General features: G+C 43.7%; 5 protein-coding genes across 7 annotated transcripts in view; 4 read left to right on the top strand and 1 right to left on the bottom strand.

The window, feature by feature from the left end:
* hunk (hormonally up-regulated Neu-associated kinase) overlaps window positions 1-3,931 on the bottom strand; it is a 12,329-nt gene extending 8,398 nt beyond the window's left edge. The window contains exon 1 of the mRNA XM_034293415.1: window positions 3,011-3,931. Within this exon, the coding sequence (XP_034149306.1) occupies window positions 3,011-3,250 (240 nt within the window). The 5' untranslated portion in view covers window positions 3,251-3,931. The remainder of the gene's footprint in view (window positions 1-3,010) is intronic.
* A 1,672-nt stretch (window positions 3,932-5,603) lies between these two features.
* scaf4a (SR-related CTD-associated factor 4a) lies at window positions 5,604-16,779 on the top strand. Of its 2 annotated transcripts, none has more exons than XM_034293414.1 (18): window positions 5,604-5,770; window positions 8,328-8,411; window positions 9,118-9,162; window positions 9,474-9,635; window positions 9,846-9,984; window positions 10,476-10,612; window positions 10,730-11,236; window positions 12,038-12,126; window positions 12,739-12,814; window positions 12,994-13,185; window positions 13,751-13,830; window positions 14,427-14,635; window positions 14,774-14,874; window positions 15,239-15,352; window positions 15,509-15,665; window positions 15,790-15,902; window positions 16,265-16,430; window positions 16,686-16,779. In XM_034293414.1, the coding sequence occupies exons 1-18, from the start codon at window positions 5,741-5,743 to the stop codon at window positions 16,754-16,756; spliced, it is 2,472 nt and encodes an 823-aa protein (XP_034149305.1). In that variant the 5' UTR covers window positions 5,604-5,740; the 3' UTR covers window positions 16,757-16,779. The 2 variants fall into 2 exon arrangements, with proteins under 2 accessions (XP_034149305.1, XP_034149304.1); XM_034293413.1 differs by having other exon boundaries at window positions 10,730-11,242.
* On the top strand, window positions 16,759-18,999 carry LOC117594673 (proline-rich protein HaeIII subfamily 1-like; the record flags this gene model as incomplete). Its single annotated transcript, XM_034292990.1, has 2 exons — window positions 16,759-16,851; window positions 18,326-18,999. Coding segments are annotated over exons 1-2 (678 nt in total), but the record flags the coding sequence as incomplete, so codon positions are not given.
* Window positions 19,000-24,091: 5,092 nt separating this feature from the next.
* sod1 (superoxide dismutase 1, soluble) lies at window positions 24,092-27,545 on the top strand. Its single transcript, XM_029121261.2, has 4 exons — window positions 24,092-24,236; window positions 26,294-26,460; window positions 26,885-27,002; window positions 27,146-27,545. Exons 1-4 carry the CDS (start codon window positions 24,165-24,167, stop codon window positions 27,251-27,253), a joined length of 465 nt encoding a protein of 154 aa, XP_028977094.1. The 5' UTR covers window positions 24,092-24,164; the 3' UTR covers window positions 27,254-27,545.
* Window positions 27,546-60,624: 33,079 nt separating this feature from the next.
* Window positions 60,625-138,872, top strand: tiam1a (TIAM Rac1 associated GEF 1a). Of its 2 annotated transcripts, XM_020048448.3 has the most exons (30): window positions 60,625-60,795; window positions 83,598-83,672; window positions 85,329-85,434; window positions 85,784-86,503; window positions 86,776-87,065; window positions 88,976-89,221; window positions 90,001-90,226; window positions 91,105-91,277; window positions 91,834-92,058; window positions 94,419-94,604; window positions 97,532-97,678; window positions 97,795-97,869; window positions 99,652-99,816; window positions 104,062-104,166; window positions 106,319-106,400; window positions 111,862-111,948; window positions 115,028-115,243; window positions 116,309-116,436; window positions 128,551-128,781; window positions 129,976-130,044; window positions 130,131-130,256; window positions 130,830-130,938; window positions 131,067-131,246; window positions 131,453-131,571; window positions 131,958-132,066; window positions 132,329-132,387; window positions 132,778-132,874; window positions 133,846-133,933; window positions 134,052-134,224; window positions 135,346-138,872. In XM_020048448.3, exons 4-30 carry the CDS (start codon window positions 85,792-85,794, stop codon window positions 136,029-136,031), a joined length of 5,109 nt encoding a protein of 1,702 aa, XP_019904007.2. In that variant the 5' UTR covers window positions 60,625-60,795; window positions 83,598-83,672; window positions 85,329-85,434; window positions 85,784-85,791; the 3' UTR covers window positions 136,032-138,872. The 2 variants fall into 2 exon arrangements, with proteins under 2 accessions (XP_019904007.2, XP_010895542.2); XM_010897240.5 differs by lacking the exon at window positions 85,329-85,434.
* Window positions 138,873-144,179: the final 5,307 nt, after the last annotated feature.

Genomic DNA, 144,179 nt, shown 5'->3' with positions numbered 1-144,179 from the left:
ACAGGGGAACTGAGAGGAGGAAGAGGGAGAGGAAGAGGGAGAAAGAGAGGGAGGGAAAAGCAGTGCATGGTAACAGGTGAGGGAGTAGAATGTCTCTGTGTAGCAGATGCCTCTGCTAGTCATCAGCAATCCCCAACAGACTGACTGTTTGTTCAACGGTTTGTGGGGTCTATGTGTCAAATGGGGGACATTAACTAACCATTTGGCCTCCTTCCTCCCCCTGGTAGATGAGTGTAACGTTTGCTTTTCACTCAGTTTATAGCGGCCCACACACACACACACACACACACACACACACACACACACAAACGTTGGTCCTATACATACAGACACAAAACAGATTGGAAGACAGGTGGAAGGACCTCCTCCATATCCCACATTTTACTGTCTGTGTGTCTGTCTGTCAAGCTGTTTCTGTCCATCGGTCTGTGATTCTGTCTGCCTCTGTTTCTGTCTGCCTGTCTGTGTTTCTGTCTGCGGTCCTGTATGTGTGTCTCTCTGCATGTCTGTCCTTCTGTTTCTCTGGATAATCTCTCAGGCACTTTCTGAAGAACTTCACGTTAGAGATAATCCCTTTTAAACAATTAAATACAGCCCAGTCTCCTAGCAGCCCCACACTGTCCCTGTTCCCAAACACACACACACTCCTTTAACTCAGGTCCACTAAAAATTCAAAAATAAATTCAACAGGAGATGATAAAATGGTCTCTATCAATACAGCTAATTACGAATACAGTTAATAACCACAGCAATTACCACTACATTACCAATACATTATCACTGCATTACCTCTATGTGATTACTATATTACCACTACATTATCAGTGCATTACCTCAATGTTCTCACTATATTCCCACTACATTGCGGTCACTGTACCCCCCACCCCGCTCTCCTCCCTCCCTCCATCTTATCTGCCCTTCATTTCAGGGGGGAACCTCTGATTCCAGAGCTAAAAGGAGAGGTGACGGGGGAGGGTCATTGTTCTCTTCTACCCCGTCCCGTCCCCCCGTCACCATATCCCTCACATCAGTGTCTACCGATCTGTCACAGTGCATCACTCCTGCTTATAGCTGACAGTGTGTGTGTGTGTTATATGAACAGTCAGGGAGAGTGGGGGTGCTAAGTGTCTGTGTGTACAGTGTGTGTGTGTGTGTGTGTGTGTGTGGGGGGGGGGGGGGGGTATAAGAGAGGAGGGGCCATATTAGGTACGGTTGTTTAACTTAAACAATACAACAACATTGTGCTATTGTCCTAACAACCCCTCCTTCTCATCAACCCCCCACTCTGCATTTCCCAGCCCTAATGATATGGTCCCCCTCCCTGACACTTTTCCTGACCCCCCCCCCCCCCCCCCCCCCCCCCCCCCCCCCCCCGAAACCAAATACTGAACATTCCACACCTTTCATTCCTTCATTTACTATCAGCCCTACCATATCTTCACCATCAGCCCTACCATGTCTTTACCATCAGCCCTACCATGTCTTTACCATCAGCCCTACCATGTCTTTACCATCAGCCCTACCATGTCTTTACCATCAGCCCTACCATGTCTTTACCATCAGCCTCCCCTTTTACCATCAGCCTCCCCATACCTTTACTATGCCTGCTGATGCAATACCTCCCCACCCAGCCCTCTCCTCTCCTCCCATCTCCTCGCCTCTCCTCCCCCCTCTTCCCCTCTCCCCTGTTTTCTGCTCCTCTCTTGCTGTGATTGCCAAGTGTTTGCATCATCCACACAAAGAGAACGAGGGATGAGAGGAGGGTTCTGTATCCCCCGCCTCTCGCCACAGCAGCAGAGTAAAAGAGGGGGTACAGAAGTGTGTGTCTGTTTGTCGGTGTGTGTGTTTATTAGGTCACACAGTGAGGAAGGAGGGCACTTGTTTTTGTAATATGCAAATCATTTGGCTGCACCTCAAAAGCAGAGCGAGCCTCAGAGACAAAGACAACCAGCAACCAATGAAAGCACATCACTGCTAATAACAATTTAATATGCAAGTAGCCGCGCCGCTCTCTCATTGGCCAATCTGTGCAAACACCACACCCAGACAGGACCTGAGGTGAGATTACCACCAGACAGCGGAGGACTCTCAGTCTGTTTTGGAGGAGAAGAGAGGACATCCCCACAGTGCCCAGCCAGAACACAGAGAACACACACACCAGTGAATATTTACAATAGTCAAGCTTGGTTTTGGGCAGCATGAAACAGTGTGTGTGTGTGTGTGTGTACCTCCCACTGTGCTGGTTAACTCGCCCCACCTGGCGCTATAGCAGCTCATTCATTCGTGCCTGTTCTAACCAGGGATAAAACGTCTCACAGGTGCCAGGCTGTAACTGATTAACAACCACTCACACACCCCAGTAAGCGAGATCTGCCACTGTCACCTAATTGCCCGTTATCACTGAGTTGTGTGAAAACAGATGAGCATTATCCACATGTCATTAAATAGCCTGATTCTGTGTAAACATTAGGTCAGGTTACCACTGCTGTTTATCACTGCACACTTGTCTATTGGTTGGGTTTTCGAGGATAGATGTTTAAGACTACATCCTGGTGTGTACTGTGCCATTTGTGTGTGTGTCTGTGTGTGTGTAAACTTATACAGTAGATCACACAATAGAAGAAAAAAAAAACACCACGAGTTTTATATTCGCTGTAGTTATAACACATAACCCATACACTGCAACGTCAAGAGTTTTATTTGCATGTTAAGAGGTCCACGAGTTGTTTAAAAGTAGCCCATAACGCCACCAATAATTGAGTGATCAGGTCGTGTCAATAGGCACCAAAGTTGTCAAAATGTCAATTTAATAATCGACAATATTGTAGAGCCCGCACCGTGATGTCACCATATCATTGTTATACATTGTAACAACACAACTGTCCGAAAACAACCATTTCACGCGTCCATACCAAAATGAAAAGATTTTTGTTGGATTTTTACCCACTGAATTAAAACATATATAAACGTGGAACTTGACAAAATTGCGTGAGACCTGTCAACGGCCTACCTTTTCTCCGGTCATGGCATGAAGCCCCTCTCGGACTTTGGCGAACGAGCCCTCTCCAAGTTTCCTCCCGATCAAGTAGTTTCCCACTCGTTTGGTGTGGTAGAAGTTCCGAAGGATATCCGCGGCGGGACTGCCTAGAGATGCCGGGACAACGTTCTCGTTGTTGGGGGTAGATGCAGGGGCTTTACCCCCGTGAAACCGGGGACTATCCACCACCATGTCGAAGTCAGCGGCTGGCATAACCGCTCCTATCAAACTACAAACGAATACTCAGTTTCTCAAACGAGGTAGGAAGTTTCGTTCCAGTGTCCGTCCTCGCTGGCGTCTGTGCTCTAAACGTAGACAGTTCGACAGGCCTACGTGTTACGTGCATCTGAAGTGACGTCCGGCAAAGTCCTTTTCGTCTGTTGGGTCCCTCGATTGTCCCCAACGATCGTAAATACTTATCGGAAACCCGAGCTCGCGACACCTGTTCAACCTAAAGCGTCAGCAGGCGGTGTGTGGATTCAGCAGTTTCCTCTCAGCTTGACTTGTCCTAACTTTTTTTAATTTACTTCATGTAACGGTCTCATAAAGAAAACGGGCTTCTTGGTGGACGAGTGTTATTATTGCTGAAGTTGTCTAACGTTGTTCGGAATAAAACAAAATGCGATGTTAAATCTCCTTAAATCCTTTGTGAAAAAACGAAAATCTTGCTCGTGCGACTTCTTTCTGTCACTCTCAAGCTGTCCTGTATCCTGAACGCTCCTTTCCATTGAGCGGTTATTAGATACTGTTGAATGTGAAGCATGCCTTTGGGTTTGAAGTGACTTTCCCGGTTCAGGTGGTGGGCGTTACTTGTTTGTGAGAAAAAGCACCCTACTCGGTAACCCGGTTGAGCAGTAATCCTATCAGAGGCTGGCCCCCCTCCCTTTTTTCAGAAACCCAAACCCCGCCCTACGACCATGCTTCTTTTACCACAGTCCTCTCCAAATACAGCCTGCATCTTAAACAAAGACCTGTGTAACTCGCCCGGAGACAGGCTGTGGGGATGATATCACCAGGCACTTTCTCTGCCCTGATTGGAAGGTGACTCCTGGTAGTTCAAGAACATGGACTTTGATTAATGAGCCTATTGGTTTTTCATGATGTTTGGGAACAGACCGACCCCCCCCCCCTTCACCTATAGCTTGTTGTGAATACTAATACAGACATAAGACGAGCCCTAGTTATATTCTTATCATTGGATAGTGTATATGTGTTATAGGCTGACATTAAATTACCGATCAAATACAATGGGATGTGTTTGAACAATGTCTAAGGACTGGGGCTCCACACGTTCTGCTCGGCGCTACGGAATAAGTTTCCGCTGCCGTAACCAAATGAGTGGTTCCACTTAGACAACCCAATGAGTTGGTTCCATTGAACAACCAAATTAGTTGGTTCCACTTAGAGAGTTGGTTCCACTGAATACAACCAAATGATCCTCTGCACACCCATATCTTCTGAAGAGTGGTTTATAGGACTGAGACATTAAGAAACGTAATGACTTTGGTCTATATTTCACCAAAACAATATTTCTGTTTTGTTTTCATGTTATTTATCTTATGGCTGTCAAATGGTACGTCTACTGCGATTGCATCAGATTTGTTTTTCTTTAATAAAAGAGACAAAAAAAACCCATAATGACATAGGTTTGTCAATTTTTTGTCTAAATGTTCTTATTTTCTTCATCTTCGTGGATTACACTGATAATTAACCGGAATTGAAGGGAACAAAGAGCGCCGGTAGCCTTTTGAAGGTCTCCGATCATTTGACAAAGATGAGCTCATTGGTTTCTCCTTGTCTGGGGTCCTGCGCGGTGTTTGTTAAACAGCTTTAACGCTCTGTTCAATTGAACTGTTGCATAATGCTTAAAAGCAACATTAAACCTTTTATATTGTCCTCCTGAATATGAACACAACCTTGTTGTTAATAAGAATCCTTCAGTCTAAAAAAAAATTCCATTTTCTATGCGGTAGATTAGTGAGCAATTTAGTGTCATTGTAAACAGGAATATATACTGCGTTTTAATTTAAAAAATAGAACAAGAAAAATATTTTTCTGACAGCTGTGTTATCAAAGAGCCCGCTCAGCACATCGCCTCACACTGTCTCCACCTTGCTTTGTTTATGGGACCATGTGGTACACAGACGCTGAAGACACCAGACTTTAGAAATACAAGATTGAAAAAGAGAATGTTTCCATCTATTGGTAGTAATATGTATTACAAGACATTTACTCAAACCTCTACCGAATATTGTCGGTTGCCGCTATAGCGTCAAGTTTATGCTGGCTGGCCATTATCAATGACATATTTCTTGAGGGAATTAGTTAAATAAATAAATCATTATTATAAACTAAATTGTAATGGCATTTTATGGAATATTATATAGCCCTCCAAAAGGTTTCTCTGTTAACAAAAACCCACATTTAACACGATTCACATTAAACGATTCGAGACAAAATCTGCTCACAAGTTCAACCCGGTTCAACCAACGGCCACTGTTAAATCCATATACTTTGCCGCCACCGTGTGGTCACATTCTCGAACTACCCCAATCCCATCCTGCCTTGCACCGTACCCGCGGTCCCCTTCTGCAACCGGAGAGCCACTGGGAGCGGACATGTTAGCCTGGTCCTAGCTGGGATAAACATTGCATTTACCGGGTAGTTGGATGCTTAGGGAAGGGGTCGGTTGGTAGGGCAATTATGGATGCCGTAAACGCCTTTAACCATGAGGTAAGTTGGCCTGTATAGCATTATGAGTGTGTGTTTTTTGTCCATAGAAACAGGACGGTCATGTGTGTGCCTCCTGCAGTTGTGAAGTCAGATGCCTTTGCTTGGACAAGGCCTGCTATGGGCCTAGCCCTAGCTTAAATAGCTATCTCCCGTGTATCGCGATTGATCCAATGTAATAGTATTCTATTAGCTTGCCGTTTATTAAGTTGTGTTCCTTGGTTTACATTACCGCTTGGTGTGTGTAAGTTGAAACTAACAAGTCAGTATAGTCTTTGAGCGAACGTTAGTTAACTAGCTAGCTTAGTAGTAGCATCAGCCGGATAACAGGTTAGCTAGGTAGCTGGCTATATAACTTAGCAATTAGCCTGACTACCGCTAACTAATGTGCAGTAACTGTACCTAGCTAACGTTCGGTATCTTAGTGGTGCAACACAGCTGTCATTTTTTGCACGAAGTAATATTAGCGAATCAACTAGCGAGCAGTTACCTAGCCATTAGGTCATGTTACGTAGCTAGTTAGCCAAGTTGACAATCCAAAACATGGAAACCTTGTGAATGGCGGTTAGTTGTAGCTGGGAGAGTAGCATGGTAGTGGGACCAAACTACTGTTTTCCGTTTAACTACTAGCTAAAGTAACTAGTTAACAAACAGTTGCTTTTCAGTACGAGTGGTTTATGTTTTGTCGGAAATGTTCAGGGGTACAGTAGTAGGCCTACACACCCATAGAAATACAATGAACAGAACGGGCTTAGAAGCGTTATCCCTTACTTTTCGATAACGGTACTGTAAAATCTTATATCATTAAGTAATTATATTCCCATGTGTCAACGTGTGGGTTACAGTATCTTTACCGTTGCCGGTCCACCAATTTTGGAACAGTTAAATTATATTTGTACCAACTCCTTTCGCTTGTTGCTCTAGCTGTCTATTCTCCGGATAAGAGCGTCTTCTAAATCAGTGGTTCCCAACCTTTTTTCTTGGGGCCCCCCCTATGTACATATTCAACAATCCTTGGACCCCCCCCCCCAGCTATATATATATTTTTTTTTTTTAATGCTATGCACATAAAACACACACACACACACACTGTATATTTTATAAGTTTATGTTTTGCTAGTGTGTCACTAAGGTCCCTGGACAGTTTTTTACTGGCGAGTGCCTGGCGATGTATCATACAGTGGAATATTAAACAGTCTGGAGCCTTTTCCATCAAACGGCTGTTAAATCCCTTATTTCTACCCATCATCGCGGCAGCTCCATCCGTGCAGCAAGCAACAATATTTGTGTAGGGCAGATTGTATGATGTGAGGTAAGAATCAACAGCCATAAAAATATCCTGACCTGTAGTTGTTGTGGGTAAATTGGTAGACATAAGTATGTCCTGTTTCAGCTCATCTCCGTCCACATACTGTACATATACAATAAGCACAGACTCTCCCGCTACTGTGGTAGTTTCATCCAGCTGTATAGCAAATTGGACTTCTCTGAGCTTTTCATGCAACAGTTTTTTGCAGTTTTCTGCCATTTTATCAATTCTGTCTTTAACGGTGTTGTTAGAAAGTGGGACAGATTTAACCTTTTCAGCTGCTTGCTGGCCACATAGTTCCTCCACTATTTTAATGCAGGTGGGTTTGATTAACTCCTCTCCGATATTATGCGGCTTTTTTGCCTTGGCAATCATCAGCGCACACTCAAAGGAAACTTTAGTGGCCTTCTGTAAATCACTACCTGCTCTTTCGAATACTTTTCTGATGTCTGTCGACCTTTTTGACAGAGCCATCTCTTTTTTTCTCACTAGGAATTCCTTATCTTTGCCGATTGTCTCTGGATGCTTCGTTTCCTGATGTCTTTTCATTTTGCTTGGTTTCATGCTGTCGTTTGCGAGTTTTTCACCACAGAAGACACATTCTGGTCGTGACTTGTCTTGGCCTTCAATAAAACCAAAATGTATATAGGTTTCGTCATAGTGTCTAAACTTTTTCTTTGCCTCTGATGAAGAATCACCGCATTTACGTTTCTCTGCCATTTTTCTTCAGTTTTTGCCGTTACGATGACAAGCACATTGAGCAAGTGACGGTGTGTGCGTAAAATTTAAATAATTATTTTTTATTTGAGATACTTTTTTAACTGCCTTTTCTTGGCAATGTAAACATATGATTTTTTAAAAACTTTGAAAAATATTTTTTATATAAAATTATTAGTGGGACATTTTATGCATATTTATTCACCTCAAAGCAGATACGCTCCCGCGCACCCCCTGTGAACTCTGGCGCCCCCCCGAGGGGGGCGCGGACCCCAGGTTGGGAACCAGTGTTCTAAATGAATTGTTTAAAAATAGAATCAAGATCCTTTATTTTCCATTTCCCATTACATTTTCTCCCCTATCTCTTTCGGCATATTACTGCGTTCCCTCTTCCCATCTCTCTCCACACCAATGTCTCACCTCCCGACTTTCTCTTCTGTATCTGTCATTGGCTTTTGATTTTTCTATATCTCATTATTTCCCCACTTCTCTCTTTCTCTCTGCGATCGCTTCATCTTACCTCCCTCTCCCAAGTTGTTCTCCTTGATGGACATGAAGCCTCCAATATCTCGGGCCAAGATGATATCCATCACCAAGTCAGCCATTAAAGCTATGAAGGTAAGTGTTCTTGTGTGGGTTTAGTATAGTGGTGTTATAGGATCTGTGCTTTGTGTATGTTGACTACTCATCCTCTTGTCAGGGACATCTTTTGGGGTGTGTGTGTGCGGGGTGGTATTTGTCAAATGCTCCAAACAACCCAGTGTCATCCTGCCCAATGAAATTCTTGGGACATGGCACCCGAAAAGTATGTTGTTGTATTATATGAAGATATTTGAATTTTACTCATAACATATTTTTGGACAAATATTCAAATGTTGTTTTAGGAACATTTTGACTGCCCTACAAACCCAATATTTCTGTCAGAGATGGTGGATAAATGAAGATGTCCAACTGAGGAGGTGTAGCTGAAGTGTCTCTCATAGGGATTGGATCATTAGTGCGTGTAATTAATTTAAAACAGTAAATGAAGGATGTCATTTTTTTCTCCTCTCTGATTTGTCTTTAAACTGGTCATCTTAATTGCACTTTTAACTGTTTTGCCGACCATTAAGTGAAATGTTAGAATTAGATTGCCTTTTTAAACACAGTTTTAGGGCGGGTGTCACTTCCAGAGGCCCGATTCTGGGTTGACAGTCCCATTAGGGATGTGGTCCGGTTCTGGGCTGACGGTTCTACTTAATGAGTACCAATCACTATTGAAAGTGAATTCAGTCCAATATTTGGTCCTGACTGAGTGCTGACATGTCTTTTATTCCTCTTCCAGTTATATAAGCATGTGGTCCAGATTGTTGAGAAGTTCATTAAAAAGGTAACGGCGAAGTGGCTCTTCACTCCCATTCAAATTGCATCTTCTGAGTTGTGCATTGATGCTTTGTAGTGGGCCTATTCAACTCTGAACTTACCTGGTCTGGACTACTGCTGGATTTCTTCTCAACCCACCTGGTCGTCCCTGATCTAAACCAGTCCCCAATTAAAGGGTGCTACTGGGGAAAACAAGCAATAGAACTTGCTTGGAAGTCCAGAGTTGAATATGAGACCCATACATTGTACGTACCTCAATAAGTTACTATTCGGGAATGTTTCCTCTCATTGAGTATTTCTGCCCCCCCCTCTCCCCAGTGCAAGCCGGAGTTCAAGGTGGCAGGGCTGTACGTTGTGGATTCCATCGTTCGACAGTCCCGTCACCAGTTTGGTGTGGACAAGGACGTGTTTGGACCGCGGTTCACCAAGAACATCACAGGAACCTTTGAGAACCTTTGTCTCTGCCCTACGGAAGAACGGGTATGACCATTAGGGGGGTATAGTTGGGGATAATTATAGTAATGATGATTTTACAGATGTTTTTAGTGATGATGTTTTTAGTGTTGGTGCTGATGAGGATTATTTTTAGTGATGGTTATGACGATTGTGGTGATGATGGGGATGTAACTGATACTGTACATGGGACAATCAGGACTCCCTCTTAACTGTGCCCCATTGGCTCTTGTGTAGAGTAAGATTGTGCGCGTGTTGAACCTGTGGCAGAAGAACGGTGTGTTTAAGATCGATGTCATCCAGCCTCTACTTGACATGGCCACGTCTGGATCCAGCGGTGCTGCCGCATTCGCAGATGTGGACGATCCAGACCCAGGTACCACCAACAGGCCCGGCTACCACCCATTTGAGTTTTTACATATTTTTGACACTGAATGTTATCGGATCTACCTACCAAAATCCCTAAATAGGATTCATATTTTGATACACGATTCTTTTATTTATTTGGAAACTTGGGCCAGACCAAATGCCATGCGAAAAAGTAATTTCTGACTCCCTGGATGATTTTGCACCTTGCTGTTCTAGAGATGTTGGCAGTACTGCCACTCATAGGAAGATTCACAGCTGTTTCAATCTTTTGGAGAATGTGGTCCTGTGGTTCGATACCCAGAACCTTAACCCTGAAAAATATCTGACCAATGTGTAAATATGTAGAAAATAAGATGGCAAATACTTTTTTGTGGGTAATATTAATAGCAGGAGGTAAATAATTGTTCCTTGGGGTATGCCAAATCCATTGAAGAATTGTTTTAATCACCAGTCTTTAGTGTGTGAGAGACTCTTTTTGTTGTCCCTCTGCCCTCTCAGGTTCCCCCCCATCACCAGTCAAAGAGGCGGTTACCGTAGTTACAGCTAACTCTGTTGTGGCCACGGTTCCTCAGCTGCAGAACTCAGATGCCTTGGCTGCTGTTGCCCAGCTCATCCAGTCTTCACAGGGACAACAGGTGTGTGTGTGTCATGCAGCTTTTTACTCCTTACACACAGCACTTTGGTGTTATAACACCTTGCAGTGTTGTAACACTGCCTTCTCACGCTCTTTATCTCCCCCCTTCTTTCTTCAGCTACAGCAGATGCTCCAGACCTTCCAACAACAGCCAGGGAAGCCTCAGCCCCATTCCTTCCCGGCTCTGCCTCAACCCCATCTACAACCCTTCCCACCCCAGCCTCATCTCCAACCTCAATCCCAGCCTCATCTCCAACCTCATCTCCAACCTCAACCCCAGCCTCATCTCCAACCTCAACCCCAGCCTCATCTCCAAACTCAACCCCAGCCTCATCTCCAACCCCAGCCTCATCTCCAACCCCAGCCTCATCTCCAACCCCAGCCTCATCTCCAACCCCAGCCTCATCTCCAACCCCAGCCTCAACCCCAACCTCATCTCCAACATCAACACCAACCCCATCCTCATCTCCAACCCCAACACCAGCCTCAACCTCATCTCCAGGCCAAGCCTCCGCCCAGCCTCCTCTCCCAGCCCCAAGCCCTCACCCCTGGCCTGGGTATAGCTGCTCAGCGCCTCCCCCTCCCCTCCAGCCAGTCCTCCCAGCAGAAGACAGCATTTGACAAGGTGGCTGTGAGTTCCTCTTGTAATTATCCACCTGTAACAGCAGCGCATCTCAACGTTATAGGAAATGTCTTGGCTTTAGCAATGGAAGCCAGGAGTTTGACAAAAATACAACCATTTAATCAGGGCTGCAGACACTGCCTAAAATAATTTTCTAAACATGTCAAAATCATGGGCGATTCACAACATCTAAAATATATTGACAACATAACTAAAACCATATTGTGTGTCTAATGTAATGTATCCACCAAGTAAAAGACTGGGTGCATTTTAAATTTCTAAACATGTACTTTGCAAAAAAGGTGATTCTGACATATCCCCAACTATGTTTGGCTTGAGCTTTCAAAAACTATTTTAGGCAATCAACAATTTGACCTGCGTTTGTTGTTGTTGCAATAAACACTAATCTATTTTTTAAAGAATAAATGCCTTCTTTGTAGCAAAACAGAACAATGCAGTTCCCCTATTCAGCAAGGCCTTATCTATAAATTAACACAGTTAATTCATTTGATGCATTTCCCAATGCTGTGCTGATGGTTTTAGAGCAGTGTTTCCCAATCCTGATCCACGGGACCCAAAGGGGTGCATGTTTTTGTTTTTGCCCAAGCACTCACGCACCTGGTTCAAATGTTGCCCCCTAGCACTTACATAGGCTGATTACGTTGATTAACTGTCATCAAGTCTTTCATTTGAATCAGGCGTATGAGTGCTAAGGCAAAAACGTGCACCCCTTTGGGTCCTGAGGACCTGGATTGGGAAACACTGTTTTAGAGGCCTGGGCTGAACCTTCTCTTTCCTCTCTAGACCCTATTGGACCGGTTTGACTATGATGACGAACCAGAGGGAGCAGACGAATCAAAAAAAGACGAGACCTCATCAGCTCCATCTGCTTTGTAAGACCCTCCTCGTACATTCTCTGTGTGTGTGTTTTAGGTATTACTCAACTCATGGGGACCAAATGTCCCAATGAGTATGGTAAAACCAGGAAAAATTGGACTCAATGGGACCTTTTGCCGGTTCCCGTTATGCAAAAGTCAATTTCCGGCTCATGGTTTAGGGTCAAACTTACAATTTATTTTATAGTTAGAATTGGGGTTTCTTTAAGGTCCAGGCGTTGTTGGTTAAGGTTAGGCATTACATGTAGGTAAAGTTTAGGCATGCATGTTATTGAGGTTAGGGTTAGGTTAAGGTTAGGTTTAGGGTTAAGATTAGGGCAAGGGAGCATGCAATTTCTTCTGGTCCACATGAGGGTAGCTGTACAAACGTGTGTGTGTGTGTGTGTGTGTGTGTGTGTGTGTGTGTGTGTGTGTGTGTGTGTGTGTGTGTGTGTGTGTGTGTGTGTGTGTGTGTGTGTGTGTGTGTGTGTGTGTGTGTGTGTGTGTGTGTGTGTGTGTGAGAGAGAAGGTAGGTCATGGACTGACATTAGTGGTGACTTGGGTCTCTGACCTTTATATTTTTGCCAAGATATCTGGGTGTTTGATTCAATTAATGTGTTTGACTGACAGTACCCAGCAGCCCCCTGGCTTCCCACAAAACTTTCAACAACACATGATGGGTTTGACCCAAGACCCTACACAGCAGGTAATAAATTCTGTTCTCTGTCTCTCCACTGTCTCTCTTGCTTAATTTCTTTCTCCACCACACTGTTTCTTTTTCCTTTTCTCTCTCCACCACTCTCATTCACCCCTTCATACAAACAATTACAAAAACGTACATTTTTATTTTGTGCAGACTGTAACTCTACCTGTGTCTATATGCAGGTGTCTCTCCCCCCCAACGGCCAGCTCCAGGGTTTTGGGCTGGTATCAGGCCAGGCTCTCCCTGGGATGGTGACCCCTCTTGGGCAGCCCCAACTGGGCCAGCCCCTGCCTGGCACCGGTCCTCCAGGCTTTACGGGGGCGTTCATGCAACACAGCGACACCTTTGGGCAACATGTGGCACAGCAGCAACAGGTGGGATCGCTAAACCGATTGGATGGGATTAAATGTTGTGTCAGCTGAAAGCCGGTGCTAGGGGCAACATTAAGATGACCGAGATTTAATGCTATGCTGTCCCATTGTGTGTCTACAGTCAACGAGTAGATTCAACCCAAATCTTTATGCCGATGCTTCTTTGTTAGCGCGCAGTTACAGATATCAAGATACTGAACTAGCAGATTCCAGGAATGCAGTTATGCATGTTGCCTAACACCGACTGTGTCTCTCTGTGTTTTGTGTGATTGCTGACTGGAGAAAACATTCTGTGTGAATCTTTCCGTTAAGAGCCGTTGGTCCCAGTTAAGATCAGTTAGGTCGATGGTGAAATGAACATTTATAAGTGCTGGCTGTATTTGAAAAATTATTTGTGAAAGCGCATCCCCGTCCGCTCAATATTTGTTGGTGGAATTCTGTTTTTCCCACGTTGCGGGGAGGAAAGCTTTGTCGGAGGCAGGATGGCCAACAGGTGTTGGATGTAGACGCTCCATACCTGGACATTCCTTATCCCTTGCCTTTATTAAAATAAGGATTTCCTCCTCAGGATGTGAACACGGACCTCGAACCCTCCGTGAAAGATGGCCGACACCGACCAGACGACAAGCGCTCCCCTTCAGGGTCCAGGTGAGGATCTGATTGGTTAGCCATGAATGAGCAATTAGTCAATGACGATCTCCTCGCATTGTCAGTCTAGATTAGAATGTAGCAGGCTGAGTCTACAGTGTCAGTCTGCATTAGAATGTAGCTGGCTGAGTCTACAGTGTCAGTCTGCATTAGAATGTAGCTGGCTGAGTCTACAGTGTCAGTCTGCATTAGAATGTAGCTGGCTGAGTCTACAGTGTCAGTCTGCATTAGAATGTAGCTGGCTGAGTCTACAGTGTCAGTCTGCATTAGAATGTAGCTGGCTGAGTCTACAGTGTCAGTCTGCATTAGAATGTAGCTGGCTGAGTCTACAGTGTCAGTCTGCATTAGAATGTAGCTGGCTGAGTCTACAGTGTCAGTCTGCATTAGAATGTAGCTGGCTGAGTCTACAGTGTCAGTCTGCATTAGAATGTAGCTGGCTGAGTCTACAGTGTCAGTCTGCATTAGAATGAGTCTACAGTCTCATAGCTTTCCGAATCTTCGGGAGGTATATCAGGGCCTGTGTTTAGAAGGCGTTTCCAGGATGATCTGTGGTCAGTACCCCACAGCACGTCTGTGTAAATAGTGTCTGTCCGTAGGTCTCCCAAAAGAAGGCGTTCGCGGTCCAACTCGAGAACGCGCCGGTCGCGCCACCGGCGCTCTCGGTCAAGAGACCACCGCCGACACTCTCCCCGCTCACGGTCCCAGGAACGAAGGGAGAGGGAGAAGGAGCGGGAGAAAGAGCGGGAGAAGGAGAGGGAGAGACGGCAAAAAGGTCTACCACAGCCTAAGGCTGACACGCTGAGCGGTGAGGAAGGAACGGTCTTCCCTCCATGTCTTTGGTCGCTTGTCATCTGCGTTAGTTTGCTGGTGCTTCTGGCTCAGTACGACTCACGTCTGGAGATGATTTGAATGGCTCGTGTCTCTTCCCTACCCCCTCCTGTAGTGTGCAGCACCACTCTGTGGGTGGGTCAGTTGGACAAGAGGACCCATCAGCAGGATGTAGCCTGTCTACTAGAGGAGTTTGGACAGATCGACTCCATCAATGTGAGTTTGGCCTGCGGGGACACTTATTTAACCACCCAACATAGAAATTGTTGAAATGGAAATGCAGTGAACACCATCATTTGTTTGACAGCGACCATTATGTTGTTATTTTGGTTCTGTACTCTAACACTTGAGCAGTTTGAAAGGATGCAATGATGAGGTTGAAGTGCAGAGTGTCAGCTTTAATTTGAGGTTGTTTTCATACATATCAATCTTTTGTACCTCATTTTATCCTTTCAAACTCAAAGTGCTTGAGTACAGAACCAAAATAACAAGAAATAGTCACTGTCCAATCGCTCTAGTTCTGGTGTGGTTTACATTGTTGCCAACATTTGTCAACCTGCCTGGTTCTGTTCTGGTCCAGATGATCCCTCCTCGGGGCTGTGCCTACATCGTCATGGTCCACAGACAGGACGCCTTTCGGGCTCTGCAGAAACTCAGTCGAGGGTCCCACAAAGTCAACCAGAAAGCCATCAAGGTAGAGGCCCAATAAAATACCCTTCAGTATGTCTTATTTTATCTTTTATCCTAAAGAACTACCACTTTATTATGGCTGTTATCCTAAAGTTATCCTAACAAACTGCCCTCTTATTTCTGTCGGTTGTGGGTAATGGGTGTTGTGGCTGGTCTCCAGATTGCGTGGGCTCTGAATAAAGGTATCAAAACGGAGTTTAAGCAGTTCTGGGATGTGGAGCTGGGCGTCACCTACATCCCCTGGTCCAAGATACGACCCGACCAAATAGAGGAGGTCAGAGAGGGAGGCATGCTGGACCCCGACACTCTGTCCCCAGGTAATCACACACACACACACCTAGACCCTGCATGTTGTCCCTGGTTAATAACACACACACACACACACACACATCTGAACAAGTAGTACCTTTAATGTTGTGATTGGTTCGTGTGTTGTTTCAGAGTGGAAGGATGTACAGAACAGCCAGGAGAAACAAGACGATTTGAGCCAAAATGGCCGCTCTGACTCATTAGCTATGAGAGAGGACACCCCTGTGACTTCTGTTCTGGGAAAGGTAAAGCATGACTTTTTAACCACCCTGTTGTTATTCAAAAATACAATCATAATCAGGGCTTTTTCACAGCTTTTCAAGTAATTTAATTGGTTGAACCAGCACTGTTTTAAAAAAAACAAACACACATTTGGTTAATTTTCATGATTTGCTCAGAGGGTAAATGGTTCCAGATACCACAGCACACCTACAGAGGTCTAGTGGAGTCCATGCCTCAATGGGTCAGGGCTGTTTTCGTGACAAAAGGGGGACCTACACAATATTAGGCAGGTGGTCATAATGTTATGGCTGATCGGTGTATATAATCACTGTTTGGCGATGCGTCCAAGACGTCCTGGTCTTCACCTGCCTTGTTGTCTGTCCAGGTGGAGCCAATGGCAGGGGTGGGGTCTCTCCAGCAGCCCCACTCCTTCCCCCTGGGGCATGGCCCTCCCGGTGGCCCCCCCATGGGCATGCCTCCCCACTCCTTCCCCCCCGGCCCTCCTCCCCCATTCATGAGGCCCGGGTTTAACCCCATGCAGATACCACCAGGTAACACTGCCTAATTTACTGTATCTCTCACGTGCGTGCACACAGTCTCTCTCACCATCTCAATCTATTTCTCTCTTGTCATCCATCTCTTTCACCATCACACAATTTATATATGTTTACATTGTTTGAATACAGCCTCACTATGGTCACCTGCTTGCAGCCTCTCTCTCTCTCTCTTTCTCTCTCTGGTCGTCTGCATGCAGCCTATTTACGCTGTCTGACCATAGCTGACTGACCGACTCCTCCACTCTTCAGGTTTCCCTCCACCCAGGTCGATGCCTTTGGGCCCCCCCCGCACCCCCAACCTCAGCAGGCGTGGGTCTTGATGAACTGTCCCTGGACCCTGCAGGCCTGGGCTCCCGGAACAGCAATGAGGGCCACGAGGGGCCCAACCTGTATGGCAACCAGACCAGCAACATGGGTTGGTAGACTGGTGGGGGCTTGAGTTTAGGGTTTTACTGTGGTTGATTTTGGGTGACAAATTCAAGACGGGACAAATTGTCATTAAACAGCGCTATGTAGTCGCCATGGACACACTGTTCAAATATTCAAAATGAAGTTAGTATTCGGACACTCGTTTGAGTATTCGGACACTCGTTTGAGTATTCGGACACTCGTTTGAGTATTCGGACACTCGTTTGAGTATTCGGACACTCGTTTGAGTATTCGGACACTCGTTTGAGTATTCATGAGTCACCTCTGGACGTCAGGGTTGGGAATCACCGCGGGAACACTAGCACCGGTTCCCACTCTCCTTCACGGGAGTCTGTCCAGGGAGTATCCATCCAAATCCCCAGTGGTAAGAGCTTTGGGCTCGTTGATCAAGAAAAGCAACCAGACAAGCCTAGTTCGGCCAGCCCGCGATTAAAAGGGACGAATGATGTTGTCCTCCCTTGTTTTGAAACGGGGTCTCCCATGTGAGCCCACTAAGCTGTACGTGTGCAGAGGTATGGTGTTGGTGTACTTCTACATTGTTAAACCAATTAGTTGGAACTCCACCGACCTTGAAACTAGTTCCCTACATTAGCAAACATCCAAACCAACAACAGGTATAACAGGGTTGATACACTACAGTCAGTGCGTTAAATTAGAAAAAGATTACGGTAGATGGCAAGCTAATAACTATACAGTAATGAAAACAATGACTCCAATCACTCCATGGCTGGTTCATGGCTGTAGAAAACAAAAGCATTGGGTGAATCTCAAATCGCATACTATGTACTACAAGTACGTACTTTGGGGATGATGGTGAAGTTACGTACTGTTTTGAATATAGTAAGCTAGTATACCGATTGGGACATACTTTTGTCATAATTTTGTCACACATGAACATCATGCCGAGTTTTAATATTTAGCTAGACACTATTAAGCAGTGTTAAACTGACTAACGTTTCTTATTAAGTTTACTTCCACCGCAAATAGCATCTATGAACTGTAAGGCTTTTTTTAACCAGTAATAGGCCTATTAGATGTACTTATTACTGTGAATAGTCATAAGAATTGAACAATTGCTAGCAAGACTGAAGATGAACTTTACAATGCCAAAGACATTCGCTCTTCTTGGCCGTCTCCATTTACGCGGTCTGGCAAAAAAGGTTGCTCGTTTTGAATCCCTGAGCCAACAAGATGGGACGAAGTCCTATTGATCTGTTCCTTGAGCGAAGCTCTTGACCGAAATTGCTCCAGTCAGAAGTCGCTGATCCTGGGCCGTGACCTCACTCTACGAAGATTTCCCGGGAATCCCATGTCCACTTTGTGTCGCCCCCACAAGAAAGGGAGTCAAATAAGCAGACCTGATTTTGACAGAGACCATTGCCAGATTTCCTGGTGTTGTGACAAATGTACATGAGTTATTTTCTGCTCTGCATATTAACCCTGTGTTCTGTGTCTGTCAGGTAACCAGGGGTCTGGTCCTCCAGGGGGTCCCCCAGGCGGCCCAATCCCACCAACAGGAGGTCTTCTTGGGGCTCGCCCGGGCATGATCCCCCTCCAGCGTCCTCCGGTCCATGCCCCTGGTCCTGTCCTCCCCCCTCACATGCAGCGCTTCCCCCCTCCCCACGGTGGCCCCCATGGCCCCCACCCCCCTCGGGGCCCCCCGCACCACAACATGCCCCCCCACATGATGCCACCCCACCGGGGCCCACACCCACCCATGATGCACCAGGACGGCCCACCTCCGCCACCAGGTGCCCCGGGTGGATTTGGGATAGGCATGCCCCCTCCCCACAGCATGAGGGGTCCCTTCCCACCCCATGGGCCACTCCCTGGGGGACCCCCGCCGCCATTCATGAGGGGCGGTCCCAGAGGGCCTGAGGGGCCTGAGGAGATGGATGGGAGGGGGCCGTTCAGAGGAGAGAGGCCCGGTTTTAGGGACAGAGATCCAGAGAGGGAGAGAGAGAGGGACTGGGAGAGGGACTGGGAGAGAGAGAGGTTTGAAAGGGGAGGAAGGGGGAGGCGGTTTGGGGAAGGAGGGAGAGGAAGAGGAGGTGGGGAGAGAATGGAGGAGAGGGAACGGTTTGGGGGATGGCAGGAAGAGGGGGGAGACTCGAGAGGAGGAGGAGGAGGAGATTGGGAGAGAGACAGACGGGATTGGAGGGAGAGACGGAGCAGTCCTGATGCAGACAGAGAACGAGGGAGGGGAGGAGACGGAGGAGAGAGGGAGCGCGGGAGGAGTGAGGGAGGAGAGAGGGAGAGAGGCAGAGGTGGAGAGGTTGGGGAGAAGGAACGAGTTCGAGGAGAAGCTGGAGAGCGGGGGAGGAGAGATGGAGGAGAGGGGGAGAGGCCGAAGCGGCCGAGGAACAGAGAGAGGACGTCGCGTTGGGACACAGATGATCGCCTTGGAGACAAAGCAGAGGCAGAACCAGAGAATGCGGATCTCAAGCTCCGGAACTCTGACATCAACTCAAAACCCATGCAAGCTATTCCTACTGCCCAGACGGAATGCTCTGAAGAACCTTCTTCACATTCAAAAGATTCCTCTGTAGAACCCTCCCCATCCCGACAGAAGGAATCAGAACCCTTGGCCCCTGCTGTGAAAGTGACTGATACAGAACCACCTGTGTCTCAGCCTGTAGAGAGCACCCAGGAAGAGAAGGTTTAGGCTGCTGGCAACCAAATAAAACCCAGAGAGTTTTGCCTGGGCACCTGTCTGTTTGTTTCCTCGCCAGCTCCTTATGGAATTGTCATGTATAACATGGCATACACAGGTCGTACAGAAACCACCACCCCGCCCCCTCCATCCCACCAACCCCCTCCACCCCCATAGCCGACACACAACCCCCTCCACGGGGTGGTGAAGGACTGGCTCTGAGTTGTGGCTTGTGAGGAATCAGAACGCCTTCAGTCCCATGGAACGTAGTTCCAATGTGCTTAATAATGTTCCATTCTCTTCAGCTGGGTCATTATCGTCCCCTCTCCTCCAGTCGTCCATTCATTTCAGCAGTCAGTGCTTATGAATGGGAGCAGGGAGGAGTGTTGTTGGGACAGGTTGATTTGGTAGTATCCCCTGGTCTCTTAAGACAGTTGGTGGGTCCATAACGGCCTCTTCACCAAGGTCTTTAGTGCTCTACTGTTGACCCAGCCTGTAGTGCCGCACCTTTAGGCCACTAAAAACAATTTCTGCTGGATACATTCACGCTATTCCCTCCGTGTTTCATTATGCTGGCCTGTGTTTTTATACCACCGTTTAGAGGGGACTAAACATTTTAAACCAGAATCAGTGGTCAGTGTTAACATTCGTTCGCGCATGCACGCAAATTGCATTGGAGGCACTAGACTGTAAGTTTGTGGACTGTACCAATGTTTTCATGTGACTGACCCCTGAAATGGAAGTCACCACACCCACTTTGGGTGGGAATGTTGGTTTTGGATGCAAACGCGCGCGCACACACACTCAAATCAGTGGTATTCAGCATCAAATTTAAGAGAACTGATGTACATGTGGGGACTAGCTGAATGTGTCCAATAGGAAACAACAGTTTTTGTTTTACACTGCAAAGCATTGTGCCTCATTTGCAGTGATGAACACAACCCTGATGAAGTGGGGGGAGTAGACTTCATGCTGTATATATGCTTTTTACATTGCCAGTTGCCACTTAATATGTTGTTAATCGTGAGGGGTAATTAACAGTGACGATGACCCAATGTTTATATTTCCCTTATGTTTTAAAGAGGTAAAACTTGTTGACTAGCAACAGGAAACAACAAAAGGCCCCTTTTTGCTGTAAATGGTTTTTAAACTCTTAAATGTTTACAACAAGGCATAGGAAAGGATGTGTTTATCATTTTAAACTTAAAATAATGAAATGGAACACATGGAATAAAATCTTCTCCAGTATTTCAATGATAGGGAATTGTTTTTAATAAACTATTTTCATACCAAAAGTCTTGCGTATTGTTGATCTTTTAAGAATGTTGTGGAAAGTGCATTCTGGCCTACAGTGGATATAAATGTCTACACACCCCTGTTAAAATGACTGGTTTTTGTAATGTAAAAAAATTAGATTAAGATCATGTCAGAACTTTTTCCACTTTTAATGTGACCTATAATGTGAACAATTCAATTAAAAAACAAACAAATCTTTGAGGGGGGGGAAATTAAAAATAAAAACCTTATAACCTGGTTGCATAAGTGTGCACGCCCTCTTGTAACTGTGGATGTGGCTGTGTTCAGAATTAACCAATCACATTAAAACTTGTTAAATAGGTCATTACACACCTGCCATTATTTAAAGTGACTGATTAATCACATAAAATTCAGTTCTAGTAGGTTTTACTGACATTTTCTTAGTTGCATCAGCCATGGTCTGCAGAGAGCTTTCAAAGCATCAGAGGGATCTCATTGTTGAAAGATTTCAGTCAGGAGAAGGGTACAAAATAATTTCCAAAGCATTAGATATACCATGGAACACAGTGAAGACAGTCATCATCAAGTGGAGAAAATATGGCAGAGACAGAGACATTACCAAGAACTGGACGTCCCTCCAAAATTGATGAAAAAACAAGTAAACTGGTCAGGGAGGCTTCCAAGGGGCCTACAGCTACATTAAAGGAACTGCAGGAATTTCTGGCAAGTACTGGCTGTGTGCTACATGTGACAACAATCTCCTGTATTCTTCATATGAATGGGCTATGCGTGGCAAGACGGAAGCCTTTTCTTCCAAAGAATAACATCAAGTCTCCCAAAAGCATGTGGGAAAATGTGTTATGGTCTGATGAAACCAAGGTTGAACTTTTTGGCCATAATTCAAAAAGGTATGTTTGGCACAAAAACAACACTGCACATCACCCAAAGAACACCATACCCACAGTGAAGCATGGTGGTGGCAGCATCATGCTTTGGGGCTGTTTTTCTTCAGCTGGAACCGGGGCCTAAGGGTGGAGGGAATTATGAACAGTTCGAAATACCAGGCAATTTTGGCACAAAACCTTCAGGCGTCCATTGGAAAGCTGAAGATGAAGTTCAACTTTCAGCACGACAACGCCCCATTTTGGAGCCTGAGCCCAGACCTAAATCCAATTGAACATCTTTGGGGTGATCTGTGCACAGGAGATGTCCTTGCAATGTGACAGATTTGGAGCGCGTTTGCAAAGAAGAGTGGGCAAATATTGACACATCCAGATGTGTCATGCTAATAGACTCCTACCCAAAAAAACTGAGTGCTGTAATAAAATCAAAAGGTGCTTCAACAAAGTATTACTTTAAGGGTGTGCACACTTATGTAACCAGGTTATTGTGAGTTTTTATTTTTCCCCCTCAAAGATTTCAGTTTGTTTTTCAATTGAATTGTTCACATTATAGGTCACATTAAAAGTGGAAAAAGTTCTGACATGATTTATCTTTCTCATTCTTTTACATCACAAGAACCTGACATTTTAACAGGGGTTTGTGGACTTTTTATATCCACTGTACATCACAGTACGAAGACATGATTATTTAACCCTGTTGTCTGAAAATGTTTCTTAACTGCAAAGAAAATGTATCAGGATGAAAGTTTGGGTCCTTATCAACAGGTATCGTGGTGAATAGTCATTCCTCTGTCCTCATAGCTTATTTGTATTTTAACCTTTATTTGGCCCAATGATGTGACGTGCAATTTTGATGCCCAAACGCCTTTAGGAAGTAAAAATAAGGAAATGTTCTATAAAAAAAACCCACTTACTCAATCTATCTCTGTTTGTCACATGATATAAACATGTATTGAGGGTATTACAAAGTTTTAGAATTATTAGATGTTATTGTCACAATGTCATACCGGATAACTGTCCCTACCTCATGGTGAAATGCTAAAAAGCCACAAAAAAACATACAAATCTAATAAACCCTGAAATCTCTGCCACAGGCTTTATTGTATGTGTGTTGACAACAATATATTTAAGTATAACAAAGAATATAACATCAAATTGATTGTTGTGCTTTGGAGTGTACTGTCCCAAAACTGGCAGTCAGCCAATGTCACCTGGTATAATAAGCAATCTGGAGCAATTTTATTGGGAATTTTATTTTGACCCATTATCAGACAGAATGTTACACAATCAGGAAGACCCTGAAGGACCCCCAAACAGTGGTGAAAGGTTAGTATGTCTTTCATAAAATGTGTTTAATTTACCCTTTTCACTCACTGGTACACTACATAATAAAATCCGGCGTCATTGGGATAACGCTAAAAACCAATGTTGATTTTATGCAAATATGTTTATTTAATATGAATTTACATACTTGGAGGTTGAAGGTTAAGGTTGCATATTTCTATAGGTAGCCTAAACAACTGCCTGATTAAGGTTAAAACTGAGTTGTGTCATACCGGATAACAATTTTGTCACATAAGATAAGTTATTTAGCTAGTCACAGTTTGTTGTATGCTAATTTGCTAACTGAAACTTAATATGAAGCTAATCAGGCAGGATGTTAGACAATCAGGAAAACCCTGAAGGACCCCAAAACAGTGGTAATTTTTGTGAACTTCATTCGTCACTGTGCTATTTACTGTTTACAACTACTGTGGATGTCACATGCTGTTCCTATTTACATACGTTTTATACCAGTTGACTAACAAGCTACAATGTTGTTCTGTTACATATATTTAATGTTGCGTTTTATTTTTTGGCTACATTCTCACTCGCTCAGTCAAATTCTCAGTCAAAACTTAATCGTTATTATTTGTTGGTATGTATGCATTCGTATTCGTCAATGTAGGATATTTTCTAGAATGTAAATCATTTGCTTGGTGTTCAGTTCCAAGTTGGTTTCACACGTTTCCTTTCTTCTAGGCCAGGGGTGTCCAAACTATTCCATGGAGGGCCATGTGTCTGAAGGTTTTCGCTCACTCCTTGTACTTGATTGACAAATTAGGTTACTAATTGGTTAGTTTCTACCCTCACCTGGTTGTTTAGGTGTGAACTGGGAACCAATTTATAGGAAAAACCAAAAACCTGCAGACACACGGCCCTCCGTGGAATGGTTTGGACACCCCTGCTCTAGGCTGTATTAAATATATTTTGGAAAGCACCCTGTATCAATTCGGTACGATCACAGAAGTGTACCAGTGTTTATCTGCGGTCGCGCAGAGTGCGTAGTAATGTCTTTGCCAGCCAATAGGGGATCTGCTCACCCATCCCACGGACGCTGATTGGACAAAAGAAGCTTGACTACTCACTAGCTAGCTTAGCAGTGTGCTGTGCATTCGCATTTGGTAATCTCTGTTAGTGAAGGGAAGAAGCAGTTAACTTGCTAAAATGGTGCTGAAGGCTGTTTGTGTGCTGAAAGGAACTGGTGAAGTTACTGGAACCGTATTCTTTGAGCAGGAGGTAATGTCTATTGCTAAATAGAAAAAAATGCAAGCTTACTTTGACTTGGAAGATATGGTTCGTTTTGTACACTGCGCGGGCCTTGTGAACTAAGCTTGCTAACTAGCTAGCTCATTGACATGTTTCAAGTAGTTGTAGACGAATGTAGCTAACGTCGTTACTTAAAGAAGTTTTAAACCCTTGCAGAGTACGTACAATACATTTTTAGCTAGCGTTATTAGTTGTCCGATCAGCAAGTTTAGCTTTCGGAGCGCAATTATCTTTATTCTTTATATGCCTTCTCTAGTGCCAGTTCATTCAAACTATGAAAAGTTCTTGGGTTCCAATTTGGTCCACTCGTGCAAACGATATATCAGTGTTATTACTGTACGACTCGCAAGCCTGCAGGTTAGCCTCATGTTGTGTGACAAACTTTGATACGGTGGACTTGCAACTTGCAGTTGCATGTTGTAATCGCTTTGTAAATGATCAACTAAATATAGCTAAGCAAATTGCCGTTTTCTTGTAAGCAGTGGCAATTGTATGCTACAAAAATACGAATTATTGCTAGTTATGCCTGTTGTACTGTACCCGGACCGCTAGCTAGAACGTTTGCTGTTACGTTACGCAATGAACTTTAAGTAACACATGTACACTGAGCGCGACACATGTCACAGGGTTATGTTAGCTACATCTCGGCGGGTACGTTACATAATGAATAACCAAGTGGCTGCATTTTTGTTGAGTCATTCTAGTCTGTCTTTCTGCACGGTCCTTCCCACGCTACATTGTCTTATGGATTGGGAAGAGCACATATCTGGCCCGGCTACAGTATTTGGTCTTGGCCTATCTTTGGTCGGGAAGTGGCTTGGTATTAGCTAATGCAAAGGTTTTAGGTCAACAAAGTACTCTTGGACAACATAATTAACAGAAACACCACATGGGAAAGGACTGAAGGCAGCAGCTACATCACAATTACATGGACAAATTGCGTCGGCTAATTGGAGCAATAATTTTAAGTCAAAGCTAACCGATTGGGATAGATGGACACAACATAATAGTTGATCAGGATTCTGTCCAATAGATCTCAAAGGGATGCCGAAAATATTTAGAAGCAATGGTTGAAGTAACTCCGTGTCATGTAGAATATACTGAATACATTTCAGATGAATATCAACATTTGAAAAAGCTAATTCAAAGATGTATAAATATATACGTTTTAAGAAATTGAGTTCGCTAAAAAGGTTTGAGGCAGTTAGGTTCCTGTAGCGTTTTGAGATGAAAGTCTCAAACTGAAATCACTACGTCAAGTAATAGGCTGCCAATAGAATATGGAAGCTATGAGTATTGTCCGTTTACCCCGGGCGCTAAGTTCGCTGGCACCTACGTTTTTAACCTTGGCAGACCCAAGCAATTTATATTGGGACTAAGGAGCTGGTAAATATTGGAGTATGGAACTCTTTATAGCGGTTTGGTAAGTGAAGAGTCGGCGAAGTCTAGCAACAGTATTAGAATCAATAACATGGTAAAAACATTTGTGTTCAAGCGCTGGGGTAAAAACCTGATAATCTGTGCCCTTCAGTCATTAAGGTTGTTAGTCTTTTTTTGCTTCTGTTTTGGCATAAGCACAACTGCAGGAACAGGTTCAGCCATCTAATGTAAAGCCCTGTGCACTTACAATTGTTTTGCCATATTTTTTCGGCCAAGTTCCGTTTTCTCTTTCACCCTCGTATCTACTTATTTGCATTTTATTGGGAACTAAGCTTGAAAAAGTGGTGCACCACTTCTGGTATTATAACTTAAGGATATTGCAGTCTAATTCATGTTATCGTTAACAAATTCTAAAATAATTATGTATGTATAGTACTATATATTGATGATACCGTGACAGGAAATGAATAACTCTAAACCTTTCTATTCATACTAAAATACTACTACAGTATACAAAAACGACCTTTCCCGTTGTCAGGAAATGCTTATGTTTTAGCATTTGTGCCATGCTGGTGGATAGTAGATTCGGGGTGGAGATCAACTGCGTTTAAGGTCTGCACATTTGGAGACTGTGTGTCATCGTGCAGGGTGTCGGTGCTCCTGTGAAGCTGACAGGGGAGATCTCTGGTCTGGAGCCTGGGGAGCACGGCTTCCACGTCCATGCCTTCGGCGACAACACCAACGGCTGTATCAGTGCAGGACCCCACTTCAACCCCCTTAACAAGACTCACGGAGGACCCACGGATGAAGTCAGGTGGGGCCCTATTTACTATAACACATTTTCCTAAATACTTTATTTTTTATTTTTTTTATTTGACCATCATGAGATCCATGTTTTCAACCAAGCATGAATAAAATAGAAAAGCTTTTTCTGGTGTTTTAGTTTAACCTTTATTTTCACAAGCAATCCCACTGAGATATAATCTCCTACAAGAAAGCCCTGCAAAAATGTAATAAGGCAACTAGTCGACAAAAGCAGTCTCCTTCAATGTTAACAGTAGAATCCGTTTTTCTAGTTTTGTTTGAGGCACACCTGTGGGCATGTTATCTGGAAGAGAAGGGGTTCATTGAAGGGGAAGTTGCTTTTTAAATACATCACCCACATCTGTCTTCCACTGTGTCAGTTTCAGTCTGGTGATATGTTCTGTCTGACATCTGGTCCTGACTGTTGTTGCTAGGCACGTGGGGGACCTTGGAAACGTAACTGCCGGAGCCGACCACAAGGCGAATATCAGCATCGAGGACAGCGTTTTGACCCTCACTGGACCACACTCAATCATTGGCAGGACCATGGTGGTAGGGGAACCGGCGGCTGTACTGAGGAAGAAACTTCTGGAACATCCATTTTCTCCAACTCACTTTGTGTTTCTGCTTTGTCTTTGCCACCTGTCCACCTTCCCTCTCTTCTCCCTCTTCACCCCCCCCCCTCCTGTTCCCAGATCCATGAGAAGGCGGATGACCTGGGAAAAGGAGGTAACGAAGAGAGTCTGAAAACTGGCAACGCTGGCAGTCGTCTGGCGTGTGGAGTCATTGGAATTACCCAGTAACCCCCTCTGTGTTGTCCCACTGAACCCTGGACCGCCAATGCCTGAAGACCAACGTAGCGCTCACCTCACGTATCGACCACAATACTAAAGCACTTATTAAAGAGGTTTGACTTGCTGTCAGCTGTATACCGGTCAGGCTTTCCAGTACCGGGTGTGTGTGATGAATGTTCTTGTTTGCTCTCCCGATGTTTGTATGGACCCAGTCACCCCTGCCCAGAATGGATCCCTTATTCTGAACCGTTCTGCTGACTGGGTGAAGCTATCCCAATAAATAAACATATTGTTACCTGTAGCATGGGTCACGTTGCTTTTTTGATTGTATGGTAGTTGCCCCGGACTCCACCAGTCTGGAAGGCTGTTGACTTGAGATCAGAATGATGAGCATAGTGGGAGGCTGGTGGCCAAGTCCAAGGTTCGGTCCTTCAGAGCGATAATAAACAGAAACTGGCTTCTGTCCAACAGAGGGATAATGAAAATAACGTTCTCTTCAATCTTAAGGCCTCTGACTAGGCAGAGCTGCTGGTGGTTTTCACAGCATTACTGTCAGGGCTGGGCCGTATTTAAGATACATGTATTTACAATACAAAATAGTATTGTGTAATTTGTGTTTGATAGGGTTGATGAAAATGGCTTTGTTATATCAAAATACTTCAGTATTTTTTAGTTTAAAAATACTGTGAAATATTTTGTGGGAAGTCTACATGATGACAAAATGCTGCCTGATTGGTCCCTACTCTGTAATTTGCCCAGACTTTAGATAAGTACAGGAAATGTATCCATGCCAGAAGAAGGACACGGTGAGGAAACATGTAGGTTACCAGCTTTCCATTGATTTCTTAACAGTTCTGGTACAGTTCAGTACTGGGTAAGGGATCGATCAAATAGGCCGATTTGATAGGTTTGCGAAGTGATTTCATGCTCCCTTGTAAAATTTTATAATTTTTAAATACAGAATTACATTATTTTATTTTGTTATGTGTTGTGGCTGTTGTATTTTTGCAGTTTATTTTGATATACTTAATATTAAGGTATTTGGTATCTTATTTTAAAATATATTTTGGTGTATCTCTGGCATTAAGGAGTGACGTCACCGTTTTCTCATCTGAAATCATACAAGAGAGAAGCCAGTCAGTTGAGTTTGTGGCAAAACCTTTTACAGTGTTTGTATGTTGTTTTGTCTTTTACTGCATACTCATACTCAGAAAGTAGAACTGAAGTGACATTCATTGCACTATGATTAGTTAAAACATTTCAAAATGCACCTGCATTGTTTTGCATTTTGTGACTTTCAGTCGAATAAAAGAAAAATGTTTCCAGTCATATATTTCATCATTGAAGATTTCTTATACTGTTACAATATCATCTTGTTCTCGTGAACCCAATAACGTCTGGTCTCATGAGTTAAGTGTATCATCACACCCCTACTGATGACTGTGACCAGTCCATTGCTTTTAGACCCATGAAAGTATGGTTCTTCTGTAGTACTGGTATCACTGTTGGTTACCTCTAGATGGCGCCACTCCCCTTTCTGGACAGGTTTGCTGTCAAGCTGTCTACCAGTTTATCTGCGCTCTGCTGCATTCAACTCAAGAAATTCCAAGATTGAAAGCAAGTAGTTTGGATGACACACTTGTCTGGGAATTATATTGGCTCAAGAGTGCCACATTTAAAATCAGCAGCCAAAAAATGTTGTCCTTAAATTCTTGAATCAGTTATGTGGTACTGTAGAACATTACCAACATCAAGTATAAATGTAAGTATACATGTATTTTGTTTTCCTATCCTCTCACTTGTGTAATTTCCAATTGTATTCCTTGTCAATCTAACAGATTCAATACTGGTAAAGATTTTGTCTTTCTCTGGTGCTCAGTAGGGTCACTTGGACCAGGGTCCAACATAAGGACCCATTTGTGGATTCTAAAAGTACCATCACCCACTGGATGTCTTTTCTCCTCCCCTTCTTACATACGCAGACAGCCGTTCATGTGTTGGTTGTAGAATGAAGCCAGTTGAGAATGGATTCCCGACTGGATGAGCACAAGTTGATTCCATGCATAAAAACATGAGGTCTAAGATGAGCACCTGCGCTCCAACGAAAGGACAATTGGCAATCCTGGCAATCCCATGAAAAAGAAATGTGCTGTTTGTATTATTGATTTTGAATATCAGTCCTGGTTTTCTTGCGTTTCGTTCGTACACACACACACACACACACACACACACACACACACACCCACACACACATCTGGGTTTAGTCTTCCCCAACATCTGACTTCATATATGAATACTGAATACTTGATAATGCCATTAGACAGCTGTGGTCTGTTTTTGCCAACATGCAAAAAAACTCTCCAGCAGATGACCATCAAATGGCTGCGGATATTAAATCCTTGACTCTGTTTCATGTGAATAGCAGAGGATCTCGTGAGTGGAGACTGTTTTTCTCTCCACTCTTTCTTTCCTCTTCCCCTTTTCTTTCCTCCTTCTTTCTTCATCTCTTTTTCTCCCTACTCCCCCATCTCTACTTCCTCTTGTCAATGCACTTCACCTCTTTCTCTCCTTACTCCCCCGTCTGTCCTCCCTCTTGTCTCCCCACTTCATCTCCAGGGGAAATGAGAGATTGGAGAGGCATCAATGAAGTGACTTCCCCGGGGAAGGAAAGATAGCTGCAGGCTATAGAATGAAAATTAAATTGTTGGCATTGGAAATTCATGAAATGGAATGATCATTAGGGAAGCTGAAGGGAGTTCAGGTGAAATGGTTGGAATTATAATCAGCTGGGACTGCTGCCCCCCTACACCCCCAGAAAAGTAATGTAAAACCCATTCCTTGTGTACACATGGGCTCTTGCTCCTGCTTGCTTGGCTGGGGGAGTCCTATTTGTGACAGACAGCTACTCAGTGGAGCGCCCCAGTAGGCCCAAACTGTATAGCATGATTATTATAGTGAGAAGCAGATAAAATGTTTTAGTTCCACCCGTAGGGAGGCCACTGGAGTTGGATGACAAAAGAGAGACAGAAAGCGGATGGAAGGACTGAGAGGAGGGGAATAAACAGATGTGGATATGGACAGCTGGAGGCAACCTCAGAAAGAGATTTATTCAGAGATGCTTACATAAATGCATCATTTAAACCTGCTTCCCAACCCAGGTTCCTGGCGAGTTTAAACCTACAGGAGGGTAAATCTCCAGAAACAGGACTGGCGATAAAACCTACATGAGGGAGGATCTCCAGAAACAGGATTGGAGATAAAACCTACAGGAGGGAAGATCTATAGGAACAGGATTGGAGCTAAAACTTACAAGAGGGTAACTCTGCAGAAACAGGGTTGGAGTTTAAACCTACAGGAAGGTAGATCTCCAGGAACAGGGTTGGAGTTTAAACCTACAGGAGGGTAGATCTCCAGGAACAGGATTGGAGTTAAAACCTGCAGGAAGGTAACTTTATATCAAACTTTTTCTACAGATAATCATAATTGTATTACACATAGCCCTTTTAGACACATTACATTCTGTATATGTAGTGTAATCTGGATGGATGATTGAAAAGCAAACCTGAATTTGATGAGAGTTAAAAAACATATAAAAACCAGCACACTGCTCTACATACTGTGAATCTGACAGGAACATTGTGCCGGTTATTCTGAATAGGATGAACACATAATTACACAAAACGTGTGTTTTTTATGACATGAAGACAAAATAAGGTAAACAATGATATGCCAACCCGAATAATCACGGCCCGATTTTTAAAGTTATCTATTCGTATTTAACCTGCTGCATTAACTGTGCCTTAAAAAAAGAGAAACCACCACACTGCATTTGCCAGTAGGAGCAGTGTACATGTTTCTATTTTCTTGAAAACACCTTTGTAGTATTCTTACCACCTTAAACCGGCCAGATATGTTTTTCCTGTTTAGTGTGCATGTGTGTGTTTCTGATCATTTCTGAGATACAAAGTGTGTATTTGTGCCTTAACATTCTGTTAAACGATTTCATCATGGAAAGTGGTTGGTGTTTGTTTCTCCCCCCCCCCCCCTCTCTGTGTGTGGGGTGGGGGGGGGGGGTGTTATATCATAATGTTCAACTGAAAATGCACATGGTTGTTTTGTACATAAAAATGTTTGACCAAAAACATTGTTGTGTTGTCACAATTAATGGAAGACCTGACTCTGGTAACTACATTTCTCAAGGCACAGAGTAGATGAGTTAACCCCCGATGCCCTGTCTCTCATCACCATGGCCACCAAATCATCCCCAGATTCCAATTAACTAATTATTCCTCATCCCTCCCCATCTGCAACAAGTCCTAAATGTCTACAGTCGATAACGTAAGTTGCTCTCAAATAAGTGTGTCAGCTAAATGACAAACATTTAAATGTGTGTGGTTTTGTGTTACAATGGATCATAAACAATCAAAACTATTCATAGCAGTTTGGTTTTGTGCCTGTGTGAGTCTGTTTGGTTTCACATAATAGTCTAGTGAAAAAGTACTTGTGTGGGTGTGTGGTCCCATATCATAAGCTGAAAATATGCAGGTGTGTGTGTATGTGCATTTCTCTGTATGTGGGTATGTCTGTGAGCTCAAAGCTGTCTGAACGGTGGGCGGATTGGTGTGGTTTCAGATGTAATAACTAAGCAAGGCTTCAGTACAAGCGCAGTATGTAAGCTATGGTTCTCGTACTGTTTGTCCTACACCTCAAAGTTTTTATTTTACTGAACAACCGGTTTGGCAAGGGTAACATCACTGTCTGTGTGTGTGTGTGTGTTTGTGTGTGTGTCCCTGCTTCTCACGAGATCAGTTGAAGGGCTTTCTTTCATAGAGCTCTGTTGTCATGGAATAATCCACCCATACATGGGAGAGGCTCTGTCTCAACATTTAAATCTTTACTAAAGGCTTCTCTTTGGAAGGTTTTTCCTAAATATTGTCCTTCAACTACTGCTTTGCTTGCTCTTTGGGGAGTTTACTTTGGGTGCCCTAAGAACTTTGTGACAACTGCATATATAAAATGGACTTTTGTTGATTGTTGAACACACAAATACATACACATTGTGTCTCTATATCTTGTCGCCTCTGTCCTCTCTCCTATATCATGTCGTCTTTATCCAGTCTCCTCTGTCCTACATACAGTTTCCTATATCCAGTCTCCTCTGTCCTCTCTCCTATATCATGTCGTCTATATCCAGTCTCCTCTGTCCTACATTCGGTTTCCTATATCCAGTCCCCTCTGTCCTCTTTCCTATATCCAGTCTCCTCTGTCCTGGCTCCTGTATTATGTCTCAAGTCACTTTCCCTCACACCTTCCATGTCTTTACATTATCCTCTATCTTCCTCTGCCCTTCACAGACTCAATTTCTATCTTTTTAGAGATTCAAGGAAGCATACCTTGGAAAAGATTGTATGTAGACAAATTGCATTACTGTGATATTACTGCTATGGTGCTGGCCGTGAACATTTGAATAATGCTACAGGGAGAGATACAATAAAATACATAAACTATCACTCAGTAAAAGAAACAGGAAGCAGTGAAGAGGATGATCAAAATATGTTTCAAACACAAACACACACACACACACACAAATACCCTCACTCATTTCTTCTCTCACTCTATAATCCTGTTTGTTCATGCTGGAATCTGAATTAGCATAGCCAAACAAAATGATTAATTTCTGTATTTCTCTACACTGGCTGTGAATATCTGAACATAGACAAGCAGTAATGTACATTTGCTATGTATCAGCAATAGAAACAGGAAGCAGTGAAAGGACGATGAAAAACAAGCTATGAGAAAAGTGGCCGGGAATCAGGGGAAACCTGGGGCGTGGTGATCACAACCCAAATGGAACAAAAGATTCATATTTAAAAGAAAGATTTTTGGTATGTACACTAAACAAAATTATAAATGCAACACTTTTATGCCCCCGTTTATCATGAGCTGAACTCAAAGATCTAAGACTTTCTTTATGTACACAAAAGGGCTATATCTCTCAAATATTGTTCACAAATCTGCCTAAATCTGTGTTAGTGAGCACTTCTCCTTTGCTGAGATAATGCATCCACCTCACAGGTGTGGCATATCAATATGCGGATTAGACAGCATGATTATTGCACAGGTGTGCCTTAAGCTGGTCACAATAAAAGGCCACTCTAAAATGTGCAGTTCCATCACACAGCACAATGCCACAGATGTCGCAAGTTTTGAGGGAGCGTACAATTGGAATGCTGACTACAAGAATGTCCACCAGAGCTGTTGCCTGTGAATTGAATGTTCATTTATCTACCATATCCAAAGGTATTTCAGAGTATTTGGCAGTACATCGAACCGGCCTCACAACAGCAGACCATGTTTAACCACACCAGCCCAGGACCTCCACATCCAGCATCTTCACTTCCAAGATTGTCTGAGACCAGACACCCGGACAGTTGCTGCAACAATTGGTTTGCATAACCAAAGAATGTCTGCACAAACTGTCAGAAATTGTCTCAGGGAAGCTCATCTGCATGCTCATCGTCCTCATCGGGGTCTCGATCTGACTGCAGTTGAGTGGGCAAATGCTCACATTCGATGGCGTCTGGTACTTTGGAGAGGTGTTCTCTTCACAGATGAATCCCGGTTTTCACTGTACAGGGCAGATGGCAGACAGGCGTATGGCGTCGTGTGGGTGAGCGGTTTGCTGATGTCAACGTTGTGGATCGAGTGGCCCATGGTGGCGGTGGGGTTATGGTATGGGCAGGCGTGTGTTATGGACAACGAACACAGGTGCATTTTATTGATGGCATTTTGAATGCACAGAGATTGCGTGACGAGATCCTGAGGCCCATTGTTTGAGGCCATTCATCCACGACCGTCACCTCATGTTGCAGCATGATAATGCACGGCCCCATGTTGCAAGGATCTGTACACAATTCCCGGAAGCTGAAAACATCCCAGTTCTTGCATGGCCAGCATACTCACCGGACATGTCACCCATTGAGCATGTTTGGGATGCTATGGATTTGACGTATACGACAGCGTATTCCAGGTCCTGCCAATATCCAGCAACATCGCACAGCCATTGAAGAGGAGTGGACCAGCATTCCACAGGCCACAATCAACTACCTGATCAACTCTATGCGAAGATGTGTTGCACTGCGTGAGGCAAATGGTGGTCACACCAGATACTGACTGTTTTTCGGAACCACCCCGGACCCCCCCAATACAGTGAAACTGTACATTTTAGAGTGGCTTTTTATTGTGGCCAGCCTAAGGCACACCTGTGCAATAATCATGCTATCTAATCAGCATTTTGATATGCCACACCTGTGAGGTGGATGGATTATCTTGGCAAAGGAAAAGTGCTCACTAACACAGATTTAGACAGATTTGTGAACAATATTTGAAAGAATTAAAGCTGCGAGCAGCGTTTCAGGGGGCCAAGCGGGGCCCAGGAAGCATCTCACTGCATGCTCTCACTCAATTTTTTTTTTGCTATTTAAAAATTCCCAATGACGCTAGAAGTCAGGATGTCCAATCGAAGGAGAGGAAATCAGAACAAAACAAAAAGACCTTGAAACCAGAAAAGGAACCAGGCAATCCTAGTTCAGCCGATTAGGAGGGATGAATATTGTTGTAGGTTGGCAGGTTTCAATCCCTGGTTTTCTATGTGGCAGACTGTCTTTAATCATTACACTATTTAAACAGCAGAATGAAACTTTTACCTCAGCCATTAAATTTTGGCTGAAATAACGTGGACAAAATAACATTTCTTAACGGAACTAAAGAGTAGTCTTGCACAAAGACTATATAGCTAATAGCTTTACATCCTACTTATAACAAAAACAATGACTCCATTTACTTCATGGCTGATTTGTGTCTTTGGAAAACAATAACAGTATATAAGGGTCACGTAAAACCAATCTTCTCCTAAACATATGAGAATCATGGTATTACAGAGGGGATGTATATTGTTGTGTGAAAAGTACTGAGTGGATATACATTTCTGAAATACAATATTAGGAACATCTCAGAGGGGAATTGAACCAGGGTCAGAATATTGCAGAACAGGGATGTCCCCACTACCCCACAGGGGCTGCTGGTTATCCCAAAAGCTCTCTATCCTCTCCAAATGCAAATTTTACCCCAGCCATTACAATTTTGCTGAGATAAAGTTGGCAACAAAATGTTTGTAAAAGAACTACAGTGTACTGTTGTACAAAGGTTATTATAGATGGCTAGCAAATAGCTATACATCCTACTTATAACGAAATCAATGACTCCAACCACTCCATGGCTGGTTCCTTTCTTTGGAAAACAATAACAGCATAAAAGGGTCACGTAATACAATAATTCTAACAAATAAATAATAATCATGGTATTTCAGATATGTATTGTGGAAAGGAGTGGAAAAGCATTCATGAGACATAGAATGTCTGAGGAGGGAATCAAACTGGGGTCATAACTTTGAAGGACTTGGATGTCCCCACTACACCACAGGGCCGGCTGGTGGACTGAATAGTCTCATTGGGTTGTGATCTATAATACCCGAAATAGCACACGCAGATGCATATTTTGAAAATCCAACAGAAATGTTTACAATAATATAACTTTTAAAGACAATGGTCCAGTGGACCTGTACACTGATTGTCAACCAAATCTGTTCAGTGGTTTCGGAGGAGATGTCGTTTAAGATGTTTATAGTGCCCCCAAGAGGTATTTCTGTATGGGACTTTTTCCTCTCCATTCGTGACAGATGTTTCGTTTCATAGCTGTTTGGGATTAATGGACTTCTAAATTCATAGACCCGCCCAGCTCTATTTCATTCGCTGATTTCGGACGTACTATTTGAGATATAAACTTTTCTTATATAACTTTTAAAGATAATGGTTCAAAGGTCATTCACACCAAACGGCATGCAAATCCATTCAGCAGTCTCAGAGGAGATGTCGTTAACGAGTTTTTCACCAAATTCTAAATGGAGGAAAATCCAAGGGGCGAATTTGAAAGACCCCAGAGACTTATTTGGTCAATATGTGAAGGGGCATGCATGACTATACGACATTCGGTTCATGAGATATGCATGCTCAAACCTTCAACATTTGACTAAGTGCTACAGCGCCACCATGGGGTGTATATGTATAGTAATGGCCGAGTATAGTAAAGTACCTACGGTACTTGGTCCCCTAATAATAATAATAATAAAACGTACAAACATAAAAGGGTTCCAGCAACTTTGTTGCTTGTCCCCCTAATAAAAATTATTAAACGAACAAACATAAAAGTGTTCCAGCAACTTCGTTGCTTGGCCCTCTAATAATAAAACCAACAAAAACAATAGGGGACCGTACCTACGGTACTTGGTCCCCTAATAAAACATACAAAAATAAAAGAGTTCCAGCAACTTCGTTGCTTGGCCCCCTAATAATAAAACGTACAAACATAAAAGGGTTCTAGCACCTTCTTTGCTTGGCCCCCTAAATAGGCCTTTTGTGAACATAGAGAAAGTCTTAGAACTTTGAGTTCAGCTCATGATAAATTGGGGCAAAAACAAAAGTGTTGGGCAAAAATGCCTTGTTTATGCTAGGGGTCAGAGGAGAATGGGCCGACTGATTCAAGCTGATAGAAGAGCAACTTTGACTGAAATAACCAGTCATTACAACCGAGGTATGCAGCAAAGCATTTGTGAAGCCACAACACGCACAACCTTGAGGCGGATGGGCTACAACAGCAGAAGACCCCACCAGGTACCACTCATCTCCACAACAAATAGGAAAAAGAGGCTACAATTTGCACGAGCTCACCAAAATTGGACAGTAGAAGACTGGAAGAATGTTGCCTGGTCTGATGAGTCTCGATTTCTGTTGAGACATTCAGATGGTAGAGTCAGAATTTGGCGTAAACAGAATGAGAACATGGATCCATCATGCCTTGTTACCACTGTGCAGGCTGGTGATGGTGGTATAATGGTGTGGGGGATGTTTTCTTGGCACACTTTAGGCCCCTTAGTGCCAATTGGGCACGGTTTAAATGCCACGGCATACCTGGGTGGGTGTTTGTAGGTGTGTGTATTTGTGTGTGGGTGTGTGTGTGTGCATATAGGTGTTTCTGTGTAGGTTTGTTTGTGTAGGTTTGTGTGTGTAGGTGTGTGTCTGTGTAGGTGTGTGTGTGTTTGTATATGTGTGTGTGTGCATGTAGGTGTGTGGGTGTGCATGTAGGTGTGTGTGTCTGTGTAAGTGAGTAGCTGTGTGTAGGTGTGTGTGTGTGTGTAGGTGTGTGTGTCTGTGTGGGTGTGTAGGTGTGTAGGTGTGTGTGTCTGTGTAGGTGTATGTGTGTAGGTGTGTCTGTGTGTGTAGGTGTGTGTGTCTGTGTGTGTAGGTGTGTGTGTGTGTGTGTGTGTGTGTGTGTGTAGGTGTGTAGGTGTGTGTGTATTTACACATCAGGAACCGTTCTGCTCCAAGGACCTCATGACAACAATCAGAATGGTCATAATCCTGGAGGCAGCCTCCTGTATTTCCTGACCTACTACTCCTCTTCCTCTCCCTCTTTTCTGTCCAGGCACATAGCGAGGATGGTTGGGCCCACCAAGACGACGTGCAGTGTGACCATTTATTTTCACCTATATACGTATATAAATGTTTTTATTTTACTTAATGGAATCATGATGTTGGGGACGTATATGTGCCCACAGCTGGCCCTGCTGATAAACTCACCACTTTCTCCTATCTCTACATCTGGATGGCAGCATATTGCAAAAATAACTTCATATAACTTAAGTGTACATTGTAACTCCATAACATGTGTGTTATTATGACCTAAATGTGACTTATTGTTATCATTATCCATTTGGCCAACAAATATTGAAGTTTGTCTTTTTGATTGTTTTTTTTGTTGATAAAAGGGTACATATTATTTGTTCACTTATAGTCCCTGATTTCAGCCCTCAAGGAGTATGCTCTGATTTCTCTTGAAAGATACGACATAAAAATAAAAAGCTCAATTTACCATTTACACCCACCTATGTATCACATGATCTAACTAACCCATCTTTTATGAATAAAATCATCCACACCTGCTAATGTTAAGGCTACATGTCAATCTTTGTCCAAAATGAGTTTTATACATCGTCACCTTACTAAAATAAAAGTAATTTTTTCAGAAAACACAAAAAAACTGAACAAAATACTGAAAATATGATATTTATTAATAATTTCCTTCCAAAATGTTATGAAATTAGATGACTATGGACATGCTAATAACAATGTCTGTTAATTATGCAACATAAGAGGAATAAATGACTTGAAAATGGCTTTGTGACTTAGGCAAGTTTAAACCTTCAACTCTGTCAACAATCAGTGAGTTTACATGCACAGCAGTAACGCACAATGCTTTTTCTTCAGGTTGAGCTATGTGAAAAATTACACTGACCAATCACTAAATTAGTAAAATGTAACAACTTAGTATATTATTTGTTCACTTATAGTCCCTGATTTCAGCCCTCAAGGAGTATGCTTTGATTTCTCTTGAAAGATACGACATAAAAATAAAAAGCTCAATTTACCATTTACACCCACCTATGTATCACATGATCTAACTAACCCATCTTTTATGAATAAAATCATCCACACCTGCTAATGTAAAGGCTACATGTCAATCTTTGTCCAAAATGAGTTTTATACATCGTCACCTTACTAAAATAAAAGTAATTTTTTCAGAAAACACAAAAAAACTGAACAAAATACTGAAAATATGATATTTATTAATAATTTCCTTCCAAAATGTTATGAAATTAGATGACTATGGACATGCTAATAACAATGTCTGTTAATTATGCAACATAAGAGGAATAAATGACTTGAAAATGGCTTTGTGACTTAGGCAAGTTTAAACCTTCAACTCTGTCAACAATCAGTGAGTTTACATGCACAGCAGTAACGCACAATGCTTTTTCTTCAGGTTGAGCTATGTGAAAAATTACACTGACCAATCACTAAATTAGTAAAATGTAACAACTTAGTATTTCATCTGAGTGCCCAGATTCACTGGGGTAAAGGTGTTTACAAAGCGTTTGAGAAATCCAGTTATTGCCTTAACCTGAATATTACGTTTTTTTTTAAATTGCATGTGAACACACTGAATAAAGCATTTACTAACAAACTAAACATAATGCTGAGGAGGCATGTGCATCTCCTCACTTCTCCCTGTAGCTTTTCTTTGCTGGGTTCTTGACTGATACCCATTAATGTGGCAAACTGTCAAAGAAGTGTTGACACTCGACGGGCATGACATGTTTCATTGACTGGAGGTCCTGGAACTTTCTCTCCGTGATTGGCAGAGCACATGGAAACATTCTTATCCATGCTATCGGCTCATTTGGCACCTGTACCCTCTGTGGCAGTACTTTCCACGCAGAGTCCTCCAGGAACGACAGCTTGAAATGGATCTTGCCGTCACTGCTAAACTGAAGAGCCCACAGGTAATGCACAGTCAGATCTCCTGGTCTGATGCTAATGAAGTAAGATCCATTCAGTTTCAGGAACTCAACATGCTTGAGCACTTTCACATGGTAAGGTGATGGCCTGATTCTTGCGGTCTGGAGTATGATGACAATCTCTCGGGGTGAAGATATCCGTAACTATTTTGCGTTCAATGCATGCTGTCACACTCCATTTGTGTGTGCACTGCAACAAGGTATTTCTGTGTAATCAGTACCCCATAAAACGGCCTAAGTCACACTCTTGACATGGGCCATTGTACTAAAGGTGTAGAATCACATGACCTGTTCAACTGAGGTTGTAGGCAATTTTACCAGAGGTGGCCAGCACCAGGAGGAGATGATTCAGGCAAGAAAATCATTTTTATCAAAAATTTTTACAGAGAAATACATTTGTTCCAGGTCATTTTCAATCACACTACTGAGTTGAGTAGACCATGAGCTTTCATTTATTATATTGGATGTCTGTGTTAAAATATGTTTACAACCGGTCGGGCTTATAAAAAAGAAAGTTCCCACAGACGCACATGATGTTACAAAGACGACGCTAGCCAATATGTGCTTGAAAACTTGTTAGCCACTGAATAAAATGGTCCGATACACAAACTTATTTTTGAAGAATATTGTCAATAACTGCCTTCTCGAAGCTCACTTTAACTGCATCTCTTTCCCTTTCCTTTTCTGAGAGACAGTTTTTTTTTGGTAGCAGCCATGATACCAGTTCGGCAGGGAGCCGACAACGTCAGTAGTCCCGACAGTAGAGATCTGCATTTTCCTACTAAACCATTTTAGGGACGGTGGTCTGAAAATTATATCTGTTTTCATCTCTGGTCAAACAATCTTCTCAATGTTTGATTTCACTTATGTGAAGATAGCTGTATTTCATGACCTAATGATAAATCATACATTAGAAAAGATTCCAGGCCCCTCTCCAGGCCCCTCTCCAGGCCCCCCTCCCTGCCCTACGGCCCTACGGCCCCACGGCCCTACGTAGCGCCCCTGAGTCGTCAGCACCTTTCACCCCTTAACCACCCCGTGGGAGAGGGCTTTTAAATAACACCGGAGAAGAGCTTTCTGGACATGCAGTCTGCATCATGAGGCTCTTCATTTATTTATACTTTAGTATACAAGAAAACACTCAGCCCTCTCTCACTCTCTCTTTTAGTCTCTCCTTCATGCATTCTCTCCTGTCTGACTGTCTCTGCCTGATTGTCTCTCTCCTGTCTGACAGTCTCTCTCCTGTCTGACTCACTGCCTCTGTCTCACAGTCTTCCTCTCTGACAGTCTCTCTCGTGCTTTCTGCAACACTGCTCTGATCGCGTCCCAGAAACATTGAATATATTCAAGGCTGGTAGAGAGTTTTATGTCAACGAAGGCTGTTGCAGTGATGTCACTCTACTGTCTAAACCCTCCTCTCCTGACCTGGAATCTGTCGTCATCAACCACAGATCTTCCTATTCACCCCAGGAATGCCGCTCAATAATTTTGGCTGTAGTTTGTATTGACACTGAATGTCTGAGGCCAAAGTGAAACAACACCTGCCTGACCTTTTTGTTTTACCACTACCGGGATTTTATCCACAAAATCCCAAAAAACAAGATCTTCCTTGGTACAACTGGTAAAACGTTAAAACAAAACAACTAAATCCTGGACCGTGTTTACAGCACTGCAAAAGGGACGGACCACACTGTTAGTGACACCCCCTAGGGAACCCAGACCTTGTGATGATCCACTGTATGCTTGTGCTCAGACAGAAACCGAGACAACAGGCCTGTGGACGAAGCTACCAACCTGGGTTTGCAGATGACACCACTGTGATGATCACTAACAGCGTGGATGTTCTGTGGAGATGTTGACCGGCTCGTGACCTGCGGTAGGCAGAATCAACCAGGAACAAAACAAAACAGTAGAGGTAGTTGTTGACTTCAGGCAATGCCCCCCCCCCCCCCAACAAACCACCTCCCCTTGAGATGGAGTGCTCAGCTGTAGGTTCATCTGAATCAATCAGATTCCTTCAGGACCATCCTCACCCACAATCTCAGGTGAGAGGAAGACATTGCGGTGATCACCCAGAATGCACAGCAGCAGATGTACGCCACTGTATGGTTTGCTGAAGGGCTGATGGGCTGCCATCTGCTCTCCCTCAACTTCCTGCCTGACTAGAGCGTAGCAGACCCCTTCCAAATCCCCTGCTCCGAAGAATCCTCCTGTTCTTATTGATTCAATGTTTCAAATGGTTCTCTTTGTTTCTCGTGATTTGGTTGTGTTTAACTGGGTTGCTGTCCATGGGCTTGGTGAGGTACATTGTGTTTTTGAACAGAGTCCCAAAACCAGCTTGCTTAGGAGGCTGTTCTCTAGACTGATCTCTCTGTAGATGAAGGGTTTGTCATAGACGATTTAAATATCCCTTTGCTTTAGGTGTCTGACTTAGGATAATGACTCATTCGTTTTGATGTTTTTTTCTGATTCTAGTGAAATTTTCCATGAAATCTCATTTGTGCAATTGACCCTTTTTGTGAATTATTTGTTTATAAATGGATCTCACACCTCCCAGCTATAGAGGGAAATTCGGGTGTGTCTAGTCTAGGTAGTTAAAAAATTTTTTCTGTTTGGTGCTGAATGGACAAGTCCCCCCCAACCTCAGTCAGAGTCATTCTACACCTGGTGTTATAGGTCATGGGTCAGGGGTCAACCGGGACATGCCAGACATGACCCTCGCTGCAGGATACCAGTTAGACAAGGGTGGAGAGGTTGAGAGTTGGGGGGCGGTCGGGAGCAGGTTCTGGAGGCGAAGGAAAGTGCACAGTGAACAAATTACCAGACCCCTGTCGACTAACCTTTGACCTGTCTGAAGGGACATCTTGTGGCTGTCTGGATCCCATTTCATTGAAATGTCATCTCACTCATACTATCACTCTTTCTCTTCTGCACTTTCCTTCCTTCTCTCTTTCGCTCTCTCTCTGGGAAGATAATTATAGTTTGAATAACCGATGTGGTCGAATTTGGCATTTGTTCTAGCTACCTAATAAAGCATCCAAGCCATTGTCGGGTGTGTGTGTTTGTGTGTATAAGCAAATTGCTAATAAAGACTGTAACCTCCATTTGAACTGTCATACAATATGAGCTACCTTCTTTGTTTTGTTTTCATGAAGTTTAATAGCTGTACATCTCTGCACTGGTAAATTCAGCATCATCACAGGTAGAGAGACTCACACGCAGACACTCTGTTGGAATCAATTACATCTGCTCTACATCTCACAGGTCTTATCAGATTAGGCGTGGTTAAAACAGTAGAAAAGAGGAAAGGGAATGAAAAACATAGGGATTCGGAAAGGAAGGGGGAATATACTAGAGAAGGAAGAGTGATTAATAACGAACAAAGGACCGGAAAATATCTGGAAAAAAACTGACGAAATAATAATAATAGTTAATGATAATAATAATTAATAATATTAATAATTAATATTTATGAACTGGAACAACTGCCGAAACCCAAATAAAGAAGAAAAAAGAACTGATTTCATGAAGGAGGATGAATGAAAGAATAGAGCGGACTTTTGTTTGCAAGTAGTTGTTATTATTATGGCTAATTTGACTGTGTTAAAAAGTCAACTTCTCTGCCTCCGCGTTGAGTACTGTGTGGTAAGGCTTCATGGTTTGGATAAAATATTGAATCCAGTTCTTTTTGGTCACAATAAGATTTAGATGGGTCCAAACATATCATAGAAATCATATAGATCATAAAATATTGATAATCAAAATCATAGCCTACATACATGTTCTATGAATAAAAAAGCAGTTAAAGTTAAGTGCTTTTGAAACATTTAATACTTATTACCAATTTGTGGGTACAGTCTGTGTCAACACATTGAAGTATGTACCCATTTAAATGCAATGGAGTTTGCTATCTTTTTTCTTTTGCAATAGCTATTTACTTTCTTAACCCTTGAGGGATATTTTCTCCCATATTAAGTGTGTTTGTAGGCCCTTCACTACTGAAGCTAAAACTCTTATTAACCAAGCTGTTGAGTATGTGGGACAATATCTTGGTGATTTGACATCCTTTTTTCTACTCTAACTGCGTTGGTAAGCGGTTTATAAAAGCAATAAAGCATCTCTATTTGGAAATAGTTGTTGAAACACCTGTCAACCGACAGAAGATTTCAGAGAGATAATAAAAGGTTCTTTAATAGAGCTCTGCCCTGCTTTGTTCACCTCACTTAGCAGCGGCGACCTTTGGGGTTCAGGTTGACCTTTAATGCTTCCCAAATAGCCAGAGGTGGAAAAAGCACAAAGTACAAGTACTCAACTGGGTTTGGCTGTGTTCACCACTTTAGGGAAGTATATAATTATGAACTAGGGAAAGGGAGTTCAAAACTAACCAGTGATCAATTAAATGAAAAGGAAAAGTTTTAATTTAATTGAAACCGAGGCTACTCGGTTTCTCTGGTCATTTTGCTCTAACTAAGGAACTTCCCAAGACTGGTGAACACAGCTCACTTTTTGTACTTTTTCCACCTCTGCAATTAGCACCCTATTCCTTTTATAGAGCCTTGTTAAAAAGTTGTGAACTGTATAGAGCAGTGGTATTTACATGTGGACCAAACCCATTCCATTCCATGTTTTCATTGCTTCCATGTTTTCATTGCAACCCTCTAATCAGGGACTTATTTTGACCTGGGACACCAGGTGGGTGACATTAATGATGAGGTAGAAAACCAGCAGGCTCTAGCCCTTGTAAGGTAAGACTTACAAGGGCCCCTGATTTAGGGAATATGGATCCATTTGTGAAGGAGACCCTGGGTGACCCCTGGCTTTCCAAATCTCTCTGCCTCTCAGCAGTGAAACAGCCTGGGGGTTTGACCTTTCACCTCCTAGTGAGCTCAGTACATAGGACCACACAGATAGATACTGTATTTCAGTCTGACACGTCCTACACTCAAGTATTATGTGGTCAGAATGAGGGGTGTTTTTTTATTAAAAAAAGCCATCATCGATTGGATCACCTCCATCTGTACGAAAATCCACTAATCCATCACACTCTATTTTCTCTCCATTAACCCATCACACTCTATTTTCTCTCCATTAACCCATCACACTCTATTTCCTCTCCACTAACCCATCACACTCTATTTCCTTTCCACTAACCCATCACAATCTATTTCCTCTCCACTAACCCATCATACTCCATTTCCTCTCCATTAACCCATCATATTCTATTTCCTTTCCATTAACCCATCATATTCTAATTCCTAATTCCTAATTTCTCTCCATTAACCCATCATATTCTATTTCATTTCCATTAACCCATCATATTCTATTTCCTCCCCATTAACCCATCATATTCTATTTCATTTCCATTAACCCATCACATTCTTCTTCCATTCCATTAACCCATCATACTCTTATTTGCCATTTTCTATTTTTAAACCCATTATTAGCATGGGAAACATATATCTAGGTCTAAACAAAATTTTTAATTGTTATTAAAGGATAACAGTATTTTGAATATTATATTAAAAGACATGTACTGTATCGTATAAATGTGCGAACAGAAGTAAGAATGACATTGGACAATGTATGTTTCTGAGTGAGAATTGTTGCCAGTGTTACGGTTGAACAAGTTGAGACATGTATGAAGTGTTTTAATGGTTTTAGTGAGTTTTGGAGGTGAGATTAACTGTTTGGCCAAGATGCATGTTAGAAATGCAGACTGTGTGAAGTGTTTTGCAATTATGGTTTCAGTATTGACCAGTGCTTGTTAGCAATCGGGAAAAACTGTAATAAGTTGCTTGTGCTCTCTCTCTCACTCCCCCCATCTCCCATCCTCCCCCTAGAGTCAGTGTCATCCTCCCCCCTCTATGTCTCCCCCAGATCTCTCACCCCCCCATCCCCCATCCTCTTCCTAGAATCAGTGTCATCCTCCCCCCTCTACGTCTCCCCCAGATCTCTCACCCCCCATCCCCCCTCCTCCCCCTAGAGTCAGTGTCATCCTCCCCCCTCTACGTCTCCCCCAGATCTCTCACCCCCCATCCCCCATCCTCCCCCTAGAGTTAGTGTCAACCTCCCCCCTCCACGTATCCCCCAGACTTGGACATTGTTGGACATTCTGGTCACTGTGAGACAGGTACAGAAAGTGTGTATTCTAAAAGTCTGTCCCTGTGCAACACTATTCTCTATTTTCACAAACTACAGTCTCTAGAAAACTGACTTTTAACTGTAACCAAACATTGTGTGTGTGCGTGTGATCCATATTTTAGGGCACTGTTTCTGTCTCAGGGGTTAGGTTTAGGGAAGAGACTTTGGCATATTCGGATAGAGTTATGGCTAGGTTAAGTTAAGGTTTAGGCATTAAACTTAGTTTATCAAGTGTGTGTATTCTTTACAAGCTCCCCAAATATGTGTGATATATACCACCCAGGTGTGAAGTGGTCTCCACTTCCCCAAAGAGAGGGTCAGTTACACTCCATCTGGAGGGGGGGGGGCAGAGGGCAAAAAGCAGAAAGGGGTAAAGGATGTGGGTCATTTCTGCCAATGAGTGAGGAAATGAATCAAAGGAGAGAGACAAGGGGAGGGAGGAATTCTACTGGGGAGAGGGGAGGAGGGAGGAATTCTACTGGGGAGAGGGGAGGAGGGAGGAGGGGTACTGGAAAGGGAGGGAGAGGGGAGGAATTTATCTATCTTACCTCTTTTATCTCCCTTCATTCTTCTTCTCTGTCTTCTCCTCAGTCTCTCCATCTCCCTCTCACTCCATTTCTCAGATAATGGCATTGTTATCCCTGAGGGGCAATCTTGGTTGTGTGTATGAAAACAGATACCCACTGACAGACATAAACAATTAATGAACGCAGACAGGTGCTGAAAGTAGATGCCAACAGCCGCCTCTACTTACACTGCTCCCTGCATATCTGCTGTTCCTCCTCAAAGTCCTTCCCCTCCCTCTGTCCCTCCTCTCCCTCTCTCCCATCACCCCCGTCTTCTGACTCCCTGCTGATCTACGAGCCCATGGGATGAATGGGAAATAGCTGATCTAATATGTGCATATTCTGCTTTGCGTTGACTTGACCAGTGTGAATTATACATTTCAACCAGCAGTCAACTGACTGTTGGGAGCTCATTCATCAGCAGCACTGACACTGCCCTGTCTGCAGCACTGACACTGCCCTGTCTGCAGCACTGACACATAGGTTTAGCTTTATGTATCATATCTGGTCCTTCAGACAGTGGTTAGGCATGATGTGGTCTGTGTGTCAGCAGTTCTGCTTGAAGACACAAGTTAGTTGGGAATTTGCTCGGTCGACGAAAATTCCTTTTCATTATTGCGCCAGGCACTCTTGGTGACTTCTTCAAGGATCTTGACATGCTGATCAGTTCATTCCCAGATTATGGCTCATCACTCTCATTATATGTTGACTTCAACCTTCCAACATCTGCCTTTGAGTAATTTCTTTCCAATTCATTTTCCCACTCCTTTAGACCAAAACCTTTCCTTATCAACTCCTACTCACAAAGCAGGCCAAGCACTCGATCTCATCTTTACTAGATGCAGTTTATTAATTAACCTCTCTACTACACCACTAATCCACCCTCATCCACCCTCTCTCTCCTCCACCCCTACACAAACCCCTCCAATGTCTCCTTCACACTCCTTCACACTCCCCAACTGCTCCTCCTCAATCCTATTATCTCTGACATCTCCTAAATCCTTCTCCCTTCTCTCTAGAGAGTCGGAATCTTCCACACTACTCTCTGCACTACTCTTCCAAGTCCTATGACTCCCAGTGTCACATTTTCTCCCGGCCAGCATGGCCTTCCCCTCCTGCTCCGTTGCTAAGTGACTCACAGTGAGCTCACAGGAGTGGGCTTCAGGCAGCTGAGTGAAAATGCATGAAAACAAAACTTCTGAATGGGCTAGTTTTCTTCCACTGCCTTCTCGTTATCTTCTCTTCCTATCTGCTGGTAAAACTCCCTTCTATCTCTCAGAACACCAGGGTTTTTGAATAAGTGTTCACCCCCTTTACTCAATATTTGGCGAAGGCACCCTTTGCTTTGGCAGCAATTTCCCCCATTAGTCAAATCAGTTTGCAAATGTTTAGGTAACAATGACTAAACCTCAAGTTGTGACAGGCAATGAAATGTTTTTTGTACTGTTTGATTGTGTAAACAAACGCTTCTATGACACTAAACCTAGCCAGCTAATAGCATACATTGCTTTTTTAAAAATCATAATATACAAGTTTTAAAGAACCAAGGACTCCTTTATAATGCCATGTGCCTGTGCTGATGAGAAAGCTCATGACAGCTGTCCACAACATATGATTTTCCTTTTTTGTTAACCTATAACATTATATGGACTTACTCCTGCTCATCTCTCAGAATTGGCCATGCCCTATATACCTATACATGCGCTATGGTCCCAAGATCTGTCTTTGCAATGTGAGATAAGTCTTTTGGCTATACACGGCCTTGTCCAAGGGTTTTTTGTGGTCGGTTTGGTCTGGTGCTTGGAGAAGTGGGTGTAGTTATTTTCGGCCTATGTGGTTTGTGTGTTTGTGTCTGTGTGTGTCTGTGTTCTGTCTGGTATCTCCAGGTATTCATTAACGACTTTGAGGCCAAATGTGTGTTCGTTCTATAAAGTAATTAGTGTGTGTGTTTATATGTGTGTATGTGCATAGGTGTGTGTGTGAAAGCAATTAGCTAGTTTTAATTAGAGGAGCATGGCCCTAGGGGAGGGAGAGGAATGGAAGGAGAGAGAGAGAAGGAGGGATGATGTCAGAAAATTTGAAAGCTGGAGGGATGGAAGGATGAGGGGAGAAAAAGAAAGCGAGATTGAGGGATGGAAGGAGAGAGAGATGGAGGAGTGGAGTGATGAGGGGAGAGAGGGGATGTGGGATAAAAGGATGTGGGATGGGAAGATGGAAGGAGAGTGGAAAGGATGGATGTGAGAGAAATATAAAGAGAGGAATAAAGGAATAGAAGGAGAGAGAGAGATGGAGGTGAGAGTGAATAAGGGGAGAGTGAGAGGGGATGGATGAATGAGGGACGATAAAGAGGGGATGGATGAATGAGGGACGATGAAAAGGGGATGAAAGGTTTGGGTAATGTTGTACATGTGTTTCTTTGAATGTCATGACTTTGTCTGTAGTTGTTTGTGTGCGTTTTATTTTATTTCTCAGCAGACATTTGCAGACACTGAGTCACAGAGCGCATCTCCATGTGTTACAGTTACAGAATGTATATTCATGTGTTAGATTTTAAGAATGACCTCAATTTAGTCATCAATTAAACATGAGGTCCAACCTAAAGTTCATGTCTGTTTTCAACCAAAGCCCATCAAATTATAGAGTTGTCAGGGCTGTTGCATTAGTATTAGCAGAACAACAGAGATTTTAACCAGCATGCTTTGGGCATGCTCTGGGATTCGATCCCGTTGTGTGTGTGTTTAAGGTGTGTGTGTGTTGTGTGTTTTTGTGGTGTGTGTCCAAAGTGTTTAATGGTTGTAATGACACATTGTTAACAAGATCGATAGACTTCTATTGACCATGACCACAGAGCAGTTAAACGATCAGTTTGTGGTTTATAGACATCAAACTGTCCCCTGGGGGATCTCTGACTGCCCATTAAATATGGGGATAAGTGTGTGCATGTCTGTGGTGTGTGCATGTCTTGACTTTGCCAAAGCAAGCTGAATATAATAAAATTAACAAAAGTAAACATTGCCGTTTTTCAAACTGATTCTACGGACATTATCCATGAAATCATCGCCCCACCTAACCTCATTATGAAGCTGGTTTCACATTATTTTCTGTTCCATTCACACCTCTTTGCAAAACTCCATGCGCAACTAGCTCTGAAAAGCACAATCTCCGCCATGTTTTCATCATGCAACACTGCCATTCAATAACCAAACTCTAATCATCACGTCCCACTCCACAATCAGTTGTCCAGATAAACATTAACAAGCAGTCAGGGTGTTGGTCTGAATAACAAGGGCCACAGCTAATACACCAGGATACCTGTCTCCCCTCAGCCCAGGGGGAGGAAATGTGTTGATTTTAACACTCCACACTTGAAGACTCTCATTGCTGCCATGCAGACCCTGGCCCTTACACACCTGCGCACCTGCGCACCTGCACACTTACACACCTGCACACTTACACACCTGCACACCAACACACCTACACACCTGCACACCTGCTGCCCTACACTGTCACGTGTTATTAAAGAAACTTAGAGGGTGACATCCACAGAGTGGCTGTAGGATCGACAAAACCTTAAACTTTGAGATTCCCTTGTGACTTGAGCTGTGTAATTCACGTTCCACCATAATACAATTAAACAAGCATTAAATTGAAATGAACAAAACTCTTCTTTCAATTTTCGAAGAAATTAAATTAATTAACAATTGTACATTTAATGTGATAGGTGTTTTGGACATCAGGACTTAAAATCTCAAACGAACAAGTGCATGTGTCTTGTAATTTGGAATGCCTATATAATCTTTTGTATAGAATTGTGCAAGCTGAAAAATAACATGGTGCTTCGAGGTCGTTCATAGAAGCCTCATTTTCCACACTCGGTAGAAAGGCCACTGGAGGGGCTAATTAGCCCCCTACACCCTTGATAATTTTCACTCCTTCAGCTTTGAGACACTTGTGCAAATGGCATTGGAACACTTCAGCCACAAATGGAGGGCCAATGGAGGAGGAGAAAGAGGAGGGGTCCATTTGGGATTTAGCATCACTCTCTCCTGTCTTTTAAATTCAATTAAATTCAAATTGAATTCAAATTAAATTCAAATTGCTTTATTTGCATGTATGGCCAATGTGCACTCTGGGAGTAATATTAATTAATGTGAATAGACCCCTGTAGGCCCTGATCAAAACAAAGATTTATTTGGGCAGCAGTCCAGTCTATAGAAAACTGAAGGACTGAAGAATAGCTTAGAAATGACCTACAAACCTGTCTGTCTGTGTCTGTCTGCCTGTGTCTGTATGTGTATGTGTGTCTGTCTGTCTGTGTCTGTCTCTCTGTGTCTGTATGTGTGTGTCTGCTTGTCTGTATGTCAGTGTCTGTCTGACTTTGTGGTGTATGTGTGTATGGATTTGTGTGTGTGTATGCATGTGTGTGTATGCATGTGTGTGTGTGTATGTGTTGTAAATATGCTGTTGTATGCATTTTAACTGTATAATTCAGTCAGTATTTCAGTGTTGTGGTATGTATTTTAACTGTATAATTCAGTCAGTATTTCAGTGTTGTGGTATGCATTTTAACTGTATAATTCAGTCAGTATTTCAGTGTTGTGGTATGTATTTTAACTGTGTTTTTATGTCAGTGTTTCAGTTAGGGGCGTAGGTTTCATTATACATGAGTGGGACATGTCCCGTCCGTCCGTTTTGGTAACCTAGCTGCCATTACCTCTAGCTAATTAACTCTTGTAACTTAGAGGTAGATATTTATCTTATCCGTGTCTTTCTAAAACCGGTAAGGTGTAGTTAGGCTAACAGTATATATTAATGATATTGATGGGTGCAAAATATATATTAGTTTGCCAGCTAACGTTATTTCGCTAACGTACATTCTACATTACACTAGGTTCACCTCACTCACAGCTAGCACCGTATGACACCAGCCAGGAAAAGACTGAAGCTACACAAACTGGCGTTTTTTATGCAAAGACAGAGTGGTACAGCTAGCTAGCTACGAGACATTAGAAGATATAGCTAACTAACTAGCTTAATAGTTGATCTTTTAAAAAGTTGCTTAACAACGTTGTAGTTCCCTACATAAGTAGCTGCATTTGACATTTCAACCTAATGTGGGTCTTATAGATCAAACATTGCCATCTGGTTCTGCAGGCGTCAATGTAATTCAAGTTGTTCATGTCATATTATGTTCTGCATTTTAGCAGGATCAGATGGTGACCATGAGAAGGTCCTTGTCACACCAGGATCAGACAGCCAGGGAGAAAAGGTCAAACGTGGAGCTGAGGTGAAATGTTGTCTTTAAAGGCGAATAACTTAAATAAAATTAGTTATGTGTAGCCCATATCTTAATGTTCATATTCATTTGCAGAACCAGAAGGATGTTGAGTCAACCAGTGTAGTCACGCCAGAGAGTTGTGGTGGAGCTTGGGAGGTGAGGTTGTGAAATTCAAGTACAGTGCAGACAAAATGTACATGTGGATCACATATATCACATATCCATGTAAGGACAGCTTGCAGGACGGCGTCACCACGCTACACCAGTGTTTGTCCCCCTCACATTTGAAATCAAACCTACGCCCCTGGTTTCAGTGTTGTTATTTGCATTTTAACTATGTAATTATGTCAGTGTTTCAGTGTTGTTGTATGCATTTTAACTATGTAATTCAGTCAGTGTTTCAGTGTTCTTGTATGCATTTTAACTATGTCATTCTGTCAGTGTTTCAGTGTTGTTGTATGAATTTTAAGTGTGTAATTCTGTCAGTGTTTCAGTGTTGTTGTATGAATTTTAAGTGTGTAATTCTGTCAGTGTTTCAGTGTTGTTGTATGAATTTTAACTGTGTAATTCTGTCAGTATTTCAGTGTTGTTGTATGAATTTAAGTGTGTCATTCTGTCAGTGTTTCAGTGTTGTTGTATGAATTTAAGTGTGTAATTCTGTCAGTGTTTCAGTGTTGTTGTATGAATTTTAAGTGTGTAATTCTGTCAGTGTTTCAGTGTTGTTGTATGAATTTTAACTGTGTAATTCTGTCAGTGTTTCAGTGTTCTTGAATGATAAGGATGTTGAGTGTTTCATGTGTGTTTGCACTATTGTGTGTGTGTGTGTGTGTGTGTGTATGTGTGTTTCGTGTGTGTTTGCACTGCTGTGTGCGTGTATGTGTGTTTCGTATGTGTTTGCACTGCTGTGGGTATGTGTGTGTCTCAGTGGGTGGTAGCTGTTCAACTTCTCAATTTTAGCGGATTATTTGTTCCCTTGTTCCTTCTCTCCATTGGGACAACTCATCCTGTCATCCTTTTCCTTCTAATATTCTAATCCTTTCCTGGCTCCCACCCTCCTTTTCCCCTCCCTCTGCATCCTCCTCCCCCTCTCCTTCCCTCCGTCTTCTCCTTCCCTCCGTCCTTTGCTGCCTCTTCATCTCTCCATCCCTTCATTCCCTTCACACCCTCCATACTCACCCCATCTCCCAGAATCTTAAACAAACTAATCTCCCCTCCTCCCTTCTTCCCCCCCCCGCACCCTAATTCTCCTCCCCTTCGTTCCCCTGCCTGTCTGTCTCTTTCACTGATGATGAAGTGCGCTTGTAGAAAGTGCTTGACGGATTTACATGTTTGTCATAATATCAGATACAGAGAGAGGAGTGAGATTTGTTTTTATATAGACCACACTGAAAATGAAATAAAACAGAATTATAAAAATGATTTGACAGGCACTCAGTACAGTGTAGTATTCTAAACGTGAGCTTTTTAGGAAGACCACATGTTAAAGAAGGCAGATTATATATATATATATATATATATTTTCTTTTTTTGTTTGTTTTTGTCTGAAAGGGCACTTTAGTTCTGGAATGACTGGAGAGTTTGTGTGTGTGTGTGTTTGGTCAAGTGATGTGAGAAGACAGGCTCAACTCATTGACTAGGCCGATGTCATAGCCTGATTATGTCTCAGCCACTCTCAGCTGCTTGACCTGGAGATAACACATCCTACCAATGAGTCAGTGGCCTGCATTCATGTGAATGTCTGTGTGTGTGTGTGTGCGTGTGGGGGGGTTAAGATGCCAGAGGCACATCACAACACGTCAGCTTCCATTTGCTCCTTGTGAAAACCCTGAGTATGTTTGTCCTCTTTAGGGGAACTGTGTGTGTGTGTGTGTGTGCGTGTATGTCTGTGTGTGTTTTTGTGTGTGTGGCTGTGTGTGCGTGTATGCTATGCAGTTTAATAGATCATGTGATGCCAACTCTGTTCTCCTCCATTTCCCCTCAATCTCTCTCTTGTTCACACACACACACACACACACACACACGCATTTAGGTTTTACAATGATGGTGAGGACCGGCAATTTGGTACCACTGAAATTATCAATTTAAATGGCTTTAACACAATAAACCAGCCACTAGAGGAAACAATGACCATGGTGGGTCAATTTCTGGAAACATTTAAAGTGTTAAACCGTGATGCACAATATTCCAATATTTAATCTATACAATGACCCGAACCACAGTTACTCAATGTTAGAACAGATTCTGTGACTATATAGTAGAACAAATACTGTGACTATATATTAGTACAGATACTGTGACTATATATTAGAACAGCTACTGTGACTCTAAATACGAACATACTGTATGCTGCAACTAAATATTACAACATTTAGGGTTAGGGTTTCTGTCTCTGAATGTAAGTTTGGAGTTATTTATTTTATTTAGATTTTTCTGCTTTTCTCAGCTGAAGCCAATGACACAGAGGCAGATGGGGCCTTGCTTCTCTTCAACTGGGGACACGTGTGCGTTCATGCATACATGTGTGTGTGATGAGTTAATCCCGTATGGATGTTTCAGCCTCATCAACGATTAGCTTCAATGAGGTGAAAAATGCTTAAGAGCCATGTGCAGGTCTCTGTGAAAGAACAAGGTGTGTGTGTGTATGTTGTCTTTATCCTCACATTATTTGTGTGTGTTTGTGTGTGTGTTTGTAAACCAGTCCCTTGGACCTAACATTTACATGTTTGTTGACCTGGAAGGTTAAAGCGTTGTGGTGGGATATTTACAGACCTTGCAGTGCATAATGGAACTGTGTTTCACCCTTCATGTGAAATGTCTTTTAATTTGGAGAAATGAAGCAGACAGATGAACACAATAGAACAACCTGTCTTAACAATCTTTACGACTTTCCCTTTTTCATTCATATGGGGAAACATTAAATAAAAGGAGCTAATCCATCCAACGCTACAGGTTCTCCAAAGCTTGGCTCAGCGACGTGACGTAGATTCACCAAGTAAAGTGGGTCAATTTACTCAACAACCGTGAGCATTGAAGCGCAGAGCTCTACTTCTCTCTGGTGTTTCTGGTCCTGTGAGGCACAGGAGCTGTGTGTGACCTGGCATCTCGCTCCGCACATTGTCGGCAGTGCCTTTGCTAGGGATGCCATTCGGCGAGCCTAGTTTCAGAAGGTTTCCACCTGTGATTAATACTCTGACATGCTGATGCCGAAGGTTCAAACACTTCAATGTTGTCTGTCTGGTCGCAAATGTTGGGCAATCATCAGTCTTTGTGAGGAATTGAAGGCCCTCTGGTCTCTTAAAGGGGTTTTCCTAATTTTTATAACAAAAAAGGGGTTTTCCTAATATTTTAACAACCAGGGCTGTCTCTCCGGGAGCAGTGTTCGAGACCCCTGGCCTGGAAAGTGTGTGACACAAGCTTGCTGGTCCACAACCACAAGTAATGCATCCCCACATAGACCTGGCTGTGTACAGAAGTAAACCTAGCTAGACCTGGCTGTTTACAGACATAAACCTAGCTAGACCTGGCTGTGTACAGACGTAAACCTAGCTAGACCTGGCTGTGTACAGACATAAACCTAGCTAGACCTGGCTGTTTACAGACATAAACCTAGCTAGACCTGGCTGTGTACAGACGTAAACCCAGCTAGACCTGGTTGTGTACAGACATAAACCTAGCTAGACCTGGCTGTTTACAGACGTAACCCTAGCTAGACCCGGCTGTTTACAGATGTAAATCTAGCTATACCAGGCTGTGTACAAATGTAAACCTAGCTAGACCTGGCTATGTACAGACGTAAACCTAGCTTGACCTGGCTGTGTATAGACGTAAACCTAGCTTGACCTGGCTGTGTATAGACGTAAACCTAGCTAGACCTGGCTGTGTATAGACGTAAACCTAGCTAGACCTGGCTGTGTATAGACGTAAACCTAGCTAGACCTGGCTGTGTATAGACGTAAACCTAGCTAGACCTGGCTGTGTATAGACGTAAACCTAGCTAGACCTGGCTGTGTATAGACGTAAACCTAGCTAGACCTGGCTGTGTATAGACGTAAACCTAGCTAGACCTGGCTGTGTATAGACGTAAATCTAGCTAGACCTGGCTGTGTATAGACGTAAACCTAGCTAGCGCCAGACTGCTAATGTAGTGGGTCCTGCAGGAGATTTATAATTCATCATTTCTTCCTCCGCTCGGCTGGTGGTAATGACTTTATCAGATCTGGCAAGGTGGGAGGGAGATGTCTATTACGGCTGTGTGTGTGTCTTCAGGTTTACGTAAGGCAGGAGATGATGAGAAGGAAATTCTGGTGTGTGTGTGTGTGTGTGTGTGTGTGAGAGTGTATGATTTCCATCTGTCCATGTACCTGTCTGTTCCATACTCTATACGGATCCCACATGGAAAAGAGCAACTGTAACCTTTATGAGGAAATCTATCCAACCAGATTGAATGGAAATATGATCTGAGCTGTATACCTGCCCTCCACCCACACATACACACACACACACGCACACACATGCACACCTAAAGACACATACATGCACGTAAATATACGCACACACTCACCTACACACACACACCCACACAGACACATACACGCACACACACATACCTAAACACACATACATGCACACACGTACACGCACACACACAAACACAAGCATGCCTTCTGTGGATAACATACTCAGCGTGATAAAGCAGAGGGAGAGATACGATCTGAATTAGCAGGTGCCAGTCTATTGTTCTCTGAGAGTGTAGAGAGAGCTGGAGGAGAGAGTGAGACAGAGAGCGTGTGTATTTTACGTTTACAGTCAGAGAAATAGTAGGACTTTCATTACCTGGGTGATATTTAGCTGGCTCACACACACACAAAAGCTCACAATTACTGGCTATATACAGGCTACATGCTAAACCATCTTCAAACCGTTGACCCTTAAAAACGAATAGCCAGCACTATCAGATGCTGTGTTTTAAAAATTAAACAGGTTCACACAGGAGGGAAAGAATCAGGAAATATTAATTATTATGTGGATTGTAGGTAATTAACCTATTTGTGTGGAGGTAGTGACATTTTTTTTGTGCATTTCAGATCAGATTCTTTTTAAAAATAAAACAAAAGTATTTTATTTAAATCCAAAATGAGCATGTTATATTGTGAAGTAAAGGTGAAGAATTCCTATGTTGCTGTCATATACCGTTGTGCTCAAAAGTTTGCATACCCTTGGGAAATTGATAATATATGTACCTTTTGTAAAGAAAACGAGAGTGAGCAGGTAATTAAAACACTTTTATTTCTTATGGGATTCACATTCAACTGTAGGTCATAACAGAATGGCACAATGCATGATCAATCATATTTTCTAAATCAATGCCAAAATTTCACAATTTCTACCAGGGTATGCAAACTTATGAGCACGACTGTATACCAGCATTGCTGTGTTTCCTTAAAAGAATAAACATCATAGCCAGGGTTGGGTAGGTTACTTTTTAAATCTAATCCGTTACAGTACAAGTTACCTGTCCAAATTTGTAATCAGTAACGTAACTTTTTGATTATTCAAACTCAGTAACTTAGTCTGATTACATTAGATTACTTTCATATTTAGAGGCATTGGAAAACAAATAGGATTAGCCTAGGACCAACTGAACAACTTTTTCGGGATCAATCAATGTTAAGAGTTTACATAGCTGGCCAAAAACGGAATTCACATTTTACCTTATGAGTTGTGTAGGCTACAGTGCCTTTGGAAATGGGTTTCTAAACAACTGCTTTTTACTTCAATATGATTGGGCTACATCTCTACATTACAGCTAAAGGTCTGTCAGATATTCAGTCATTCCAATTAATCCAATAAACCTCGATCTTCCAGAATCTGACTTTTTATCTGAACATAACCCAAAATCTAATGATGCTTAAGCCTGTTCTATTCATGTTTTTAATTGCTTCAACACATTGTTAAAAATAAATGGCTATTACTCAAAAAGGGTATTGACTTTGTTGTATATAAACATTTAGATATCCGTAGCTTTTCGCGCATATACTAAATCTGCAGTAGTCTGATGATTTGCTCCACAACCAACAAACATCAAAATGTTGCAGAAGCCCCAGGCACTCGAATGCTCGTTTGCAATCGTGAACACCAGCATAGAAATAAGATTTACCCCGCGCGAACGTAACCTGCGATTATTATGGCCACCAGTGATGGATTTTCAAAACGCAAATGAAAGAAATAAACTGTGATTATAAACATGCACCAGTAGCTTAAAGTAAATTATGTCAGCAGCCAATGATAACCAATGAACAATGAAGCTAATATTATCGAAGATGTACTCTGTTTTTACCAGCCATCCAACCAATCAAAACCAGAGAAATTTAAACTGGCGCTTCCACCGTCACTAAACTGGTTGTGACCGTCCAAGTTTGCGTGCATTATGATCACACACACAACTAAGGCGCGCTATTCATATTTTGGTTCAAATATAGATGTTTTTATAACATTAAATAATAAACTCAATCATACAACGTGTCAGAATTATTTCGCGCATTTATTATTTTTCAATTGCTGTTATCCAAAAGTAAACATACATTTTTTCAAAAGTATCTGTAATCCGATTACAATGTTTTTGTTGGTAACGTAACTGATTACAGTTACTGTTACCGCCCACTGGCTTCTGTCTTACTCTGCCCCATTGTTTCTGTCTACCCCTGATCCATGGCTTGTCTTCAACCCTGCACACTGGCTTCTGTCTAACCCCGCCCCCTGTGTTTAACCTGTGGTTCTGTGTCTCCTGTGCTTCTGTGTTTAACCTGTGGTTTTGTATCTCCTGCGGTTCTGTGTTTAACCTGTGGATGTGTGTCTCCTGTGCTTCTGTGTTTAACCTGTGGATGTGTGTCTCCTGCGGTTCTATGTTTAACCTGTGGTTCTGTGTCTCCTGTGCTTCTGTGTTTAACCTGTGGATGTGTGTCTCCTGCGGTTCTATGTTTAACCTGTGGTTCTGTGTCTCCTGTGCTTCTGTGTTTAACCTGTGGATGTGTGTCTCCTGCGGTTCTATGTTTAACCTGTGGTTCTGTGTCTCTTGTGGTTTACTACTACTTTGTCTTTATAGGTTCTGCTAAAGAATAGTGCTCTGCTTAGTGAATAGGCTGCTGTTTAGGATATGTGTTCCATCAACTGATCCTTTACAGCTATTTAAAAAGAACAGAGATACACTTGAAGAGGTGGAGAAAGGGAGAGTGGGAGACAGAGATGGAGGGAGAGAGAAAGAGAGGCAGAGGGAGGAAGTTTGTTGGAAAGAGATCATATCAACATATATCTGTATTAGCTATTAAATATATTGCTTTCTGCCATGGCTATAGATACATTCAGTAGAATGATAAGCCAGGAAAATAACATTGCAACCTCATTTATATAGAGACAGAGTGGAACAACTAGCCAGAACAATAACATTACAACATCTGTCTTTATCACTATTTATATAGAGACAGACAGTAAAACAACCACACAGGACAATAACATAACAATCTCTGTCTTCATCACTATTTACATAGAGACAGACAGTAGAATACCCAGACAGGATAATAACATTACAACCTCTGTCCAATCACTATTTATATAGAGACAGATGGTAAAAAAAAACCAGACAGGACAATATCTTTACAACCTCTGTCTTATCACTATTTATATAGAGAATAACAATAAAACAACCAGACTGGACAATAACATTACAACCTCTGTCTTCATCACTATTTATATAGAGACAGACATTAGGGCACCCAGTCAGGACATATACGTTATATCCTGTGTGTATTTATAAATGAACAGACTGTAGAATGACCAGAACATGTCACCTCTCTAACTGGTCCGACAATGAGACTAAACACACGCTGGACTCCGAGTCTAATCCACTAACCCCTGTTGAAAATGAGGGATGACCACAACAAGACCCCCCTGAAGGAGTTAGGGTTAGTCAGTCTTTCCTTCCCTCTGCTCCTCAGCTGCTCCTCTCCTTCCCTTTCCTCCGCTCCTCACCTCATCCTCTCCTTCCTTCCCTCCCCTCCTCACTTTCTCCTCTCATTCCTTCCCTCCATTCCTCAACTCTTCTCCTTGCAGAACTGGAGTCATTTATTTGCAGAGTGAATGAATAATAGACCACATGATTAGGGCTCATATAGTCAGCCAAGGTGGGGTAGGATTGGCTGGTCCAGGAACCTCCCCCTTTCAGGAACCTCCCCCTGTCAGGAACCTCCCCCTGTCAGGTACCTCCACTTTTCAATATTCCTTATATAAATGTGAAATAATCAAATAAGAAACCTTTGCACCTCCTGTCTCCCTACACATCATTCAGTCATATTTAGTCATGTAAGTACAAAAAATGTAATGTATTTATCTAAAAATAAAAATCAGTCAGTGTGATGTGTGTGAGTGTGTATGTGTGTGGGTGTCTGTCTGTGTGTGTCTGTGTGTGTCAGTGTGTGTTATGTGTTCAGATCGTAATCAATCTATATTGTGTGTCCTGGGTTTACAAAGAATAAAATAAATATGAAATATAAAATATGTGTACAGTTCATATTTTTGTGTCTATCTGCAAATCTGTGTGTATGTATTTTTTTTAAATCTTTGGTTTGGGCTGTGTGTGTGTAAACCTCAGGCCAGAGAGCGAGCAATTAAAAAGGAAGCAGGGGACATCTTAGGGATTAGAGACACACACATACACACACACAAACACACACACACAGAAAAACCATTCTGCCAGTCAGTGGTCTATCTGGCAGGAGAGGACCTGGAGAGAAAGAGAGAGGGAGAAAAAACATACAAAAAGAGGAGGGAGAAGGGTTAAATGAGTGAGTGAGAGAGAGTGAGAGAGAGAGAGATAGTAGGCGGGCTCACACACACCCTCCGAGTCTTTAGTTTCGTCTAGGCATGGAAGGGGCAACGCGTGTGTGTGGAGTCTAGTGTTTAGTGTGTGTGGAGTTACCGTGAAGCGCTGGTGATAGCCAGGAGTGTTTGGTAGCACCATCTCACTGTGAAGGATTCCTGTTGAGGAAGAGTGGAGAGATTTAACCAAAAGGATTTTACCTGTGATAGACTGGAGCAGGGGGTAAGGACGTTTCTACGGGGAGGTGTGGAGATGTGTGTATGGTGAAGTGTGTGTGTGTGTGCTAGTGTTTGTGTGTGCTTTCTCACACGTTGTGTCTTTGGGTGTGAGTGTGACTTCTCTCATCAGCTGGTCGATTCTATTCTTCGGCTGTTATGCTCTCCTTCTCTCTCTCACACACAGACACACTTTTTCTCATGGACCAGCTCAACAGCCAAGATGAAAGACTATATATCAATGATTAATGAAGTGAAAGACTCATAGTCCAAGACTCCTGATCAGAATATCAGAATAGTTTATTATTCTGTTGACTTACAACTTCTGTGTGTGTCTGTGAATGAGTGTTGGTCTGTGTTTGGGTCTGTGATTGTGTGTGTGTCTGTGAATGAGTGTTGGTCTGTGTTTGGGTCTGTGATTGTGTGTGTGTCTGTGAATAAGTGTCGGTCTGTGTTTGGGTCTGTGATTGTGTGTGTGTCTGTGAATGAGTGTTGGTGTGTGTTTGGGTCTGTGATTGTGTGTGGGTCTGTGAATGAGTGTTGGTGTGTGTTTGGGTCTGTGAATGAGTGTTGGTGTGTGTTTGGGTCTGTGATTGTGTGTGTGTCTGTGAATGAGTGTTGGTGTGTGTTTGGGTCTGTGATTGTGTGTGTGTCTGTGAATGAGTGTTGGTGTGTGTTTGGGTCTGTGATTGTGTGTGTGTCTGTGAATGAGTGTTGGTGTGTGTTTGGGTCTGTGATTGTGTGTGTGTCTGTGAATAAGTGTCGGTCTGTGTTTGGGTCTGTGATTGTGTGTGTGTCTGTGAATGAGTGTTGGTGTGTGTTTGGGTCTGTGATTGTGTGTGTGTCTGTGAATGAGTGTTGGTGTGTGTTTGGGTCTGTGATTGTGTGTGGGTCTGTGACTATGTGTGTATCTGTGTCTTGTCCTATTGTTACTTCCACAGCATAGGGAAAGCACGCTTTATAAAATGGTTTGAACACAGTCATTGTGGCTTGCACAGACACCCACACATGCAGGTTTCAGCTGTGTGAAATAATTTGGGGTCACGGGTTAAGGGTCATTTAGGGTTAAGTATCCAGACAGCCAAAGAGAGATGGATTTTTTTGCGTCTCCCTCTCTCATTCTTTCACACCCCTAATTCTCTCCCACTCTTTTTTCTCTCTCATTCTATTCTCAGTCTTGCTCTCCATCCCTTTTTCACCTCCTTGTAATGTATCCATGTGTGTGATCTACCAGGGGTGAATATATGTGATCTGCATGGGTTGAATGTATGTGATCTACAGGGGTTGAATGTGTGTGATCTACAGGGGTTGAATGTGTGATCTACAGGGGGTGAATGTGTGTGATCTACAAGGGGTGAATATGTGTGATCTACAGGGAGTGAATGTGTGTGATCTACATGGAATGAATGTGTGTGATCAGGGAGTGAACGTGTTTGATCTACAGGAGATGAATGTGTGTGATCTACAAGAGGTGAATGTGTGTGATCTACATGGGGTGAATGTGTGTGATCTACAAGGGGTGAATGTGTGTGATCTACAAGGGGTGAATGTGTGTGATCTACAGGGAGTGAATGTGTGTGATCTACAAGGGGTGAATGTGTGTGATCTACAAGAGGTGAATCTGTGTGATCTACAGGGGGTGAATGTGTGTGATCTACAAGGGGTGAATGTGTGTGATCTACAAGGGGTGAATGTGTGTGATCTACAGGGGGTGAATGTGTGTGATCTACATGGGGTGAATGTGAAGGAACCACACGGGGTGAATGTGTGTGATCTACAGGGGGTGAATGTGTGTGATCTACAGGGGGTGAATGTGAGTGATCTACAGGGGGTGAATGTGTGTGATCTACAGGGGGTGAATGTGTGTGATCTACAGGGGGTGAATGTGTGTGATCTACATGGGGTGAATGTGTGTGATCGGGGGGTGAATGTGTGTGAAGTCTTTCTCTGTTTTCCTTTTTTGTCTGAGGAATACTTTTTGTCATTGTCATTGTTTGTCAGTTGCTCTGTCTACTCCTGTCGCCCTTCTGTCTCCACTCTCTCTCCCCCAGTGTCCCCCTCTCTCCCTTCTGTCTCCACTCTCTCTCCCCCAGTGTCCCCCTCTCTCCCTTCTGTCTCCACTCTCTCTCCCCCAGTGTCCCCCTCCCTCCCTTCTGTCTCCACTCTCTCTCCCCCAGTGTCCCCCTCTCTCCCTTCTGTCTCCACTCTCTCTCCCCCAGTGTCCCCCTCTCTCCCTTCTGTCTCCACTCTCTCTCCCCCAGTGTCCCCCTCTCTCCCTTCTGTCTCCCTTCTCTCTCCCCCAGTGTCCCCCTCTCTCCCTTCTGTCTCCACTCTCTCTTCCCCAGTGTCCCCCTCTCTCCCTTCTGTCTCCCTTCTCTCTCCCCCAGTGTCCCCCTCCCTCCCTTCTGTCTCCACTCTCTCTCCCCCAGTGTCCCCCTCCCTCCCTTCTGTCTCCATTCTCTCTCCCCCAGTGTCCCCCTCTCTCCTTTATGTCTCCACTCTCCACTGATACGCCGTCCTGTATCTCAATAAATATGGGGCTTTATGGAGTGAGTCTAAATCCCCCAGTCAAGCTCTTTGAATGTTTACATATAACTGTCTGTGTGTGTTTGTGTGTGGGTGCGTGTGTATATATGTGTGTGTTTGCGGAGTCACCATCGTTGGGTTTACTGTCTGTGTGAAAGTGTGTGTCTTTATGTGCTATGCTGATGCTCAGGGGTACATGATGGGGTTGCAAAAAAAACTCTGTAAACAGTTGTGTTTGTGTCTGTGTGTGTGAAAGTATGTGTGCTTGCGTTTGTTTTCGTTTGTTGGTGTAATTGTATTGTCATCAAAGTGAGGACATTTACACAATTTAAATGCTGACTTTTGGTCTTGGGTCCAGTCTTGGGTTTGAAGAAGTCTCTCACATTTACGGTCCGTACTTCAAAGGCAGTTCCACTTACATGTGTGTGTGTATGTGTGTGTTTGTGTGTGTGTGTGTGAGAGAGAGAGAGTGAGAGAGTAGATGTGTGAGCTATAGTTATGTTGCTTTTTCTTCTGTTTGATATATTTTTAATATTTCATGACCGCACATCATAGTATCGGACATCCCAGATGAAAGAAAGTGAGAAATAGAGAGAGATAGAGAAATAGAGAGATTGAATAGAGGCTAGAACATCTTCACCTCACATGCGTCCAATATGACCATGGTATCCAATATGACCATGCTGTCCAGTATGACCATGTTGTACATTATGACCACATTGTCCAATTTGACCATGTTTTCCAATATGACCATGACATCTAATATGGCCATGTTGTCCAATATGACCATGTTTTCCAATATGACCATGACATCCAATATGACCATGTTGTCCAATATGTGATATGTGTCCTTGATACCAATATATTGCATGTGGACATTATTCTGCTCTTATCTGGAGCTTTACTTTTTGATTGTGGATTCTGTCAGTTTTATCGAAACCGTAACCATGTCAACATTGACCTCTCCCTGTGTTCACTTCTCCCCCTGATCTCCGTCGTCTCATCCTCGGCCAGGTGTGACCGCAAGAGCATGACATCAGGGCGTTACACTTGTTAGAACACAGAAATTCCTTCTGTCTCTGCAATGTAACTAATCCTGTCAGGCAGGGCTGGAGGGACCGAGCAACGCCCCACAACACCCTGCCATACACACACACACACAGACACACACAAGAACACATACATGCACAGACACACATACTTGAATTTCTATCAAAATGAGAACTGAAAATGTTGAACTGTTACAAAATCTACACATCCAAAAACGAACCCTTAATGTCTAATCAAACCCCAACTCCTTAAACTAACCAATGAAGTTTTTTTTTTTTACAGAAACAGAGGGAGAGATAATTAGAGTGACATGGACATACTTTGAGAGAGAAAGAGATAGAGATAATTAGAGAATTAGATAGAGAAAGCCAGCTAGTCCTCGGGTCAGTTCACAAACCCAACAGACCCCACAAAACCCTGGGACAGTAATGCAGTTAGACCCAAACAAATCATGAGAAAACACAAACAGTAATACAGTTAGACCCAAACAAATCAGGAGAAAACACAGACAGTACTACAGTTAGACCCAAACAAATCAGGAGAAAACACATACAGTAATACAGTTACACCCAAACAAATTATGAGAAAACACATACAGTAATACAGTTAGACCCAAACAAATCATGAGACAACACAAACAGTAATATACAGTTAGACCCAAACAAATCAGGAGAAAACACAGACAGTAATACAGTTAGACCCAAGCAAATCATGAGAAAACACAGACAGTAATACAGTTAGAACCAAACAAATCATGAGAAAACAGACAGTAATACACAGTTAGACCAAAACAAATCAGTAGAAAACACAACAAAGTATCCATCAAAGCACAAAGGGAATTGTAATGCTTCCTTGCCCTAAACAGAGAGAAAAAAGATATAGAAATACCTGACCAGAATTCGAAAAACAAATCCAACATTGATAAACGTTCATATCTGCTAGACAAAATATAGCAATGTGCAATGCTGAAGGAAGATCTGTGACCCATTGCCGTGAGGAAAGGGCAACCAGTGGAGAACAAACAAGATTGTGAACAAGCCCATATTCATGACTTAATTTCCCCTTACCATTAATACATTGTTACACATTTTACACTTTTACTTTGTTAATACATTGTAACACTCTACACCGCTTTTACCAACATCATATAACATTTGCGTTTTAATAGTGTGTAAGGTTCACTTTCGGATTTCAGATTTTTTATTTCACCTTTGTCCAGTGTTATTTTTCACATAGCCTTTTCTTTTTTGTGTGTTTCAAACGTTTCCCCATGAAGCATGCCAGCGTAATCTCACTGAGAAGAGTGTGAGATCTGTTGGTCAGGGACAAGCAGGAAGTTGGGGGGTGAAGGAGACAGTGGAGCGGAATGACCCCCGGTTCACCATCACCCCACAGCCTGGGGGGGAGGGTTCTCATTTGAAGACGGGGAAATGGGGGAGGAGACTGTATGGAGCATGAATAAGGGAGATGTAGAGATGAGGGATGCCCTAAATCATTCACCCATTTTACGTTTGCTCTGCGACTAGTGATAACAATACTATACTCTAGATCTCTCTGTTATACTGATAATAAGAGTGATGATTTGTGTCTCTTCCCCCCTGACCTCCCTCAAATTCTGGTGTCTCATCTCTTTGGCGTATCCACAATAACTCATCATCATCATCCTCGTTATTATCAGTACTTGACTGTCAACTCTGTGTGCGTGTCTGTGTGTGTGTGTGTGTGTGTGGGTGTGTGTGTGTGTTTGTGAACGTGTGTCTTCGAGCCTGTTCTTTTTTCCTCCAGCTGAGATATAGGTTACGGTTCAACATGATTATATCTGCCCTTAATATGATAATGTGGAGAGAACAAAAGGATTGAGACACAGACACGGAGAGACACAGAGAGACACAGAGAGACACAGACACACAGAGAGACACAAAGAGACACAGAGAGACACAAAGAGACACAGAGAGACACAGACACACAGAGAGACACAGACACACAGAGACACACAGAGACACACAGAGAGACACAGACACACAGAGAGACACAGACACACAGAGACACACAGAGACAAACAGAGAGACACAGAGACACAGAGAGACACACATAGAGACACAGACACACAGAGACACACAGAGACACACAGAGACACACAGAGAGACACAGAGACACACAGAGAGACACAGAGACACAGAGACACACAGAGAGACACAGAGACACAGAGACACACAGAGAGACACAGAGACACAGAGACACACAGAGAGACACAGAGACACAGAGATACCCTCCTTCCTCCCTCCTCCTTCCTCCTTCCTTCTTCCTCCTACTTCCTCCCTCCACCACTCCACCCTCTCCTCCTTCCTCCACCACTCCGTTCATCCCCTTACATGTTATTGTTACATAAAGAACTGGATATTTTTGACTGCTGACCTGGAAGTGAAGTGATGGTTTGTGGGATGTGTTCTGTGTGTCAGTGAGGTTACACATGTGTAGGAGAGAAACACAGAGAGAGGGAGAGAGAAACAGGGATGGATGGATATAGATAGAAAGATAGAGAGAAGTGAAGGGGAGAGAGAGAGAGAGAGAGAGAGAGGGAGAGACAGATACAGAGTAGAGAAATCGAAGAGTGCTTTTAGACAGATTGTATTCCTGTTGAAGAGTAGGTTTCCTCTGGTCTGATGGAAAATGCTGCTTGTTCAAGTGTGTGTGTGTGTGTGTGTGTGTGCGTTGGTGCCTGTGCTCATGCGTGTGTGTGTGCCGCATGTTCTCTAAATACCCAGAAACCCAGAACCCTCCAGTCTAACGCATTAACACAGGACCTCATTATCCACTGCGCTTAGAACCTAACCTTTTACCTCTAACCCTAACCTTCACCTCTAACCTCTAACCCCTTAAGATGTAACCCTAACCCTAACTGAAGGTTATAGAATAGGTTATAGAAAACTACAGCTTCTCAAACAGTTACTCCGCCAGATCAAATCAGAAAGTTACCCAGACAGAGACAATCAGAAATGTACCCAATGAGTTCAGATCAGAAATGAACCCAGCAAGATCAGATCAGAAATGTACCCAGACAGTTCGTCATGGTTGGTTTGACTCTTTTTAGAGTCTCTCAAGTTCGTCATGGTAGATTTGACTCTTTTTAGAGTCTCAAGTTCGTCATGGTGTGTTTGACTCTTTTTAGAGTCTCTCAAGTTTGTCATGGTGTGTTTGACTCTTTTTAGAGTCTCTCTAGTTCGTCATGGTGTGTTTGACTCTTTTTAGAGTCTCTCAAGTTCATCATGGTGTGTTTGACTCTTTTTAGAGTCTCTCAAGTTCGTCATGGTGTGTTTGACTCTTTTTAGAGTCTCTCAAGTTCGTCATGGTGTGTTTGACTCTATTTAGAGTCTCTCAAGTTCATCATGGTGTGTTTGACTCTTTTTAGATTGTCTCAAGTTCATCATGGTGTGTTTGACTCTTTTCAGAGTCTCTCAAGTTCGTCATGGTTTGTTTGACTCTTTTTAGAGTCTCTCTAGTTCGTCATGGTGTGTTTGTTTATAAGATTATATCTGCCCATATTATCATATTAAGGGCAGATATAATCATGTTGAACGGTTGGATTACACACCCACTATTTCAAGTTTCTTAAACACGTTTTTCAATTTGCTTGGTTAGCAGTAGAGCTAACTATCTCTAGTGGTCACTCATCGTGAAGGGCTTGAGGCAATAAACAGAAACATGGAGTTGATGCTTCTGGAGGAGTGGATGGGGGACGAGAAGGTGAGGTCAAACATGGAGAGGGGAGGATAAGTAGGGGAGGAAGAAGGGGGAGACGGGGAGGGGGAAGGAAACAGGAAGAAAGGATGGAGAAAAGGAAAGATGAGAGAGAAAAAGAGATGAGAGAGAAAAGAGGATGGAGAGAAACTGATTCACCTTTCATTGCTAAGTACATTTACACTCACTCAGAGATTTACTGAAAGATCAGAGGCAAGAGGGAGGGAGAGGAGAGAGATCTAGAGGGAGGGAGAGGAGGAGAAAGATCTAGAGGGAGGGAGAGGAGAGAGATCTAGAGGGAGGGAGAGGAGGAGAGAGATCTAGAGGGAGGGAGAGGAGGAGAGAGATCTAAAGGGAGGGAGAGGCGAGAGGTCTCCATTGGACAGACAATGACCAATCGAGAGACAGAAAGAAAGGATAGAGGGAGCGAGAGAATCAAATGCATGATTGACAAAAGAGAGGAGAGAGAAGGAACAAGAGAGATATGGACAGAGTGAGAGAAACAGAGAGAGAAGAAAGGCCGACAGGACAGGAGAGAGAAGTAAAGAAATGAATTAAAGGAGGGCGGAACGTGTTTAGATGATTCTCATCCCAGACGTCTGCTGGGGATGTGACATCTTCCTCTGGGGAGAAGGTGATGATGAGGAGGAGGACTGTAGTAGGTGTGTGTGTGTGTCTAAGGAGTGGAAGCTTCCCCAAAGAGCTTTTAGAGGAGTCATCATCTATTCAGAAGGGAGGTTGCTGTTTCTAGGAGTTTGGAATGGGGAGATGGCTGGTGATGCACAGAAATTGTGTGTGTGTGTGTTTAGTGCAAGGCTTTGTCAGTGTGTTGTGTGTTATGGGTGTCTATTGTGTGTGTGTGTGTGTTGTATTTACGAAACACGTCGCCTCTTCTGTGAAGCGGCAGACCTAAACATATTTTTTTTCCAGGTACATACTCTCCTTGACTTCTCTCAAAGCCATACAAATTTGAATCAGAACACAGCAGTGGGGAACGTCTGGAAACACCTGTGGTACTGAATTGCTCACCCCGAATACAGAAGCAATTACTCAGGGTTTATGACAGTGAAGAGAAGTTGCATAAGAAACCGGCCAGAAAAACACCAGCCATGAAATAAGTGTTGACATATTGGCCAGAGGCAAAAGAGGTGTTTTAGCCACTGAAATTGTTATTATAATAACGTTAATAGAAATATTCAAACGAATTGATAGAATAGAGGCTTTTAATGACGTTAAAGAGACATCAGCAGGTTGCTGTTTTATCAGCATACACTGAAGACGTAAGACTAATATACTCATAAATATACTGCAGGAAAGGTCTTTCTCTTCCGGTACGCGCCTCTGTTGTTGTTTCTCTGTTCTTTAAAAGCACACCCTCTTCATCTCAGAGTCTATTTCAAGACCGACTGAAAATATGCTGGCCAGACCAGTCTTACAGTGTTGTTGTCTTACCATCTCATCATCTGCACCCCAGATGACCAGCACCTTCCCTCGACCCTACCCACACCCTACCCACACCCTACCCCCAACCTACCCACACCCAACCCCCAACCTTTCCACACCCTACCCCCACCCTACCCACACCCTACCCCGACCCTACCCCCAACCTACCTCCACCCACCTTACCTCCACCCTGTCTTTGCTCTCTCCACATCTGTTCCTCCTTTCAAGGAGAACTTTGTTAGGAGCATTGCTGGTTGTTTGTTCAGGTGCACAGGTTCCAGATAATTACCCCTCCCTCCTCCCCCCTCTGTCCCTTCCTCCCCCCTCTTTTTCTGAATTCTTCCTTTTATTTGTCTTGTTGGGACGTGTATATCGTTTCACAGGGACTAATTACTGCGGGGGATTGCAGGAGACTTTCCCAGCGAGTGTGTTTTTCATCAAAATAACCAAAAAGGGTGGTTTTCCTCATTACAGACCTGGAGCATCCTCACGTTGGGAATGTTCCCTTTTGAGCGTTCTGTACTTCAGCCCATTCAGTGACAGCAGAGTTATTATGTTGGAATCTTTTGGTTGACTCGGTTCTGAATAGTGTCCCCACGATATCCATCCTCACCCATAGTTAATGACTGTCCCGACCGGTATGTAACACAACAATGCTCAGTCCGCCTCATGTTGACGGAACTCGGTTGGTGAAGGACTTGGTGCTTACAAAAGAAAGTGATATGAAACCAAAGAAGTTGTCAGAACCTAACAGAAACCAAACGGAACTACCCAAGGCCCTTCAGAGCCCCGTCACCAAGGGACGGTGGAACCAAACAGAACTACCTCAGACCCTTCAGAGCCCCGTCACCAAGGGACGGTGGAACCAAACAGAACTACCTTAGACCCTTCAGAGCCCCGTCACCAAGGGACGGTGGAACCAAACAGAACTACCTTAGACCCTTCAGAGCCCCGTCACCAAGGGACGGTGGAACCAAACAGAACTACCTCAGACCCTTCAGAGCCCCGACATCCAAGGGACGGTGGAACCAAACAGAACTACCTTAGACCCTTCAGAGCCCCGTCACCAAGGGATGGTGGAACCAAACAGAACTTCCAAGATCCCACCATGACACGACGGGGAGTCACTATGACGAGGGCTGCCATCGCTGATCCACTATCATGGCTTTTTTAATTCCTACCTGTTTTAGATATTTTTCTCAACCTGGCAGCAAAACAAATTGTCCTCAGAGACAAACACATTTGATACTTAAACTTGTTGTTATTATATGAAGCGTTTAAAGAACTCCAAGATGCTTTTCTACTGAAAGCAGTTATACACAATTATCCCCATGTCCCACACCTGCTAACTGTTTCATTTGGATTATTCATAAGCATCCACTTATTCCAGAGATAGAGATGATTTCCTTATTGTGGTTCGCTACACATCTCCGTCTGGTGAGCTAGGTGATGTCGAAATGGGAGCTGAAAATAGCCGTCAGCAATTAGATAATCTCATGTTTTGGAACCCATGGGTTTCTGGTACGAATCAGATGTTTCGGGGGAGTCATAGAAGTGTCACTCGAAACTAGACTCCTTGTGTTGTAGTGCAGACTTTCGTGGGCGTGGACTAGTGGTTCTCCGGAACAGGTTGGGTGAGCCTGGGAAATGTCACCTTGTGTGTAGGTACATTAATAATACCATCAACCTGATTATCTTGGATATATCCTCATACAAATGAATAGAAATTATTTATAATAATAATAATTATAGTAACCCCTTCAAAACCCCTTAATGATGAGAAATATTTTGAGGTCCGTGACGTCGCCCGGTAGGGAGCAGCTGGGGCCACACCCTGGAGCCAGGCCCGGGGTTGGGGCTCGTACGCGAGCGCCTGGTGGCCGGGCCTTTCCCCATGGGGCCCGGCTGGGCTCAGCCCGAAGGAGCGACGTGGGGCCGCCTTCCCGTGGGCTCACCACCCACAGGAGGGACCATAAGGGGCCGGTGTGGAGAGGATCGGGCGGCTGTCGAAGGCGGGGGCCTAGACAACCCGATCCCTGGACACAGAAACTAGCTCTAGGGACGTGGTATGTCACCTCGCTGGCGGGGAAGGAGCCTGAGATCGTGAGGTTGAGAGGTTCGTAAGTTTGAGAGGTTCCGACTAGAGGTAGTCGAGATCACCTCTACGCACGGCTTGGGCTCTGGAACCACACTCCTTGAGAGAGGATGGACTCTTCACCACTCTGGATTTGCCCATGGTCAGAGGCGGCGGACAGGTTTGGGTTTGCTTATAGCTCCCCAGCTCTGCCGCCATGTGTTGGAGTTTACCCGAGAGGGTCGTTTCCCTGCGCCTACGGGTCGGGGATAGGTCTCTCACTGTTGTTTGTGCCTACGGGCCGAACGGCAGTGCAGAGTACCCAACCTTCTTGGAGTCTCTGGGAGGGGTACTGGAAAGTGCTCTGACTGGGGACTCTATCGTTCTACTGGGGGACTTCAACGCCCACATGGGCAACGACAGTGACACCTGGAGGGGCGTGATTGGGAGGAACGGCCCCCCTGATCTGAACCCGAGCGGTGTTCAGTTATTGGATTTCTGTGCTAGTCACAGTTTGTCCATAACGAACACCATGTTCAAGCATAAGGGTGTCCATCAGTGCACGTGGCACCAGGACACCCTAGGCCGCATGTCGATGATTGACTTTGTTGTTGTTTCATCTGACCTGCGGCCGTATGTCTTGGACACTGATGTCTTGGAGGTGAAGAGAGGGGCGGAGCTGTCAACTGATCATCACCTGGTGGTGAGTTGGATCTGATGGCGGGGGAGGAAGCTGGACAGACTCGGCAGGCCCAAGCGTACTGTAAGGGTCTGCTGGTAACGTCTGGCCGAGTCTCCTGTCAGAGAGATCTTTAACTCCCACCTCTGACAGAGCTTCGACTGGATCCTAAGGGAAGCTGGAGATATTGAGTCCGAGTAGACCATGTTCTCCACCACCATTGTCGAAACGGCCGCTCGGAGCTGTGGCCGTAAAGTCTCCGGTGCCTGTCGAGGCGGCAATCCCCAAACCCAGTGGTGGACACCGGAAGTAAGGGATGCCGTCAAGCTGAAGAAGGAGTCCTATCAGGCCTTGTTGGCTTGTCGGACTCCTAAGGCAGCTGACGGGTACCGGCAGGCCAAGCGGACTGCAGCCCGGGTGGTTGTGGAGGCAAAAACTCGGGCCTGGGAGGAGTTCGGTGAGGCCATGGAGAATTACTATCGGCTGGCCTCGTAGGAGAGGGAAACAGTGCCCTACCAACACTGTTTACAGTAGAGGTGGGCAGCTGTTGACCTCAACTGGGGATGTCGTCGGGCGGTGGAAGGAGCACTTCGAGGATCTCCTCAATCCCGCCATCACGTCTTCCATTGAGGAAGCTGAGGATGAGGGCTCAGAGGTGGACTCGTCCATCACCCGGGCTGAAGTCACAGAGGTAGTCAAGAACCTCCTCGGTGGCAAGGCACCGGGGGTAGATGAGATCCGCCCTGAGTACCTCAAGTCTCTGGATGTTGTGGGGCTGTCTTGGTTGACACGCCTGTGGAACATCGCATGGCGGTGGGGGACAGTGCCTCTGGGATGGCAGACCGGGGTGGTGGTCCCTCTTTTTAAGAAGGGGGACCGGAGGGTGTGTTCCAACTATAGGGGGATCACACTCCTCAGCCTCCCTGGGGAAGTCTATGCCAGGGTTCTGGAGAGAAGAATACGGCTGATAGTAGAACCTCGGATTCAGGAGGAACAGTGTGGTTTTCGTCCGGGCCGTGGAACAATGGACCAGCTCTATACCTTCTACAGGGGGTTGGAGAGTTCATGGGAGTTTGCCCAACCAATCCACATGTGTTTTGTGGCATTCGACTGTGTCCCTCGCGGCATCCTGTGGAGAGTGCTTGGGGAATATGGGGTTCTGGGTCCTTTGCTAAGGGCTGTCAGGTCCCTGTACGACCGAAGCAGGAGCTTGGTCCGCATTGCTGGCAGTAAGTCAGACTTGTTCCCAGTGCATGTTGGACTCCGGCAGGGCTGCCCTTTGTTGCCGGTTCTGTTCGTAATTTTTATGGCATAAATTTCTAGGCGCAACCAGGTGCCGGAGGGTGTCAGGTTTGGGGACCACACGATTTCGTCTCTGCTCTTTGCGTATGATGTTGTCGTGTTGGCCCCTTCAAACCAGGACCTTCAGCATGCACTGGGACGGTTTGCAGCCGAGTGTGAAGCGGTGGGGATGAGAATCAGTACCTCCAAATCCGAGGCTATGGTCCTCAATCGGAAAAGGGTGGCTTGCCCACTTCAGGTTGGTGGAGAGTGCCTGCCTCAAGTGGAGGAGTTTAAGTATCTAGGGCTCTTGTTCACGAGATTGACAGACGGATCGGTGCATCTTCTGCAGTAATGCGGTCAATGTATCGGTCTGTCGTGGTGAAGAAAGAGTTGAGCCGCAAGGCGAAGCTCTCGATTTACCGGTCAATCTACGTTCCTACTCTCACCTATGGTCATGAGCTTTGGGATAGGGTGAGAAGCTTGGTCACCCGGGAGGAGCTCAGAGTAGAGCCGCTGCTCCTCCACATCGAGAGGGGTCAGCTGAGGTGGCCTGAGCATCTGTTTTGGATGCATCCGGAACGCCTTACTGGGAAGGTGTTCCGGTCCCGTCCTACCGGGAGGAGACCCCGGGGAAGACCTAGGACACGCTGGAGGGACTATGTCTCCCGGCTGGCCTGGGAACGCCTCGGTGTCCCCCCGGAAGAGATGGAGGAAGTGTCTAGGAAGAGGGAAGTCTGGGCATCCCTGCTTAGACTGCTGCCCCTGCGACCCGGCCCCGGATAAGCGGAAGATGATGATGATGATAATTATAGTAATAATAATTAAAATAAATATATATAATAATAAAATAGTATTATTTTTAATTAATGTCTTTAAGCAATAAGGCATCCCTATCATGTATACAGTCCTAGCACATTCAAATAATCTTTGCCAACTATTAATTCGGTACAAAATCAGTTAATTAATTATTTTTGCCATGTTGCCAAAGACTTGAACAATTCATGTTATTTTTGCATAGCTGCAACGCAAGTGGACTGGCTGTCCGTTCTATGCGGGCTATCTAAAGTTCTTCTCATTAGCTGGCTGAAATCAGCCAACCTAGTAACATATCATTTTTTTAACTGGAACGAAAGTGGCGGCTGCATTGTAATCAGATATTCTATTGGCATTGATGCTGATCATAATAATGGAGCAGTGATAAAAAAAATAACAGAGACCTTAATCTAGATCCTTTGGCCAATATGTGTTTAATCTGGACTCTCAATCTGCACGCTCCTCGGATTTTTCCATCAATCTCTCTCTATCAGGATACAGTGAAACATCAGCATGTTATATTTCACTCCACACCACCCTCCGTCCATCCACCTTCTTTCCTTCCAGCCAATGGTCCGTCCATTTCTACTCATCCCCACAGCTCTAGAGTACAGGAAGCATTACTCCCCATTTGAGCTCCACTGACTCCACTTAACATGCCGTAACCTGGTAACCAGCGTGTATGTGTGTGTGTGTGTGTGTGTGAGACTTGGGATATATGCGGATAGTGGAAGCCAAGTGTAGTGGAATCCTATCCGGGAGCAGCTGTGGTTCGCTCTCAAATGCACTGGCTGGTCTTCAATTCAATGCAGCATACTTTATTGACGTAGAAAGTCAGATTCCTTCCGTTGCCAAAGTAAACATAAATAACAGTAGTCAGATCAATGACCATTTCCAATACAATGACCATTTCCAATACAATGACCATTTCCAGTACAATGACCATTTCCAATACAATGACCATTTCCAGTACAAACAGCAATAGTAATGAGAACTGTAATACCATTCATACCAACATAATGCTGAAATGGTTGGATCACTGAAAAGCCTCACTGTGTTTCTCTCTCACTTTAACCCTAGACTAAAACAAAAAAATCAAGGTCATTGGAGAACTAGACTGGCACACACACACACTGGTTTTATTTGAGTCATGAACAAAGTAAGGAAGACTATTAGTAGAGATAGGCACCACTAGCCTTGTCAGAGGCTTTCCAACGTTGAGGAGCTGCCCCTCCTTCTTTTGTTAAAAAGAAATGCCTCCCAACCCCCCCGTCCCCCGTCCTCCCCGTCCGCCATCCCCCCCGTCCACGCAAACACACACTAAACAGGGACATGAAGACACACACACACACCAAAACACACACTCACACACACTCATCCCAAAGGAGGGTCTAAATGGAGGGATTTTCTTTAAAATATGTTAATCTGTGAGTGTGAAAACCTGTCATGTTGTCTGGGAGCTTGATAAGTCCCTATTAAGAACCTACAATAAGATCTATCATTGCTGAAGTGTGTGTGTGTGGGTGTGTGTGTGGGTGTGTGGGTGTGTGTGGGGGTGTGTGTGTGTGTGTGTGTGTGTGTGGGTGTGTGTGTGGGTGTGTGTGTGGGTGTGTGTGTGTGTGTGTGTGTGGGTGTGTGTGTGTGGGTGTGTGTGTGTGTGTGTGTGTGGGTGTGTGTGTGGATAAACGTCAAATTTTGTAGTCAATTTGTTGGCTCCAGCAAGCCGGATTAGTCATTTAGCGAGATCTGTCGAACCAGAACTTCAGCAAATTCTGTATTTTCAGTCCAAGAAAGAGAGTTTGAAGCATGATTAGAAACCATAGCAACCAGTGCTCTGAACCAAACCCACTACCTACTAAGTTGATCTTATCCTGTCCAAGTTAACAAAATGCAGAGCTCATCTACCAATCAGATCTTTTTGGCATACCCCTCTGGTTGACTTGATTGTGTGTGTGTGTGTGTGTGCTGCTGTTTTACCATGTTAATGAGGAGGTTCATTAACATGGGCCAAAGATCCTCACTAGGACAAGAAAACAAGGAAAATAAAGCAGCAAATTGTAGACATTTGCTCGGTGCTCACTTTAACAAGAAGCTTTATCTGACTTTGGGTTAAGTATAGGGTTAGGATTACAATTAATCTTACAGTTACGTTCAGGCATTATGGGTTAGGTCTGAGAGACAGGGTTAGCTTAAGGTTACACATAAATGTCAGGCCATTGAGGCTAAGGTTAGGCATAAAGGTCAGGTCATTGAGGCTAAGGTTAGGCATAAAGGTCAGGCTAAGGTTAGGCATAAAGGTTAGGTTATCGAGACTAATGTTAGGCATAAAGGTCAGGTTAAAATCTACATGAGTGTGTTGGTGTTTGTTTATGTGTATATGAGTGTGTTTGTGTGTCTATGTGACCCATTGATCTCTGAGATGGAATGTTATCTGACATTGTCTGACATTATCTCATGCACCTCCCTGCACGCAAACACACCACAATAGGCTATCACAGTTTCACATCGAAATGTGATCTTTGTCCTTGGGAAAACTGAAAGTACATTACATGAAATGTAATTGTTATGGAGTTTTTCAGCATGACCTTTGATCTATGGAATTCACATGGAATTCACAGGAGCCGATAACATATTACCTCAAGGAGCCATAGCCAAGCAAACGTTTCTTTATTCTGACAGGCCAATGAGAACGATAACCATGTATGTCTGATTGGCTCCTTGCAGTTGTTGTTGTTTATCTTGTCTTCCTTGGAAAAATTCAACGAGATCTCGATCTGGTGTGTGTGTGTGAGGTGTGACTCCAAATAGAGGCATGAAGTGTCGCACATACTTGCAATAAATTTTCTTAACGGAAAATAATGTTCGGCCCAGTAGACTACACTTTTAGCATAACCCGTTGGCAACAAGCAAAAAGCAGTTTTTTCATTGGTTGCCTAGCGCACTGTTTGAGGTTTCTCCAACTGATTATTTTACAAGTGTATCTGATGATTTGGTGTGAACTGTAGACTTGAAAATACAATGCCAATTCTAATAAATTAAAATAATTAGTAACTCTTTTCAACAAATTAAAGTACAATGTAATTGCTATAAAGAAAAGAGAAATCTACAGCAAAAAGGAAAAAATACAAAATTAGCAAGTTCAACATAGGAAACACCCCCTAGGCAGTACTGTACATGCAGCGCTGTTGGGAGAATTACAGTGCAGTCTATCCACACCTCCTGATGTCCTGGTCTGTCGGGCCACAGATTCACATCCACATTACAACAGATATCTTCCCTTGCAATGCAGCATGGAAATAATCTCTTTCAGTGTCTTATCCAGCCTCTGCAGGCATCTGCTATGATGTCCTCAACTGCTGCATCCATGGCAGCCAGTAGGGAATTCTGAGTATTTTTCTGAGTATAGAAAATGCCTGACAGATTATGACAACTGGTTTAACCATTTTTCATTTAATATCTTATGCAATGAACTAATGCCTAGATGTTTTGGGAGGGAAGACTATTCAACAAATAATCTGTATAATATAATCTGATCAACATGCCATAAGCAATTGATAATCTATGAAAAAGCAGACAGTTGTACATAATCAATTGAATGAATGCACCAAAGCATTGGAATTTGTTTTCTAAAGTATTAGAAATTGCATTCATGATGTGCACAAGTGACTAGATGATGTAGAGGTTGAACAAGTAGTTTTGAGAATTTCAGTTCTGATCTGAGAAATGTACAAAGCGACTGAGAAAAACTGTATACTATATCAATGTTCAGAAGATAAAAGTGAGAAAGAAAAAGTGGCAGAGTGACAGTGATGGAGTGACAGCGTGATGGAGTGACAGTAAAATGGAGTGACAGCGTGACAGAGTGATAGAGTGACAGTGTGACGGAGTGACAGTGTGATGGAGTGACAGTGTGACGGAGTGAAAGAGTGACAGTGTGACGGAGTGACAGTGTGATGGAGTGACAGAGTGACAGTGTGATGGAGTGACAGAGTGACAGTGTGATGGAGTGACAGAGTGACAGTGTGACGGAGTGACAGTGTGACAGTGTGATGGAGTGACAGTGTGACGGAGTGACAGAGTGACAGTGTGATGGAGTGACGGAGAGACAGCGTGACGGAGTTACTGAGTGACAGCATGACAGGTTGACAGTGACAGAGTGACAGCTTGAAGGAGTGACGGAGTGACACCTTGACGGAGTGACAGAGTGACAGCTTGACCGAGTGACGGAGTGACAGAGGGACTGCTTGACGGAATGACAGAGTGACAGCTTGATGGAGTGACAGTGACAGAGTGACGTAGTGACAGAGTGACATCTTGACGGAGTGATGGAGTGACATAGTGACAGAGTGACGTAGTGACAGAGTGACATCTTGACGGAGTGACAGCTTGAGAGAGTGACGGAGTGACAGAGTGACGGCGTGACAGAGTGACAGCTTGACGGTGTGCCCGTTTGACGGAGTGATGGAGTGAGAGTGACGTAGTGACAGAGTGACAGAGTGACGGAGTGACGGCGTGACAGAGTGACAGAGTGATGGAGTGACAGAGCGATAGATCAATAAAGTGATAGAGGCCAAGAGAGAAAAATTGTGATAGTGGTGCTGTATCCGTTCTGACAAGCCTGTGACATTAATACGTGTTGACGGTAATGTCTGTGTGAGTGTGTGTGTGTACACATGTGTGTGTTTGTCTGGCAAGTGAGAGATTGAGGTTTGAGTTGGTTTGATTATCTGTGTGTGTAATTAGGGTTAGAACACTAACACTGTATTATGGGGGGAGCCGCGTTAGTGGGCCCAAGCACATGACACCAATTAGTGAAACTCAATGGGTGTTTTAATGGTGGCTGGAGTGGAAGGACTGAGGCCAGGCCAGAGGGGTGAGGGCTGGGCAGGTAGGTAGGTATGGCGAGGCAGACAAGGCAGAGCAGGTGAGCTGGCAGGCGGGCAGGTGGATGGGTTTGAAGCCCGGGTAAGGTGGATCTAGGAACAGAGGAGAAACAAGGTTAGCAGGGAGGAACAACTACAACAGGTTACTCGGTTTGGAGTGGCCGTGAACATTACTACCGAGTAGTGATTAACAACGATCTAGCATCGGGCGGCCGGAAACCAGGGTATTTGATGGCAGGCTGATGAGGGAATGAATTGCAGGTGTGGAGACTTGAGGGGCAGTTGGGGAAAATAGGAACTGGAGTGCAGGAGCCCGGATCCGGCGCCCAAACATACATGGATAGACAGGAGAGAGGAAGAGCCCGGCCCGGACTGGGATGAGGCGGATGTGGAGGGCTTGACACACAGAGGTTGTCACTTCCATATGCAGGGCTTTCCCTTCAAACACACACACGCATACACACCCAGGCTCATACACACACACACACTCACACGTACCCACACATACACACATTCACACAGTCACACACACAAACATACACATCCCGCAAAGCTTGCTAAATTGGGACAGCAAGTGTTCACCCTCAAAAGTTATGTTTATAATATCACTAACCCTATCCTCAATTTATATAAACTGTATGTATCCTTATCTACACTGAACACTTGTATATTTCTCAGGGTTTTACATTGTTTCAGTACCATAAAACCAGAATAATATCCCAACTGTCTGCACCTAGGAAGTGTTTTATAAGGGGCGTGTGTGAGAGAGAGCTACTGAGAATACCTCTCAGAGTTAATAGTCTTCAGTTCTAAAAACAGAGAAAGAGAGACAGGGACAGAAAGACAGGGAGAGAGAGACAGGGAGAGACAGACAGGGGGAGAGAGGGAGAGAGAGACAGGAACAGAAAGTCAGGGAGAAACAGACAGGGAGAGACAGACAGGGAGAGACAGACAGGGAGAGACAGACAGGGAGAGAGACACAGGGACAGAAAGATGGGGAGAGAGAGACAGGGAGAGACAGACAGGGAGAGAGAGGGGTGATTATACTCTTGGTCTCTCCATTAAACCCTGTCGAGGCAGTCTGAGCCACTGTCTACTTATCCACTTACAGCTAGGAACAATTACCATGCCATTTCACTCTCCAGCACTTCCCCTAAAGCCCTCACCTCCCCCTCCTCCTCCCACACTTCCCTCCTTCCTGATTCCTGGTCCTCTCTGTATCAACCTGTTTATCGTTTCTCCATTCTCTCTTTGTTTTCCTTCCTTCTCTATTCTGTCTTTCCTCTCTGTCTCCACTGTCTTTGTGTCTTTCAATCTCTAGTAAATCAGAAGAGCTTCCCCACACACGTCTCTCTCTCTCCCCCACCTCTCCCCACCCACCTCTCTCTCTCTCCCCCACCTCTCCCCACCCACCTCTCTCTCTCTCCCCCACCTCTCCCCACCCACCACTCTCTCTCTCCCCCACCTCCCCCCACCCACCTCTCTCTCTTCTTTCTCCCCACCCACGTCTCTCTCTCTCCCCCCCTCATCCACCCACGTCTCTCTCTCCCCCACCTCTCTCCCCCACCTCTCCCCACCCACGTCTCTCTCTCTCTTTCTCACCTCTCTCCCCCACCTCTCCCCACCCACATCTCTCTCTCCTTTCTCCCCACCTCCCCCAACCCACCTCTCTTTCTCTTTCCCACCTCTCCACACCCACATCTCCCTCTCAGCCCCACCTCTCCCCACCCACCTCTCTCTCTCTCCTTTCTCCCCCTCTCTTCCTCATCCCTTCATTCTCAGCCCCACAGTTACATTTTACCTTTTACAATTGAACAAATCACTAAATAAATAAGGGAAAATATAAGTTTTGTTTTTTTTAAAGTATACTTTTTGGCTGTTATATTGAGCTATGTACAGTGTAGTAAGAATGAGCATATAATGAATTATGTGTAAGACTGAAAAGAGAAACTGATATAGGAGCTTGTTTGATTTGATTTACTTCACACAGACAGCAGGATAACAGTGTAATCACTTCACATAGACAACAGGATAACAGTGTAATCACTTCACACAGACAGCAGGATAACAGTGTAATCACTTCACACAGACAGCAGGATAACAGTGTAATCACTTCACACAGACAGCAGGATAACAGTGTAATCACTTCACACAGAAAACAGGATAACAGTGTAATCACTTCACACAGACAGCAGGATAACAGTCTAATCACTTCACACAGACAGCAGGATAACAGTGTAATCACTTCACACAGACAGGAGGATAACAGTGTAATCACTTCACACAGAAAACAGGATAACAGTGTAATCACTTCACACAGACAACAGGATAACAGTCTAATCACTTCACACAGACAGCAGGATAACAGTGTAATCACTTCACATAGACAACAGGATAACAGTGTAATCACTTCACAGAGGCAGCAGGATAACAGTGTAATCACTTCACACAGACAACAGGATAACAGTCTAATCACTTCACACAGACAGCAGGATAACAGTCTAATCACTTCACACAAACAGCAGGATAACAGTCAAATCACTTCACACAGACAACAGGATAACAGTGTAATCACTTCACACAGACAACAGGATAACAGTCTAATCACTTCACACAGACAGCAGGATAACAGTCAAATCACTTCACACAGACAGAAGGATAACAGTCAAATCACTTCACACAGACAGAGGTTTACAGCTTGACTTACAGCATATTTTACAACACGATTTCCACTTATAAATAAATAAATAAAACCAGAATACAAAGATGTGTAAATCCTTTAAACCCTTTATTCAATAGAAAATATTACAAAGACAGCATATCAAATGTTGAAACTGAGAAATGTTGTTGTTTCTTGAAAAAAGATAAACCCACTTTGAATTTGATGCCAGTGGGGGTATAGAATGGGGGTGGAATAGTCATGACCCCCTAATATTACAGACAGGTAAATGTGAGCGCCCTGGAAAAGAGTGAAAATCCACTGACAAGGGATCCATTGACTCCATTCATTGATCCATTGACTCCATCCATTGATACATTAAAAACACCGTTATACTGTTTGCCCCCGCAGTCACCTGGTGTCCCAGGTCTAACTTAAAACCTGACTTGAGGGTTGCTATGAAGAAATGGAGTGGAACTGGCTTGGAAGGCCTGAGTTGAAAACCTTGAGTTCAGATGCCTGGAAATACATAGTGTGTACGATGAATAGTGTGCAGCAGAATTTACACTTCATTTTCTCTACTGGTCCCCTGTGGGAATTGATCTGTCGCCCATGTCTTGGGGAGTGACATACTAACAACTATAACTTCATACCCCACAAGACCTAAACAGTATGTATCCTCTACAAAAGGGGGGACAAGTTCAAACCCAACTCTTTCTCACCCTCCCTCTCTCTCTCCTCGCTACCTCCTTTCTCCTGGTCTCTTTCCATGTCTACCTCCCCCCCTCTCACCCCTCCTGGATCACTCTAATCACCATATTGTAGGTATTATCCTATAAGAACAGTGGGATCCACAGCACACACACACACAGACACACACACACACACACACACACACACACAGACATGGACACACAGAGACACTGCGTTAATTCTATGAACGTGGTGTCCACGGTACGTTCTCCAGTATGGAAATGAGAACTGTCTGTCAGTCCGTTTCTATCAGTGAGTTCCAACTGGCACACTACCTTTGACCAACCTCCATGAAGACACTGGGCACTATGTAGGGACTAGGGTCCTGGTTAGGACTCACATCTGGATTAGTAGAAATTGGGTCATGTTGCCGATGAAAATTATATAATTGAGTTTTAGCTGAAATGTGCTCTTTAGCTCTTTAGCCGCTATCATCTTAAGTCTCGCTGTACAGATGTTGTGTGTGTGTGTGTGTGCCTGGCTTTTTGTGTGTGTCAGTGCTTTCTTGTGGGTTAGTGTGTATGTGTGTGTGTGTCAATATTGGTGGGCCATTGCCACTTGGCAGGACCACTGTTGAAAGCTTTTCTGTCCGAGAGGTTGCTGTTCTGTTTAATTTTTCAGACTAACGGCATGTGCAGTATCTTTCTTTTTCCAAATGGTTGTGTGTGTGTGTGTGTTCTTATTCTGATATATAGACTGATATATTGTCCTTTGTCCATACATGCATACTATCTTTTCCTTCAGTCTTCGCTCTCTTTCTCTGTCCATATTTTCTTTTGTCCCTCTCTATTTATTTTGCCTCTTTATCTTTTTTCCGCTATCTTTCTTTTGTCCGTCTCTCTGTATGTTCTGTTATCTGCCCCCTCATGTTGATGCTCTTTCTAAAAGTGTCCCCTCCTCCTTCTAGTTTTTAGGGCGAGTCGGAGGCCATGAGGACGAAAGAGAGGCTACGTGAAGGAGTGTGGTCACAGTTCTGCTAGAGGTAGTGTTTGTCTTTTCCTTCTTTCTCTTTCTCACCCTCTCTTTATCTGTGACTCTCTCACAGTTTCTGCGCCTCTCTCACATTCTCTTTGTGATTCTTAATTGCATTTTACAGTTTTTCCTGATTGCTAACAAGCATTGGTCAATACTGAAACCACAACTGCAAAACACTTAATACAGTCTGCATTTCTAAAATGCATCTTGGTAAAACAGTTAATCTCACCTCCGAAACTCACTAAAACCACCAAAACACTTCATACACGTCTCAAAATAATCTTGTTCAACTATAACACTGGCAACAATTCTCACTCAAAAACACACAGCGTCACTCATAACACACTGACCTAAAAAACAGGGAGAAAACCATCAATGATTAACTTTAATCTTGTAAGTTTTCAAAAAGATTTTTCACATAAATCAATATTTGATTATAGAATAAGAATAAAACCTCACTTTATTGACTGTACTAAAGTATATGGAAAAATAATGAATCCGAAATGCACTATTCTGATGGATATCCTTTTCCATATCTTTGCATATAGTAAATTATACTTTTGAAAAATTAAAAGTTCAAACAAAAAACTAATTTCCCAAAATTCCAAGGCTGCAATAATAACAAACAACCATCAACATGTATAGTATAATCACTAGCCTCTCTGTATTGTAGGGGCCAATGAGTGTTTCATGTAACAGCAAACCATCACTGGACAGTGCTGCACACATTGTGATGTTAGCTCCTCTCTGGCCTGGGACATCCACATTTCTTCCCCTGCGGCGTGTTTTTGCCAGGTTGAATTAGAAAAGAGTTCATGGATTTTGGAGAATGTGTTGATTGAATGCATTTTGCGTGAAGGCAATGAGAAATGATTTGCAGTTTAGTCCACATACATTTCTGTTTCACTGACTGTGTGAAGAGTTTTGACAATGTGACTTCAGTATTGATCGATGCTTGTTAGCAATCGGGAAAAACTGTAATTAGCCTGAGTCATTTTTTACATTGCCAAAGCAAGGAGCTAATATGAAATACACAAAATCTATCACTTAATCTAAAACAAAAATGTAAAAAAAAATGTCATTGAAAATGAAAAACTATTCAAAATGGTGAAGGCTTTAAAATATCATATTATTAGCCATATACAATTCTTGAATAATGTGCAGATAGTCATAGTATCTGGGGAAAATAAAGAAACAAATTAACATTGGTTGTTGTTTGTCCTCCAATTGTTGCCCATTAGTCGTGGCAGAAAGGCGCACATCTTGCTGCTTCTTTTGGACGTCCTACTTCCCCTCATAGACAGGGGAATTTATCAACTCTTGATTTGATTTCAAAGTATTTGTGGGTCTGGATGATGTGAGATATCTGTCTCTAATATGATCATGTATTTTGCCTATGATGGTGACTGATTGCACAGCCATGTTTACTGAGTCAGTACATGGTGATTTTGATGTGGTTCAGTAACAGTGGCCAGGTATTCTACCGTTGGATCCTGTGTTACGGTCTCTCTGTCCCACTCGGAGGATCAGATGGGCTCAGTGATCTGTGACTCAGTATCTGGGGGCAGAGACGTCCTACAGTCCAGTTACAGTCTGACTCAGCATTATATGGTTACATAACTCTGGAGGTGGGAAGTCATTTAGATACCATCCTTTTATCAAGGATAGGGCTGAAAACGGAGTAACAGGAACAAACAGCAGCAACCTTCAGAACTGCCTTGGTTCAACACTGTTTTGGTCAGACAACGGGAACAGTCTCTTACGGCTGGGTAAGAGAAACTGCTGAAGATTTTCGGGGGTTCTACATTGTTTTGTTTTGACAACTTGATCAGTCTCTTAGGCTCGGTAAGATAAACTGCTTCAATCTGTAGGAATTGTTAATCCATTTGTATTGTGTGTTTATATCACTGGATCATACTCAGGGTGAAGGTCTTAATGTCGATTTCTCTCATCACTCCATCCCCTTGTCTGCCCTCTTCCTCTCTGCTTCTCGCTCATCATCTCCTAATCTGCCCTCTTCCCCTCTGCTTTTCTCATCACTCCATCTCCTACCTGCCCTCTTCCCCTCTGCTTTTCTCATCACTCCATCCCCTTGTCTTCCTCTTCCTCTCATCTTAGTCTGAATCATGGGGAACGTTGAGAGCCAAAATGGCGACAGCGGTTTCCACGGAGACAAGACAGGACACTTGTCCCGAAAGCAAACGTCCCGATCCCTCAGACTCCCAACCAAGCAGCAGAATCCCAGCCAACGCTCCCGACGACAATCAGCAGGGAAATCGGAACATCGAAATTCTGAAACCAGCACCCGCTCCTCCAGCACACCCAGCCTCCCACAATCCTTAGCAGAAAATGGCCTGGAACCATTCAACCAGACTGACGAGCTGGGGGAGTTTGGAATCAACCCCAATTGGATGGACCGTGTTGCCATGACAATGAGCCCATCCGAGTCCTTTCCGCACGACGATGATGACCTCACCGGTCACCCCTCTGTAGCCACACCCACTTCACAAACTTCCGAGGCAGACACGATGGCTCTGGACCGGGAAGGAGAGGAGGGAGGAGGGAGGATGTATATGAGAGAAGGGGAGGAGACAGAGAGAGAGAAGGATGGAGAAGTACGGTATCTCCAAAGGGTTAGGGAGGGGCCGAGGGAAGAAGGAAGCTTTAAAAAGAAGCGGTCAAAGTCGGCAGACATGTGGAGAGACGACAGTCTGGACTTCTCTGTGTCCGACCTCAGCCAGGACCTCCTGACTTCCACCGAGGAAATTATAGATGGAGGAGAGGAGGAAGAGGAGGAGGAGGAAGAGAGAGACTTTCCTTCTTCCAGAGGAACTGCAGGTATGTGAGACCAAGGACACACAAAGGCACAGACATGCTGAACACAAAACCAGTTCACTTAGTGCAGCATGTAATGAACACAGACTGTAACCTAGAAAAGGGCAGTGGGAAGGCTTCTCTTTTATTTTCAACTGATTGATTATTCATCTGGAACCACTGGGAGTTCAGACTTTTGCATATACGCATGAAAAGACCTGACAATATTCTGTCTAACGCACACACACACACACACACACACACACTAGTCGATTCAGCGTTTCTGTCCTGCCCAGGTTCTGCGGAGAGAGCCCTATCTTTAGACCACCTGTGTAGCCAGCGCTTCCCGCCGGCTCCACGAGGAACACGGAACCCATACGCAAAGATTCGACGGGACGGCGAACGCACCTCCCATGGAGGGAGAGATGGAGAGGGAGACGTGACCTCGCCCCAGGAGGAAGAGGGGAGCGCGTACGGGGCATTCACGCTCCCCTGTCGGAGGTCTCATTGCCTCTCTGAAGGTCTAACGGGACAGCAGGTGGCACCGTGTCCAACCTTCCAGGGCCGACGGGCCCAGACCACACAGGTAGGAGAAGAACATTCGCCATATAATTAGGAGCCTCTCATGCCCTGGGCAGATTCTAAACTCTAATTAAATCCATTGAAATGCATTGGGCTTATTTTGCGCAGATGTTGGCGAGCGTTAGCCATCTCTACTCACCTCTTCCTCACTGACGCTTCCTACATTTCCTAGCCCAGATCTGTGGTTGGGGGATCAGACGGCCCGGCTCTCAGAGCATCTGACCAGTAGACCACGGATATGGCAGTTGGACTGCTTCCTTTCTCTTTTTTGTAGTAATCTGAAAGCTGTTTACCCCCTGAGACCTCACTGACGTCTGTTTCCTTGATAAACTCGGACACAGTGTGTGTGTGTGTGTGTGTGAGTGTGAGTGTTTAGAATGCAGAGAGATTAGTTAGTGTGTGTGTGTGTGGTGTGTGTCTGTGTGTGTGTATGTGTGTGTGTGTGAGTGTTTAGAATGCAGGGAGATGAGTTAGTGTTTTGTGTGTGTGTGGTGTGTCTGTGTGTCTGTGAGGGTGACTGTGCGTTTATGTACAGATTGTGTGTTTGTGTGTGTGTGTGTGTGTCCAGACCATCAGGGAGCTCCACCACAGCAACTATGAAGACAATGTTCTCTGTGTTCCAGATAACTTCCTGGGAGAGCAGAACATTCTTAATGATGCATACAAACTCACAAACACACGCACAAACGCACACACTCACACACAAACACACTCTGGGCAGTAGAGCGGAATATATGCAGACATAACTGCAGTCTTAAGTGCTCATTACATATGCAGCAAGCAGAGAGACTCAGAAAGATAAAAATAGACGAAGACAAAGAATAAAATCATAATGAAAATAAATAAAAAATAAAATTAAGAGAAGTGTGGTGGTATAAGGAAAGAAGGGTTTCTCACTCTCTTCCTCTTTATCTCCCTCTCTCCTGTGTAAACCAGTAAAGATTAAAGCATGTGTTCATGTTGTTTTTCCCTTCACAACCTTCATTTTCTCCTTTAGAACCAGCCTTTGTCATGTTAATTAGATGCCCCCTCATGACTGGGCATGCTCCACTGCTGTCTATTAATGTGCTGGGCCTCCAGTCGATGCAACATGCAGCCTGAGAGGCTTACCTGGCCTCGTCATCAACACATTCATGTCACCAGGGGCCTCATTTGCAACCATTGTATACAAAACATATCCATGTGCAGGCTGCCTTAAATACAATATATTTAGTATGGACATACAGTATATTAACTCACTTTGTGTGGATATACACTACATTAACTCTGTGAGTCAGTATGGATATACACTATATTAACTCTGTGAGTCAGTATGGCTATACAGTATATTAAATCTGTGAGTCAGTATGGCTATACAGTATATTAACTCTGTGAGTCAGTATGGATATACAGTATTTTAACTCTGGGAGTCAGTATGGATATAAAGTATATTAACTCAGTGAGTCAGTATGAATGTACAGTATATTAACTCAGTGAGTCAGTATGAATGTACAGTATATTAACTCAGTGAGTCAGTATGAATGTACAGTATATTAACTCAGTGAGTCAGTATGAATGTACAGTATATTAAGTGTGAATATATATTAACTGTACAGCTGGAGTAGAAATAGAAGGAGGTTGTGTGTTCTGTCATAAGGATGTGTCAGTGTCTCTCTCCTTACAAGACCTCATCATCTGACGTGATGTGGGACTGTGTGTTTTGTCATTTTTATCCTGCTCCGGCAGTTGCTATTCCTCCTGGAGTTCACAGGACCCACAGAACCAGACAACTGATTCATACATACAAACATAGACACGAACGCGCAATACAACGACACCACAATATGCACTGTGTGTGCGTGTGTGTGCATGCGTGTGCGTCTGTGCGTGTGTGTTAGCTTTTACATGAACGTATACTCCTGTGCGTCGCCCCAGGACATCTCCGGCGTACTGCACGAGGGCAGCCAGTATGACGACAGTGTCACTGATGGTGTTGCCATGGAGATGGATGGGGAGGCGGGGCCTGGGACGCGGCGTTGCAAGGCCATGTCGGCCTCCTTCTCCGTCTACTCCGCCGCCGGGAGCAGCCTGTTCAACGGGAGCGACAGCGGGAGCAGCAGTGGAGGAGGCGGTGGAGGGGGAGTGTACGAGAACTTCCGTCAGTTTGAGAGCCAACACTGGGTATGGACCTGTCCCAATCCCTTCTCTTCCTGTGTTATAATCTGGCTCTTCATGTGTTAGAATCTGGCTCTTCCTGTGTTATAATCAGGCTCTTCCTGTGTTATAATCTGACTCCTCCTGTGTTATTATACGGCTCTTCCTGTGTTAGAATCTGGCTCTTCCTGTGTTATAATCTGGCTCTTCCTGTGTTATTATATGGCTCTTCCTGTGTTAGAATCTGTCTCTTCCTGTGTTATAATCTGTCTCTTCCTGTGTTATAATCTGGCTCTTTCTGCGTTATAATCTCGCTCTTCCTGTGTGATAATCTGGCTCTTCCTGTGTTAGAATCTGGCTCTTCCTGTGTTATAATCTGTCTCTTCCTGTGTTATAATCTGGCTCTTTCTGCGTTATAATCTCGCCCTTCCTGTGTTATAATCTGGCTATTCCTGTGTTAGAATCTGGCTCTTCCTGTGTTAGAATCTGGCTATTCCTGTGTTATAATCTGGCTCTTCCTGTGTTATAATCTGGCTCTTTCTGCATTATAATCTGGCTCTTCCTGTGTTATTATATGGCCCTTCCTGTGTTATTATATGGCCCTTCCTGTGTTAGAATATGGCTCTTCCTGTGTTTGGATCTGGTGGTCGTCATCTGACGTTGACGTTTTTAAAATGAATTCAAACAGAGATCATCATTCTCAATATACAGACATTGGTATAACTCGCTTTTTCATTCTTCACTCTCTCTCTATTGCACTCTTCCTGTCTTTTTCTCTATTCCTTTTTCTCTCTCTCTCCCTATAGGCTCATGCCTGCAGTGAGGAGGCGGGCTCAGCTGTGAGTGACGAGCGAAGCAGCGGCACACTGAGCACTGCGTTTCCTTCAGACGCCCTGATTGGCTGCTGCTCGCAGGGCACGGTGAGGAAGGCGGGAGCTCTGGCTGTGAAGAACTTCCTTGTTCACAAGAAAAGCAAGAAGGTGGAGCCTGCTACCAAGAGGAAGTGGAAACACTACTGGGTCTGCCTCAAAGGTATGAGGTAGTGTCCACCTGGCAGGTTGAGTACCTGAACAATAACTGAAAGGTTGAGAGATCTGATGCCTTGGCTGGCAAGGTGAACAACTCTCCCTGACTAAAGGTGTTAACACTAACTGGTCCTTTGAGTTGCCTGGGGTTTCAGCGTCTTCCACAGCAGGTAGCATAGCTTTTCTCTATGTACAGTAAGTGGAGTTAGGATTTGATTTAGATAAACATGACTGCTGCGGAGGACTAAAGCGCGTGTCGTATTATTCGGTTCATTTCCTAGCTTCTGAACGGCATGGGATCCAGAGCAGTTGTAGACTGGCAATCCCTCCAACTCACGGAAAAAGACTGTGCCAAAGCTAACATAGCGTTTTCTTTTTTCACTGTGATCCAGTCACCACGTGAGACGCAAAGGATGCAAGAGTGCAAATATTGTCTGCCTCACATCCCTGCCTCTCCTCCCTCACCTCTCCCCTCTGCCTCTCTCCCCTCTGCCTCTCTCCCTTCATCTCTCTCACCCCTGCCTCTCCTCCCTCATCTCTCCCCTCTGCCTCTCTCCCTCACCTCTCTCCCTTCATCTCTCTCACCCCTGCATCTCCCCCATTGTCTCTGGCAGAGACGTCGTCTGCCTCCCAAATGACCCTCTATTTCCTATGTAGTCCCCTCTGGGCTGGAGTTCAGTAAGCCAAGACCTCTCGCTCCACTGGGCAGAGACGTGGTGTCACACTGCTAACACACATTTTAGAGTTTTTTGCTCCCAAGGAAATAAAATGTCTATTTTTATGTTGACATGGTACACACTCTATTTCCATTCTCTCCCCTCATTGTTCTAGATTTCTCTCTCTCTGACTTCCTCTCTGTCTCCTTCCCTTCTCCATCCATCCCAGGATGCTCTCTGTTCCTGTACGAGACCGACGGGCGGTCTGGGATTGACCACAGCAGTGTTCCCAAACACGCGGTGTGGGCGGAGCTGGGGATTGTCCAGGCTGTCCCTGAACACCCCAAGAAGGACTTTGTCTTCTGCCTCAGCACCTCTCAGGGGGATGCGTATCTCTTCCAGGTAGGAGGACGCGTTGTGGTGTGTGTGTGTGACATTTCCTGTGTGTGTGTGTGTCTGACTCGTTCTGTGTGTGTCTGACTCTTCCTGTGTGTGTGTGTGACTCTTCCTGTGTGTGTGTAATCTCTTGCTCTTTCTGTATGTGTGTTTGTGTGTGACATTTCCTGGTGTCGTAGCTAGCTGTCATGTGACAGTGTGTTATGGTGCATTTGACATATCTAAAGGTTAGGCTGACACATCAGTGCATTCCTTTATCACTCCTCCATCACGGCCACTGGGACCACAGGAAATGTCTGCATTTATATTCCCCCATGCTGTCAGACTATGACATTTAATTACTTAACCATAAATGAATGATGAGTTGATTATCACAATGGTAATTAAGTGGTGATGGGAGTATACAGGGAGGATGACCAGGGAAACAGAACAGTTTAGTTCCGTTCCGGAAACCATCCTTCACTTCTACATTTCTGTTTCCAAACCAAACATGTTACTTTGGGGTTTTGGTGTTATTCCTTGAACTGGTTCCAACTCCTGTAACACTTTACCCGCTCCCAAGACGTCGGGTCAGACAGAACTGGAGAATTGGATCACAGCGATTCACTCAGCGTGCGCCGCAGCCGTTGCCAGGCAGCATCACCGCGAGGATACAGTACGGTTGCTCCGGACGGAGATCAGGAAACTGGAGCAGAAGATCGACATGGACGAGAAGATGAAGAAGATGGGAGACATGCAGCTCTCCGCCGTCACCGACAACAAGAAGAGGAAGACCATACTGGATCAGGTGAGAGGGAGAGAGGAGGGGGGGAGGGAGGGGGGGAGGGAGGGAGGACATTCGGCAGTTGGTTTGTGCCTGAAGCCTTCAGATACATTGTTTTCTAGGTGTTGTAATTAAGTACAGGTGTTTCCATTTAACATGTTGTCGCACATCTTGCTCAACATGTCACACAAGTGTGTTCACACACTACTTTATGAAGAATGCTTGCCACAGGCTCACACACACACAAAAACTGGTGGGTTTCTACAGGGCGTTCTTTGTCCCAGCTCCTACAAACTTACTAGCATTCCTCATGAACACACACACATGCGTTCATATCAGTCTTTTGGAAACACTGGCCACACACATACACACACACACACACACAGACACACACACACAGAAATAAACACAGACACACACTAGCACACGGACCTGAACACGCACCTGCCTCATTCTTCAGGCGATCTCTGTAGTGTTAATGTGTCATCCAGGGGTCCAACAGGGTGTTGATGGGATAGGGGGTGTGGCTGTTATAGGGGGTGTGGCTGTGATAAGGGGTTAATCTGCATCAATGTACATCATTGATTCAACTGTTCTCTTGTTAATCCCAAAACCACTGGTATATATGAGTAATGTATAATTATGACGTCCTCAATCCCGTGAATAAGGACGAATACAATCTCATAATTGACTCTATGTATCCAAAGTGGGACACTATTCTCTATGTAGTGCACTGACTTTGACCAGAGCCAACAGGCCAAGTAGTGCGCTAGGAAGGGAATAGGGTGCCATTTGGCACTCAAATTGATTGTAAATCCCTGACGATTAGAGACACAGACTGTGAGATCTAGGAGGGCTCACGATGCCGCTGTTTACAGATGCTGTAGCTTCCTTTGAACATCTTCTCGTGGCAGGACAGATCCATTCAATACAGCGACCCCAATATATTTAGACTGTGAGATAATTCTCCTGTGAGGTGAAACTGGCTCAAATCAAGACACAGCATACCAACACCTATGGCTTAGTAACCTCTGTAGAAGGTGTAACAACTGTTTTCAGATCTTCGTTAATTCGGTAGGATGACTGATGAATGTTTATAGGAGTCTTGTTGGTTAAGTCCAGAGCGTCTCTGGGAATAGAATGGTGTTGTGTGGGAATTGGACAAAGAGCGTTACTGTATTCTTATGCAATGGGGTGTTAGTCAAATAAATAAAGCAGTTTAAGTGTGATTAGCTCATGTAACTTGGCTGTGCCTCAACTTTCCCACTCTTTTAGAAAGTGTGTGTTTGTGTGTTTGTGTTTGTGTGTGTGTATGTGTTTATCCAGGGGAGACAAACGTCTTTATGTGGAGTGAAGGAGATAAACGTCTATATGTGAAGTGAAGGAGATAAATGTCAATATGTGAAGTGAAAGAGATAAACGTCTATATGTGAAATGAAGGAGATAAACGTCTATATGTGAAGTGAAGGAGATAAACGTCTATATGTGAAGTGAAGGAGATTAACGTCTATATGTGAAGTGAAGGAGACAAACGTCTATAGGTGAAGTGAAGGAGACAAACGTCTATAGGTGAAGTGAAGGAGACAAACGTCTATAGGTGAAGTGAAGGAGACAAACGTCTATAGGTGAAGTGAAGAAGATAAACGTCTATAGGTGAAGTGAAGGAGATAAACGTCTATATGTGAAGTGAAGGAGACAAACGTCTATAGGTGAAGTGAAGGAGATAAACGTCTATAGGTGAAGTGAAGGAGATAAACGTCTATAGGTGAAGTGAAGGAGATAAACGTCTATAGGTGAAGTGAAGGAGACAAACGTTTATAGGTGAAGTGAAGGAGACAAACGTCTATAAGTGAAGTGAAGGAGACAAACGTTTATAGGTGAAGTGAAGGAGACAAACGTCTATAAGTGAAGTGAAGGAGACAAACGTCTATATGTGAAAGACAGATGTCTTAAAGTGAAGTGACGGTGATGAACTTCAGTATGTGTAGTGAAGGAAATAAACGTGTGAAGTGAAAGAAATTAACTTCAATGTGGAAAGTGATGGAGATAAAAATTCCTTTGTCAAGTGAAGGAAATAAATGTCTATGTGTGAAGTCACAGAAATGTGACATGTGAAGTTAAGGAGACACAGGTATTACAAAACAACGTGACTGTTCACAACAATAACATGCTCCCTCTCAACCTCCCCCTCTGTCCTCCTCTCCCTGTCCCATTCTCTGCCTACTCTCTCCCCCTCCTCCTACTCTCTGCCCCTTCTCTCCCGCTCTCCCCCTCATCCTCTCTTTTCCCTCGCCTCGCCTCTCCTCCCCATCTCATCCTCCTACCCTCTCCCTCTCCTCTCCCTGTCTCCCCCTCCTCTCCTCTCTCTCCCCCTCCTCCCCCAGATCTTTCTGTGGGAACAGAATCTGGAGCAGTTCCACATGGACCTGTTCCGGTGTCGATGTTACCTGTCCAGCCTACAGGGGGGGGAGCTGCCCAACCCCAAACGCCTGCTGGCTGTCGCCTCCAAAACCACCAAACTGGCCATGGGACGCCTGGGGATCTTCTCTGTCTCCTCGTTTCACGCTCTGGTGAGTCCTCTCTCCGCCAATCAGAGTGGACGACACAATGTCCTCTCTCCGCCAATCAGAGTGGACGACACAATGTCCTCTCTCCGCCAATCAGAGTGGACGACACAATGTCCTCTCTCCGCCAATCAGAGTGGACGACACAATGTCCTCTCTCCGCCAATCAGAGTGGACGACACAATGTCCTCTCTCCGCCAATCAGAGTGGATGATTGAGTGTCCTTATTAATCAGCCTGTTTGGTGTTGCCCATAGATGACCACTACAGGCTAGGTTCAAGCCCTGACCGCGTTGCCAGCTGACAGGGGGCATAGATGTCAGATATTTGAAGTGTGGATAACAACTTTGTAGCAGTAGAATTAACAGTAGTATCATGGTCCAACACACAGAGGCCATAACACGGGGGTGCTCCAGAATAATGGTCTGATAGCATTCTGCTCAGGCTGACAGGAAACGCAAATTAATTCATATTTATGCAAGGTGTTTGTTTTGGCTGTAAATCCCCTGCTCATCTTGATCTCAGAACCGACTGGCTACGTCTCAGTGAAATGCTGAACTGTCACGTTTGGTATAGGGTTGAAACAAACAGATAGGTAGACAGACAGGCAGGCAGACAAACAGGCAGACAGGTAGAGAGACAGAAGCATAGACCTATAGGCAGAGACAGACAGCTAGGTAGACAGAGAGGGATCTCCTCATTGTTGTCTTTTGGAGAAGACACACACTAACAGGCAGCTTTGAGAGGACTGGGTTGTGTTTTGTTATTAACTGGCTGTGATTGGTGAATCAATATCTCGCCTATTAGCAGGCTGACACCCTCCCGGCTCTTTACCACAGACGGGCTTAAAGGGATTGTTCTCCAAAATTACAAAATAACACATCGTTTTTTTGTTCCCTGTAAGCACTCTATGAACATGGTTTGCATGATTTGGTTTAGTTTCCCAGATAAAATTCTGGTGCCAGTCCCAGTCCAAAGACCCACAGTAGCATTTTTCATCTAATCTAAATTGTCCAAAAGTATCTGACATTCAACAGAGGCCCAGGTAAATGACTTCAAAATATGTAGAATGTTTATGTTGGTACCATTACTTGAATGCTACGTAATCATGGTGTCCAAATCAGACATATTCAAAACATCTCCATGGGCCTTTGTTGAGCTTCACAATCAATTTAAAATGCTTTTGGATGATTTGCATATGATGAAATTAAAATTCTGAAATAGTTCCCATGGTCTGGAATGGTATTTGTGTCAGTAACGCTAAATATTGTCAGTGCCTGCATTCTTGTCACACCTGATCCACAGACTACTGACAGGTAAAGGAGAACCATGTTCCATTTTGTAAATTGGATGAATTATCCCTTTAACTGTCTCTGCCTGCCCTTTCCACCCTAATTCTCTCCCTCTCTCTCGCTCCTCTTAATCTCCCTTTTGCCTCTCTCTATTCTCTATCTCCCTATCTCTCCCTCCCTCCCTCCCCCTTCTCTCAGTCTCCTCTCAGGCAGTTTCACACACCAACATCATTTGTTCTTATTTTTCGTCTCTCCCAGACACTTTTTTATTCCTTTTCTTTGTCTTTCTCATGTCAGTTGCACTCGTGCACGTTTCTTTGTCTGTTTTCTTCACTCTTTCATACTCTGTTCATCTCTGCTATTCTCCATTTTTCTATCTTTCTTTGTCCCGAAAGGTCCTTAGAATAACACTGCCGTAAGAGGGCAATCTGCAGTTTTTACATCAGTTCTGGATTTTAATGTTTATTTTTACAGATGAACCATGAAATAATTACAGAAATACGCAGATCAAATATAAATAGCAGATGCAAGCAGAATTAAGTTAATAGGAAACAAACAAAAAAATATTCATCCATGATAAGGTCCTTAAACAGCATTCTTCCGAACCAAAATATACATCTGTTAATATGTTCACAACACTCATTAAAATAGAATGGATGGTCAGTCTTTGTATCCATAATTTCCTTTCTGTGATTTTAGGAGTGGTTACATCTATCCTGAGCTGTTTACCAAAACAGAGGCAGTGGGTTAACATTAGGTTGGTCCTTCAAGGAAAACCCCAACTGACCAGTTACAGTTAAATGGGAGTTAGAATAACCATAGATGATAAAGAACAGAGTTCAGCTGTGTGTGTGTTTTGTGTGTGTATGTGTGTCTATATGTGTGTGTGTTTTGTGTGGGTATGTGTGTCTATATGTGTGTGTGTTTTGTGTGTGTATGTGTGTCTATATATGTGTGTGTGTTTTGTGTGTGTATGTGTGTCTATATGTGTGTGTGTTTTGTGTGTGTATGTGTGTCTATATGTGTGTGTGTTTTGTGTGTGTGTGTGTGTGTGTGTCTATATGTGTGTAGTGTGAGTGTCACATTGTAACTAACTTATTTCATGACCCATTATAGTGGCACTCACACACACACACACACATACACACACACACGTAATTCAACATCTGTAGACTCATTTTACACAATGTTTTCTACACCTTTTAAAAAAGGAATAGCTTATTATTCTACATGTATTATGCTTCTTGTACAGTAAATCTCTATTCGCTTTAACGAGTTCAGTGCAACTGAAGAAAGACCCTTTAATGTGAATTAACCCAGAAATGCCAGGTCAAGTTTATCTGAGCTGTGAGGTCATCAGAGAAGAGACGTCTGGGCTCATCAGGGTCAGTGTGTATGTGTGAGTGTGTTTGTTTGTGTGTGTGTGCATGTAGAATGTATGTGTGTGTGTCTGTGAGAGTGAGAGATTGTTTGTGTAGGAGTGTAGATGTGTGTGTGTGTGTTTCGTGTTAATTTTGTATGTGTGTATGTAGATTGTGTGGCTGTATGAGTGAGAGAGTGTTTGTGTGTAGGGGTTAAAGTGTGTGTGTGTGTGTGTGTCAGACAGCCAATGGATTTGTCTGTATCTTGATGTGTTTCTCAGGTAACGGCTCGTATGGAGAGTACAGTGAGGAGGCGGTCTCAGGCTATGCCCCGCCCTTCTATTAAACGGAGGAGTCGTTTCTCCTCACTCTGGGGGATAGACACTGCCTCCAAGAAGAAGATTAAAGGACGACCCAGCATCAAGCAGGTAACCTTGACCTGTGACCCCTGAGTGACCCTGATAGGATTTGGGGTCTCATTTGTCCTCGTCTTTGATCCTGTGATTGGTATAAGATTATCTGATATGTTCTGGTGTGTGTTTAGGTGTTTGCTGATGGAATGGAACCGGTGAAGAAATCTCTGGACAGAATGTTTGATGACACAAATAGTGAGAAATCGGTAAGAGCCAGAAGTAAAAATGTTGTGTAAAAAATTCACCCTGACTGAAAGGTTAGACAGATTTCCTCATTTCTCCTCACCTCCCCTCTCCTCTTCACTCCTCTCCCCCTCATTGGTGAGCCAAAGGGCAGCCAGATGGCACAGGGGATGTCTCTGAGTGTGTGGGATACCAGTCTAGTCAGTCACACACACACACACACACACATTAACAGAGTTAAAGCAGAGACCACCAAGATAGAGACACAGTCAGTGCACAGATGGAGAGGTACCGAGGGAGGGATGGACAGACATGATGGGGGAGGGGGAGGGAGGGATGGACAGACATGATGGGGGAGAGGGAGGGAGGGATGGACAGACATGATGGGGGAGGGGGATGGAGGGATAGACAGACATGATGGGGGAGAGGGAGGGAGGGATGGACAGACATGAGGGGGGAGGGGGAGAGAGGGATGGACAGACATGATGGGGGAGGGAGGGATGGACAGACAGGATGGGGGAGGGAGGGATGGACAGACATGATGGGGGAGGGGGAGGGAGGGATGGACAGTCATGATGGGGGAGGGAGGGATGGACAGACATGATGGGGGAGGGGGAGGGAGGGATGGACAGACATGATGGGGGAGGGGGAGGGAGGGATGGACAGACATGATGGGGGAGGGGGAGGGAGGGATGGACAGACAGGATGGGGTAGGGGGAGGGAGGGATGGACAGACATGATGGGGGAGTGGGAGGGAGGGATGGACAGACATGATGGGGTAGGGGGAGGGAGGGATGGACAGACATGATGGGGGAGTGGGAGGGATGGACAGACATGATGGGGGAATGGGAGGGATGGACAGACATGATGGGGGAGTGGGAGGGATGGACAGACATGATGGGGGAAGGGGAGGGAGGGATGGACAGACATGATGGGGGAGTGGGAGGGATGGACAGACATGATGGGGGAAGGGGAGGGAGGGATGGACAGACATGATGGGGGAGTGGGAGGGAGGGATGGAGGGATGGAGGAACAAAGAGACAGAAGGGAAGAGTAATGCATTGATGTCATGGAGATGGAGTGATGGAAGAATAGATGGCTGAATGAATGGTGTTATCAGGAGAAGACACTGGCTGGGGGTATGAGCAGGAGAATAGGAGAGGAATAGAGAGGTGAGTGGTGGAAGACAGGAGGAGACAGGACGGGGAATAGGAGGAGATTGACATCAGTGACATGACAACTGAATATGACTTCAGTATTATAGGTTGAGGAGCAGGGGTTAAAGGTTCCATTCACCACAGGAGCACACAGACTCTCACTGACAGTAATACGTTTGGAGAGGTATCTGGAGTCAATGTGTCAACCCAAGGTCACACACACACACACACACACACACTGGATCTGAGACTGAGGAGATCCATGGACGACTGTGATGCCAGACTGTGAAGCAGCACCTCTACTGAATCAGCGCCACTGGATCAGATAGCTTCACATTACCAGGATGTGTCCAAAACAGCCTCAGCTCAGTTCTCGTGACCTGTTTTGACCTGTTAGGCACCTCATTGGGGACCCTGATTGGCTGACCCCCTGCGTGGTGTGTTGGGTGTTGCTGTGGACAGGGATAAGAGACGATAGGTGGACCGGAGATGTCCGTGGCCTTCAGAGAAAAGCCCTCCAGGGTCACTCTGCAGACATTCACAATGTGACATTCCTAGTATTTTCAAGGGTTTTCAGAAACTGGGAAGTTTCTTCCTGTGGATTTGGTACTACAATGTCATCTGACCGTCTACCGGTCCCGTTTCCAGAAGGATCCAGAGGGCCCGGTGAAAGGCCTTCCCCAGGACACCTTGGACTCCTGGGTTCCCGACTGTCTGTCTCCATCCTGGGTGTGTTTGCCCAGTGACCAGCCTGTTCTGACCATTGTCCACCCGGGAGACACGGCCATGGACGTGCTGCACAGCATCTGCAAGGTGAGTGGCTGACCTGCGGTCCCGACTGGCGCGCTGACTCATGCCTGTGAGATATTTAACATGACGGAACAATGTGTGCAGTATGGTATTATGACTTGCACACACACAAATACACACCCACACACTGTATGACAGCCCACTCACATACCAGCGCATGACATCACCAACTGGTAATAGCTGAAACCTTGAGTCACAATGTCCACTTTTAATGAGCGAGACTGAAGCTTTCATAACATACCGAAGCTGACACACAGCACAAGGGAGGGGAATGACCCAGTCAAGAACACATACACACACAGAACACACAACCCAGTCAAGAACACACACAGAACACACAACCCAGTCAACAACACACAAGGAACACACAACCCAGTCAACAACACACAAGGAACACACAACCCAGTCAACAACACACAAGGAACACACAACCCAGTCAACAACACACAATGAACACATAACCCAGTCAACAACACACAATGAACACACAACCCAGTCAACAACACACAATGAACACATAACCCAGTCAACAACACACAATGAAGACACAACCCAGTCAACAACACACAATGAACACACAACCCAGTAAACACACACACACAGACACAGCACATTACCCAGTCAACACACACACAAAACACAAAGACCAGTCAACACACACAGAACACCTAACCCAGTCAAAAAACACACACAGAAAAGACAACCCAGTCAACACACAAACACAAACCTCACAGCCCTCATTACCAACGCAACACACGCACACACACACATGCACGCACACAAACACACACACACACGCATGCACATAACTCACTTTCCGAATATTCAACATAACACACATACACACAGACAGCACATACTTCAGTCCTTACTAACAACATAGTTAGAAGAGTTTAGTTGTGTTAGTGCTATGTAAGACTTGCCAGCTTCCAAAGGGCACCAAATAGTTGACAAATACTTTTCTTCATTTTCTTTTTTTAATTATTGCAATTGCGAAGTCCACAATGACTGTTTCCACCTTGACTAATTTACAGTTTTCTTTAATTGCTTTGATACTATTTTACAAGTTTACAATTCTATACTTTTGAACAAGAGTCCACGTCACAGGGAATATCTTCTGGCATGGTGAATCCATGAGGAGAACCCAGGAGGTGTCCACCTCCTTCCACCCCTTCTTCATGCTTGATGATCTGTTGATGTTGGGTTTTTGGCTTAAGAGAAAAAGGCAACATACTAAACAAATAGAACCAAAGCGCTTGCAAAAATCCTGTAGTATTTGTGGGAATCTGCTGTGAGATAAATGAACCGTTAACTCTTCTTTTACTGGAGAGAAACCTGACCAATGTTCCAAGCAGTCAACATCTGTTACCAACTACCAGACTTTAGGGTTTGTTATGGTATGTTTTTGACTGGGGTTTAAGGTTGCAAAATGTCAGGGAATTTTTAAAGATGCCCTTGGTTTTCTTGAAATCCTGTTTGAAGGATTCCCAGGACCAGAGGTGAATCAGCAGGAAACCTGTAATCTGTACACCTGCTCTCTAAACAGGATTAGCTAACTAAGTGAAATTATACAGGTTCCCACACACACACTGACTCTGACACCCTGGAAAAGTACAAACCCGATTCCAAAAAAGTTGGGACAATGTACAATTGTGAATAAAAACAGAATGCAATGATGTGGAAGTTTCAACATTTTATTCAGAATACAACATAGATGACATATCAAATGTTTAAACTGAGAAAATGTATCACTTTAAGGGAAAAATAAGTAGATTTTAAATTTCATGGCATCAACACATCTCAAAAAGGTTGGGACAAGGCCATGTTTACCACTGTGCGGCATCCCCTCCTCTTTTTATAACAGACTGCAAACGTCTGGGGACTGAGGAGACAAGTTGCTCAAGTTTATTAATAGGAATGTTGTCCCATTCTTGTCTAATACAGGCTTCTAGTTGCTCAACTGTCTTAGGTGTTCTTTGTCGCACCTTTCTCTTTATGATGCGCCAATATTTTCTATGGGTGAAAGATCTAGACTGCAGGCTGGCCATTTCAGTACCTGGATCCTTCTTCTATGCAGCCTTGACATTGTAATTGATGCAGTATGTGGTCTGGCATTGTCATGTTGGAAAATGCAAGGTCTGGATGGGAGCATATGTTGTTCTAGAACTTGGATATAACTGTCAGCATTGATAGTGCCTTTCCAGATGTGTAGGCTGCCCATGCCACACGCACTCATGCAACCCCATACCATCAGAGATGCAAGCTTCTGAACTGAGCGCTGATAACAACTTGGGTTGTCCTTGTCCTCTTTAGTCCGGATGACATGGCGTCCCAGTTTTCCAAAATGAATTTCAAATTTTGAATCGTCTGACCACAGAACACATTTCCACTATGCCACAGTCCATTTTAAATTATCCTTGGCCTAGAGAAAACGCCTGCGCTTCTGGATCCTGTTTAGATACGGCTTCTTTTTTGACCTATAGAGTTTTAGCCGGCAACGACGAATGGCATGGTGGATTGTGTTCACAGACAATGTTTTCTGGAAGTATTCCTGAGCCCATGTTGTGATTTCCATTACAGTATCCTTCCTGTATGTGATGCAGTGCCGTCTGAGGGCCCGAAGATCACAGGCATCCAGTATGGTTTTCCGGCCTTGACCCTTACGCACAGAGATTGTTTCAGATTCTCTGAATCTTTGGATGATATTATGCACTGTAGATGATGATAACTTCAAACTCTTTGCAATTTTTCTCTGAGAAACTCCTTTCTGATATTGCTCCACTATTTTTCACTGCAGCATATTGGTGATCCTCTGCCCATCTTGACTTCTGAGAGACACTGCCACTCTGAGAGGCTCTTTTTATTCCCAATCATGTTGCCAATTGACATAATAAGTTGCAAACTGGTCCTCCAGCTGTTCCTTATCTGTACATTTTACTTTTCCGGCCTCTTATTGCTACCTGTCCCAACTTTTTTGGAATGTGTAGCTCTCATGAAATCCAAAATAAGACAATATTTGACGTGACATTACAAAATGTCTCACTTTCAACATTCGATATGTTATCTATATTCTATTGTGAATTAAATGTACGTTTATGAGATTTTTAAATTATCCCATTCCTTTTTTACTCACAATTTGTTCTGTGTCCCAACTATTTTGGAATCGGGTTTGAAAAAGAAAAACTTTTCTTAAAATGTTTTAAATAAATGTCAGCTGTACTAGTATTTTGATGGAAAATATGAAAATAAGTACACTCCAATCAACAGGGAGAGTAGGATAAAGAACTGTCTGGAGCATCCCGATGTCCACTATAAAAGACATTTCATAATAAGATCTGATTTAGACATTACCTCTCTGCTCTATTCCACTCCCTGTCTCTCCTCGCTCACATTCTGAGATGAGGTAGATCAGTGGGTCCCAACCATTTTCAGCTACCGTACCCCCAAAAAGATTTTGCACTGCTCGGAGTACCTCTGAAATACCCCCTGATGTTAATTTCACTAGTAAGCCTATTGTGTCATGAGCGTATTCAAGTACCCCCTGTGGAGAGGCCAAGTACCCCCAGGGCTCCTAGTACCCCTGGTTGGGAACCACTGGACTAGATAATTCCTAATGATCTAGGAATGTTCTGCCTCGAACACTAATAAAGGAGCACATATATTCATTGACCTGATGGTCCTCGTTAAAGTGTGTGTGTGTGTGCGTGAACAGTTTTCAGTACTTAAGCAAATGTTGTGGCTTCTGTGTTTAGGGCAGAAGTTACTATTGTGGTTAGGTTTTGAGTTGTGCAGGAGTTTCCAGTTAGAGTTCGGCTTAGGTTTACTAGGATGTTTTAAGGGCAATCAACTGTGCTGAGATACGATAAGAGCTGAGTGGATGTGGGAACTGGACCGTTTATTGCGTCTCTGGAGTGGGCGTGGCGTATCCAAGGGCCACGTAGCCGTAGGTTCTGCCAATGGAAGCGCTTCTTTAGTTACTATTATACTGGGTCACATCTGCACTTTGACAGGAATCCTGCCTTCAAGGGATGGTTGCATTTCTGCTCTAATTTCTGTTGCTACGATTCCCCATCCAGACTCCAGGAAGGCCTCATTTCTCTATCATGCTTTTTCCTTTTTCTCTTTCTTTTCATCAGTATACAGTACCTTTAAACTTGACAACTTCAATTACTGTTCAATTACATCTCTACTTTTCCCTTTCCATCTCCCCCCTCTCTCCATCTCTTTCTCACCTTCTGTCCATCCCAGGCACATAAGCTGGAACCATGTAACTTCTACCTGCTTCTGAAGGTGTGTGTAAAGGATCGACTGTTGCTGTACGTTCCCAAACCGGAGGAGGACATCTCTGATCTGGTGAGAAGAATACAATTGTCTTGAGGTTCATTGGCAAACAGGTTTGGGAGTGAAGGTCCTTCATCAAAGAATGTAAAAAATAGAAGTCCTGTGTGTGTATCTCTATGTGAGTTATTGTGTGTCTGAAATGTGCCCCTCTCTCCCCCTCTCTCCCCCTCTCTCCCCCTCTCTCCCCATCTCTCTCTCTCCCTCTCTCCCCATCTCCCCATCTCTCTCTCTCCCCCTCTCTCCCCATCTCTCTCTCTCTCTCTCTCCCTCTCTCCCCATCTCTCTCTCTCTCTCCCCCTCTCCCCCTTTTGTCTGCCAATCACAACCTCTCTCAATAATCATGGAACTGCTCACTGAGTCCATACATAGTTAAGACCATGATCACTTTAGTCCATACATAGTCAAGACCATGATCACTGAGTCTGTACATAGTCAAGGCCATGATCACTGAGTCTGTACATAGTCAAGCCCATGATCACTGAGTCTGTACATAGTCAAGACCATGATCACTAAGTCTGTACATAGTCAAGACCATGATCATTGAGTCTGTATATAGTCAAGACCATGATCACTGAGTCTGTACATAATTAAGTCCATGATCACTGAGTCTGTACATAGTTAAGATCATGATCACTAAGTCTGTATATAGTCAAGACCATGATCACTGAGTCTGTACATAATTAAGACCTTGATCACTGAGTCTGTACATAGTTAAGATCATGATCACTGAGTCCATACATAGTTAAGGCTATGATCAAGTCCTCCCCACATTAATAAGAAAACTACATCCCCCAATATTAAACTCAGTTGTACGCCCTTGGTTGAAAGATTAGTATTTTATGAGGTTTAATGCCTCTTGTTCTCTCTTTCTCTCTTCCTCACTCTCTGTCTCTCTTCCTCTGTCAACCTCCAACTTCCCACTTTCTCTCGCTGCCTCTAATATCCTCTGCGAGATCAAAGGACTGCTCCTCTGTCTCACGCTCTTTGTAATGTTATATTAGCATTTATCCTGAGGTACACTTGGCTGTCATTCTCGTCTGATTGTACCTTCACACAGCTGTATTGCTTTTGGCCCGCGTACCAGAGAGGACTAAAGTAGTGACATTAGAAAGGCTTTGGAGGAAACATACACAGTATTTGTTTTGGGCTGTAGGGTCGGGGTTAGTTTAGGATTAATGTTCTCCCATTATGAACGAGTCTGCAGCCCTGGGGTTCTTCGAACATGGTTACATGCTTCAGATGTGTGGCAAAAATCCCATGCAAATCACAGTACTTTTTTAAAGAAACCCTTGTAAAGTATCCCTTAATTAACTTGAATATGTAAATTGTAAGACCTCCAAAGGTACATTTTTTTTTGGAGAGTACGCTTTGTACAAAATGGCTTCCTTAGGGGTTATTCGGCTGTCCAGAACCCATTTTGGTTCCAGGTAGGACATGTGTTTTCCCCATGTGTCCTATTCCTAAAGGGTTCTGTCTAACAGCAAAATACAACAGGAAACAAAAAGTTATCTTGCTGGAATCAAATTAGGGACACCCAAAGAGCCTTTACTGAACCATTTTAGGGTGTAGGCAAAAGAAAGATCCCTTATTGAACTGTTTTACAGTGTAGGCTGAAGAAAGATGCCTCATTGAAATGTTTTACAGTGTAGGCTGAAGAAAGATCCCTTACTGAACCGTTTTACAGTGTAGGCTAAAGAAAGATCCCTTACTGAACCGTTTTACAGTGTAGGCTGAAGAAAGATCCCTTACTGAACCGTTTTACAGTGTAGGCTAAAGAAAGATCCCTTACTGAACCGTTTTACAGTGTAGGCTGAAGAAAGATCCCTTACCGAACCGTTTTACAGTGTAGGCTGAAGAAAGATCCCTTACTGAACCGTTTTACAGTGTAGGCTGAAGAAAGATCCCTTACTGAACCGTTTTACAGTGTAGGCTGAAGAAAGATCCCTTACTGAACCGTTTTACAGTGTAGGCTGAAGAAAGATCCCTTACTGAACCGTTTTACAGTGTAGGCTGAAGAAAGATCCCTTACTGAACCGTTTTACAGTGTAGGCTGAAGAAAGATCCCTTACTGAACCGTTTTACAGTGTAGGCTGAATCCCAGTGGGTCGTCTCAAGGATCACCTGCATAACATGTCTAATTTTCAGTCTCCTGTCGTCTCTTCAGGTCTACAAAGAGATTGAGATCTGCCCCAGAACCACCAAGGTGATCCGTTTTGACAAGGCAGAGTCTTGTACCATGGCGTATGGTAGGTCATCTAGATGTGCCAGGATTTAAAACATTTCTCACCATTTGTTCCAGTTAAAAAGTAGCCCAGAATTGAATAATTCCCTGTTGACGATAATTAGCTTTTTGATCCAAAATTGTGATGTGTTTCTTGTGATAATAAATGTGTATTCTAGCTGTTTGCACAGAATTGATGTTTACAGTTGTTCTTAAAGTTTGTATACCCTTTGAGAATTTATAATATACCATTTGTAAAGAAAACATGAGTGAGCAGGCAAAAAACATATTTCTTATGGGATTCATATTCAACTGTAGGTTATAACAGAATGGTACAATCATAAAACAAAACATGGCAACAAAGAAAAATAAATCAGCATACCCTTTGCCATTGGTCTTGGCAAAATGCCTCCAGGTCATGCAAAGTCTTTGGTTGTCTTGCATGAACTCCATGTTTGAGATCACCTTAGAGCAGAGGTGGGGGACTCGAGTCACATGACTTGACTCGAGTCTGACGAGTCACAATTTTCAGGACTTGTGACTTGCTTGATTAAAGTATGAAAATGACTTGACTTGACTTTGACTTGAGAACAAGTTACTTGAGACTTGACTTGAAGTGGAAGACTCGACAATGACTTGAACTTATAATAAACAAACAGCAATAAAATAATTGTATATGTTGCGACATCAGCACCACTAATCAGCGTATGTGCCTTTAACGCTGCACAATCGTTTGGATCATAGACTGTAAAGGTTTGGATACAAGGACTTTGAACTGGACCGGGTGAATAAAAAAAAGATTTGTCAGATGCAAAATATGCAACAACGTCAAATTTCATTCGTTATTTTAAGAACCACAAGGAAAGGTAAGAAATTAAGTAATCTCTTTATATTCAGTTTCACTAAGATCTATAACGATTAAGTTACTATGAATTAATCTTTTGTTTGTCATAATTTGGCCTTGGTTGCATATTATATATTTTTTTTTTTCTTGTTAGAAATGTGACCATTATCATTACTGAATACGTCTGGTAAATAGATGTAAGGGAATTTGACTATAACAGTGGCATAGACTGAATTTTAATGTTGATGGGCATCTTAAAATGAGCGGGCATGTATATTATTACACGTAGGCTATAATGTCTGTATTAAATGTGGGCAAGTGTTTGTGGACTGCGTGTGGAAACTAAAAAGCATTGTGCTTACACCATAACAGTTAACTTTACTGCATGAAAGGCTAACATGGAGGCGCCGATGTGATTACTAGCACCTAAACATTTCGAAGAGTTTTTTTTTTTACTCATACAGACAAGAATAATTACAGCGTAATTACATATTAGGCAGTTTTTCAGTCACAATAATTTGTTTATAAGGTTGTTATTATTAGCCCTTATTACATGGATTGGCTGAATTCCAGTGCAGAATGCATGTTATTTCTTGATAACAGACCGTTGCCATGAAAAACAGCGCGTTGCTATGGACGCAGCAGGATTCTAACCAGAGACGGAACAGACTATTTTCTTTAGAGGAAGCAATACAGTCGTTTTTAAATCAATAAATTCCTTTTAAAATCAATATTTTGTGTCAAATTATAGATTTATTTGGTAGGTAGCCATGTAATAAGCGGGATAAGGTATAGCGTGCGGTTGTTATAGCGAATACAACCCCTTCAGGCTGATTCAAGATCCCTCTGCTTCGTCCCCCCAAAATTTTTTACCGCGGATGAGAAAAATGTTTGATTTTGATATCGAGCTTCGCACCGAGCGCACGTCAGAAACAGAGGACAGTATGTGTGTGTGTGTGTTCATCTCTTTAGTACTGTGACTTGACTTGACTTGAAACTTTTAAGGACTCGACTTGACTTGCAACATCGCGTGGCGGTCGGGGACAGTGCCTTTGGGATGGCAGACCGGGGTGGTGGTCCCTCTTTTTAAGAAGGGGGACCGGAGGGTGTGTTCCAACTACAGGGGGATCACACTTCTCAGCCTCCCCGGGAAAGTCTATGCCAGGGTTCTGGAGAGGAGAATACGGCCGATAGTAGAACCCCGGATTCAGGAGGAACAGTCTGGTTTTCGTCCGGGCCGTGGAACACTGGACCAGCTCTATACCCTCTACGGGGTGTTGGAGGGTTCATGGGAGTTTGCACAACCAATCCACATGTGTTTTGTGGATTTGGAGAAGGCATTCGACTGTGTCCCTCGCGGCATCCTGTGGAGAGTGCTTCGGGAATATGGGGTCCTGGGTCCTTTGCTAAGGGCTGTCAGGTCCCTGTACGACCGAAGCAGGAGCTTGGTCCGCATTGCCGGCAGTAAGTCAGACTTGTTCCCAGTGCATGTTGGACTCCGGCAGGGCTGCCCTTTGTCACCGGTTCTGTTCATAATTTTTATGGACAGAATTTCTAGGCGCAGCCAGGGGCCGGAGGGTGTCAGGTTCGGGGACCACACGATTTCGTCTCTGCTCTTTGCGGATGATGTTGTCGTGTTGGCTTCTTCAAACCAGGACCTTCAGCATGCGCTGGGACGGTTTGCAGCCGAGTGTGAAGCGGTGGGGATGAGAATCAGTACCTCCAAATCCGAGGCCATGGTCCTCAGTCGGAAAAGGGTGGCCTGCTCACTTCAGGTTGGTGGAGAGTGCCTGCCTCAAGTGGAGGAGTTTAAGTATCTAGGCGTCTTGTTCACGAGTGAGGGAAGGATGGAACGGGAGATTGACAGACGGATCGGTGCAGCTTCTGCAGTAATGCGGTCGATGTATCGGTCTGTCGTGGTGAAGAAAGAGCTGAGCCGCAAGGCGAAGCTCTCGATTTACCGGTCAATCTACGTTCCTACTCTCACCTATGGTCATGAGCTTTGGGTCATGACCGAAAGGACAAGATCCCGGATACAGGCGGCCGAAATGAGCTTTCTCCGCAGGGTGGCTGGGCGTTCCCTTAGAGATAGGGTGAGAAGCTCGGTCACCCGGGAGGAGCTCAGAGTAGAGCCGCTGCTCCTCCACATCGAGAGGGGTCAGCTGAGGTGGCTTGGGCATCTGTTTCGGATGCCTCCGGAACGCCTTCCTGGGAAGGTGTTCCGGTCCCGTCCCACCGGGAGGAGACCCCGGGGAAGACCTAGGACACGCTGGAGGGACTATGTCTCCCGGCTGGCCTGGGAACGCCTCGGTGTCCCCCCGGAAGAGCTGGAGGAAGTGTCTGGGGAGAGGGAAGTCTGGGCATCCCTGCTTAGACTGCTGCCCCCGCGACCCGGCCCCGGATGAAGCGGAAGAAGATGGATGGACTTGACTTGCTTAGGGTGAACCCTTGACTTGACATGACTTGCTTGATTTATCTGAACTGTGATTTGAGACTTGACTCCAGACTTGATGGTTAAGACTTGAGACTTGCTTGGACTTGACCATGTGTGACTTGTCCCCATCTCTGCCCTAGAGTGGCTCAATGATAGTAAAGTCAGGAGACTGTGAGGACTACTCCAGAATCATCCCCTTTTTCTGCTGTAACCACTGGAGGGTCAACTTTGGCCTTGTGCTTAGGGTCATTGTTGTGCTGGAAAGTCCAAGAGTGTCCCATGCGTAGCTTTCATGCACAAGAATGCAAATTGTCTGCCAGTATTTTCTGATAACGTTCTGTGACAAAAATAAATCATGTCAGAAACTTTTCCACTTTAATGTGACCTATAACTTGAAAAATTCTATTGAAAAACAAACTGAAATCTTTGAGGGGGAAAAATTAAAAATAAAAAACTCACAATAACATGGTTGCATAAGTGTGAACACCCTTAAACTAATTTTATTACAGCACTCAGTCTTTTTGAATAGGAGTCTATTAGCATGGCACATCTTGACGTGGCTATCTTTGCCCTCTTTGCAAAAGCGCTCCAAATCTGTTAGATTGTGAGGACATCTCCTGTGCACAGCCCTCTTTAGATCACCCCACAGATGTTCAATTGGATTCAGGTCTGGGCTCTGGCTGGGCCATTCCAAAACATTTATCTTCTTCTGGTGAAGCTATGCTTTTGTGGATTTGGCTGTGTGCTTTGGGTTGTTGTTGCGCCGAAAGGTGAACTTAATCTTCAGCTTTCTAACGGACGGCGGAAGGTTTTGTGTCAAAACTGTTCATAATTCCCTCCACCCTGACTAAGGCCCTGGTTCCAGCTGAAGAAAAACAGCCCCAAAGCATGATGCTGCCACCAACATGCTTCACTGTGGGTATGGTGTTCTTTGGGTGATGTGCAGTGTTGTTTTTGTGCCAAACATACTATTTGGAATAATGGCCAAAAAGTTCAACCTTGGTTTCATCAGACCATAACACATTTTCCCATGTGCTTTTGGGGGACTTGATGTTTGTTTTTGCAAACTTCAGCTGGACTTGGATGTTTTATATTTGTAAGAAAAGGCTTCCGTCTTGCCACCCTACCCCATGGGCTATTCATATGAAGAATAGAGGAGATTGTTGTCACATGTATCACACAGCCAGTACTTGTCAGAAATTCCATATGCTGTAAAAGACAGTTCCTTTAATGTTGCTGTAGGTCTCTTGGAAGCCTCCCTGACCAGTTTTCTTTTCGTCTTTTCATATATTTTGGAGGGACGTCCAGTTCTTGGTAATGTCTCTGTTGTGCCATATATTCTCCACTTGATGATGACTGTCTTCACTGCCTTCATGCTGTATCTAATGCTTAAGAAAATTATTTTGTACCCTTCTCCTGACTGATATCTTTCAACAATGAGATCCCTCTGATGCTTTGGAAGCTCTCTGCAGACCATGGCTTTTGATCTGAGATGCAAGTAAGAAAATGTCAGGAACATCCTACTAGAACAGCTGAACTTTATTTGTGATTAATCAGAGTCACTTTAAATGATGGTAGGTGTGTAATGACTTCTATTTAACATGAGTTTGAATGTTATGGATAATTCTGAACACAGCCACAACCCCAGTTATAAGAGGGTGTCCAAACTTATGCAACCAGGTTATTGTAAGGTTTATATTTTCCTTTTTTCCCCCTTGAAGATTTCAGTTTGCTTGTCAATTGAATTGTTCACATTATAGGTCACATTAAAGTGGAAAAAGTTCTGACATGATTTATCTTTTACATCCCAAAAACCTGTCATTTTTACAGTACACACAGACACTAATTTCAATTTAAAAAGCCACAGGTGTGGGAAATTCTCCTTTAATTGCCATTTTCACCTGTGTGTCTGTAACAAGGCCAAAATTCAAGGGTGTCTAAACTTTTGCTCAGGGTCATTTGGGGGATTTATTTAATCATTATGATTTCAAAAGGAGCCAAACAACTATGTCATAATAAATGGATTCATATGATCTTTATCCTTCAATAGAATAGTTTTTTTGCATGATCAGTCATGCAAAAAAATCAATGCCATAATTTCATCTATATCAATGCCATAATTTCACAATTTCTGCCATGGTATGCAAACTTACGAGCACAACTGCATGTTTATATTTGAGATTATCTCTCAATTCTCTTATGCTCTAGGTTTTTCAATAGAAGTGGTGGAGGAGGAGGGAACCCAGCAGCTTTACATCACTGAAGTGAAGGCAGGAGGACTGGCTTCTGCTAAAGGTAGGTGGAATTCAAACCAACAACACTCTAGTTGTTATTGAAACCTACAGCCTTCCAGTTGGGATTCAAACTAATAACCCCCAGTTGTTTTTCAAACCCATAACCCTCCAGTTGGGATTCAAACTAACAACCCTCCAGTAGTTATTCAAACCAACAACCCTGCAGCTGGGATTGAAACTAAGAACCACCCCAGTTGGGATTCAAACCAAGAACCCTTCAGTAGTTATTCAAACCAGCAACCCTCCACTTGGAATTCAAACCAGCAACTCTCCAGATGGAATTCAAACCAATAACTCTCCCGTTGGGATTCAAACCAACAACCTTCCAGTCGCTATTCAAACCAACAACCCTCCAGTAGTTATTCAAAACAACTACTTTGCAGTTAGGATTCAAACCAACAAACCTGCAGCTGAGATTCAAAATAACAATCAAATTGCGCCCTGTCTCTCCAGCTCCTAGAGGTAGAAATCCAAGACCATATTCTTGGATACCTATAAACCCTATTTCTGGACTAAAATAACTTTTAAAGAAAAACCTAGGAGCCATTTAGCTGACATGCTTCCCAACATGCTTCCTCTTGCATGAATGCCGTTCATGCAAGAGGTTTCGTCCTCTGACATAAAGCTTTGTAAAGGATGCTAGCAGTAGATTGCTGGAATGTGTGTGTGTGTGTTTGTGTGTGGAGGTTGAGGGGGACTGGGGAGATGTGAAAGCCTTAAAGACTGGAGGGCACATTTGGGAACTGGGCCGGTGGTGGACGAAAACGCCTACAGGTTGTACATCTCTCTATGGCATTAACACACACACACACACACACACACACACACACACACACACACACACACACACACACACACACACACACACACACACTTTCCTCATTTCCTTTTAGTCTCACAAACAAAACAATCTCTGGACAAAAACACACACACACACAATGGTATGGCCAGAGGGTGACAGGCCTTTGTGTCCAACAGACACTCTCTACACTACCACTGATATTTCGCATCCCAGACAACTGGGTCATGCCTTGGGGCCGTGTGTGTGTGTGTGTATATATTTTAGAGCCTTTATTTGAGACTGAAAGGAAATGTGAAAGTGTTAGCCCAGAGGTTGTGCATTCTCCCTCAGTTTACTATAATTCAAGCCCTATCTCAGCCCAACAGACTGTCTGCTGCTTCCATTAAGAGAGATGTGAGATGGATGTCTGTCCGGCTGCTCTAATAACCGTGTTGGACTACAACTGCTCCACCAAACACCCTACTGTGTTTGTATCAGATCAGAATTGGCTCATATAAATGGTTGAAATGGAGGAAATAGAATGTGATCTCACACTGGGCTTAATGTCTGGAACTCTATTCCATTTAATCCAGTTCAGACATTAACATGAGCCGATTTCCCTCAGTTAAGGCCTCCACTGGTATATATATATATGTATATATATATGCCATTTAACTGACTCCTTCATCCCAACCACACAGTCTTATGAGTGGCCCCAGCAGGAATCAAACCAGCAGGAATCTGCCCCAAGCCAGTCGGAGCCACACGGGATTCTGTTCCCATATGGAAAGTCGGATACCATGTAATGCTCTTCACACAGCATAATTGGATGTATTTCTAATTAGGACTGAACTAACACAGGTGGGGAGGGGGTGGGAAAATAGCCTGTCAATCAAAGGCCTTTCCTGATACCATGACTTCCTTCTTTTGTTCAGTCAAACACATGGTCTGTAAGAAAGATCATATGGTAGAAACCTCTCCATCACTGATTATGAACTCTGACTGTAAGAAAAGGAATATTTATTTTAAATCACCTGAACAGATCTTGTAGTAAAATTTTTGTTCCTGGCAGTTAACAAGGAGAAAGGTGGATATTTATTTTCCTGGATTGTGGCTAACCCAAAAAAAAAAAATTCTTACATGTTAGTCATTTAGTGTTAATCTTATTCTTCGTATTGAAACTTCGGCAATGGCACCTCTGTTAGAGGGACTTCCATGGCTGGCTAGAACTCAACAGAGTCTTCCTCTCCTTGGCTGTGGAGTAATTCACCATGCATGTCTGAACTGGTCTGGGCTGTGTTTGTGTTAGTCTGGGTCTGAACACTGGGCTGTGTTTGTGTTAGTCTGGGTCTGAACACTGGGCTGCGTTTGTGTTAGTCTGGGTATGAACACCGGGCTGCGTTTGTGTTAGTCTGGGTATGAACACTGGGCTGTGTTTGTGTTAGTCTGGGTCTGAACACTGGGCTGTGTTTGTGTTAGTCTGGGTCTGAACACTGGGCTGCGTTTGTGTTAGTCTGGGAATGAACACTGGGCTGCGTTTGTGTTAGTCTGGGTATGAACACTGGGCTGTGTTTGTGTTAGTCTGGGTCTGAACACTGGGCTGTGTTTGTGTTAGTCTGGGTCTGAACACTGGGCTGTGTTTGTGTTAATCTTGGTATGAACACTGGGCTGTGTTTGTGTTAGTCTGGGTCTGAACACTGGGCTGCGTTTGTGTTAGTCTAGGTATGAACACTGGGCTGTGTTTGTGTTAGTCTGGGTCTGAACACTGGGCTGCGTTTGTGTTAGTCTGGGTCTGAACACTGGGCTGTGTTTGTGTTAGTCCAGTTTTCAGTGTTTTAATATTAGGACGCCCAATTTCTGAAGTCCTAAGATAAAAATAAATAAACTACCCTCTCCAAAAAATCTGACTATTAGGTTCCAGAAATTCATTGTAGCTCACTAGCTCTGACTCTCCTACACATTTTGCTGAGAGTCTGGACTGCAGTTTAAGTAAATTCAATGGTTTTTGGTTTGGGGGCCTGCCAACCTAATTCTAGTAGTAATAAATATTAGGTTGGGGCCCCCTGAAAGTTAGGGCCCCTGGAGGTTGAGGTTACCAGAGCACATGCAGTGCTGTGGGGGCAATGGCTATTTGCATATTAATGGGAAAATGGTTGTCACTGGGGGATGATTAGGAATCTTAAAGGAAAGATTTTACCAAAACGTACCTTCCGTGAACCAATTTTGATATGGAGAAAATACACGGTCAAAAATGTTTTTTTGTAATTGTGTGTGTGTCCGTGTCCGTCCCTCTCACCAGGCCTGTGTGTGGGAGATGAGATCCTACTGCTGAACGGTAAACCGGCATTGGCACTGGGCCAGGAGGATATGAGGTCAGCGTTTGTTGAGCCCTCGTTGTCTCTGAGCGTGAGCACCCTACCGAAGCTGGACCCCCGTGACCTCTGTCCTCTGATCCCTCGACGCTCCAACCCGGCAGAACTTGATGCCTGCACCGACATATATTCCCAAAGCCAAGGTGTTTTTTTTCGTGTTTTCTTCTTTATTGAAACTTTATTCTTCTTTATGTAGGAAAACAGAAAATAACGGGTTCCAGGGAAATTGTCTAAGAGAATCCTGGCCATGTTCGTTAGACACCAAATGGATTAAAACTGATTGAAACTGATTTAGACTGTTTTAGTACATTTAAAACATATAGACGTCATGGTTGTATACATTTGTGCAAACAGTAGCAAAAGATTTGTCCAGTAGAAAATAGGCTTGATGAAATGGTCCCAACAGAATGAATGCACCCCATATATATTTTATGTTCATTACACTAAATGGAAGAAAACTGATTGAGAACCATGGTTAGTTATTTCCAAATGTTATGAGTGATTGTGCTGTAATGAGGAACGGGTTGGTGTGAACGTAACCTGTGTGTGTCACCCAAGGTTTGTGGGTTCCTGTTGGGATCTAATTCACAAATAAAACCAAAAATGCAATTCTAGTAAATTTATTTCTATAAATAGTATTTGCTACGTTGACAGTTTTTTGATTGGTGGAGCTTATCTAGGTCAGCTTTCTGTGGCCATTCACCTTCAGCCAGACAAGCTGGACGGTTGAAAAGGTGAACAGGTGGGGGGGGGGGGGGGGGGGGGGGGGGGGGGAGTATCCTCATTATGTCGTAGCCTGCAGTACAGTAGACAGCTTGGAAAACAACACCACGCGCGCACACACACAACCTAACTGACATCATTTCAAGGACATGCTTAGTATTCTCTGTGCAGCGGGTTAATATTCGTATAATATTGGCTGTCAGGGTTCTGTCAGGGTTCTGCTGCTGCTGAAGATCACAGGGAGATTAATATGTATAGGAGTTAATTAAGCACCGTGTTTAGCTGTCAGGGTTTCTGTGTCCCGTCACCCTTCAGAGGGTCCAACAACAAGGTCCTACGGCTGTTTTCTGAGAAGAGTCCAACAATGCATCACATGGAAACAGGGAGCGGCCATTACATGAAAAACATTAACATTTACATTTTTGACTTTTTTTTCTTCCCCTTTTCTCTTCGAACACCCCCCCCCCCCCCCCCCCCTTTGGTAGAGGACATTCTAGATGAGGTATCAGGTTTGACAGTGGTCAGTCCAGATGACACTGTGGAGAAAGGCCTGGTTCTGTGTCTGGAGACCACAGAACCTGACCAGATGGACCACCCTGACACAGGACAGAGGGTAAGTGGTGGGACCACGCACACACACTTTGTGTGTCTGGTCGGCGGAAGGTTTCTCATCTGATAGTGGCGACCTTTGAGCGAAGGTCATTTCATGGGCTGCCTGAGAGAAGCAGATGGGAAGATATGAGACGTACAGACACATACACTAACATGTACCCAATGCTGCTGTAGGAAGACACGATTGTGCCACTATTGGAACACATGCAGGCATTTAATGGTATCCAATAAATGAGGTGTATATTTATAGATAGGACAGATCTGATAACCTGTGGATGGTAGTATGAGGTTGTGGTAGTATGAAGAAAGCCAGGCACAGAGGACTGGACAGACAGGGGTCCAGTCAGACAGGGGTCCGGACAGACAGACAGACAGGGGTCCAGGCAGGCAGGCAGAACGGAGTGTCAGAGTTGTGCGTGTGCGCGCGTGCATGTGTGTGCAGAGGTCTTTGTGTGTGTGTCAGACAGTGACAGTGTAGTATGTCTCTAATTAAAATTCCGTCTGGTCTAATCATGATATCGACACTCCAGACGGTCATCCCTGGATACGGCTGTCACCTCCATCACCACGGCAACGCTTGATAACCGGTAACCACCGGGACCTACGTCAGTCAGCAGCACAGAGACAAAGAATGAGAGAGAACAGGGAAAAGAAATGTCCAAAACAATAGAGACAACCGGGAAAAGAAATGTCCAAAACAATAGAGACAACCGGGAAAAGAAATGTCCAAAACAATAGAGACAACCGGGAAAAGAATTGTCCAAAACAATAGAGACAACCGGGAAAAGAAATGTCCAAAACAATAGAGACAACCGGGAAAAGACATTTCCACAACAATAGAGAGAACCGGGAAAAGACATTTCCACAACAATAGAGAGAACCGGGAAAAGACATTTCCACAACAATAGAGAGAACAGGGAAAATACATTTCCACAACAATAGAGAGAACAGGGAAAAGAAATGTCCAAAACAATAGAGAAAACAGGGAAAAGGCATTTCCACAAAAATAGAGAAAACAGGGAAAAGGCATTTCCACAACAATAGAGAAAACAGGAAAATGAAAATGGAGACAGGCGTTTCTGTTGTTTGTAAAATGCATAGAGGCATTCTGTCTGATTTGGGGTTTCAGGCAGTACAGGATTATCTTTGTTTTAGCCTGCCCTGTCCTCGTCCGCCCTGTCTTCATCCTTTCTTCACACTCCCATCTTTCTTCCTATCCTTCCTATACTTCCTCCAGCCTGTCCCTCTCCTTCCTCACTCCTTCTCCCCTCTCACCCCTTTGTGCCCTCATCCCCCTGAACATCATACCCCTCTTTCTCCTCACCCTTTTCCTGCCCTCTTTGTCTTTCACAATAAAGGAGTGTCACGACATATAGATGGGTAAACGTCCGCCCCCGGGGCTTGACCAACCTCCATTTCTCTCTCTGCGCTGGACTGTCCTTAGTGAAGTATCGGAGACGACAGCAGTATCTCATTTAACACAGAGGACGTGGAGTAAGGGGTCTTCCAAATTTAAAAGGACCATTTAATTTCCCCTCGAAGCCTAGTTGGCTGATTATCCAAGCACATCCAGATCATTTAGCAGAGATAAATTACCTTGCAAAGTGCTGGAGGAAACAGACAGAGGAGTTAATTAAGAGCACCTAACGAGTAGAGCCACCTTGTTAAGAAAGCCTAACGATAATTGGGTGCTCATTGGGTTGTGGGATGATAGTGATCTTAGTGAGATGGGATGACCAGGGATGACAGGGCCCGGGACAGTATATAACATTTAGGACCCAAACCACGGGCCAAAACATTTATTAATAGTAATTAAATAATTGTCCAAAAAACAAGTCATAAACCTTTTATTGTTTAATGCTTGAATTCATAACTAGGCCACATTCAAATCCCTTTGTTTTCAACACAGGTAATTATGTCACATCTTTTCAATTCATAACCTACTCAGTCCCAATCAGCCATTACTGAACTGCTACACGTATTTAGATGTTCTCTTTTAGATTTGTCCTTCCATTTCTGTGCTCCAAGTTTTGGTTGCATGGTGGCAATGTTTTAGTAAGATGGCTACAGTACTGTAGTTAGACACATTTATTGGTTAAATGTGAAGATTTTTTTTTTGCTCCACTATGTAGAATTTTTTTCAGCAAAAAAAACAATTACAGCATTTTACAATTACTCATCCATCAGAAAGCGATTCTGCACCAATGCCCGATAGAGAATCACGTTCCTAATTAAAATATGAAACATTGAATTACCTGTTCCAAAAAATGCACTAACTCAGAGTTCGACAATGTTCTTCTTAGCCTTGCTAATGTTAGCTTAGGGTTTCTGGAAGCTAGCTACAGAGAGTTGGTCTAAGCCTTCTTTCGCTTTGCTATTTTTGTAGTGTATGCTGTATTAGACTAGTCCTGGTCTCTAGCTGCCATTATAGTTTCTTACAGTGAGCAAACTTCGCCCCTTACAGCATAGTTATGCTATATATAATATCATCCAGGAAAATAATCCAAGGAGGAAAGCCTGTCTCGCAGAAGGCGATTGGCTGGAAAGGGATTGGCTGGGAAGTAGCGGCGTGCTCCAAAAATGATAAAATGACATTCCACCGGGACTGAAAAAATTCTATCTAGTGCAGCTTTAACAAAGTTATGTTGACACTGGTGTTTAGGGTATCACCCTGATTGGCTGTTGGTTTTAGGGTATCGCTCTTATTGGCTGTAGGTGTTAGGTTATCATTGATTGGCTGTTGGTAGAACAAATATTTTTTACAGAAAAGGGTTTAATCATAATGCTGTATAAAGAAAAACAGCAAAGAGTAAAAAAACATGAATCCCTTCATCAATGCAATTCTTCTGTTTAAAAACTGTTAACCTTCTTGACAGTACTGAATACAATACTGACTGACAAATTAATAATTATATGTAAGCCAACCAAATGCCCCCCCCCCCTCAGGCCTTGGCTCAAACAACATTCATGGTTGTCCCCCCACTGCCTAATACCAGGTGGTTGTTACCAGATGACAGGACACACCTGGACATTCAGCTGGCCTTTCTCCCCTCCCTACATCAATCGCTTTCTCCTTTCCTTTAGTTGTGCTCACGCTGTCACAGTATCTTCGCCTGTGGTTCTATTAAGATCCACTAGAGGCCGTTATGGCCTCTCTCTTGCTTGCCCATAAAGTAAACTGTTTTCTCATATAGAAATCTATGAGCTGTGGTTCTTTAAAATACAGAATGTGTTGCTTGACATTTTATGTATTGTGATAGACACATGTTTCATGGACCAAGTAGTTGATTACATTAAAGATTGGTTATCCTCTCTTCAGTCAGCTACGTAGAGTCAGTGCTGTGTTTCTGTCACAACAGTTATATACTGTTTGTCTTAGGCCTCTGAGGAAATTGTGCAAAGCTATTTATTTGGGCAGTTTGCGTTTATTTGTTTGATAAAGAACGAGACTGTATGTTGTCCAAAATATAATTGTCTTATAAGGTATCTAGTCATCTCACAATATATCAACAACCCACAAAGAAGGTTTTGCTAATTTCTCCTGTCTCAGGCACTGGTCCAGACCACTTGACCAAACAAGGGCTGAATTCTTCTTTATTTTTATTGTAGTTTATTTGTACTTATTCTAATGTTATATAGGGTTTTAATGAGCAAATAAACACTGCCCAGATTGTTTAAAACTATATTGTAATGTGACTTAAGACTTTTGCACAATACTGTGTATATATACATTTATTTTCCAAAATGGCATGGTCTTGTGAAAATTTTTTCTGACCTAATGAGAACTAGTGTGTTGTGGTGTGCGTGGGTTTCTGACCTAACTATTAAATGGGGACAAACAATTTAGATTTAGCGCTAAATTTGAGGTCAGGGTTAGATTTAGGGCAAAATGAGTTGTTAGGGTTAGATTTAGGGTTAGGCATTGCGGGTTAGGTTAAGGGTTAGGCATTAGGGCTATGTTTAGGCCAATGTTATGACACAGAGGTTAATATTTGGGTTACGTTTAGGGTTAGGGACCGTAGAATTTTTTAAAGGACAATCAACTTTGGTGTCCCCATTTTGTTAAGTAAACCTGTGTGTGTGTGTGTGAATGAGATAAAGGGACCTTCCTCACCAGAAGGAAGTGGAGTTTTTCCTGTCTCCCATGGGTTTTTCTTTGATAAGGACACAAGCAGTTGGTTGAAGAGCTGTTGGTTTTGTGTATTTCGGTGTGCGTGGCATGGCATGACGTCTTTCTGAGATTCCATTTGTGGTGTGGGTGTGCGAGAGCAGGTTGATACTCGTCTCCTCTCTCCTCCTGTCTTGCTTTCTTGTTTTCTCTCTGTTTGTTGGTGTGGGACGGAGAGAGGACGGGGCTTTGTGCTGGGATGACACAAGTAAAGGTATGTCGTTTCGCTCGTACTCTTTTACTTTCCGGGTCTTTCTCACTGTCTCTCTCACTCTATTGCCTAGTGTGTGTGTGCGCGTGTGCGCGTGGGTGAATCTATTGTCTGTGTTCTATTTGCGACAGATTGAAAGGCTTACTTACCCAGCCAACTAACATTCTTTGTGTGTGTTGCCTTGCCCTATCTGTCAACAGTGTTATGTAAGGTTATAGCTTCTATCAAACTGTTTCAATGGGAGAGGTTTTGACTGGTACTGTACATGCCGTCCCTGTGTGTCTTTTCACTGTGGAGTCTGCCCCAAATACCACCTCTTTCCTATATAGTGCCCTATTCTGTCTTAATGCATATAGGGACCAGGGACTCTATAGGGGTTCTTGTGGGTTCTCTTTTTTTAATATAAAATATAGACTTTTATAGACTTTTAAAAAATTGGAGCCATGCTAGTGTCCTTTAAACTTCTTTAAACTAATTTGTAATAATATATATATATATATATATATATATATATATATATATATATATATATATATATATATATATATATATATATATATATATATATATATATATATATATATATATATATATATATATATATATATATATATATATATCTGTAGGTTGAATACGGGTATCATTAAGGTTTCGGGAGATGAATAAATAGGTAAGGACGATCAAGTCAGTTAGTTTGCATGACCTTTTAACATTTTCTGACCACTTTGATCTAAGAGGTTTTGTCCACGCAGTTTTTTTGATCAAGGCAACAAAAGACTAGAGAATAGGGAAGCTGTTTGAGACATCTCTTTGGGATCAGACAGCTGGAAGATGTTGCTAATGGGCATTGTCACAGTGCTGGGCGGCTAAATGCCTCTTTTATGGACAGTTTTGTGAACATTTGTTTTCTGCAGAGTCATACATTCTGCTGAATATGTAAACAGTCAACAGCCAATGAGATTGAGGTGTTACCATGCAGGGTTCACGCCAGAGTCAGAATGAGCTGGAATTACAGCACAAGTGCGCGTGCTATTTTCCTGCATGAACAGTCTCCTGTCTCCTCCCATCGTGTCCCTTTCATCCTCCCTCTATTTCTCTCCACCTCTCTCTGTTGCTCCTGTCTCTCTGAAGAGTGTGTTTGTGTTGTTGTAGTGTTACTCAGTGTGCCCGTCGTCCTTCACTTTGGCCATTTCCTGTCTTTCTGTGGTATCTCACATCCTCTTGACTTTGACCTGGCTGGGTGAGGTCTTGTTGTATTGGAGACAGCCAGAGGGTCGGCTGGGTGTTCAGTCCATAAGGTGTTGAGCTATGAACAAATTGGCACTGATGAAGCAGTGGGCCACTAGGAGACACACAGGAACCTTACCCTTGGCCATGTGACCTTCAACCTGGTGTTTGACCCCCCCCGTGTGACCTGGTCAGAGGGGGCAATGTCTGTTCTCAGGAAAACCAAACGATCCTCTTACTCGGTCGCTAACATGCTGAAGCTGGTGAGTGTCTGTTTCTCTTTGTGTGGGTGTATCCGTATGTCTGTACTGTCTGTGTGTAAACCCTTTAATATCCTCATCATTAGGCAAGTTAGTGACACTGGTACAGTGGTTCCCAACCTGGGGTACTAAGACCCATAGGAGTCCTTGATCTATGCACCGGGGGGGTACTTTAGAAGACCCAGGACCATAGGCTTACAGGGAAAAGGCATATGTTGGGGTACTTCAGGTGTGCAGAGCAGTGGCTTCGTTAGGCCTGGGCGTCCGGGGCTATAGCCCCAAATCTTTTATGAATAGCCCTGGATCTCAAATTGACCAACAATTATTTAGCCTAATACATTTGAAGAATATTAATCTTCAGTAAAATAAGCAGACAAATCTCAAAGAGAGAGGGCAGGATATGTGCGATTTAGTTTCTCTTTCCTAAAATAAAAACAGTAACTTGTAATATGTTTGCTAAATTGGTAATTGGTGACTGGTAAACAATATCCTTGGTATTCCGTTTTGTGAATAATTATTTAGCATAATACATTTGTAGATTTACATTTTAGATTTACATTTGATGAATTAGCCTACACAATAAGCTGAATCTCCTATTGCAAAACAGTCATGTGTGTTAAGTGGCCTATATGGTTTGTAAAATTTTTCAATAATAGCCTAATTCAGTTTTTGAATGGTCATGGAAATCTTGTATTTCATTTGTAAGTTCATTCAAATTCAACCGAGGCTCTGATTATCTGGGAGTATCGTGCGTTCATTCATTGACATCATGCATTCAGTGAGGGGTGATCAGTGCCTGGGTACCAACACTAAATGCCCTGGGCTATTAACGATTTAAGTCTGAAAACAGGGTAAGAAAACAGGTAGATCATCTCTAAATAGTTTCTTTTGTGGGTTTAGAATTCTGACCACAGAACAATGTAATATACGCCTATTTAGGAAAAGTCATGGCAGTTTTGTTAAAAAAAAAAAAGGCAATCCCTCCAAAACTAGATGTTACAAACAAAACGATCTATTACTGAGTGTGACTACCTAGTTAAATGCCCCTAAATCTGTGTAGGTCAAAAGATCTCCGCTATGCTTTCAATCAGCAGCAGCTGAGGCAAAGCTATCTACCTCTGTTAAGTTACTATTCTAATAGGCATCACAGCAACGGACATGTAAATTAACAGCTGCTAACTAATAAATAGTAGCTAGCAAGTGTTGGTATTGTATATGTATCTTTGTATGTGCTACAATGATTTGCCCCATTCCTTTCATTTTATTTAGCTATGACAGATTTGATAGCTTAGTTTATTATGCTAGCTTAGTTTATTATGCTAGCTTAGTTTATTATGCTAGCTTAGTTTATTATGCTAGCTTAGTTTATTATGCTAGCTTAGTTTATTATGCTAGCTTAGTTCATTATGCTAGCTTAGTTCATTATGCTAGCTTAGTTCTTTATGCTAGCTTTCATGACTAACTTCCTAAATACTGATCAGTGATGCACAAAACTTCTTTGCTAGCTGTAAAATGTCAGTATATGACTTGCTTATAAGTGAACTTCGACTTCATTGACATTATTCACAGATCTATGCTTTCAGATGTGAATAATTTCTGCATGCACAGTGTGACCAGGATCTGATATTGGCTACATCTCACCCTAGGTCGTCATATAGCTTTGCCAAACAAACACAAAATGGTCAATGAAATAAATGCTTGTATTTCCAGGGTTGTTTTAAATGCCCTGAAAATGTACAATAAAGAGGTAATATTTCTAATTTGAGAGATAAAAAACAAAGCTCCAAAAATTTTGTTATTTTGCACTTACTGAGTCTGGCTTTAGCAAATTTATTTTTCAAATGGCTACACTTACACAGGTAGGCCAATTCCGATTTAGTAATTGGTTGTTTGACCGATCAGATCTAAAGCGCTGTGTGCAGTCTGTCGTGTGGGTAAATAGTGTGAAATTATCTAGTGTGAAATGGGGCCTTACGTGCATTTTAAAAAATGTATGTAGAAAAGGCACATTTCCCTGCCCAATCATTTTAAATGCAAATATTCAGACCCTAATCTAATCCTACATCCGACTGGTTTCCCCTCTCATCCCTCTAATGATGATGTTCTCCTCCTCTCAACCCTCTAGCCCTGTCATCCTCCACTCTACTGTCATCCCACTAATCATGTCATCATCCTCTCATCCCTCTAACGCTGTTATCATCCTCTCTTGTCATTCCTGTAACCCTGTCATCCTCCTCTCTCCTGTCGTCCCTCTAACCCTGCCATCCTCCTGTCGTCCTTCTAATGCCTCATTTCCACTGGTGCCAAACATCAGTGTTTTACCCCTAAAGTCCAAATAATTTTCTGTTTCCATTGACACGGGCCAGCGCCAGTCGGCCACTAGGCCATGGCCTAGTGGCCCGGCTCTCACTTGGTGCTAAGCCCTGGACTTTAGGATTAAGCACCAGTGGAAATGCAGCATCTGTTTACTGTAGTGTATATTTATAGTATTCTAAGTTTTTTGTCATGTAATAAGAAATGCTGTGTACTGTAGGGGTACATGGTTGAGTGTGTCTCCTTCAGTACAGCTGGGTCAGGAGTCAGGGGTTAGGGGTCAGTACCTGGTTTTCTCCATTCATCCCTGCCCCTCATACCTGTCTGTACAGGGCTGCAAGCAGTTGTATGAATCTGTCTGTGTGTTGTGAAATAGTATATATAATATATAACAATGCTATTCACAGCTGTGTGTGTGTGTGTGACAGATATCTGAAAAGAGACTTGTCTTGGCGTGTTGGATGTCAGAACTGGTTGGAACACTAAACGAGTGTGTGTAGGCATGGAAATAACACAATAAAAAATGTCAGTGCGAGTGAGTCCTTCCTGAGATGTTTTTCCATTTATCTGGCCAAAACTGGTTTGAATCCCACAAGAGTGCTTTCCACACCATTTATCAAACCGCAGACACACCATGCAATCACCAGTGGTACACTTCTCTGTGCGTGAAAGCAGACCATGTAATTGACCATGACAGCCCTGATTGGACAAGCTGGTGCTGTCAACAGATAAACCAGAAAGACATTGTGCTCTGAATGTATGTTATTGGACAGGCTGGTGCTGTCACCAGATAAACCAGGAACACATTGTGCTCTGAATGTGTGTTATTGGACAGGCTGGTGCTGTCACCAGATAAACCAGGAACACATTGTGCTCTGAATGTGTGTTATTGGACAGGCTGGTGCTGTCAACAGATAAACCAGGAAGACATTGTGCTCTGAATGTGTGTTATTGGACAGGCTGGTTCTGTTACCAGATAAACCAGGAAGACATTGTGCTCTGAATGTGTGTTATTGGACAGGCTGGTGCTGTCACCAGATAAACCAGGAAGACATTGTGCTCTGAATGTGTATTATTGGACAGGCTGGTGTTGTCAACAGATAAACCAGGAAGACATTGTGCTCTGAATGTGTGTTATTGGACAGGCTGGTGCTGTCACCAGATAAACCAGGAAGACATTGTGCTCTGAATGTGTGTTATTGGACAGGCTGGTTCTGTTACCAGATAAACCAGGAAGACGTCCTCTGGATGATAATTCTCACCACATCCCTGTTTGAGTGACCTTAACAGATATTTACACACATTCTTAGATATTTTTTTTCCTCTCAGGACTGAAGACATCAAATGAGGGATGTTAGAGGCAGGCAGTCAGTTTTTACCAACATTTAATGTTAATTGTCTGAACATAATCCGAAACACGACCAAGACCAACGGGTCCAACTGGTTTGACAGTCACCAGTATGGTATTATAATGTTATTATGTTGAATAACTTAATGAGGTGGGTGTGTGTTGGTGGGTGTGTGTTGGTGGGTGTGTGTTGGTGGGTGTGGCTGTGTGTTGGTGGGTGTGTGTGTGGATGGTGGGTGTGGGTGGGTGTGTGTGTGAATGGTGATCTCTATAGCCCTAAATACACAGTGTCATATTACACTGGGTGTTTGATAGAGACAGCATTCAATAAAACACAGTCCTGTTCCCATTCTTAAAGAAGTAGTTCCCTGTTTCCCAATAGGATAGTTGATGGTTGCTTGACCTAAAAGTAGACTATAGACAAAGGGGTCATAGTCCTCCATTTTTGAGTTGCATTCTTTCTTGACTTTTAGCTATATAGAAATTAATGGAAATCATGTAGTTTATTGAAATCTACAGAAATGGTAGGGTCCGTATTTGGTTTAATGTTACTAAATGTTTATTTGGATAGATACAGTGTGTATGTATACATAGACACTATCTTAACCAAGCCAATGTTTTCGGCGTCTGTTTGAAGACAGTCGTGGAGGAGTTGGGATAGCGGTTTGGCGTGTTTCCTCTTGTCATGCAAGTTGTTGATAAGCGTGAGATTCAGCGTGGCCCGGAGGGGTGGCTCCTCCCTCCCACCGTGTGTGTGTGTGTGTTTGTGTGTGTGTGTGTGTGTGTGTGTGTGTGTGTGTCTCTGCCTCAGGTGCGCCAAACAGATCATGTCCCTAAAGGTCTTGTGTGGGAGGAAGCGAACGTTGGTTTCCATGGTAACTCCTAACCCTGCCTCTCTCCCCTCCTGTTGGTTTGACCTCCTTTGGTCTTTTTTAAACCTGCGGGTCGATATCCCATGAGGAGAAAGAAGAGGGAGGGGCTGTGGGGGTGAACAAGCAGGGGTGTGGGAAAGAGTGAGAGAGAGAGCAGGGCATTGTGGGGAGTTTGAGTTCTTACCATTTCTTCAGTGGCGATTTTGGTGAACTGTGTCTTGACCTAAGGGACACGATGACAGGAGTCGGACATTTAACTTCTAACAGTTTGGAGCAAAATCTGTTTTCAAGCAAATATCTACAATTGCACATGGCTTTATGTTGTGTGTGAGCTGTGTGTCAGTTTGTTTTCCTCAGTGGGAAAAACTATGGATGGAGAGCATTTAAAGGGAATGGACCGGTTCAGACTGTGAGACACTGTCATTTTGTGTCAGTGTTCAACATACTATGCCTCAAATACACAGCTGTCTGGTCCTCCCAAAAATGATGCGTATCTTATTCTCATTATAGAGGCCCCTGAATCCTTGAATAATGGGTTAACATTTTGGGAAACAACTCAAGTTGTTTTATATTTTTTCCCATCCAGCCTTTCCACTACATGCACCCATGTCTTCCCGTTGCATCGGCAGGGCTGTTCTCACTGAGCCTGTATCGGGTCAAATAGCGCCATGTTTCGCTTTGTGCTTCCCATAAACATCATGTGGTGTTGTCTTAACTATTGTGTAATTTGGTTCATTCTGACTGATTGGAGGTTCTTGTCCTGAGGCTTCAGTGTGTTGGTAGAACCCATTTGTGAACAAAGCCCCGGGGATCGGCTCTGGCGGTACCGCTCTAACAGGTCCAGTTTCTGCTGTAGGCTATTTACATCAACGATATGGCCAACATTCTAGAAACATGCTCAGCCCCGGGCGTCAGGACCTGCAGAGCCAGCATTTAACCTCTGATTGGTGAAGACTAATGCCAGGGGCTGAGCATGTTTCTAGAATATTGGCCATATCGTTGATGTAGATTTTGAAGAGCACAGGGTTCAGAGTTCAACCCTGGCGTAGGCCTCACCGCCTGTACAGTTTTTCAGATTTTAGTTTTCCTTGCCAATTTAGATTCTGCATATTGCCAGTGTACCAATGATTTTATGTTATGTATGTTTTTCCTGCATACCATTTCCAATAACTTTGTAGAACCGTCCTGCCAAATAGAATGAAATGCTTTTTGGGGGTCAGTGTAGCAAGCATTAAGTTTAGCCTTATTTTATTAATGAACATTGTTATATATCAGGGATTGTAGGGTGTAAATATGATCAGTTGTCTGATGTTTTGGTAAAGATCCAGTTTGGCATTTACTTGGGATGTTAAGAAAGTTAAGGAAGTTAAGAACTATGAAGGTACGGAAGTTAAGTATTTCATTTACAATACCATAGAAGACCTTACTCAGGTTACTGTTCACACAAATGCCTCAGCAATTGTCCGGGTCAAATTTGTCACCACTTTTAAAGATTGAGGTTATGTGTCCTTGGCTCCAGATGTCAGGGAAATAACCTCCACTCAGAATCAGATACATTTTCTCATGGACAATTAATGTTTTGCACAGCTGAATTTCAACATGTCTCACATTATTGAAGAAGTTATTCTCAATTATTGGAGTCTCTGTGCTTTTGGTTTTATATATATTTTTTTTAAGTCTCTCTCTTTCTGTCTCTCCCCCTCACTCCATCTCCAGAGTACAGAGCAGATGACAGCATTCTGTCAGAGTCTCCATGAGATGAATCCTTCTGACCCTCCTCCGCGCCGCTCCTCCTCTTCCTCGTCCTCTTCTTCCTCACACTCTCCCAGCCCCGTGACCCCCCCTCCTCCCACGGTGGGCGCTGCCACCCAGAGACACATGTCACACGCCGACAAACTACGGAAGGTTATTAGTGAACTCGTGGAGACAGAAAGAACATACGTCAAGGTAAGTGTGTGTTTGTGTAGGCGCAGTAGTATTTGTGTGTGTTTGTGTAGGCGCAGTAGTATTTGTGTGTGTTTGTGTAGGCGCAGTAGTATTTGTGTGTGTTTGTGTAGGCGCAGTAGTATTTGTGTAGGCGCAGTAGTGTTTGTGTAGGCGCAGTAGTATTTGTGTGTGTTTGTGTAGGCGCAGTAGTATTTGTGTTTGTGTAGGCGCAGTAGTATTTGTGTGTGTTTGTGTAGGCGCAGTAGTGTTTGTGTAGGCGCAGTAGTGTTTGTGTAGGCGCAGTAGTGTTTGTGTGTGTTTGTGTAGGCGCAGTAGTGTTTGTGTAGGCGCAGTAGTGTTTGTGTAGGCGCAGTAGTGTTTGTGTAGGCGCAGTAGTATTTGTGTGTGTTTGTGTAGGCGCAGTAGTGTTTGTGTAGGCGCAGTAGTGTTTGTGTAGGCGCAGTAGTGTTTGTGTAGGCGCAGTAGTGTTTGTGTGTGTTTGTGTAGGCGCAGTAGTATTTGTGTGTGTTTGTGTAGGCGCAGTAGTATTTGTGTGTGTTTGTGTAGGCGCAGTAGTGTTTGTGTAGGCGCAGTAGTGTTTGTGTAGGCGCAGTAGTGTTTGTGTGTGTTTGTGTAGGCGCAGTAGTGTTTGTGTAGGCGCAGTAGTGTTTGTGTAGGCGCAGTAGTGTTTGTGTAGGCGCAGTAGTATTTGTGTGTGTTTGTGTAGGCGCAGTAGTGTTTGTGTAGGCGCAGTAGTGTTTGTGTAGGCGCAGTAGTGTTTGTGTAGGCGCAGTAGTGTTTGTGTGTGTTTGTGTAGGCGCAGTAGTATTTGTGTGTGTTTGTGTAGGCGCAGTAGTATTTGTGTGTGTTTGTGTAGGCGCAGTAGTATTTGTGTGTGTTTGTGTAGGTGTGGGATTGTGGTTTGTGCCAGTGAGGTAGTTTCTATGTGTTACTATACCTGTCAGGACTTTTTGTTGGGGTTGTATTGTCGTTTTAGGGGTTAAGGCTAAGGTTAGGGTCAGGGGTTAGACAACAGATCATTTTGAATGGGAATCAATTGGTCTACCAAAAAAGTCCTCACAATTGACACCACAGAGAACACACATGATGCCGCAGAACACGCACAATGCCACAATAAACATGCCCTAAACCCTTTTTGATTTTTTCTCTTTGTCAGTATCTTGATCACTCACTCAGTGGTTCTCCTCCTCCTAGGATCTGAGCTGTCTGATTGAGCGTTACCTGACTCCTCTACAAAGGGAAAGATTCCTCAGCCAGGATGAGGTAGGTCGGAAGCCAACGCGTGAACGGTCATCTCATATCGGGTTGTTGTTTGTTTGTGTGGACTGACTTGTGTGTGTCTCCTCCAGCTGGATGTGCTGTTTGGTAACCTGACGGAGATGTTGGAGTTCCAGGTGGAGTTTCTCAAGACCCTGGAAGATGGGACCAGGCTAGTAGCTGACCTGGACCAACTAGAGAGAGTCCAACAATTTAAAGTGGGCACACACTTGTTTTTCTGACCCTTCACCTCAACCTAACCTTTCTTGCCTAAACATGAAGATGGTTGAGAGAATGCATAGCTGTCGTCAAGGCTACGGCTGTTGACATTGAAGAGTCTACAATATGAAATTTTATTTTGATCTATAAACGTATTTACACTTTTTTGGTTGCTACTTGATTCCATATGTTATTTCATAGTTTTGATGTCTTCATTATTATTCTAAATATGGAAAATATTAAAACTAAAGAAATACCTGTGAATGAGTAGGTGTGTCCAAACCTTTGACTGGTAGTGTAAATCTTCAAATAATCGCACACAGATACTTCAGGCATTCTAAATTAGCTAATTTTAACTGGCTTGAAGAGAACTGTTTAACTTGCTTGAATGATAAATCTGCCCAGGGATTACAAAAAATGTCTTAAGTTTAACCAGGAACATTTTTTCAAAATATATTCTGAAGGTTCTACATTGAATATGAGATATATACCAATAAAAACCCATCTAGGTTTGAGGTCAATTAGGAAGAATGTTTTTGAATCCATAACATTTTTCCTTTAACCTTCTCCAGAAAGTTCTATTTTCCCTGGGTGGATCCTTTCTGTACTATGCTGACCGCTTTAAGATCTACAGTGCTTTCTGTGCCAGCCACACGAAGGTGCCCAAAGTCCTGGCAAAAGGTACCGACATTTAACACTAAAACATGTTTTGTGCAGATTTTCATTTCCCTCTCCTGTCTTTACTCAAAACTACTTTTTACGGTCGTGTCGTGTATAATAATCATTTCTGTGGTGTTTGGCGATTTCAGCCAAGACCGACCCGGACTTCAAGGCCTTCCTGGCAGAGAGAAACCCCCGGCAGCAGCACTCCTCCACACTGGAGTCCTACCTGATCAAACCCATCCAGAGGGTCCTGAAGTACCCCCTACTGCTGAGGGAGCTCTACTCTCTCACGGACCCTGACAGCGAAGAACACTATCATCTGGACGGTAAGCACGGAGCAAGAGGACGTTGGATGGAGAGGGAGTGAGAAAGGGAGACCGGGAGGGGGGTGAGTGAGGGAGCCGTACTCGTTTATGGACAGGGGAGGCGCTGATGAGGATACTGAATGATACCGAATAACATGGAGTAGTATGTGTGTATTAGTTGTGACATCAGTGTAGTGAGCTCCACTCTCCCTCTTCCTCTTCCTCAGTCGCGATGAAGGCCATGAACAAGGTGGCCAGCCACATCAACGAGATGCAGAAGATCCACGAGGAGTTTGGAGCCGTGTTTGACCAGCTCATCAGCGAACAGACCTCAGACAAGAAGGAGGTATTCCTTACAATTCTCAACAGACTTTGCACAATAATTTCCGTACCTTTTTGAATTTACACCGGTATGTTCGAGAGGTACCACGCAGGACTGAGCGTGTCAATCACGGAACAAATGCACTCGTCACAGGAACTTGATTAGGTTCTTTCACACACGCATATCACCGGGTGGAGGGCTATTTTCAAAACCACGCATGCTAACTTTGGAATGTTGTTTCTCAAGCAAGTTCACACAACAGTAATCTAGTGAGTCTTTCTCAAAAATGTCACAGAAAATGTACCCGTAATGCAAATGAGTTCATTGTTCAGCTTGCGTTTGTAACATGTCAGTTAAACATTTCACAGAAGGAAGTCATATGTGTGTGTCTGTGTGTGTGTGTCTCACAGGTGGCTGACCTGTCTATGGGAGACCTGCTCCTCCACTCGACCATGCAGTGGATCAACCCTCCCGCCTCCCTGGTCAAGGGCAAGAGGGACCCAGAGCTGGCTGCCTTCGGTGGGGCATGACTCCCAGACACTAGCCCCCCCCCGGGAGCTCTCAGACCAATACACTAGGCACCCCTACAACTCACCTTCTTGCCATCTCTAGTACCAATTAATACATGTCAGTGATATTGACTAAGGTTGAGGCGGGTGATGGGAGCCTTTCCTGGGACTGAGGCCCTTGTTATGTGTGTCAGTAGTTAGGCTTCTGGGGACAGTGGTTGAGAGCTTTTGCAGTGCTCCTCTCCCTTGTTCATCCCTTTCTTCCTTTCCAGTTTTCAAGACGGCAGTGGTGTTTGTCTACAGAGATTCCTCCAAGCAGAAGAAGAAGATGGTGAGTGCCCCATTTTCCCGGTTTTCCTGAATTATGCCTTGACAGAGAAAACGGCATGTCTAACAGGCAGTTAGATGGACGCCTATACACACTGTAGACTGCTGGGGGCCTAAGTGTTCTAAAGGGGCCTTTGGTGGTCCTGTTAATAGAGGGAAGGCTTTTAGTTTTCAACAGGCATAATGAGGCTTCAACAGGGCAGACGGTATCTGGGTTAATGCTGTCTGAATGTGGGTCCTGTACACATTAGACCACTTAGCCCAGGTTGCTCTACTGTCAGATGAAGAGCTGAGTTCTATACATACCTGCCTTCCTCTAAAAGCATGTTTGGCCTGTGTGTGTGTGTGTGTGTGTGTGTGTGTGTGTGTGTGTGTCAGTGTGTGCGCATTTCAGGGAGCCGCTCACCGTGCCACTGTGTCAGATGACAGGGATCTGTTCCGTTTTCGTCACATGATTTCAATAGATGCCCTTCAAGTCCGTGCCCTTGCAAGTATGTCACTGTCCACATCTCCATCATACCTCCCCATCTCTTACCCAACACTCAACCCTCTCTTACCCACCGCTCAACCCTCTCTTACCCACCGCTCAACCCTCTCTTACCCACCGCTCAACCCTCTCTTACCCACCGCTCAACCCTCTCTTACCCACCGCTCAACCCTCTCTTACCCACCGCTCAACCCTCTCTTACCCACCGCTCAACCCTCTCTTACCCACCGCTCAACCCTCTCTTACCCACCGCTCAACCCTCTCTTACCCACCGCTCAACCCTCTCTTACCCACCGCTCAACCCTCTCTTACCCACCGCTCAACCCTCTCTTACCCAACGCTCAACACCTCTTACCCTCCACTTATCTCATCTCCTACCTTAATGATGTGTTAGCAATTTGAAATTGAAGACCAAAATATTATGTTTTGATGATAATTTGACTTTTTATTAAGTAGGCAGTTGTTTTTATTTTCTATTATCACTCATATTAATTTCTATATTATGCTGTGAGAAGTTTACAAGTCACAATGAAGGAATAAGGGGTGGGTCTTAGGTGGCAGAGGAATGTATGTTTTGTCCATATAAGGTAATGAGTAAAGTGGTAGCAAAGGAGAGGGGACTATAAAACTTGATATTAGGACCAAGGTACTTCAAATTTTGGTCGATTTCCAACTGCATGGTTGTATTTTGATGATAATCCCATGCATGTAAAAAATAAAGTCCTTGATAGAACTTGTGGGTTTACAATGACAACTTCTGTCTTCCTATCTCTCCCTATCCTTCTCCCTCTCTTTCCTTGTCTTACCTCTGTCTCTGTTAGATAACCACTGTCTTATTTAGATGTGGAAGGTTCAGCGTTGTGAGATAATCTGTCTTATTTAGATGTGGAAGGTTCAGCGCTGTGTGAGATAATCCATGTCTTATTTAGATGTGGAAGGTTCAGCGCTGTGTGAGATAATCCATGTCTTATTTAGATGTGGAAGGTTCAGCGCTGTGTGAGATAATCCATGTGAAGTCAGAGTCTGAGGGGAGACCAGAGAGGACCTTTCAGCTGTGCTGCAGGTGAGCTGTGACCTCCCACCTACTTGTACTTTGACCTCTCACCTCCTTGTACTGTGACATCCCACCTCCCTGTAATGTAGTTGTGGGTTTGTCTAAGATGTCTGTCCCTGTCCTCCAGCTCCGTGGACAGTAAGAAGGACTTTCTAAAGGCAGTCCATTCCATTCTGAGAGACAAACAGCGACGTCAGCTGATGAAGACGGAGTCTCTTCCTCCCAACCAGCAGTATGTCCCCTTCGGAGGGAAACGACTCTGTAACCTGAAGGGAAACAGACCTGCCATGAACAGAACAGGTGTGTGTGTCCTTTCTATTGGTCATGCAGTGAAGGGAAACAGACCTGCCATGAACAGAACAGGTGTGTGTCCATTTCTATTGATCAGGCAATGAAGGGAAACAGACCTGCCATGAACAGAACAGGTGTGTTTCCGTTTCTATTGATCAGGCAATGAAGGGAAACAGACCTGCCATGAACAGAACAGGTGTGTGTGTCCTTTCTATTGGTCATGCAGTGAAGGGAAACAGACCTGCCATGAACAGAACAGGTGTGTGTCCGTTTCTATTGGTCATGCAATGAAGGGAAACAGACCTGCCATGAACCGAACAGGTGTGTGTGTCCGTTTCTGTTGAACATGAACAGAACAGGTGTGTGTCCGTTTCTGTTGAACATGCAGTGAAGGGAAACAGACCTGCCATGAACAGAACAGGTGTGTGTCCGTTTCTATTGATCATGCAGTGAAGGGAAACAGACCTGCCATGAACCGAACAGGTGTGTGTCCGTTTCTGTTGAACATGCAGTGAAGGGAAACAGACCTGCCATGAACAGAACAGGTGTGTGTCCGTTTCTATTGATCATGCAGTGAAGGGAAACAGACCTGCCATGAACAGAACAGGTGTGTGTGTCCGATTCTATTGATCATCAATCAAATGTATTTATAAAGCCCTTTTTACAACAGCAGTTGTCACAAAGTGCTTTACAGAGACACCCGGCCTTAAACCCCAAGGAGCAAACAACAGTAGTGTTGGATTTCAGTTTCTATTGATCATGAACAGAACAGGTGTGTGTGTCCGTTTCTATTGATCATGAACAGAACAGGTGTGTGTGTCCTTTTCTATTGATCATGACAAGAACAGGTGTGTGTGTCCGTTTCTATTGATCATGACAAGAACAGGTGTGTGTGTCTGTTTTTATTGATCATGAACAGAACAGGTGTGTGTCCGCTTCAATTGATCATGCCGTGTAATGACTTTGCACCCGGAGACATTCATGTGGAAGAGAACAGATAGTCTTTTATCATCATCATGCAGTGAAAAGTCTTTATTTAACCTGGAGGTAATTACTGGTAAATTAATGCCTAGCAGCTTGACTCTCCTGTCAGAGGAAATGTCCTGATGGTCTCTGTGTCTCTCTTTTAGTCTCAGCCCCATCTCGGACCCTGGGTCGGAGGAGGCTGGTTAAAAACCGGTTCACCATCGACACAGACCTCATTCTCCATGGAAACAATGAATACTCAGACTTTAACCACGCCCACTCCAACCCTGACTCCTCCCACCAGCCCACGCCATCCCACAACACCCTGCTCCCTACCCAGAAGCCTCAGGAGCAGCAGGTGGTATCGAAGGCAGGCGACACGGACCGCTGGGTGGAGGAACAGTTTGAGCTTGGTCGCTACGACGACCAGGGGGGCATGACGGGGGAGGTGAAAGAGACTGACATTCTGAGCGACGATGACGAGTATTGCCAGTCAGTCAGGGCTTCGTCCGCCGAACCCAGCCTCCTGGAGCAAAGGATGGAGGGAGTGGCTCTGGACGAGAGGACGGGAGTGATCGTGAAAGAGGAGGAGATTAAGAGGAGACTGAACCGAGTGGGGGAGGTGACGAGTAGCAGCTTCCATGGTGTTCTCTGTGAGGGTGGAGACAGAGTTAAGACCCACCCCTCATCCCCGGTCCCTCCCCGCTCACGGTCGCCTGCCCCTCCCGTGAGGCTTACCCCTCTCAGGAAGCAGTGCGCTGTGGAGGGCGGAGTCGAGAACGATCTCTGTGATGTCATCTGGGTGCGACGCGAAGACTACGCCAATGTGCAGAACAGTGATGTCTTCTGAGGAGGGAGATGGAGGCAGATGATTGACCGGCGGGGGAGGAGTAATGTCTCCTAAATGGGGAGGGATAAGTGACATGGCAAAGGAGGTTCATTCATATAAGCTTTAAAAAAAGGAGGCGTTTGAGGAGGGAAGAACAACCCCTTGTCCATTTAAACTCAGTTTTTCGACCCTGTTTAGCCCTGCCTTTTTCCTGATTCCATACCTTTCTCCCCCTCCTCCTGCCCCCTCTTCCCTTACCAGCATAGCTGTACTCCTCCTATAGGGGTGGATTCACCAGAAACAACTGGATGCAACATGCGCAGAGTGGGAAGTGACTAACCTGAACTTGTCGTAAGACATGCTCATACCTTTTGGAAAACATGTTATGTTGCAAAGCAGTTTGTTACGGAGTGGAGTGTTGAACTGGCCCCACCCCGACCATGCCCTGACAATCCTACCGTCATCTGCTGGGAGGCGGACCACATTAATGCTGCCTCCACCGAAAACACACACACACACACACGTGCACACGTGCACACGTGCACACGCGCACAGAGACAGACAGACACTGAAACACACACTGACATTGTACTATGACGTCTTGTTGCCAAAAGAATTCTATTTTTCCAACACAGGAATGATAGCTTGTATTTTTGCTGGTGGGAATTTGAAACACAAGGGCTGTGTGTAACTTCTAAACCCGGTCTGGCTCCCAAAACGACACCATATTCCCTATGAAGTGCGCTAAACCAGGGCCCATGCAGTCCAGCCAGGAGTAGTGTGCTACATAGTTAATAGGTGCCCATGGGGCTGTGGCCTAATCCTTTACATAAGGGGTCTGCTTTTGTAATACATAGAGATACCTAGAGGACTCAACGTAGAGACAAGATGAGACCTCTGTCCTCTGGGAAGACCAACTCTGCTAGCTTGACAACACTTACTGTTCTGCTCTACATTGGCTGATTAGAGCACTCAGATTAATTGTTATAAAGCAAAGGGTTTTTTTTTCTTCTAAAATAGCATTCCTTTCATTCACACTCACGTCTACGTTGCAATGTCATTTTTCAAATCGTAATTTTATTTTCATCTTGTAAAAACAGAAACGTATCTTATACTTTTAGTTTACATGACATTTAACTGTCCAGTATTACTCACTTCTCAAACATTGTCTTGGACGTGGCAGGATATGACTTCATAGTAGTAATAGGATTCCTGTTTTACTTGAATTTTCTTTTGAAGTTTGGTTCGAATGAAAACATTTGACAGAACCCCAGCCGTTACTGACTACCAGCCCACCAAAGGGGCTTCCTACCAAGTAGGATCAATGAGTGAGCCAGCTAACTTTGATAACCAGAAATAATCACAACTTAATTAGACCGTGCCCATTTCAAGTTTTTAAAGTTAAAAAAATAAAGCGTAATATTTAGGCAAGTTAGCTGGCTGAGTCCATTATGGTGAAATACATTCAACTGGATTGATGCCATTCTGACACGCAAAGCTGTTTCAAGCTGCCTACATATTCTGCCATAGCACTGGGCGATACGAGGTCTAGACTGGGAGATCCCTCAAAAGCTAAAATTCTGGTAAATTATTCAAATTCAGATAACAGAAGGTTCAGAGTTGTTATGGTTCATCACTGACCAGAATATATCAATTTTTTTACACTGACAAACTGATCAATGTGGATGATTAAAAAAAATTGACAATGTTGTTAATGTTAAGAAATCCAACCAACTTTATAATTAGTAATGGGTTGTTAAAATCTCATTGGCATAGAAGCATTGTCCACCAATGATCATATCACTAATTACTTCCTGATCCCTGCTCATGGAAAAAAAAACGTATCACAATCAGGACAGCACATTTAGCAGACAGAGTTACAGTATTTCTGGTTGTTTGATCCATGTTATTGATCTAACTGACTAACCCATTGGTCTGTTGACCCGGCTGGTCAACTGTTTGATACTTCAAACACACTAGCAACCAAAGTTGTCCAAGTGTGTTTAAATCGAACAAAAGTTTTCTTTGTGTCTTTCTCCATTCATGTTTTGGCCATTTAGCAGATGTATTTATCTAGAGAACCTTAGTGTATAACCAACAGGAGCAGTGATCTATTTATTTTCCTATCGTATTACGAACAATACATCCCCCTACCTGGGCAATACAACTGCTAACCCATTGTTATTTCTACATCCCACAGTCCTCCAACTGAAACCACTGAATCTGTTGCGCGCCCACAGAATAATTCATGATTAACCTTTTTAGAGCACAATTATCCATGGATTTGACATTGTCAGACATGGGAAGGAGAATCATATCAAACTGTGGGATTAAATGCACAACACGACTAATCTGGAGGTTGAAACAGGACGTTGAGTTTTTCCTCACAACAAGGGCTCCTTGATGTCCGTGGTCAGGTCACATGATCATTACGGTAAAACTCCTGGGTTTGAGTTGGCAATGAAAACACCAGGCAGGATCTACAGGAATAGCGGGGACTTCAAACAAGTTCCATTGTCTTATCAATAATGAGTTGTTAGGGTCATTATATTCTCCTTTACAACTCCCGGTACCTATACTAACACTATCCCTGAGACTGGTTGGGTACTAAACAGCACCTGTAGTGCATTATTTTGAACTAGGTACATTATTTTGAACATAGGCTCCTGGTCTAAAGTCATGCACTAAGCTGGGGCGTAGGCTGCCATTTAGGACATACCCATTGTGAAGTACAATCACTGGTCTAGTGGGGAATCTTGTTCCTTAGACTTTCCCCACTTCTGCATTTTTAAAGCTGTGTTTGTTCAACTGTGGATTACTATGACATTATTATTATTATTGTTAATAAAAAATTAAATATTACCTGGTATTTTGTTTTTTTGTTCCTCAGTATCTGTTGTGTGTTCCTGTCCTGGCCCTTCAATAAGACTGATGACCAGGAACAATTCCACAGTTCCTGTAGTAAATGATTAGGTTACAGTCTCGAGGGCTATACTAGGAAGGGTGTTCAACCTACTCAGATTTAACTCGGGGTTATCGAGGAAAGTCAGGGTTGTTCGGAGGTGATTAAGATGTTTCTTAGTTGACTCAGTGTTTATGGGGGGTGGAGTCTGCCAAATACACGGAGATGCTAGCTACTGATATGGATAACCAAGCTATTGAACGCCTATCTAACATACACTCACCTAAAGGATTATTAGGAACACCATACTAATACTGTGTTTGACCCCCTTTCGCCTTCAGAACTGCCTTAATTCTACGTGACATTGATTCAACAAGGTGCTGAAAGCATTCTTTAGAAATGTTGGCCCATATTGATAGGATAGCATCTTGCAGTTGATGGAGATTTGTGGGATGCACATCCAGGGCACGAAGCTCCCGTTCCACCACATCCCAAAGATGATCTATTGGGTTGAGATCTGGTGACTGTGGGGGCCATTTCAGTACAGTGAACTCATTGTCATGTTCAAGAAACCAATTTGAAATGATTCAAGTTTTGTGACATGGTGCATTATCCTGCTGGAAGTAGCCATCAGAGGATGGGTACATGGTAGTCATAAAGGGATGGACATGGTCAGAAACAATGCTCAGGTAGGCCGTGGCATTTAAACGATGCCTAATTGGCACTAAGGGGCCTAAAGGGTGCCAAGAAAACGTCCCCCACACCATTACACCACCACCACCAGCCTGCACAGTGGTAACAAGGCATGATGGATCCATGTTCTCATTCTGTTTACGCCAAATTCTGACTCTACCATCTGAATGTCTCAACAGAAATCAAGACTCAAGCTTAATAAACCTCTGCATCATGCCTATTCCAGATTTGGCTGATATTGCTACAGTTGTTCTGGCCCTTGGGAGTTGATTTTGTGTTTTTAAATTACCTGTTTTGTATATGCATTTCTGTATTTTTCAACGTAATTGGATTGGAGTACAATGATTCCTAAAATATATCATTATTTACAAACTAATTTGAGCGCAATGTTCAGAAGGCATTTTGTTAATATTTGGTCAATGGTGCATTTTGGAATGCTGTATTGAAAATGTGCAAGGATTAATTGAATCTCCTAAACAGATTTTCGATTTGAGCAATCTTATAGACTTCAAAAATATCTGTGGTAGATGACAGAATTATTATTTCCCAGGTAAAGAAAAAAACCTTCTTGGCCAGATCAATAAACCCTCCCGGATTTAAAGGAATATGGGGAGGGAGGAGTAATGAGAAGGTGAGCAACTGCTTATGATTCAAAGCATACAACCTCTTCTGTGAAGCATGGTGCAGGAAGTGTTATGGCACCTCTTACAGACTCTACTTCATTTTGTATTTTGTACTCTATGTGTAACTGTATGTTGTCCTGCACGTTTGCACTCTGTCTTGGCCAGGTCGCCGTTGCAAATGAGAATCGGTTCTCAAACGGCCTACCTGGTTAAATAAAGGTTAAATAAAAATAAACTATTTTGTGAAGCATTGTGGAGGAAGTGTTATGGCACCTCTTCTGTGAAGCGTGGTGGAGGAAGTGTTATGGCACGGGCATGTATGGCTGCCAATGATGTGACTGTTGAAAAAAGCACCTGTGAATCACCTGACCTGCATGGACGTTTTTGCTGGAGACCAACCTGAAGGCACCAAGAACAAGCAGGAACTGTAGGAGGTTTTTTTCCACATATGGGGATGGGGATTAGCTAGTGATATACGGTCAAATATTTACAACGTAAAGCCAAAGAGAATCACTGACGACGACGTTAAGCGTAAGATATTCACTGACGGTAGGTCGCTTATCTAGATCTTTATGGCAGACTCCACTCCTCATAGACTCCACCCAAAACCCCACTTTCACCTGTTAACTTACTGGAGTTGATGCACGTTCGCCTAAAAGGGGCGTGTTCGGAAACACAAGCTGAGTTTTTGCACAATGGCTCGGGCTGCGTCTTCTTTCCTGGAAGTATGCACGTTTATATAGAAAGGATATGAGTTTAAAGAAAGGTTAACGGCTAAATCTAACACTGTGACGGCCAACAAAGCCAGGGAGGCTTGTTGGCAGGGTATTGATGACAGTAAATTCGTGAGAGCAGTGTTCCGGTCCTATGTTCTGAATTTTGGCTTACAGACTCTTCTTTAAATGTGTAGTATGATTGAGATGTAAGGACAAGTAAAACAGTCTAAACATGAGAAATCAATTAAGATAATTCAGTTATGGCCTACACATTGCCTACATCTCTGAAATTTACCCATTACACACTGTTAGTTATTTAAGATCTACTCCATATAACACCTTGGTTGTAGGGCTACCTGTGTGAATTTAATTATCAAATACCTGAACATTAATGCTGTGAAATTACTTCCTATTCACATAGCCCCCCTCATGTTCTCCCAGGGGCGCTCTGATGGGGATATGCGTACAGTCAATCGAACCAATCACCTTCGAGATTCCTGTGGAATAATGTCTTCTGTATATAGCCTAGGCCCAGTATATTGCATATTAAAAATACACCAAAAAGCATACTTGATCTTAAGGACGCTTAAAAGTCCAGGTAACACAACAAATGCATCAAACAGTTTAGTGAGAGCTGCACGGCATAGCCTACAGTATTCTTGCTCGGATGTTCAGCATCACCGATGGAATACATGAAATGTGCACTGGCAAAATATCGCAAAGTACGACACACTGCTCAACAATCAATCAATCAAATGTATTTATAAAGCCCTTTTTACAACAGCAGTTGTCACAAAGTGCTTTACAGAGACACCCGGCCTTAAACCCCAAGGAGCAAACAACAGTAGTGTTGGATTTCAGAGCTAGAAACGATACCTAATTCCCTCAGATGAAAATCAATATCTTTATTAAAAAACACCATCGGAGTAAACTAAAGGAGTTACACGGTCTTTAAAACACCCTCGCCCTGCGGAGTGAAACACGCAATCAAGCTGCAATGTCTTCCAAATGTGCCAGCCTTTTTGTGGGCGGAAAGGCGGTGCTTCGGTTGGGTAACATCGAGTTAACCAGGAAGATAACCTGCTCAGAGCAATTTAGAGATGCATCGTAAATTTCCATGGCAGCATACACCGGGTAAAACATATTCACCTTTCGTAATACGGGTTAAAGTTACACCCGACGTCACCAAGTTACTCCGGAAGTTACCTCGATAAGCTAGTTACCTCGCATCGTAGCATAACCCACTAGTCGAGTTACTGTTTTGATTTGAAGATGTGAAGTATGTCAGGCCTCCCACCAGGGGGCAGTAATATGTCGTGGGGACATCTACCACCAGTAGTGCCCTGGTTTCTCCATAGTCTGGTGCGTGTTCATGTCAGCGTTATAGTAATCAAACGAGGTCCTTATTTCTGAATGGTGAAAACTAAAAAATATGTGCGTAAACGACGCGTGCATTTATTTCTACGCAATGTGAGGGTTTCGTCGTTATGAACGTTTTCCTGGCAATGTCCGTAAGTTGAATAAGAACTCCTCTAACGTAGACTAACGTGGAAAACCATATTTTTTTCTGCTGTTGGGGTGTTTGTAGTACTACTGTTCCAACACCAGATGGAGACACATGACCAGGTGAGATGACTCCTGTTAGTGGGTTATTAGGCAGTTTTATACCATGACTCGAAACTATCCATGATGATTGAACACAACAATTGCAGTTTCAGACATGCGATGTATTTAACGTTTTAGTTGCGAGGAACAAAACGGAATAACACGGGAGAGACCTCCAATAAGTTAGTAAACAGAAAGTAAGACAAAACAGTCCGCAAAAACCTGATGGTCTGAATATACCAATCGTAGCAGTGACTGTAGACCATAAAGAGAAATGCATGACACATTCTGAAAAATAGTAGGCCTACCCTACACATATTCTAATTTCACTCTAAATAGATGGGGCAGGTGTACACCCTACACCCATTTCTTTCAGTAAGCAACCACCCGCTCACTTTTCAGTACCCACTAATGTTTCACAGTCCTTTAGTAGAGCGATACGCCCTATCAATTAAAAAGGGTCGTGTATCATGTGAGAATGATTAGCTTATAATGTTGCTAAACTTTAATTAGCATATTTAGAGGAAATACGTGCGCATTGGTAGGGATACGCGCGAACGTTGCAAACTATAATTACATGGAGACGCGCACCTCAAGTTGAAGCGGTTTCATGTACAGAGAAAAACATCCGTTAGGAAAAGAGAACTGTCGACGCAACAGCCATGATTGGGATACTGCCCATCTGTTAGACAATTAAGTACAATTATTTTGAAAACCCTGAGGGTGCACATAAGGAAGTATTAATATGTTAATTATTATCCAGTTAATATGTTTAAATGAAGTAACATCTCTTATTGTCAAAACGATATAATTATAATTTGCAAGAATCTAGTAGCCGTTTTTTCGCAACTCCATTTAATGCGCAAGTGAAGAGAAATTGAAGGTCCAAACGAGATTTGCTTTTGTATTCATCCGAACCCAATATGCGTGTCGCTGTGAAAGGTGCCCTGGAATAATTTTGGCGTAACTGCTCTGCGCTAAGACAGAACAACATTTTCACCTTTCCAGCAAAGGGATTCGATCAATCAACTTCCCGTTGCTAGTAAGATGGTCCAACCGCTATGCCACAGAAACCAAATTTATGTCAGAGCTGTCTGCACATTTGAATGAAAGCATTACTCACACACCTACATTTCTTATGTTTCCCGAGTTCAAACGTCGTCTAGTAATGTGGTGGGAACTTAGAATATGCAAGGTGGTAGTTTTTATGAAAACCGCGTGACTTTATATTTCTTATAAGACATATGTAACACGTAGCTATGTAAAACGTGGTGCCGATCGATTTTTAACTCAGTTTAAAGTGCCACGTTTAACTATTCCAATATTAGGCCGACATAGCTTAAGTTAGCCTTACTAGAGATCGTATACCGTTTCAAAGCTTTTTTTTACCCATGGCGCCTTCACTCCGCCTACGGGTGTAAATCCACTCATTGAGGCACCACTGCTGTATCACCAAAACGGCAATTACACGGAAACATATTGGAAACAGGTAGGCGGTCCGGAACAGTGGTAGGGTTTCTCCCTTGCGCTGTTAACCATTGTTCCATTACCAAAGGACACGCTGTGAATAAATTGGGTAGTTAACGTGACAGTTTCAATCATAAGATAATGTAACATATATGGGCTTCAT

The sequence above is a fragment of the Esox lucius genome, chromosome 7 (assembly GCF_011004845.1).
Source record: "Esox lucius isolate fEsoLuc1 chromosome 7, fEsoLuc1.pri, whole genome shotgun sequence".
In the NCBI taxonomy this organism is placed as follows: domain Eukaryota; kingdom Metazoa; phylum Chordata; class Actinopteri; order Esociformes; family Esocidae; genus Esox; species Esox lucius.
Note: the sequence above shows the minus strand (reverse complement) of the source record. Positions and strands in the feature narration are given on the sequence as shown.

Excerpts from the sequence above, each read along its gene's own strand:
- scaf4a (XM_034293413.1), top strand. The coding sequence starts at position 5,741 with ATGGATGCCGTAAACGCCTTTAACCATGAG. Across the intron at positions 9,985-10,475 it reads TGTGGACGATCCAGACCCAG|GTTCCCCCCCATCACCAGTC; the intron begins GTACCACCAACA and ends CTGCCCTCTCAG. Across the intron at positions 16,431-16,685 it reads CCCCATGCAGATACCACCAG|GTTTCCCTCCACCCAGGTCG; the intron begins GTAACACTGCCT and ends TCCACTCTTCAG.
- sod1 (XM_029121261.2), top strand. The coding sequence starts at position 24,165 with ATGGTGCTGAAGGCTGTTTGTGTGCTGAAAGGAACTGGTGAAGTTACT. Across the intron at positions 24,237-26,293 it reads CCGTATTCTTTGAGCAGGAG|GGTGTCGGTGCTCCTGTGAA; the intron begins GTAATGTCTATT and ends GTCATCGTGCAG. Across the intron at positions 26,461-26,884 it reads GGACCCACGGATGAAGTCAG|GCACGTGGGGGACCTTGGAA; the intron begins GTGGGGCCCTAT and ends TGTTGTTGCTAG.
- tiam1a (XM_010897240.5), top strand. The coding sequence starts at position 85,792 with ATGGGGAACGTTGAGAGCCAAAATGGCGACAGCGGTTTCCACGGAGAC. Across the intron at positions 115,244-116,308 it reads CATATATTCCCAAAGCCAAG|AGGACATTCTAGATGAGGTA; the intron begins GTGTTTTTTTTC and ends CCCCTTTGGTAG. Across the intron at positions 130,939-131,066 it reads GCCCAAAGTCCTGGCAAAAG|CCAAGACCGACCCGGACTTC; the intron begins GTACCGACATTT and ends TGGCGATTTCAG.